At 49.3% G+C, this 141,175-nt stretch overlaps 3 protein-coding genes across 4 annotated transcripts; 2 read left to right on the top strand and 1 right to left on the bottom strand.

Moving 5' to 3' along the window:
* Window positions 1–363: 363 nt before the first annotated feature.
* On the top strand, window positions 364–12,978 carry LOC131577628 (L-threonine 3-dehydrogenase, mitochondrial-like). 2 transcript variants are annotated; one of them, XM_058835649.1, is made up of 10 exons: window positions 364–380; window positions 2,829–2,940; window positions 5,136–5,337; window positions 5,672–5,714; window positions 6,843–6,913; window positions 7,458–7,607; window positions 7,934–8,106; window positions 9,063–9,153; window positions 9,600–9,869; window positions 10,079–12,978. In XM_058835649.1, the coding sequence occupies exons 3-10, from the start codon at window positions 5,154–5,156 to the stop codon at window positions 10,216–10,218; spliced, it is 1,122 nt and encodes a 373-aa protein (XP_058691632.1). In that variant the 5' UTR covers window positions 364–380; window positions 2,829–2,940; window positions 5,136–5,153; the 3' UTR covers window positions 10,219–12,978. The 2 variants fall into 2 exon arrangements, with proteins under 2 accessions (XP_058691632.1, XP_058691631.1); XM_058835648.1 differs by lacking the exon at window positions 364–380 and adding an exon at window positions 1,602–2,096.
* A 32,450-nt stretch (window positions 12,979–45,428) lies between these two features.
* On the bottom strand, window positions 45,429–65,095 carry FAM167A (family with sequence similarity 167 member A). The gene is made up of 3 exons (XM_058835135.1): window positions 64,906–65,095; window positions 56,941–57,484; window positions 45,429–48,126 (listed from the first exon to the last, which is right to left on the bottom strand). The coding sequence occupies exons 2-3, from the start codon at window positions 57,316–57,318 to the stop codon at window positions 47,863–47,865; spliced, it is 642 nt and encodes a 213-aa protein (XP_058691118.1). The 5' UTR covers window positions 57,319–57,484; window positions 64,906–65,095; the 3' UTR covers window positions 45,429–47,862.
* Window positions 65,096–71,770: 6,675 nt separating this feature from the next.
* On the top strand, window positions 71,771–118,148 carry BLK (BLK proto-oncogene, Src family tyrosine kinase). Its single transcript, XM_058835073.1, has 14 exons — window positions 71,771–71,877; window positions 71,982–72,187; window positions 90,055–90,157; window positions 92,226–92,274; window positions 98,963–99,056; window positions 100,048–100,146; window positions 101,195–101,298; window positions 108,389–108,538; window positions 109,172–109,324; window positions 110,167–110,346; window positions 110,870–110,946; window positions 114,022–114,172; window positions 115,977–116,108; window positions 117,431–118,148. Exons 3-14 carry the CDS (start codon window positions 90,056–90,058, stop codon window positions 117,637–117,639), a joined length of 1,500 nt encoding a protein of 499 aa, XP_058691056.1. The 5' UTR covers window positions 71,771–71,877; window positions 71,982–72,187; window position 90,055; the 3' UTR covers window positions 117,640–118,148.
* Window positions 118,149–141,175: the final 23,027 nt, after the last annotated feature.

Genomic DNA, 141,175 nt, shown 5'->3' on the forward strand with positions numbered 1-141,175 from the left:
CTGGCACAGGGTGCCCAGAGAAGCTGTGGCTGCCTCTGGATCCCTGGAAGCGTCCAAGGCCAGGTCGGACAGGGTTTGGAGCAGCCTGGGATAGCGGGAGGTGTCCCTGCCCATGGCAGGGGGTGGGATGCGATGAGTTTTAAGGTCCCTGGCCCCCAGACCGCTCCAAGTCGCGGTGTCCCCGTGGCCGGGCCCCGCCCGCCCTCAGCTCCTGCGGGGCCAGCGCGCCCCGCCCGGCGCCGCCGCCCCTCACGGCGCGTGACGTCACTCCCGCGTGACGTCACCGCCCAATCCTCTGGGCGGCCCCGGCTGACGTCAGGCCCGGCGCGAGCGGCCCCGGCTGAGGGACGGGGCGGCGGCGGGAGCGCGGCGGGAGCGGGGTGAGCGCGGGGTGAGCGCGGGGCCGGGGGGCTTTGGGGGACCGGTTTGGAGGACTGGCTATGGGGGACTGGCTATGGGGGACTGGCTTTGGGGGCATTTGGGATCGCGGGGCCGCCCCGCTCCTGGCGCGACCGAATGAATGAGGTGGGGGAGGGGCGGCTTCCTCCGGCACCGCGCGGTCCTCTCCTTTTGGGGACACTTTGGGGACGCTCTGGGACCGGGCCGGGGGCGGCGGTTCGGTGCTCGTGGCACTTTCGTGCCTCACCGCAGACTCGCTGCGGGCGGGCGGGTTTTGTTCGTGTCCATCACCCGCACCGGCCCCTTGGCTTCATCAGCGGAGGCTGTGCTGGGTGGAGTGCCAGGGAGTCGGGGAATGGTTTGGGTCCGAAGGGACCTTAAAGATCAACCAGTTCCAACCCCTGCCATGAGCAGGGACACCTTCCACTGGACAGGGTTGCTCCAAGTCCCCTCCAGCCTAGCCTTGAACACTTCCACGGATGGGGCATCCGTAGCTTCTCTGCAATCTATGCCAGGGCCTCTCCATGCTCACAGCCAAGAATTCCTTCCCAAGAGCCCATCTAAACCTACTTTATTTTTTATGTTTAAAGCTATTGCGCCTTGTCCCAAGTCCCTCTCCAGCTCTCCTGGAGCCCCTTTAGGCTCTGGAAGGGGCTCTGAGCTCTCCCTGGATCCTTCTCCAGGTGAGCAGCCCCAGCTCTCCCAGCCTGGCTCCAGAGCCAGGTCCAGCCCTTGGAACATCTCCATGGCCTCCTCTGGACTCTCCAGCAGCTCCAAATCCTTCTGCTGTTGGATCCCAGGGCTGGAGGCAGCTCTGCAGGTGGGGTCTCACCTGAGCTGGGCAGAATCTCCCCTCCCCTGCTGCCCACTCTGCCAAGGATACATTGGACATTCTGGACCAATCTTCCTTACCTGCTCCGGGAATTTCACGCTGTTCAGCAGCTGCGTAATCTCCCTTTTTTTTTTTAAATTTTTTTGTTTATTTTTGGTGGCTGAGGTCAGGTTTCCAGCGGGTCCCTCACGGCTCAGGCTGACGTCTCCTCTTGGCAGGCTCCCCGAGGGGCTCGGCCTCATCCCCGGCCGTGCGTCACCCCTGGGACAGGAGCCGTGCGTAAGTGTCAAGGTTATTTCAGCCGAGCTTGGCCAACAGCTCCCTGCCAGAGGGAACAGCTCCAGCCTGGACACCCTTGCACATCCCCGCTGCCAGGGGACACGGGCAGGGACGCAGCGTCCCAGCCTGGGGGGCTCTCGAAAGCGGAGGAATTGCCAGCAGGGAATGTGTGATGCATTTGGGCTGTCCAGCTATCCAGGCAGCAGTCACTGGGGTTGAGCTGAGAGTTGTCCCTTAGCTGCTGCAGCTTGAGTGCTCCCAAATGCAGGGATCTGGTGGAGTTTCCACCTGGCAGCACTTGGGCACCGGAGAGGCTTTCCCATGGGCAGAGTGGCTTGTGCTTCATCTTCTGGATGCCCAAGGAAGGTGCTGTCGTTCTCCTCAAGCTCTTGATACAGTCAGGAAAATTAGAGGAGCTTCCAAAAGCATAAGCATATCTGCAGGTCTGGAGCAGGAACTGTGGGGTTTGGAGCCAAATGGGAGTTGGGAAGTTGGAGCTCAGCGTGCTGGTGTGGACCATGTTCCCGAGGATGTGGTTGGGAATCTGCAAGACCCTGTGCCCTGCAGGGTCCCTTAATTTTCTCCGGTAAAAGAAAGTTCTGGATTTTTTGGTTTAGCTCCCTGGAGGGGTATCCCAGCAGCTGTGCAGCCCCAGAAATCCTATGGGAGCTCTGGGTTTGGTTTGACCTCTCTTTCCTCCCTCTCTCCCATTTTCTTTGAAGCTTGCTGTGAGACTTTAGAGAACAAGCCCATGACTTTCTTATCTTTCTTATCACCGTGACATTCTATTAATAACTAACATAGAAGAACTGCTGCTTTCCATAAACATTTTTGACTTTTATGTGAGCAACAGGTGTTGCTGCTTATGTAACACCTTGGAAACCTCACAGAGGATCAGCAGCTGGCAGTTCACTCACTAAATGTCATTTTATGAATGCGCCTTGCTTTTTTTTTTTTTTTTTTCTTTATTCCCTCTTTTCCCTCTCCCTGTGCTTTAATCTTCTTATAAACCCCAGAAATTTCCTGCTATCCCAGGCAGATTATTGTAAATTGGAATACGTGTTTCCTTTCTACTAATCCTTTGCACTGCCACTAATTAGTTTAAACTCTGTCCTTCAGCCATGACCAGGGGCTGGCTGGTTCTGGGACTTGGAGGAGCTGCTTATGCCCCTTCAGAGCCCTTTCCCTGCCTATCCCAAACTTCCAGGTATTTCAAAATCAAGCAGGAGAGAAGAGAGATATCCCTGGCTGCTGCTTCTCTCACATGCACATTTTTTGGTTTTTTTTTTTCCTTTTTTTTTTTTTTTTTTCCCCTAAGGTGTGGGACAACTCCTACTCTGTGCCAGGTTTTGATTGGCTTTCCGAAGAGGCAGTGTCCTATAAATTGCCTTCTCGACTCTGCTTCTGCCTTATCACCAGCTGAGGCCCAGGTGAGTACAGGAGAGGGGAAATTCCAGCTGCAATTCCATTGCCTAATCCTTGAAATTAGCGTTGGTTATTGGTTTGAATTAGTGGGGTGGGGGAAATAACTTTGATGTTTCAAGATAAAACTTCCTCATTTTGCTGACACTTTCTAATATCGGTTTGAGTGGCTAAATGAGATCAGGGGCTGAGAAACTATTCAGAAGGGGACATGGGAGGGGGGTTTGAAAATATATCGTGGAATCATGGAATGGTTTGGGTTGGAAGGGACCTTAAAGCTTATCCTGTTTCATGGGCAAGGACACCTTCCACTATAAATTATATCTATATATTATATAGATAATTTTTTTCTCTTCGGTGCCCAACAGAACAGAAGTATTCCCCTTTGGGATAGTAAAAAGGCAAGCCTAAAAAAAATTAAGTTATTTTACATCAGTTAAATTAATATTTTTGTGTGTGTTCAGAGCTGTTAATAACTCCTGGAAGTTACTTAAGATGGGAAACTTGAGTTAATCTCTGTGTGGGGCTGACTTCGGCTGTTTGGGGTAGTATTTTAAGGCATAATACTGATTTCTTTATATATCTATACATTTATGGCAACTCTAGTAGCCAGTCACACCTGTTTTTTTCCCCCCTTTGTATTTGAAATAGAAATAAATGTCATCAGTGGAGGTTTTTTGCAGCAGCTCTGCTGCCTGGCTGTTTAAGTGTCTGGTATGAAATGCATTCATTTACTGTTCAGAGTCAGACCTGGGAGTAAATTCTCAGCTTAAGCCTTTGTGGTTTCACACCAGGTGCGTTTGGAAAAACCAGTCCAGTCATTGGGAAACCAATTTTACTCACAGCCAACTTGTGTTTGTACTTTGCAGAGCTCAAAATGCCTTTTCAGGTACTTGGAGTGGAAATTTTTTGTCACACAGACCAGTGAGTCTCTCTCAGTGCTGGAAGATTTTATTTTTCCATGCTGAAATAGGTGGGGATGATCATGCGAGCTGGTGCCTGGGTGTGTGTCCAGATGGAATTTGGATATTTCCAAGGATGGACACTCCCATCACCTCTCTGGCCATCTCAGACTGAGCCTTTTTGATCAGTTTAAATGTAGTTTTTTTAATAATGCAGTTTTATGGAGCTGTCTTACTAGACAATAGACAGTTTAAGCAAATCTGTATTTAAATAGCACAACTCCCTCAAGTACCAGAAAATTCTCAGTCAGGCAACCTGAGATGTGAAAGGAACACCCACATTAATCACTTGTTTGCTTTTCTCTGCAACTGGAATTCAGCTGCAGCAATGAACTGCTGCAATTTCTTGTGGAGAGCTTCTGTCTACCTGACTCTCCTTTTTAGAATATATGCCCCAAGAAAGGACTTGGCAGGGTAACCTCATCAGGCAAGTTTGAAAAATGCTTTCATCTGGGAATCTACATGTTCTAGATCATTGGGAAAGAGTTAAAAATTCTTCAGAGGGGATAAGGAAAAAATAAATGATTGTGCCTTCAGGATTTTATTTGAGAGAATTAAATTTGCACCACTGAAATGACCATCTGTGGCTGCAGGTGTCATTTATTTGGGGTACTTTGCATTTCCTTCCCCAATATGAAAGATTTGGAGAGAAAGAACCCAAATTTGAAAGCAGCAGAGAATAAATTATAATTCTGTGAAATGATTAGGACATTTTCCTGAGGCCTGGCTAAGCCCTGCCACTCCTCTGTTTGCTTTCTCTGTACTGTCAGTCCTGAGTGTTAAATCAGAATAAATCTTCTTTTTTTCAAGAGCTTTCCTGCTGCCTCCTTGGCTCAGCTGCTCTTGCTGATGCAATCCTGAGGAGTTTTGCTTATTCACAGCAGCCTGCAAAACTTTCACTCCAAATGTGGCATCACAGCAGCTTTGTTTTATTCTGTATTTATACTTAAAATCACAGCTTTGAGTGCTGTTTTAAAAAAGGTTTAAACTTGAGCTTTACAGTGTTCTCCCTGTCCATTTTCCTGCACTGTGGATATTTTCCTGAGCTCACTCCAGGGAATACATTACCTCTGCTCATGTTACATCCCAGGCTGCTTTCAGCCCTTGCTTGGCACAATCCCCCAGCCCTCGGATGGCATCGAATTCCTCTGGATCCCTGCAGAGTTTTCTGGGGGAGCGTTTAAAAGCCGTTTAATGGGGTTGAATCACTCGTGACTCATCTTTTCTCTCTCTCCTCGCAGCACACCTGAAGGGGGAAGATGCCAATCGTCAGGAACCTGGGCAGAGCTGCCAGCCAGCTGCTGCAGAGCTCTGGCTGTGGCTGTGGGGTGTCCCTGGTGCCCGTCCGGGCCATTGGGGTGTCCCCACGCCAGGTGGCCTCCGACGCCAGCTTCCACTCGGTGACGTTCTCCGAGTCGGGTCATCCCCGGGTGCTAATCACAGGTCAGCATTCCTGGCACAGCTGGGTTCCTGCTTGTCCCCCAAGCTTTCCCACTGCTCTCCTCCCTCCCCAAAGAGCACGGTTCTGGAAGCAAAAATACCCCAAAATATCCTGGAATTGGGATGATCTTTCTCATCAGGAAAAGGCTCAGGATTGGAGTCCCGTGTGAGCTTTCCTATTTGAATTCTAGAGCTCTTCTAAAACCAGTTCCTTGAGAAAAAAAATTTAAAAGTTTCCTGACTTGCTGAGAAAGTCATGCTAATTCTTGATGTGATACAGATAATAATGGAATTCTACATTGTGACTGCCCCTTTTCCTCTGATTTTTGTCTCCTAGGTGGTCTTGGCCAGCTCGGAGTGGGACTTGCAAAGCTGCTCAGGTGGGTCACCACTCCCAGGCTTGCTGTGAGTGAGGAATTCCAGCTTTAGCCGTCACTTCTAGGAGCAATAGTTGTCTGGAAAGTTGTTTATGAAAGAAAATCTATTTTTCAAATTCTGGTTTTGCCTCTTGGCTTTATAAATAACGTTAATAGCTGGACTTGATGATCTTAAAGGTAATTTCCTTAATGATTCTTAATGATTCTATAATTAAATTTTCACCATCATTTTATTTGTCCCTCTGGTGCTTGCTGTGGGTTCCTGACGTACTTTCTGCGTGTCCATTGGTCACGATTCCCAAAATAGCAGGATTTTGTTTGAGGTACTGTCTGCTGAGCTGTTTTTTTCCCAGTTAAAAGGGAGTATTCAGAGGCTGAACCCTCAGAGTTTTCCTTCTTCTTCCGTCGCCTCTTCCCCCCCCTCAAACACAGTTACCTCTTTTTGTTATGATATCTTCTCAAGAAGTGTGAAATGCTCCCAGAGCTCTCCCTGATCCCTTGTCCATATCCAGCTTAGCTCCAGTTTATCATCTGCTCATAGTCTTTGCTGGAGAGGATTTGGACCAAGACCAAAAGTGAGCAGATTCACTGCACTCAACACTGGGATATTTTCCACCATTTCTGTGATATATTTGAAAATTATCCAGATAATGGGAGGCCAGAATGTGCCCCAATGCCCCCAGATTCGCTCTCTCCATCAGCCTTGTGTTGATTAGCACAAGGTCACAATTTCTCTCTTTTATTTGCTTAGTTGATATAAAAGTAGCTGCAGTTACAACAATCCCAGTGGATTTTTGTTGTCTACAGGGGAGTAGATTATCCCTGGGTAAAATTTTCAATAAGAAAAGGGTAGGAAAGTTTTCCCAACATATTTTCACTTTCTAAAAAATTTCTCTATCCTTATGCAGACCTTGACTGCTGCTAGAAGTATTTTATCATTTTTTAAGATGCTGTGTTGATATTTAAAGGATTGTTGGGTTTTTTTTGGTTTTTTTTTTGTTTAGTGCAGTAACTGATTTTATTGTGGAAAATATTGTTCCTCCACTATCACTCCTGCAAAACAGAATAGCAACTGATGGATTATCTCAAAAAGCTGTGGACTCACTGTTCCCTGTGGGTATTTTTACACAGGAAACGCTTTGGAAAGAACAATGTGATCTTGTCTGACATTAGAAAGCCTGCAGATAATGTTTTTTATAGTGGTAAGTGACTGGGGAAGCACATGATAAAAAAAAAAAAAATCTTGACTTTACCTCTGATGTTCATTAACTAATTATCAAAGTGATAAGTGGATTCCACTGACAAGCTGCTCTTCAAACCTTCTGCATAATGCCTCCCTGCTTTGAAATCTTTCCAAGATGTTGGTTTCTTCTCTTGTTCCCTTTTCCTAAATATTTCTCTTTGCTTTTTATCGCTGCTGCTTTGCCACTTTGCTGACTCAAATATCTATTTGAGGCACGTTGTGCTCCTGCTATAAAAGGAGGTGCTTTTATTCTTGTGGAGGGAGGAAATTGGAAATGAAACTTGTGCTTTGTTTTCACATGCTCAGGGAGTCTTTATTATGAGGAGGACATAGAGCAGGATTTAAGATTCTTTGATTTTCACTGGAAACTTGCTAAAATTTTTCCTCAACATCGCTGTTTAGTGATGTATTTAGGCGGTAGAAACAGCAGCCTGAGCTTCTTTCAGACCCATCCTTCCACCCATTCCTGACAAATAATTTCCCACTGCTCCCATCTGCTCCAGGTCCTTTTATCTTCGCGGATATCTTGGACTACAAGAACCTGCGGGAGATCGTGGTGAACAACCGCATCACGTGGCTGTTCCACTACAGCGCCCTGCTCAGCGCCGTGGGAGAGGCCAACGTGCCCCTGGCCAGAGCTGTCAATATCACTGGTGTGTGCTGCGTTTTGGGTGCTTAAAGCTGTGCCAGGGGAGGTTTGGGCTGGATAGCAGGGAAAGGTTCTTCTCCAGAGGGTGTCAGGCACTGGAAGAGCTCCCCAGAGAATCGGCACGGCCCCAAGGCTGCCAGAGCTCCAGGAGTGTTTGGATAACACTCTCAGGGATGCTCAGGGTGGGATTGTTGGGTATCTGCAGGGCCAGGAGTTGGACTGGGTGATCTTGATGGGTGCCTTCCAGCTGAGAATATTCTATAATTCCCACAAGGGCTTGAGAAAGTAGAAATACGCTGATAAATCCTGTTGTTTTGGTTTTTTTCTCAGGTTTACACAATGTTCTGGACATTGCAGCCGAGCATAACTTGAGGCTCTTTGTTCCAAGCACCATTGGAGCCTTTGGACCCACCTCTCCTCGAGATCCAACTCCTGATCTCTGCATTCAGAGACCAAGGACAATCTATGGAGTCTCCAAGGTCCATGCTGAACTTATGGGAGAAGTGAGAATTTTTCATTTTATTAATTTCTTAAAAGGTCTGAGAGAACTTCACTGAGAAAGGTTTCCCAAAGAAGCTGTGGCTGCCCCATCCATGAAGGGTCCAAGGCCAGGTTGGACAGGGCTTGGGGCAACCTGGGATAGTGGAAGGTGTCCCTGTCCTTGGCAGGGGTTGGAATGTTCTTTAAGGTCTCTTCCAACCCAAGCCATTCCATGATTCTGTGATTGGAACTTCATTGCTCTTGTAAGATTCCTCACTCATTCTTTTCCCCATTTTTCCTGCATTTAGACTTTAGTACTCAGCAGTAGTCTGAGGCAGCTCTGAAGGTTAAATACCTTTTGAGTTTTTTTGGGAAAAGCACAAAGCATGGGAAGCTGGCAAACAGCTGACTTTCAGTGTCATTTCTTTTCCTGTTTTTTATGGCTTTGGCCTCTGTTCCAATGTGAATGGCACTGCAGAAAGGACAGTGCACAAAGCTTTGTGACAGCAGGTGCACAATGATGACTTTTTGCTCTTCCTCTCCAAAAAAACACTTTAAAACCAAAGCCTTGGAACTGTGCACATGCACAACTTTTCTTTTGGCTTTTTAGTTATTTATAAACAATATTTTTAAAGCTGATATTTTTATATCAGTTTCCTCACATAGGTCTGAGGATTGTATTATCCTGGAAAGTTTCACAAAATTGGGAATGTTCAGTTTCTGAACATTGTAGACCCTACATGAGTAGCATGACAATCCACATCATTGATCCATATCCACTGATGTGGATGTGAAGTGGAAAAAGGCAGGCAGGGAGATCAGCTGCCAGGCAGGGAATGGGGATTGTTCAATAATTCCTTCCCTTTCATCCCTGTCCTGGGACAGCTGAAGGTTCACCCTGTGTCAGATTTTTCCTGTGAAATCAGTGGGTGTGTGACCAACTCCTGGTGTGTAACTCTGTGTTTCTCCCCCTCCCCAGTACTACCACTACCGCTATGGCCTGGACTTCCGCTGCCTCAGGTATCCAGGGATTATCTCTGCTGATTCCCAGCCTGGCGGGGGAACAACTGGTGAGTGACTGGTGTGTGACAAGAGGGCTGGGGAGGACTTTCCACAGGGACATGGAATGACAGGACACAGGGAATGGCTTCCCACTGACAGAGGACAGGGTTAGATGGGGTGTTGGAAAGAAACTCTTCCCTGGGAGGGTGGGGAGGCCCTGGCACAGGGTGCCCAGAGAAGCTGTGGCTGCCCCGTCCCTGGCAGTGCCCAAGGCCAGGCTGGGGGGCTTGGAGCAACATGGGATAGTGAGTGGCATCCCTTCCCATGGCAGGGAATTGGAACTGGATGGTCTTTAAGCTCCCTTCCAACCCAAACCACTCTGGGATTTCATGATGAGTATCACACGGTCCTGCTGCCAGATTTGAGACAGGACACTTTGGGGTTGGTCTGAGGTTTGCTGACTGTCATGAAGTGCACAGCACAGATCATACACATCCATTATTCTCTTCCCCAGATTATGCTGTCCAGATTTTCCATGATGCTATAAAGACTGGCAAATTCAAGTGTTACCTGAGGCCAGACACCCGGCTGCCCATGATGTACATCGATGACTGCCTGAAGGCCACGCTGGAGGTCATGGAGGCCCCTGCAGAAGCCCTGACCATGAGGACCTACAACATCAGTGCCATGAGCTTCACTCCTGAGGAGCTGGCCCAGGAGGTGCAGAAGTATGTCCCTGAGCTCCAGATGACCTACAATGTGGATCAAGTCAGGCAGGCCATAGGTTAGTATCTTCCCTGGCAGCAGGTAAGAAAAAACATCAGTGGGGCAAAATAAAGTCTCTTTTCTTTTTAGGAACTGACAAATTGCTCCTGTGCAGTTCAAGTCTTATGGTTCAAAATTCAGCTTTAGTAGTGCTGAAACATCTCTGAGTTCAGAGAGATTTTTCCTATACCTCACCTTTCTTGGTTCTTTTTTTTTTTTTTCCTGCAGCTGACAGCTGGCCCATGAACTTTGACGACAGCAACGCCCGCAGGGATTGGGGTTGGAAACACGATTATGACCTCCCCGAGCTGGTGACCACGATGTTTAGCTACCTTGGGTCTGACTCCAGGATTGCCCAAGCTAACTGAAATGCTTTCAGATGTTTCCAGATTTCCACAGAGGACCAGGAAGAAATGGCTGAATTTTAGTTTCTAATTTTCTGAGTCTTAGAGCATGTCAGTTACTAATTTTCGTAAGTAGCAACAGAGTTGGGCAGAAACGTCCTGTAGCTGGAATGTCCTTTAGATACACAACAGCACTGGGTGCTGTCCCCAAACACAGCACTGCTGACAAACACAGGGTTCTTGAACATTCACACTTAGGGAAAAACACCAAAAGTAACACTTACTCCTGGCTGATGGCTTTCCAATCATTCCTGCCTCTTCCTTGGCAAACAGCATTGGGATAGCATTGTCCAACCTGGCCTTTCAGGCATATCCCAAAAAGTTAATGATAGGTTTTGCATTTTCCTGGTGGAGGATGTTAGGTTTTAGCAAGATCCTTTTTACTCTTTGCTTACAAAAGAGATGTCAGAAGAGCTGTTTCATGTTTCCAAATTCCAGGGGGTTGTTGCAATTCTAGTTTGAAATCAAACTTTGCTCGATAGCTCCTATTTATATCTCTCTCTAGTGCTGTCTAAGCATAGACTTTTTTATACCTAGGGCAAACAGAGTAGCATTCTTATGATGCTGCTTATAAATGTGAAGTGGAATAGGACTTGAATTCTCATGATGCTTTAAAAAAAAAACCCAGGGTTTACAAGCAAAGCTTTGTCCTGTTCTCTGCAAGTGCCGCTGCCTTCAGTGCAACCTCGGAGGGAGAGCTGAAATCTGAAGAGCTGTTCCATGGATGTGAGTCTGGGTGGGATTTCAGGGAGGCCAAGCCCCTGGCTGGGGTTTTTAGCAGTACTTTTGGTTCTCCCAGTTGTTTGGTGTCCCTGCACAGTGTCAGATTGCCTGGAACAAGTTTTAAAGGTGGGCTGAGGATGGAGCCTTACTGTAGAGTCTGGTCAGCCTTGGAAATCTTTCCCGTTCACCCCATTTTTCTCGTGCACTGTGTTTGTAGATGCTGTTCATGTGTAACTCATTCCCTTTTATTCTTCAGAGAGGGATCCAGAAGCTGAAACCATCTTCTAGCTACAGCTAAGGGCTGGTCTGCTCGTTGAGTTTCATGCACAGGAGATTCTGGGATGAACAAGGGAGTTTTAGTAGATGTGTGAGAGGAAGAGGTGTCTGTTCAAAAGGAGACTTCAGGAAATGACAACCTGGAGAGACAGGAAAGTCATTGTAGGTAAAATATGGATGTGAGTCTGAGCTGTCAGCTACTCTAGCTGAGAAACAGCCTTTGGGAGCTTTGGACTTTATTTTTTTCAAAGAAAAAAGAAAAAATCTCATTTTCAAAGTGACTGGAAATTCCCTACAGGAAGCTTTTTTTTTTTTTTTTTGTCTTGTGTACTCCAGTAGTGTGTGTAGGTAAAAACATTCAAGTTTTTTTGGTTTTGTTTGCTTTTTTTTTTTTTTTGCCTACAACTTGTTTGCTCTGTTTTCTGTGACGGTGCTTTGGTGGTTGTGAGTCTGTTGTGTTCTCTGTATCCCTGCCACGATCAGACTTTTTGTCTCTTTGTGCAGGAGTTCTCCTGCAGGGAATATGTTTCCTCACAAAAGTAACCTTCCAGTGAAGATTCTGTGGTGAAACCCAGTTTTTTGAAACATTTGTTACACTTGTATCTCTTGGTTTTGTATGTATTTTATTGTTTCATCTGTGGGCAAAGTAGGAATTTCCCGGGTATTTAAGCTCAAGGGTCGTGGCTGATACTGAAACATTTTTATATTGTTTACGTTGTGAAAGGACAAGTTTTTAAACTTTAGCCACTGTTGTAACTCTCACCTAACTCAAGTGTAATTTTTGGCCCAATGGGCCAGTGGAGTCCGCCCGCCCTTCACACCCTTGGAGGAGAGACTGGCTGGGCTTGGTCCTCTGCCCTGCCCAAAAGGATGGGATCCAGACTGGATTATCTCCCAGGGGCCTGGAGCCAGCAGATGAAGGGCTGGAAAGGAGCTGAAGTGTCTTGTCCACTCCTCAGTGCCTCTGTTCCACCCTGGGGAAGTGTAAAATAAAGAGTTGTTGATGGGTCTCACTCCATTTCCTTGCATCACTCAAAGTCCTGGGCTCTGATTCCCCTCACCCTCATTCCAGCTCCAGTTTAATTGGAGTCAACAGGAGTGAGAGGCAGCAATGTTCTTTCTTCTCAAACTGTCCTTGGTGGTGGAATTACACAAAAGCCTTGGGACAGGTGTCACAGCAAAGGTGAAATTCCAACCTGGCATTTTGAACAGTTTTGGTTTTCCTGCTAAGATGTTACTGGCCTCATTTAGGAGCAGCCATTTAAGCAACTTAAATTTTTAAAAGTCTGAAATAAACCATGTTCCAGTAGAGAGTGGTCTGGAGGAAACTGGTGACAATCAGGGAATGTTATTAAATGTGGCTGCAAGGTCTATTTCCTGTTTGAAGTTCCCATTTTCAGTCTTATCAATGACCTGTATGTTTTTTTCCCCCCCATGTCTTCCACATTAACTTCTCTTGTAATGATGTCACAGTTTTGGTTTTTTTTTCTGTATTAAACCAACTTGATGTGTTACAAAATATCTACCTTTTGCTACCAGTTGGAAATTTGACTCCTGGACAGAGACTTCCTTCGTGACACTTGAGCACTGTGGCTGTTAAATTACATATTCAGGACAAAAAAAAAAAAAAAGTAAAAAAAAAAAAAAAAGGGTTGTTAAAAATATTTTTTCAACTATTGTTAGTTGTGGGTGATGCCTACTTTAATAAAATCCTATGCAGATGGAGCCTGGGTTTGTCATCCTTGGCTGGGGCAGGTGAGAGCAGGGCTGAGGGAGCCAGGAGAGCTGGAGAGGGACTCGGGACAAGGGGAATGGCTTCAAACTGCCAGAGGCTGGGGTTAGATGGGATATTGGAAAGGAATTCTTGGCTCTGAGGGTGCTGAGGCCCTGTTGGGTCCCTCTTTCTGTGTCTGAGCAGGTCCTGCCTCCAGGTGTTGCACAACCTGTGATGGGTCAGCAGCAGAAGCTTGGGTGAGGAGATCCCACTCGTAACTCCACGCAGCCCCACCCTGCCTCCTTAATCCATGGATAAACCCTCCCTGCAGGTGAGATGAGGCCTTTCCCTCCTCCCACACCTCGGCTTTCTAATGCTGGGAACCTCTGGTGGAGAGAACGTTCCTCTTGACCACAGTTTAATGACTGACACAATGTGGCCGTTGTGTTTCGGAGGGTGTTGCAGCACCGTGCCATTCCCAGCCGCTTCCCTTTGATCCTCGGTCTGGATCTTGTCGAGTCCTGTTTGACACAAGCCCAGCCTGGTTTTTAGAGGTGCCACAGGGCTGCTGCAGCTGGAGCCAGGCTGGGAGAGCTGGGAGGGCTCACCTGGAGAAGAGAAGGATCCAGGGAGAGCTCAGAGCCCCTTCCAGTGTCTGAAGGGGCTCCAGGAGAGCTGGAGAGGGATCTGGGACAAGGGATGGAGGGACAGGACAAGGAGGAATGACCTTAAACTGAAGGATGGTGGGTTTAGATGGGATTTTAGGAGGAAATGCTTTGCTGTGAGGGTGGTGAGGCCCTGGCACAGGGAAGCTGTGGCTGTCCCATCGCTGGGACCCAAGATCAAGTTGGATGGAGCTTGGAGCTGCTTTCTTCTCTTGGCTGTTTAAGACATCAGACAGGTGCAGGAAGAGGAGGAAGTTGAAAGTGGAAAGCTGTGAGGGATGTGGAGGATTAACCCCTGTGCTTTTGGAAAACCCTTCCTGCCGCTCCTCAGGTTGGAATCAAGCTCCTAACTCTTTGTCAGGAGTTCTGCATTCCTGCAGGGAAGAGAAGTTGAACCCAGGGAGATGAAGAGAGGAGAGCATCTGGGCTATCCAGAGGGAAATCCAGGGATCCCCACCTTGCAGTCCCCTCCCCACACTCCGTGTTTCAGCCAGATCTGGTGGTTTCCTGCCCCTCTGCAGGCAAGTTGTGTCTATTTTAGCCGAACATCAGCTGGCATTTGCCCTTCTCCCGGAGCCTCGGGCCAGACAAATGCTCTCCAGGCTATTTCTGGCTTCATACCATAACTGTATGTGATTCTAAATTCCCCGTGGAACTGAGTGCCTGTGGCATGCTGGGGCTGAGGGGCAGGGAGGGGGCAGCTCCTGGAACAAAGCCAGGGATTTCAGGATGACTGGGATGACACAGAGCAGCTCAGAGCTGGCACATGTGGCTGTGGAGATGCAATTCAAAAGCCAGTTCTGCCTCAGCCAGCACCATTATGGAAGCTAAATCTGGACTGGGCATTGCTCAGAAAAAAGAAAGTTGTTTCCTGCCCTTGTTTCTGCAACTGGGAGCAGTTCAGGATGTTTTCCTGCCCCTACAGTCCTTGTGCAGCTCCTGAGAAGCACACAGGTTAATGTTCACTTTAGAGGGGATTTAAACTTTTAAACAAAAGATGTAAACAGTCTTGTGCCCTCTCCCCCATCTCATATGGATCTGCAGAGTAGAAAATATCTTGGGTACAAAATACTATTTCTTCTGACCTTAAGCAGAGCTTTGATATCTCAGTTTGGAGAAGAGAAGGATCCAGGGAGAGCTCAGAGCCCCTGCCAGGGCCTAAAGGGGCTCCAGGAGAGCTGGAGAGGGACTGGGGACAAGGGATGGAGGGATAGCACAAGGGGAAATGGCTTCCCACTGCCAGAGGGCAGGGATGGATGGGATATTGGGAAGGAATTGTTCCCTGTGAGGGTGGGGACAGGGTGCCCAGAGAAGCTGTGGCTGCCCCTGGATCCCTGGAAGTGTTCAAGGCCAGGCTGGATGGGGCTTGGAGTGATCTGGGATAGTGGGAGGTGTCCCTGCCTGTGGCAGGGTGTGAGAATGGGATGCTCTCAAAGTTCCCTTCCAACCCAAACCATTCCATGATTCCACAATTCTGTGAACACTTCCACAGACGAATGTGAAGTGGAATGGAAAACTAGGCTGGGAATGCATCCTCAGGAATTTCCCAGCTGCAGTGAGGCCACCACGTTTTCCTGGATGTGTGGGATGAGCTTTGGACCAGTCCTAAAAAAGTGGAAGTTTTTGGCAGGGCACACCCAGCTCCAAGAACACCGTGAGCCACTGTTTGTGGCACGGCAGGGACATTGCTGCCAGTGCTGTCACCTCACCCGTGTGACGCAACGAGTCCTTCATCTCTCCAGCCTTTCCACAATTCCAAGTTAAGATCCATCACTGGCAGAGCTGTTGCAAAAGGGGTGAGTCAGAGGAGAGAAAGTAAAGTCCAATGTTCATCCCCTTTGACACAACACGGCCCAAAAGTCCCCAGATTCCGTGAGTTTTTACAGCTCTTCTTCCTTGTGATGCTGAGATACTCTCATAGGTGGTTTAGAAAAAATCCTTACCTTCCTAATCCTTGTAATTTTAAGGGAAAAAAATTGATTTTCTAGAAATGAATATGAACCCTGTGAGGTCCAAAATTGGTAATTAATTTTTAAGACACTTGAGTTTTAATATTCTTTCACTATTTTATTTAAAATATTTCTTTGTCTTATTATCTTGCTTACTTTAGTGGGATCAGTTTTTCACTATATCCACAGCAATGTTCCTTTGGTAAATACAGGAATTGCTCCATAATTGCTCAGATACGTCTTGCCAACCTGTCCTACACTGTGATAAACTGCTAAAATGATATTTTTTAGTAGGGAACTCCTCACAGAGTGTCTGAACGTGTTTGGCTGCATACAAACACCACCCCAAGGATGCTGTTTCATGGGATAAGTGGTTTATTGAGCTCCAGCTCCAGGGAAACTTGGTTTGGTGTGGATTTGTGATTGATGTGGGTGTCTAATATTGAAATACAATATGTTCCTTTTGGCTGAGTCCAGCCCCATCCTGGGGGGCACACATGTGCCTCCACACTTTTCCCAGCTGCACTTGCCTTTGGTGAAAGGAGGAAGGGTCAGTAAATGAGCAATTTCCTTTTCTTCATGTTTCTCTTTTTTTCCTCATCTCTCCTCTGTGTTTTTCCATGGTTAGGTGTGGTTTAGGCAGGTCTGAAGTCATGGCAGGGACCAAGAGATTCCACACTCAGCCTTGTTGGAGGCAAATGTACTTTGAAATCTGGGGATAACCCCAATTCCTCCTGCAATCTTTCCCCCACCTACAGGTGGTGTGAGAGCTGACAAAGAACAAACAAAAGTAATTCCCAGTCAGGTCAGAGCCAAATTTGCCAGAACTGAGAGTAACAGGAGGAGGAAGAGGGGTCAGTGAGGTGCAGATTCTGCTCATCCAAGCCCAGGACAGCTGATCACAGAAACAGAGAATGGAATATTAGCATTAAGGTGGAAACAAACCTCCAAGGTTATCAAGTCCAGCCTTAGGCTGGATCCCATCATTCTCACTAAACCACATTGTGAAGAATCCTCTGGTTCCCCCCCACAAGTCCCCTGACACCTTGACCCCACCACCTCTCCTCTCACTTCTCCATGAATTTTGCCACCTCCATGGAAGGCAGAGGCCTTGCGAATCCCTAATTGGTGCAGGGCCCACCCAGAAGTTTGTTGAGCTGTTTTTAATTCACAGCCTGGCTGAGGAGCTGCCAAGAAAACAGCAACACATCCATCCATCCATCCATCCATCATCCATCCATCATCCATCATCCATCCATCCACATCCATCCATCATCCATCCATCATCCATCATCCATCCATCCATCCATCCATCATCCATCCATCATCCATCCATCCATCCATCATCCATCATCCATCCATCATCCATCCATCCATCCATCCATCATCCATCCATCATCCATCCATCCATCCATCATCCATCCATCATCCATCCATCATCCATCCATCATCCATCCATCCATCATCCATCCATCATCCATCATCCATCCATCATCCATCCATCATCCATCATCCATCCATCATCCATCCATCCATCCATCCATCCATCCATCCATCCATCCATCATCCATCCATCATCCATCCATCCATCCATCCATCCATCCATCCATCCATCCATCCATCATCCATCCATCATCCATCCATCCATCATCCATCCATCATCCATCCATCCATCCATCATCCATCCATCATCCATCCATCATCCATCCATCCATCATCCATCCATCATCCATCCATCATCCATCCATCCATCCATCATCCATCCATCCATCCATCCATCCATCATCCATCCATCCATCCATCATCCATCCATCCATCCATCCATCCATCCATCCATCATCCATCCATCATCCATCCATCCATCCATCCATCATCCATCCATCATCCATCCATCATCCATCCATCCATCATCCATCCATCCATCCATCCATTCATCCATCCATCCATCCATCCATCCATCCATCCATCATCCATCCATCCATCCGTCCATCATCCATCCATCCATCCATCCATCCATCATCCATCATCCATCCATCCATCCATCATCCATCCATCATCCATCCATCATCCATCATCCATCCATCCACATCCATCCATCCATCCATCATCCATCCATCCATCATCCATCCATCCATCATCCGTCCATCATCCATCCATCATCCATCCATCCATCATCCATCCATCATCCATCCATCATCCATCCATCCATCCATCATCCATCCATCATCCATCATCCATCCATCATCCATCCATCCATCCCCATCCATCCATCATCCATCCATCATCCATCCATCATCCATCCATCCATCCGTCCATCCATCCATCCATCCATCCATCCATCCATCCATGCATCCATCCATCATCCATCCATCCATCCATCATCCATCCATCCATCATCCATCATCCATCCATCCATCCATCATCCATCCATCATCCATCATCCATCATCCATCCATCATCCATCCATCCATCCATCATCCATCCATCATCCATCCATCATCGATCCATCCATCATCCATCCATCATCCATCCATCATCCATCCATCCATCCATCATCCATCATCCATCATCCATCCATCATCCATCATCCATCCATCATCCATCCATCCATCCATCATCCATCCATCCATCATCCATCCATCATCCATCCATCCATCATCCATCCATCATCCATCCATCCATCCATCATCCATCCACCCATCCACCCATCATCCATCATCCATCCATCCATCCATCATCCATCCATCCATCCATCATCCATCCATCCATCATCCATCCATCCATCATCCATCCATCCATCATCCATCCATCATCCATCATCCATCCATCCAGGAGACCCTCAGCCCTTCAGGATGGAAGAGCTGCCCTGTCCCTTGACCAAGAGCCGCAGGGTCTCTGGGCACTCCGTGGGTGACAGGGCAGATGTTTGGGTGCTGATGACCCTGGGGCTGTTTGCTCTGTTGGCAGCGTGTCCCGGGATCAGTGCCAGGAGCAGATTTCCCAGCTCCAGCCTTCCTGCCTGGCAACAGCAGCCAGGCCCATTGGCCTGAGATAATCCTGAGCCTTGGGGGACATTTCCCGCTGATCCCTGGGCACGCAGGCCTGGCAGTGATCCCAGAGCCTCAGCTGGGAGGAGACTCCCAGGAGATGGGAGGAGGCCATCAGGGCCTGCATTCCATAGGAATGGTGGCACCTCTGTCCCTGGGGATGCACCCCAGTCCTCTCCAGACAATGTGTGCAAGTGCCTGGGGAATTTTCAGGGGTTTTGGTTCTCCAGAGGTTGCAGCCATGGTGTGAAGGGAGTTGTGATGGAGAAGGGCTGGGATCTATGGAGGGTCTGCAGTCCACAGCCCCCGAAGTGTTGACTCAAGGCAAATAAAATAAATTGTGATTTAATTATAAAAAATCGCATTAAAATAGTAGAACCATGGAATGGTTTGGGTTGGAAAAGATCTTAAAGATTATCTTATTCCAGCCTCTGCCATGGACAGGGACACCTTCCGCTATCCCAGGCTGCTCCAAACCCTGTCCAGCCTGGCCTTGAACACTTCCAGGTATCCAGATGCAGCCACAACTCTCTGGGTGTCCTTTGCCAGGGCCTGACCACCCTCACAGCTGAGAATTCCTTCCCAATACCCCATCTACCCCTGCTCTTTGTCAGTTTTAAAGGCCTTATTTCAGTTTTCAGGCCTGATTCAAGCTCTGAATGCAGTGATGATGATGATGATGATGACACAGTGACAGCAGAGCCGCTCACACTGAGCTCAAAGCTTGGATGCTCTTCCAACACTGTTCCATTACTGCCAAGAAGATTCCACTCATGGCTCTGGCTGATGTTTTTTAATGAGGACTTTTTTCGGTGGCTGGGGATCAGATATTTGCTGGGCTGGAGGCTTGTGCCACTCTCCTGCCAGTTCCCGGATCCCTTCCCACGGCAGCCACCTGCCACTCCACCAGAAGCTGCCTCGTCTTCTCTTCCAAGACACTTGGAGCCCGACACAGCTTTGCTTGTCTGGCCAGGGCAGCGGTCTCCGTCCTGCTGAGGCGCCTGTTGAAGTGGAAAGTTGAATTTAAGGCTTAACTTGTCCTCTCCCCAGAAGCCATTGAATAACTGGTGCTGGTTTGGGGAGGCTGGGGTGGAGGTGGTGGAGGCTGCTGTGCTCTGGGCAGAGAAGATGCAGCAGCTGCACAAATTTAGGATGTGCTTGGGGCAAGCAGCACCACTGGAGCAGGAGAAGTTTTTGGAAAGAAGATGCTCTGAGGGCTGGAGCCCCTCTGCTCTGGAGCCAGGCTGGGAGAGCTGGGGGTGCTCACCTGGAGCAGGGAAGGCTCCAGAGAGACCTCAGAGCCTCTTCCAGGAGAGCTGGAGAGGGACTGGGGACAAGGGGTGGAGGGACAGGACACAGGGAATGGTTTTAAGTTAAAAGAGGACAAAGCTAGATGGGAATTTGGGAAGGAATTGTTCCCTGTGAGGGTGATGAGGCCCTGGCACAGAGTACCCAGAGAAGCTGTGGCTGCCCCTGGATCCCTGGAAGTGTCCAAGGCCAGGCTGGACAGGGCTTGGAGCAACCTGGGATAGTGGGAGATGTCCCTGCCCATGGCAGGGGGTGGGACTGGGTAGTTTTTAAATTCCCTTCCAACCCAACCTGTTCTGGGATTCTATGAAAAGATTTTCCATGTCCAAGCTTGATGTCAGAGAAACACCTGACCCAGGATTCTTCTTTAAACTCAAAGAAGCTGCTCAAAGAATGATTTTGAAGACTTGGGAAGGTGGAGGATTCTCCATCCTCACACACTGGGCCCAGGCCAGGAAGCTGCTTTGCTTTATCAAATCCTCTCTCCCCTTCACCCTGGATTTTGAGGACTTTGTGTATGATGATGCCAGCACGGGCTGATGATTAAAAACTCCCTCAGTACTGGATTTTGTTTGGATATTTGACTGTTTTGTATTTTCAAGGGGAAATGAGGGTTGTGCACAATTGGGATACACTCGTTTATGTGAAAGCAGCTCTCCCCTCCCCAAAGGTGTCACTCTTTCCATGGAATCACAGAATCATGGAATCATGGAATCACAGAATCACAAAATCATGGAATCATAGAATAAGCAGGAGGCTGGGATGGAAGACAGAAAGAGAGAGACAGGAAAGGTCTCCTTGAAAGAAATCTCAATAAATTCCCAATAATGGGAATGGGAAGTGGTGGGATGGGAACCAAATCTCTCCCAAGAAGATCGAATTCAGGTAGGGACCACAACCAGGTGTTCTGCTGGGACAGGATACATGGGACAAGCATTGCTTTTTTACTTTTCTTCCTAAAGGTCTTGAAACCTGGCTATTCCCCTTTTTTCTCCCCCAGTGTCCCATTCCATAGGTATTTTACAGCCTTCTCCCCAAGGAAATGCAGCCTTACATGCCCGACTGTTATTCCATTTTCCCATCAGCCCTTCCCTAGCAATCTTTGCATCCCAGGATTGCCTTCACTGAGAGGCAGAGAAACAAAACAAATTGCCAGATCGATGGAAAATTTGAGTCAGGAGCAGCTGGAAGGAGCGAGAGAGATGCCCTGGGGTGAGCTGAACCCCATATCAGACACAAGGGAAGCCCCACCCTGGCACAGGTGGCTCCCAGGTCTCGCTCCCACTCGTGGTTACTTTCACCCCCAAATGTGGGCTCATCTTGCCATCTGCTGGTGCAGTCTGGAGCCCGTCAGAGGAGCAGACCTGGGGGACAGAGGACATCCAGGACAAGGACAAGGGGAAGACTGAGTCCTGTATTGTTGTTCTCACCTCCAGAGGGGACAAGCCTGGTCAAGAAGGCACCAAGCACTGCCTTCCAAGGTAATTTTTTGTTTTCCAGAAGGATTTCCTTGCTCTTGGAGCTGCTAATTCCTCTTCAGATGTGTTAATCCCCATGATGCATTGTCCCCTTCCTAAATATCCTTCAGGGTCCCTTCCCTGGACCCCAGGCTTGGCTCAGGCATGTTCTCTCCTCTGTCTCATCACTGCTGCTGCTGCTGCTCTCCTGGTTCCACCTTCCTCAGCACAGAGATTCCAAGGATGAGCTGCAGGTGGCCTGGCATGGATTTTGGTGGAGTTAGGAGGCCATGAAACCCATCCCAGGATATGGGATGGACACCAGGGCTTGGAGAAGCAAAAGGATCTGTCCCACGTGAGAGCACGGATGCGCTGGGAGGAGGTGGACATGGGACACGCGCTCTGTAGGCCTGGGGGATGTGTCCTAAATATGCAAGGCCATGCCTGGCACGGTGCTGCTGGTGTTTTGATTTGGTCCAACATGTTTAACAGGGTTTTCTGGAGGAGCTCTTGAAGCACTGAAGAACTGAACCCCGTTATTCCTTCTGAAACTTCAGTGGGTGAACCATCTCCACAATTGGACTTTGGGGACACCTGAGCCACTCAGGGGTTTTGTTCATGCCCCTGGCCTGGATCTGACGGGTGAAAAGCGATCCCAGTGCCTTCCCCACCAGGTTTTAGAGAATGGCTGGAGCAGTAAAAGGAGTCAGGAGAGGGAGCCAGAGCCTCAGCTGAGAGCTGTGAGAGCTGCAGGAACTGCTCTCACTGCTGCAGGGACACCCCAAATTACACAACCACCCCGTTGGAGCTGGTCCCAGCCACATTCAAGGATGTTCAAAGCACGTCAGGGCCCTAATTTTTGGAGCCTGTGCTTGTTTCATAGAATCACAGCTTGGGAAAAATCAAAAATTCTTGATTCCAGCTGTTTTGGCTGTGGTAGAGGTAATTTTCTTCCTTGTAGATGGCAGAGTGGTAAAATCAGGATGGAGACACATCCCAGGGTAGTCAGGACAGTAATTTTAAGCCCTGTGTGAGTTTTGCCTGGAATTTTAACTGCATGGAGTGCTCTGTGCTGTGCATGGGATCTCCCCTTGTCCCCTCTCCCGTGGCATGAGGAACATACATCCCATTTTTATCTCCCTCGACAAATGCAATCCCTCTGCTTTGCTGAGTCCACCCAGAAGCTCAGCTGATGGGAAGTGCATCCAAGGATGGGTTGAACTCACAATTTAGCAAAATACACCCCTGTTGTGTTAACTTCAGCTTCAGGCTTCTTCCTTCCAGTTTTCCTTCCCTCTGAGTTTAAGGGATGCTCAGGAAGACGTGACAGCCCCAACCCAATGTCTCAAGGATGAGAAGAGAGAAGCATTTCTGGCTGTATGGCTACTCCAACTTCAACCTCATGAATAAAACTCTGTTCTAAGAAGTTCAGAATCTTACCCAGGTCAGAGAAAAGGGCAGAGCTGAGTGTGGTAAGAGGTGGTGAATGGCACTTGTGTCTTTTTTTGGGTGGAAACCTGGAGCTTGGTGGCTTGAAACTGGGGGAGAGGCAGGATTCTGCCACCTTCACTTGCCAGTGAAGCAGGAGGAAGGGTGGGGAGCCTGAATTTGGTGTCTGGCCCTGGAAATGCAGAGGTGACAGAGCTGCTTCCCACTTATTCCCTGTGATTTGGCCACCCCAACCCCGGGTTCTTCAGGCAGTGAATGAACCCTGTCCTGCCACTCATCTCCAGCTCCATTTCAGAGTTCCCTGAATTATTGATGGCTCTGATGCAGGAGTTTATAATTAGCTCCCCAGACCTTTTCCCTGTGGGCTGGAGCCAGGAACAAGCTTTCTTTCTCAGTGGTTTTGCTCAGAGTTGAGCAGATTGAGGAGGGAGGAGGGGAGTAAGGGATGGATGGGGACAGTGGGGGACATCGAGGATGGCTTTGAATGCATGGGGTGATTTAAGGGTGGCCTTAAATCAAGGGAAGGGGTCTAGGGAGAGCCTGGGCTGTCTGAGGGGTCTTAAACACAACTTGAACAGTGTGGGAGCTGTGCCAGGAGCTGGGAGAAGGCAAAGGGTCTTCGTGTCACCTTTAGGGACTTCCTCAGCCACAGTGCTCATGGATTTACAGGTCAGAGGGAGAAAAGCACTGGGAACGGGCTGCTCAGGGAAAGTCAGATTTCATCTTGAGGGGACAAAAAGCTGTGATTGTGTGTGTCTGGATATAGGAAATGATGGGTTAGAGGCACAGCTGGGCAGCCAAAGGGCAGTTCAGTATCTTAAAGCTCTTTTTTAAGGGCCATTCATAGCCTAAAAATGGCTCCAGTGATTTCTATGAGCTCTGGGTGCAGTAACACTCATTCCTTGAAACTCCGAGTCCCAATCAAAACAGGAGCACAAATTCCCTGGGGTTCTGAGGTCGAAGGCACCAGCCCTCAAATTTAAATCTATGAATTGCTTTGTGAAGACCAGGCTGTTTGAGCTGAGTTTAACCAAGTCTGAGCCGCAGCAAAGAGTGGCACCTGCAGTGCTTTGGCTCCCAGAACTCTGATTCAGGGGCTCCCGAACTGGTTATGCTGGGGGTATTTTGTTTATACATTTATAACCCTTCCCTGGAAGTGTTCAGGGCCAGATTGGAGCAACCTGGGCTAGTGGAAGGTGTCCCTGTCCATGGCAGGGGGTGGAACTGGGTGGTTTTTAAGGTCCCTTCCAACCCAAACCATTCTATGAGAGGCTTGGCCGAGGACTGCTGGAGACCAAAGGCCCTCTCCAGCCTGAGGCCTCCCTTTTTTCCCTGGTGGAAATCTCACTGCACAGTGCCAGTGGGAAGAACCGGCAGGTAAAGGAGGGCAGGATGATTTTGGTTGCCAGATGAACTGTGGGGTTGAGTCTGAGGGCAATCATCTCCCCCTCACCCGAGCTGAGCACGGCACAGGGCTCCCTGCAAGCCCTGCCTGGAGAGCCCTCAGGCACGGAGCAGAGATGAGAGCCAGCAGCAGGAAGGACTCACAGAAAGGTTTGTGCCACTGCTGCCAATGCTCTTTTGGGTCTGGGGGTGATCAAAGACCTGCCAGGAGAGCTCCCATTCCCACATCCTTGCTCCAAGGTGGAATCACAGAATCACAGAGCAGTTTGGGTTGGAAGAGACGTCAAAAACCATCTCATTCCAACCATGTGTCATGGGCAGGGACACCTTCCACTGTCCCAGGCTGCTCAGAGCCAACTAAACCTGGCAAATATTTCTCTGGGCTACTTTAAAAAATGGATGGAGATTAAGGAATTTCCTTTCTTGGATGAGACAGGCACTTGACCTTTCAGCAGGACACTTCTTCCAGGGAGATGCAGCAAGTCAAAGGGAATAAAGGAATTATCACATCTCAACAAGAAGGAGATGAGTTGTCTTCAGTCCCGGAAAGTCTTGGCCTTCACCAGCATGGTGACAAGGGCTCTGCCTTGGAGGAAAGCCTGGACAGCACTGAGGGCCACTCTTGCCTGTTCCAGCACACCCTCCACTTTCCTTGGGGGCTCCAGCATCAAGATCTGTCTCAAAACAGCAGCAGCCAGGCTCCAGCAGGAAACTGCATCTATTTATAGGGTATCTGCATAGTTTAAGGCAGAGCTGACCCGTGACTGACCTTGTATCCCATTCACAGGACAGGTCACCCTTCCCCCAGCACCACAAGAACCCATCCTGCCCCAATCCCATCCCTTTGGACACCCCTCACTCTTCCCTCAGAAGTCTCACTATCCCCTGCTTGCTTCAAGACGTAAATTAAATACATATATTTAAGCACATCCCCTAGAAATTGCCCCTTTTTTTGAGAAACCTGGCATAATTAAGGGTTGATTTAGTTCCAGTGATGTGGGGAGGGCTGCAGGCAGGCTCGGGGCTGTGATCCTGCTCTGAACCTGTTCACCCCGAGCTTTGGGCAGAGCTTTGGCCAGGATGAATCCACTGACCCAAACACCCACTGTACCTGTGCACAAGGGGGTGGTGGACTGAAAATAATGGGATTTTGGGGGGAAAGGAGGATTTTCCTGATGATACCTGCAGGGTTTGGATGGAGATGAAGAATTCTGATAAAACCTGTGGCTACCCCATCCCTGGAAGTGTCCAAGGCCAGGTTGGATGGGGCTTGGAGCAAGCTGGGACAGTGGAAGGTGTCCCTGCCTGTGGCAGGGGGGTGGAATGAGATGATCTTTAAGTTCCCTTCCAACCCAGACCATTCTGTGATCCTCTCTCTACATCACAAGCACCATCCTGGGGTGAAAAGACAAGGATAAGGATGTGCAGCCATGGAACCAAGCAGGGATAAAGAGGATTTTTCAGCCTGTGGCAGAGGAAACCCATGGCAGCTGGGGCAGAAGGTGATGGACACGATGTGGGTGTGGCACTTGAGACCCTCACATGGATGTTGCAGGCTCAGATTTCTGTGAAATTTCTGCTCCCTCGGGGCAGGGAAATAATCGGGAAAACCTCTCAAGGCATTTTGCAGATCTCTTTATCTGCGTTTCTGAAGGGCCCAGTGAGCCTGCTAACCCACAGGCTGACCCTGCCTTCCACCCAGCCAGGCAAAATCCCAGAGACCAGGGGATAAGGGAGCACAGGGGGAGGCTGAAGTTCAGGGCACAGGTCATGGGAGCCCATAATAAATAAACAAGGATTGTTTAGGAGATGATTTATGCTGCACTAACATTGTCCCCAGCCTCCCACTCATCACTGGGAGCTAATTACCCTTCCTGGAGCCATCAGACTTCCCTTTGCATTTCCATGCACTGTGCAAAGGCCTGGACATGACCTGGCAGCTGGGGGCTGGGGCTGACCTTTCTGTTTGGGTTCCTTTCAGCTTTTCTGCTGTAATTGGTCCTGCAGTTCCACACTAATGAACTGTGTCCCGGCCTCTGAGCAGCTCTGGGTCCCTGCCACGCTTCCTTCAGAGAATGTGGGGCTGATAGGAGGTGAAGTCCCATATAAATCTTATATAAGGCTCTGTGCAAATTGACTTGGGCTGAAGTGGGATTCATTATTGTGTTTGTGTCAGCAGAGAGGGTTCCTGAAGGCTGGCTGATGGATGTGGCGGACCAAGGACATCCCCAGCTGGGTTGTGATGCTTCCTCACGTGGTTTTGGTCCCAGTGCTTGCAAAATAAAGGGGTTTTGCCTCAAATTTTGAAGGGAAGGATGGTGGAGAGTCTGGGAACCAGGACACCTTCCCCATGGTTGGTCTGTGTGGCCTCTCAGATGTAGAGCTCCTTCTGCCAAGCCAGGACCTCACAGACGCTTGGGTTGGAAGAGACCTTTAAAGGTCATTTATTCCAACCCCCTGCCAGGACAGGGACACCTTCAACGAGACCAGGACCTACCTGAGGACACGTTTTGTGATGGAGAGCAGCAGTCCTTGCTTGCTCTTTGCTCTCCTTGCCCTTTCACTTGCTCCAAGCCCAAGGCTCCTTGGGCCGCCTTTGCCATGTGGTGTGACGGTGGGGAAGGTGGGTCCCTGACCAGGGAAGGGTCTGCTTCATGCCAGACTTATGTCAGATGGGATCAGTGGGCCAAATTCCCTCCCAAAATCCGTCCCACTGGAAAAGGTCCCCTTTTATGACCTCAACAACACCTCATAGCTCCTAAAAGCTTAATTTCCACCAACCCGCCATGCTCCCAGGGCCAAAGACTCCTGAAAGCTTGCAGGAAACACAAAATCCAAGGATTTTTTTGTGTGTCTGCATCTGAAAAGGGTTGATTTTAGGTGCTGGAGGCTGAGGGGCAGCCCTGACCCACCCCAGTGATGTGAGTGCAGGGTGTGGCTGGAGGAGCCTACACCAACCTGCAGAACATCCCTGCTAATCCCAGGGATTTATTTAGCCATTAGTGGAGGACATCAGGGGACTGTAAATGTAATCCCAGCCTCAGTTTGTCTCCAGTGCAAAGATCTACTTAGAGCAGAACACGGGCAGATGGGAATCAGGGAATGGAGGTGTGGATGGGGCTGGTTTCCTTTGTGGTGGGAAACCAGGAGGAGGCACAGGAGTCTCTGGAGTTGCATGAACTGATCTCACCAGCCTCAGGAAAAGGTTGGAGCCAAGCACAGCTGAGAGCATTCAGATGTCTCTTTTGGGAGAAATTATCCCTCTAAAGACAAACCACAAAGCCTTGTTAATAACTCCAGACGGGGCAAGGCGTACAGAGCTGGGGAATGGATTGCAGGGAATCGTGGAATCATGGAATAGTTTGGATTTGAAGGGATGATCCTTTTAAAGGTTATCCAGCCCAAAACCCCTGCCATGGGCAGGGACACCTTCCAGGTTGTCCTGAGCATGTTCCAACCTGGTCTTGGACACTCTTCCAGGAATGGGGAACAGCCAGAGCTTCTCACCTTTGACAGTGTTTTACAACCCTCATTGTAAAAATAAAAATCTCCTTTTGTCTAATCTAAATCAACCCTTCTTCAGCTTAAACACACCACCCTTTTTTCTGTCACAACAGGATGAGGCAAAGCTAAAACATCCTTCACCAAGAAGAGTTTGGCTGTGCCTCAAAATATTCCCGAATTTATCCATTGTTTCCACCTGCGCATTTACCAACACTGAATTTCACTGCCACAAAACAATCCAGCATCCCAACAATTTCCTATCAGCTTTTAGCAGGGACAGCACCTTTCAGCAAGGGGTTGCCACATTTCTGGGAAGTGAGTCCATTCTTAAGCACTTTCCCAGCTGAGTTGAGCCTGGGTGGAAAACAGGGTTCCAGTCAGTCTCTTGGCACCTCCTCCAACTTCTGGACACAGCGTTGGCTTCTGTCCCTCCAAAATGCTGAAGCAAGGATGGGGACAACAGATCCTTTCATACTTCAGAGGAGAAGGAAGCAGGGCCACAATGCAAAACACCCAGATTTTCCACTTCTCTGGGCCAGACAGGTGGAAAACAGGACTGCCAGCAAAGCATGAAGGGAAACCCAAACACCTTGGGCTCAGCGTTTCATGGTGCTCCAGCCAAATTCGAAAATTCTTGCCCCTGAAGGTTTTAAAATTGCTCTTCCCAAGGCTGGAGATTGATGGGCTCATTCCTTCCTTTCCCAAGTGTAATTTCTCTTATTCTGACCCCATTGTAGCAGCTCCAAGTGTTTGACATCTGGGATATTTTCCAGGTAGATTAAACCCCAGCTTCAAGGGCTGACTTGATGGTTTCCTGCTTTAGTTCATGCTGCAGTGGGATGCAGGAGTGGATGCAGGTGATTTCTGTCTGGCTTTCTCCACAGACCAAGAGGTTTCCATGGAAAGATGTGAATTCGCCCCTCCTCAGAATTCACTTTACCCTTTCACCTGTAACTCCTGCTTTGCTTTTGGAAAATTGTTCCAATATGAGAATTGCTCCAGTATTGCTGAATCTGAGCAGTTCCCAGGAGATCCCATTCCCACCTTTGAAGAGCCTCCTGCAAGGCTTTGCCAGGACCTTTCTGGGTGAGTGGTTCCCATTTATTTCAGGTATTGGTGTCACTGATGTTCAAAAATGATCTGGAAAAGTTTATTTTAAGAAAAGAAACCAACCACCACATGTAACCCCCAGGGTGGGAATTTGCTCCGGGCCTGGTGGCTGGCAGTAGTTATTTTATTAATACAAACCACAGCAGCAATTTAAAATTGTGGATAATTTGGTCTGGAAGGAATTAATGGAGCTCATCTCATTCCATGCCTTGATCAGTGCAGATTTAATTAAATCAGGTCACTGAGGGCCATGTCCAGGTGTGTTTTAAGCACCTGCAAGGCCATGGAGGAGGATGAAGAAAGGCCTGGCCATGTTGTGTAAGGTTTTGGGGTAGGATGGATGCCTGTTCCCCATGCCTGGCATAGTTTCCCTGGTCCAACATTGAGCCAGGCAGGGGCAGTGATGAATATTTATTAATAATATTTATTCAGCTCTGCAGCCATGGTGCTCCTGGATTGGGTTGGGAAGCAACCATTTCCATCCTCATCACAGTCCTGGGCTTTGGAGACTTGTCCTGAGAGAGCTGGGGGTGTCCAGCCTGGAGAAGGAGAAGGCTCCAGAGAGAGCTCAGAGCCCCTTCCAGGGCCTAAATGGGCTCCAGGAGAGCTGGAGAGGGACTGGGGACAAGGGATGGAGGGACAGGACACAGGGAATGGCTTCCCACTGCCAGAGGGCAGGGATGGATGGGATATTGGGAAGGAATTGTTCCCTGTGAGGGTGGGGACAGGGTGCCCAGAGAAGCTGTGGCTGCCCCTGGATCCCTGGAAGTGCCCAAGACCAGGCTGGACAGGCCTTGGAGCAACCTGGGATGGTGGGAGGTGTCCCTGCCCATGGCAGGGGGTGGAATGGGATGGGCTTTAAGATCCCTTCCAACCCAAAACACGTTGGAGTCAGACCCCCAAGGGACTCATATTCCTGGTGGGAAATATCCCCTGGAGTTTGGCCATGCAGGCACCCTGGGGCTGGCAGAGCTCTCTCCCAGCAGGAATGATTCCCAAGGCCTGTGGCAGAGGGAGGGGTGTGAGTTTCATGCTCTGGATGGGAGCCACCAGCCTCCAGCCAAAGGACACGTTCTGCTCCACCAATCTGCTCCCTGTTTCTCCTCATTAACGCCACTTCCATGCTCGACAGTTGTGATTTCAATAATTTGGACTGATTGGTGTTTACACAGCAACATTGGGAGGAAATGAAACCACACCAGAGCCAGCAGCCAAGTCAAGGCTCTGAGACACCATTTTTGGGGGGTTTCTAAAGAAAAGGGCCCTCATAACCTGCAGACCTTTGCCACTTGCTTGCCTGCGAGATTGGTCACCTGAAATAGGTGACAAATCACTGCCATGTCTGATCTGGGGGTGCAGCTCCCAAGGATAGGTGGTTTTGGAAGGTTTTAAGTAAAACTGGTTGCTGCCTGAAGGACAGGAGATGTTTGGCACTGAAAGAAGTGCCTGAGATTGTTTATATCCCTTAAAGCACGGGTCCAGCAGCCATTATGTGCCTCTGCCCTCTTGCTCAGCACCTGGAACATCCCAAACAAGGCCAGGACAGGGGGTATCCACAGCCAGGAGAGTGAGGATGAGGAGCAGACAGGGTCAGAGGAGAGAAAGCAGTGAAAAATTGCACCTGAGAGATAAAAGGGACTTAAGCAGAAAAGATAAGGGTTATGGGAATATCTCAGAGTCTTGTGTGAATGGGGCAAAGCAGCCTTGGAGCTGTGGGACACAGATGTGAGCTCTGTAAAGATTCACCCATTTCATGGAGCTTCTTTGCCTTTTTCCCTGATCAGAGGTCATTTTCCCGTGGTTGCTGGGGATGCAGAAACATTTCCAGCGAATCCTCTGCCTTCCTTCACCTCTGCAGGCAGAGAGGCCTCATCAGACCTTTCCCTGGAAATGGATGTCCTGCCCCCATCTCCTCCCCATTTCCATCAGCTGGAAACTGATCCATGAAAATGTTGTGTGCAAAGCCAGGAAGGTTCCTCCTCCTCGCTCTGCTTTTGGCACTGGCCACTTCTGCTTTTTCCTGGTCTGCTTGGGGCTCAGCACTTTGTCTGTGCTGACTCAGGTGATGCCAGAAGTGTCCTTGTAGATACCAGTTGGGGGTGGTCACTTCGAGAAGGATCCAGGGAGAGCTCAGAGCCCCTTCCAGGGCCTAAAGGGGCTCCAGGAGAGCTGGAGAGGGACTGGGGACAAGGGATGGAGGGACAGGACACAGGGAATGGCTTCCCACTGCCAGAGGGCAGGGATGGATGGGATATTGGGAAGGAATTGTTCCCTGGGAGGGTGGGGAGGCCCTGGCACAGGGTGCCCAGAGAAGCTGTGGCTGCTCCTGGATCCCTGGAAGTGTCCAAGGCCAGGTTGGACAGGGTTTGGAGCAGCCTGGGATGGTGGGAGGTGTCCCTGCCCGTGGCACTGGGGGAGCTTTAAGGTCCTTTCCAACCCAAACCATTCTATGGCTCTGTGAAACTCCCTAAAGCAACAGTTGCAGGGGGGATATTTCAATGCAGGGGGAGAATCTGAATATCTTCAATGGAGCTTTTGAGCTCCACCAGTTCACTCAGTTTGAGCTCTGGGTGCAGCAGCACTGGTGAGATTCCCTGCACAGGATTCCCCGCCACAGAGGGATGGGAATGGAGTGAACACAGAGATTTGGGGATCCTTTTGTGCTTTGATTCCTGCTTTACTTTCCCCTCTCCTCTGAATCCACCCTGTAAACACTGACATTCACCTGATGACAGCATTTCCCACCACCCTCCCCCTCCTATAAGCTCCAAGCAACCAGGAAAAGAAGGAGAGGATTTAAAAGAAACAGAAGTAATCAAATCCCAAAGTCCTCCAAGGCTGATATTTTGTCTGGGGAAGGGAGCAGCTCCTGAGCCCCCCAGTGCCTGCTGGAAGTGTGATCCAAGCACTGATATTATCCAGGGGATGCTCTGATCTCTGTCAGTGAGCTGAGTGCAAAACCCTCCGAGAACTGCAGGAACCTCCCTGTATTTATTTATTTATCCGACACTGTGAGCGTGGGCAGGTTTGTTTGTGTGTGTAGGGATTTCTGAGGGAGCACAGGCTTGGATTTCCTTGCTGGCTGGGTTGTTGTTTTGGTTTATTTTCCTCTGAAAAGATCAGACTTCACCCCTCTAATTTAGGAAGATCTGAGTGTTGGCAGTGACCCCATCCCTTCAGCTGCTTCCTCAGTGTCCCCATGGATGGTTGAGCAGCCTCTGGCTATGGCTGCGTGTCCAGGCCCTCTCTAAATGAGGGAAGAGCTGACATTCCTGCCTTTTCCTCTCCTGCCAGCACACAGTGCTGCCGAGGAGATGCAAAATCATCCTTTCCTGGCTGCAAGGATTAATAACCAGCTCATTGAGACAAACGACACCAGGCTCTGCCTGTTCACGGCTCAGCGAATACCGAGCTCCGCTCTCCCAGCTCCGCTCCCACCTGATACAGGCAGAGCTGCAATGATGCTCCCGGGGGGAAATCCTGCTCCCCTTGAGATCTCAGCTCCCTCAGTTTTCCAAGGTCTCTCTCCCTGCAGGATTTCTGGGCTCTGTGAGATGTCTTTGCCTCCCTGCTCTCCGAGTGCTGCCCCTCAGGATGCGATTCCCCAGCAGTTTGGGCGGAGGAGCATCGGCCACAGGAGGGACTGTGAGGATCCAAGTGGTACAGGCAGGAGTGGATGTAGGAGATCTCTCCAGGGTCACAGTACAGCTCTGGGTGGGAGCTCTCCGTGGGCCCATCCTCCAGTGCCTCCTTAGCATCCTCATCCTTGGAGTTAGGGGTGCCAGGGAGGACACCCCAGCCCGGCCTTGAGCGCTCATTCATGGTCTTGCTGCTATTTCTCATTCTTTCCCCAACATCCTTATATTTCTGATGGTGCTGTGACAATCTGTGCTGCTGATTTTAAACGGATTCCCTGAGGGTTTCATCCCTTGCTCCCCAGGATTTGGGGAAAGATGGGTCTGTAGTCGTCATACCCAGCTCCTTCATGGCCACTTGACACAGCCAGAGATGTCTTGGGCCAGGGGACAAGTCCTGGAACTGGTCATTTCACTGGTGTGGATGTAGCCTGTGTCCAGCCTGTGTTAGATCCTGGAAATATGGAATATTTTGGGTAGGAAGGGAAAATAAATATTATCTCTATATAAGCCCCTGCCATGGGCAGGGACACCTTCCACTATCCCAGGCTGCTCCAAGCCCTGTCCAGCCTGGCCTTGGACGCTTCCAGGGATCCAGGGGCAGCCACAGCTTCTCTGGGCAGACTGTCCCAGGGCCTCACCACCCTCACAGGGAAGAATTTCTACCCCATATCCTACCCAAATTCCCCCTTTTCCAGTTTTAACCCATTCCCTGTGTCCTGTAACTCCAGGCCCTTGTCCAAAGTCCCTCCCCAGCTCTCCTTCAACCTCTTCACGCTCTGGAAGGGGTTCTGAGTTTTCCCTGAAGCCTTCTCCTTCTCCAGGCTCAACAACCCAACCCTCTCAGTCTCCTCTGGATAAGTGCACTGATGGAAAAGCACTTGAGGAACATTTGTGGGAATGTGACATCTCAGAGGTTCACTGGTCCTTGGAATCTGGCCGGGATGAGGAGATTCCAGAGTTGTTTGGGAGGAAGAGGGGCTGGGTGACAGCAGGATACACAATCAGCATCAATCTTAAGTGTCATAGGAAAAAAAAAACCAAACACACCAGCAGCAGCCTGTGCATCAGCAATCCAAAGTGATACCAGGAGAAGGGAAATCAGGACAAGCAGGAAAATTCTACAAGGCGCAATTAATCAGATCCAAAATATAAACCACAGCTCTGCCTGTGAGGCAGCCGGAGAAGCAGAGAAGCAGAAAACGAGGCTGAGCCTCTCCCTCTCCCCACACCCAGCATGCAAATCCATCCTGAGCAATTTCTGGAGCAGCAGAAGGTCAGTAATTGATTTGGAGACCCGAATTTCTGACTACATCACCACATAAATGTGCTTCCCAGCCTGGCTGGCAGCTATGCAGCTTCCACTGCAGCAAATCAGCTCAGAATACCAATGGAGAGGGGAAGGAGCACTCTCTTTGCCTGACAGAGGAGAAATGGGGAGACAAAAACCTTTCCATGCTGAATTAACCCAGTTCTGTCGGGGGTTGCAACCCCCCTTCCCTGCCTCCCTTCACTCTTCAGAGCAAAATGCCTGTTCAGGGCTCCTTTGTTGGGGTAAAAGGGAACTGGGAATGCTGGAGGAGAAGGAGGAGGAGCAGGGGATTCACCTGGGCTTGTTTTTAACTTGGTCTGGAAGCTGCTGGCCTTGGAAATGATGCTGCTGTTTCAAAAACCAGAGTGGCTCTGGTCCTTCCCACTTCTCAGCCCCACAGCTCAGGCATCCTTTGGGAAGCACTGGGAGCACTGAGAACCTCGTTCCAGGGATGAATCCATGGTGCTGTGGTGGGGAATGGCTGCTCCTGGCCCAAACAGCTCATCTCCCTGCCTGGATTTGAGCAAAAACCTTAAAAACCTCCTGACTCCTGGAGAGCTGCATCCTCCCCAGGGACTGTGGAGATTCAAGGCAGGGATGAGAGAAATCCATGCAGGGTTGGTCTATCCATAGGAATTGAATGAAATCTCACTCGGGAAAACCTTACACGGATGTCAGAAGCTTAAAAGTGGGGCCCAGGCTGAAGATGAGGTCCTCCAAAATGAGATCCTGAGGAGGCAGGATCCCTTCCCACTGAAATCCTGAGCATGCTTGGCCTTTGCCATGACAGGGATTATCCCAGCTGATGGGCCAGTAAAGGCTCTTGGGATGCTGCCACTCTTCCTGCAGGACCTGGGTGGAGAAGCCTGGATTTGTGCAGGGTGATCCAAATCTCTGTTTTTTGGGGTTTAGCACCTGAACTCCACAACCTCGGAGTGCAAAGCAGCTGCCCACAGAAGTGATGGTGTTGGGAGATGTTGCTGCAGTTTTAAAAAGTTCAGAGGGCCCCTAAGCCCAGTTTTGTGGGTTTTAAGCCCAGCCTGGCTCCTTACCAGCTCTGGATGTTGCAGCAGAGGAAATGGAGGAGTAACTCATGAGCCACTATGGGAAATCCAGGAATAAAAAGCAATGCAGTGCTCAGCAGAGCTTTGGGCAGCGGGGTTTCCAACCCTCATCATCCTTAACAAAATCAGCTCCTGCCTGCTTCAGGCTTGGTGTTTGCATGTCTGTGGAGCTCCAAACCCCACAGCAGCCAAGAGGGATTTCCTGGGACACAGCCAGTGCAGGATGAGCACTACATGGAGCAGAGAAATATCCAGGAACACGACTCAACAGCAGAACAAGTCCAGCACAGCTATTCTTTATTTCTTCTTTAATTATGTCCTTTCTTTTAAAGAGATCCACAGTGATGCAGGGGACAGATGGGCTGGGCAAGCTGCAACCATTCTCTGCTCCCCCTCACCCTCATCTGCACAAAGAGATGCTGCAGGGAAAGGCAAATATTTGACTGCTTGGGATTCTGAGGAAAGAGAAACTGGATCGTGAGCCAGCAAGCAGCTCCTTACTCAAGAAGAGGTTTCTGTGGCATGGATGCAGCCCTCCAGAGGGGTTGGAGCAGGGGGTCCTGGAGGCAGGTGGAAGGCAGGATGGAGGAAGAACATCTGCATCCTTTTCAAGCCTGTGCCCTTATCTCAGTCCCACAGCCGAGGGTGTTTCAGAGGAAAAACTGTGTTGGAGGAAACCTCCCTGGGAGACAGAGGCTTGGAATGCTGGTGTAAAGGAGGAAAAAGGGATTTGGGAATGAAATATGCCATGAGGATCCACCTTCTGACAGTGGCCCTTGAGGTGTTATTTCAGCTCCAGAGATGCCTTCACCTCCTGTCCCCAAGGACAGCCAGCACGGATCTCCTCCCTCCAGCCTGCCCGTGCTGGCACCGGCTCCTGGCAGCAGCAGGGCTGTCCCTGGGCATCCCCTGTGGCCACCGAGGCTCCGTGGAGGTGGGACAAGGTGGCTGAAGGTCACAGACACATCAGACAGCCCATGGGGTGTGCAGCCCCTCCCTCCCAGAGTGTGGACATAAAATTATAGAACTTTTGAACTATTTAGGGTGGAAAAGACCTTTGAAATTGTGGAGTCCAACAGTTCCCCCAGCACTACCAAAGCCACCACTAACCCACGTCCCCAAATGTCACATTCACATGGCTTTTGAACACATCCAGGGATGGTGACTCCGCTCCTTGCCTGGGAAGTCTGTTCCAATCCTTCTCACAGAATCTCCGTGCTCGTCAACAGATGTCCCAGAAAGTGCTACAGGGAGAGAGAGAGAGGGTTACAGGCTGCTGAGATATTTGTGTATTTTATATTTTTCAGACTGCTGAGTAGTTTGTCTGTTTTATGTTTTATATATTATCTGCATTTTAAGGATTTGTGGGTTTGTTTGTTGTTCGTGTTTGGGTTTTTTTTTAATATATAAATCCATGTCTAAGAGACTGCAAGCATGAAAAGACAGTCTGAATCGGAGGAATATTGGAAATACTTTATGTTCAAAAAGAGCTTTAAAATCCTTGAGTCCAACCATTCCCCCAGCACTGCCAAGCTCATCACTAACCCATGTCCCCAAGTGTCACATCCATCCTTCAGATCCCTCCAGGGCTGGGGACATCAGCCTGTTCCAATGTCTGGCCACCACTTCAGTGAAGAAATTGTTCCTAAAGTTCAATATAAACCTCCCCTGGTTCACGTTCAGCTCCAGAGCCTGGCTCTGCCCCTCTGGTCTGCTCAAGGAAACATCCTGAAAATGAAAATGGGGAAATGAAAATGAAAATGGGGAAATGAAAATGAAAATGGAATGTTGTGGGGAGCCAGCCCCCACAGAGGGGCACGATCCGGGCAGCCCTGCAGGAGGGCACGGCCAGGTCCGAGCCACAGGGACATCATTGCCCAAAATATCCCCTACCAGAGAATTCTGGCCCTTTGCTCTGGCGCATCCGCTGGGCAGATGGTGGCAGGACACGGCTCAGGTAGGGAGGCAGCTCCTGCACGCTCCAAATCCTTCCTTTTCCCTCTTCTTCCTGGCAAGAGAGGGGCTGATTAGCACAAAATCCATGGCAACCCGGCCAGCAGCCTCGGAGCCAGCTCCTCGCTCCCTCCCCTGCTCAGAAAGCCTTTGTCTGCTGCTGCCACATCCCTCAAGCCCTCGTTTTTTGCTCTCCTGGATTTTGGAGGGAGAAACTTTGCACTTCTCTTCCCCTCTGGGCAGAGCTGGCCAGGGAACAGAGGATTCAGGTTTCCCTCCTACCTGTAAGAGACACTTTCACTCCTTTTCCTATTCCCAGGTAATTTCTGAAGAAACCAGGCAAGGGAAATGCCCTGAGGATTCAGGCTTGTCCTAAAGATGAGTAAATACCCTGGACTGATGCCCCTAAGGAGATTATTTCCACCTGCAGACAGTACAGGGGGAAAAAAAATCAGGCTGTGGCTGCAAAAATCTTTTCAAAAACCACCTGGCAATTACAGATCAAGATGTTCCCCTGAGGGAAGACCCTATAAATAATAACAGTCAGGCATGCTCTCCTTTGGGGTTAAGGGTGTTCTTGGGGCAGTGAAGCAGCATTTTTTCCCTCTGGGTCTCACAGAACATCCTGGCTCAAATCAGCCTGGAATCCAGTCTGTGCCTTGCCTGAAATCTGAAAGTGCAGCCTGCTGAGGATAAATCAATAGGAAGAGGGGAATTTTCCTTTCCAAGCAAAGCCAGGCTAGAGGGAATCCCCCCAAATCCTCTCTGATCCCTCTCACCGGGCCCACTCCACACATGAAAACCATTTTAAAAGCAGCCCTTGAGCCCACCCATTTCCCTCCCTGCTGGAATCAGCACCCACCGTGTGTGGAACCCTCCAGGGTGAATTGAACCTTTCCATCCCAGCCTGGCAGAGATTCCTGCCATTCCCCCTGCTCCCCTTGGCGATCACTCCCGGAGACCGGTGCGAGCCCCCGAGGAATCCTGAGCTGGCAAGAACTTCCCAAATCCTGTCCAAGCAGCCCCAAAGCCTCTGGCTGGTGCCAGTAAGCGATGGCAGATGACCACAGCTGCAGGAGCATCGTCCCCTCAGCATCTTCGAGTGAAAACGTGGGGAAAAAAGGGCAATTCTTGGCAGTGGGGGCTGGGGCAGGGAATTTTTTGAGTGCTGCAGGAGGACCTCGGATGCCTGGCACGATCCACTCAGTGTTCGAGTGGTCCTGCTGGAGCCTGTAAAGCTGGCTCTGCCTAAAGATAATTCCGAGCCTGCAGCCCGGGCTGGCTGCAGCCCAGGCCGGCACAAAGAGGGCTTTGTGCGAGAGGATGCTCCAGGGGCTGGGGCAGAGCAGCTCTCGGGGGGTACTGAGGGCCCGCAGACAAAACGGGGAGAAGCTCAAAAGGGACCTTTCTGTCTTTGCTGTCCGGGAGATGGAAGGGAGCTGCACATCGGGATTAAAAAGCCGCAGGTGATCAAACCCCCGCGGCCGCGGGGCGGTGAAAGGGGAACAAAGAGGCTCAGGGGGGAGCAGAGCAAACACTCCACGGGGATGTGATGGGAAAGAAAGGAGCTGGGAGGCTGAGCTGCCTTGGCACCTCTCGGGTCTGCCCGGCCCGAGCTGATTAAAAGCCGTGTTTCAGCCGGGTTTGAGATGATGCGGGGAATAAAGTGTGTCCCTGTGTCCTTTACACAAACACGGGGTGCTCGGGTGTGTGCAGGGGGAGCCTGGAAATGCCCCCTGGCATGGCTGGAGGATTGGAGAGGAACTTCTGGCAAGGACGAGAGCTTGGCTCTGTTCAGAGTCACAGAGTGGTTTAGGTTGGAAGGGACACTGGAGGTCACCTGGTCCGAGGTTCCCCTAGAGCAGCTTACTCAGGGCTGTGTCCAGAGGGCTTTTAAAAATCTCCAGGGAAGGATAAATGCAGAACTACAGGTTTGGTTTGGAAGGGACCTTAAAGTTCATCCTTTTCCATCCCTGCCATGCACAGGGACGCCTTCCACTATCCCAGGCTGCTCCAAGCCCTGTCCAACCTGGCCTTGGACACTTCCAGGGATCCAGGGACAGCCACAGCTTCTCTGGGCACCTCTGCCAGGGCCTCTCACCCTCACACTGAGAAATTTCTTCCTAATATCTAATCTAAATATCCCCTCTTCTAGTTTAAAACTATTTCCCTTGTCCTGTTACTCTGTCCATGTAGAATGTTGATCATCCTCTTCTTCATAAGCCCCTTTAGGCCCTGGAAGGGGCTCTGGGCTCTCCCTGGATCCTTCTCTTCCCCAGGTGAGCACCCCCAGCTCTCCCAGCCTGGCTCCAGAGCAGAGGGGCTCCAGCCCTTGGAACATCTCACTGTCCTCCTCTGGACCTGCTCCAGTGATTCCATGGCCTCGTGCTGAGCCTCCAGGGGTGGATTCAGTACTCCAGGCTGGACATCACAAGGGCAGAGTAGATGGACAGAGTCCTTGGTCAGTTCCTGTCCATATCCTGACCTGCTGATCCTAAAGGAGAAGGAGCAGAGCACAGCTGGGGTCAGGGTGAGGCTTTCAGAGCTGTGAAATAACTGGACTTGTACCTGGAGAGAGGCTTGAGAAGCTCTAGGCTGAGGACTTTGGATTTCAGGAGAGTTGACTTCAGCTTTTTGGGGAACTCTGAGGTTGTTATGAGGGGAAGAAGGTGTCCAGGACAGCTGGCTGATTTATTTTTAAAGAAAACTCATTCAGAGCTTGGGAACAAACCCTGCCTTTGCTCATGAAAATCAGGAATTTCAGCACAAAGCCTCCTTGGCTAATTAAGACACTTCTTAGTGAGCTGAGCTGTTAAAAGGGAGCATACAAGAAATGGAAATAAGGAGGGGAAATGAAAGAGGAGTGCAAATGCAAGCCTGGGGTACTTAGGGATGAAAGCTGGAGGACTGAGGACCAGCTGGAGCAGAGAGTGGCCAGGGATGCTGAGAGTGACAAAAAAAGGGGGTTTGCAAATGCTTTAACAGCACACTTCAGGGAAAATGTGTGTGTGTTGTTGGATGGGGGGACAGCCTCACAAAGGCTGATTATGGGAAAGGTTGAATGCCCTTCTTTGCCTCAGTTTCTGTAGGTCAGGCTTGCTCCAAACTTCTGCACATAACAGCAGTGTTTGGGAAGGAGAATAACCAGCAGCTGGGGAAAAGAAATTTTAGGGGCTGTTTAGTGAAATTAAATGTATTTATATCCATGAGGCTGGTTGGGAGTGCTCTGATGGAGCTCTGTGGTGGAATTGTGGGGATGCTGCCTGTCACCTACCAAAAACCTCCTGGTGTCTGATCTCTGCCCACCCTCAGGCGTCTCCAGGATTTATACCCACATCAAAAAGGGGACAAAGGAGGATTTGGAGAGCTCTGGAGGTCAGCCCCATCTTTAGACCCTAGAAAAATCATGGAGCATTCTGGGAATTAATTTCTGGACACGAGAAGACCAGAACTCACAGGCTCCAAGTTCAGCTCTCTAGATAAGGTGCATAAGGTGCTCTGCAGAAACAGAATTCCAGGGAATTCCTGGGAATTCCAGGTGAGAGGAAGCACACAAAGCAGTCAGCCTTTCTTCTCCTGTGGCAGTAGCTCTGAACTGGGGCCAGGATGGCATTTTGAGGATGTGAGGAAACCCCTCAGGAATCAAGCCCTGGTGCTAAATCCTTTCCTTCCCTGCCAGAACTGGGATGGAATCATGAACAAGGAGGCAAATCTCACCTCACCTCATAGCACATGGCAAATCTCGAGGTTTCTAAAGATCAGTCCCTTCCCTTGCTCATCCCAAAGCTGGGATGGGAAAATGGTGAAAAACTCCAGAAAGGGCTTTTCCCAGGAAATATGGCTGGGTATATACAGTTGGGCTTGAAGTGTTCCTTTTAGCTCAGGGCAAGGGCTCAGCCTGGCTCTTGTGTGACACCCTGGCTTTTCCCACTCAGGAAGATTTTTTGGTGGCTGTTTTTTGCCCAAAGGAAGGGTTTCCAGGAGCACCACAACCTGCCATCCTCCACAGAGGTGCTGGAGACTGCAGCTGCTCCCTGCAGAGCTCCTGGGACATCCTTCCTCCGCCATCCTCTCCTGCTGCATGGCAAGGAACATTCTGATAAATAATTCCCTTTATTTTTTTTTGGCTGATTGCATGCTGTTACTAGGAAACCTCCTGGCATCCCTGGGACTGCAACTCAAAGCAGGCTGGCAGCTAATGGAGATAATTAAGATTTTACAGCCACCTTTCTGAACGAGCTGGCCATCCCCTCCCTCTGGGGGTCTCAGAGGGCTGGGGGCCTCTTTCTGTGCTGAGTGGGCTTGGAAGAGACCCAGGGAAGGAAAAATAACCTCTTCAGGACTTTGCTGGTGTCAATGATGGGGCTGTGTTGGGGCTGGGAGCAAGCCAAAAGCAGAGGGGCATTTCCAGGTGCTGGATTTCAGTGTCCAAGGGGACAACAACCCCGAGGCAAATCTGGGAGCTTTCATGGGTCAGGGACGTTCCTAAGGTGTAGTTTGGTGTGGCTGCTGCTTTGTGATTAATAATATGGACTTGATCAGATTGGGCACTCGGTCTTAGGCCAGAGGATGGCTCCTGGTTGCTGGTGAGGACACAGCTCCTGTTGTTCCCATCCAAATGAGTGATTCCACTTCTGGGGGAGAGGTTTGTGTGTCACAAGCCAAGAAAACTTCGCCTCTACAGCCTTGGCTTAAAAATGCACTGGGGAATTGTCCCTTTGCAAGATTTCTGAGTCCTCAGTGATTGCTCTCTGTAAGAAAGGACTATTGCACTCTGTCCTGGCTGAGTTTCCTCCGCTCTGTGGGGGAACTGAACAGCACCAGGGTCACTGCTGTGCCCAGGATTCCAGCTGGTACCAGCCCAGGTCTGTATGGTTAAACCCCCAGCACCCAGGCTGGCAGTCTGGGATGACCCCTGGCTCCCACATCTCCTGACCCCATCCTGCTGTTGGAGGCACTGCTGGACCCTCACCATGCCAGGAACCTCGTGGAGCAGGCAGAGCCCACCCTTGGCGAGCCACCTGCTGGGATTGGCAGCCTGGGAAGGGAGCAGCACGCTCTGAAAGGCTGCTGCCTTCACAGGATGCGACTGAGAGAATTAAGAACTTGATCCCTCTGATCTGGTTAGAGGCCTTGCAACAGACTTTGGGTTTTAATTCACCTGCAGGGCAAGATCTTCTGTAACACCCCAGCCCCAGCAGCTTCCAGGGTGGTGAAGGACGTGCTGAGCCTGCCCAGAGCTGGGAGCCCAGGAGCTGCTCAGCTGCATCTCCAGCTCAGCCCACCCCAAAGCTCAGCTCCCACCTTATCATCACAGCACAATCCCTCCAATCGTCTGTCTGGAGTGGCAGGAAGGAGCTGACCTTTTCAGATCTCCACAGGGCACTGTCAGCAGCATTCCTGCTTCCCACTGAGCTCTCTCCTCGGATACCCAGGCTGGGAGCAGTGGAGGGCAGCTCCCTCTGCCCCCCTGAGCAATCCCTGCCCAGGAGAGATCCCCCCATAGCACATGGCATTTCTGGAGCAGCTCCTTCCTACCCCCCCATTGTTCCTGGGAAAGGCAGACAATGATCTAAGAATGCAAAACTCCTGAAACCCCTCCAGAAAGCCGAAATTTATGAGCAGCTTGTTCCAACTGGCAGAGGGAAATTGTCAGTGGAACAAAAACATTGTGTAATAACCTCCCTCCTCCCCCTCATCCCCCTCCTGGGGGGGAGCTGAGGCAGCCACAAGGGAGAGGGGAGATCCAGGGAAGGAGCAGCGGTGAAGCACTGAGCATCCTCACGGAATCACAGAGTTGGGTTGGAAGGGAAAATAAAGATTATCTCGTTCCAACCTCCACCTTCCACCACCCCAGGCTGCTCCAAGCTCAGTCCAGCCTGGTCCTGGACACTTCCAGGGATGGCACAGCCACAGCTTTGGCACTGCAGACCCCTCTCGGTGGCTGCCCCAGAGCATTTTAAAGCACATTTAGGTGTTGAGGGTAACAGTGACCAGAATGGTTTGTCTGACCACAAGGACTCTGTAAAATCCACCTTTTGCAGCCAGTCCAGCTCTTGGCTGCTCTGAATGACAGGTGAATGAAGGTGGTTTCTTGATCCTTCTTCATAAAATAGTTTGAGAATATAAAAGAAGAAAGACTGAAATCAGGAGTTTTCCCCATATTCGGTCATTTACTTTAAATTCCACATTTACATTTCCTTTTCACTTCCCAGCCATTGGAACCTGGGGCTCCCAGGAGTGAGTGTGATCACCCAGGGCTCAGGAGTGTCCCATGCCTGGAGAGGGAAGTGCTGGTGGCAATCAGCTTCCCAGATTTCCCAGGTCCCAGGGAGATGAGGGAGGGTTTTAGGAGTGGTTTGCACACCTTTGGGTGCTGCCCCTCCTGCACAGCTCCTCTGGCCAGCATCTGGTTTATAAGTGATGCCAGAGGGGTGTTTTCTCCCGGGTTTTGGGGTGTCTCACTCCCACGTGTGCATCCCCTCAGACTCGGTTGTGAAACGTGCAGCGGGGGAAGCGAGTCTGGCTCCGGTTCTGGTGTGGAGCCTGACGCCTCCTCCTTGAATTCCCTTGTTTTTTCCTTCCCCCTCCTCCTGCCTGCCTTGATCTGAAGGAAAACCCACTCAGCAGACAGCGCCAGGCTGTGAAATAAACTGGGAATACTCCAGCTGGGATTTTTTTCCCCATATATATCCATATCTATGTTATCTATATCTATAAAAAAGGTTCAACTGTGATAGTTGAAATCCTGTGTAGCAGAGTCAGCCTGAAAATTCAGTCTTTAAGTCCTTAAATGTGTCACCCCTTGGCTTTCCTGGTGAGAGGAGACCCAGTGTGGCATTTCTGTGACAGTCTCCACTGAATTTAATTAAGGTTTTATGGGGGTGGTTGTGGGAAACCTCGAATCACTCACTGATTACAGGACAGCAATTCCCAGTGCCAAAAGTGTCAGGAATTAGACACTTTTCTGGGAACAATGGCCCTTTTCATCATTTCTGCTTTGGGGCTGTGACAGAGGAGCAAGGTCCTGTCCATTATTAGGTCGTGGCAGCCCATGCTAGGGCAAGCAGCCAGCTGATCATGAATTAAAATGTGCAAAATTGCTTTGTGCTTCCTCTTAATTGACCCAAAGGAAGTAAAAAGGAAAAAAGAAAGAAATCTGGGAAAATTAATTTTTAACTGATTTTTTTCATGGTGAGAAAATGTAGAGCTTTGGACTGACTAAAACTTCAGGGATCGGGTCTAGCTAAAAAAGAGAAAGTGGAAAAGTTTTATTAAGGCTCCTTCAAGGGAAATTTTTTAACAGTTAATAGTAAAACAATGTTTGAAAGAAAATGAAGTGTTAATGTCCTGGCTGTTATTAAAATTTTTTAGAACTATTTTTGTAGAATCCCAGAATGGTTTGAGTTGGAAGGGACCTTAAAAATTATTCAGTTTCAACCCCCTGCCATGGGCAGGGACACCTCCCACTATCCCAGGCTTATCCAAGCCCTGTCCAGCCTGGCCTTGGACAGTTCCAGAGATCCAGAGGCAGCCACAGCTTCTCTGGGCACCCTGTGCCAGGCCCTCCCCACCCTCACAGGGAACAATTTCTTCCTAAGCAAAGAATTCTAAGCAAAGTGTTTAAGTTGTGAGTAAAATTTAAATTTATCCAATTAAAACGCTAGACTGATTCCGCCCCTCCCTCCCCCCCCCCCACCCCCCCAGTTTAAAATTTTCATTGAGCTTTTGGGAACAAGGAAAAATAATCTGAAATTTTATCTTCCAGTTAGCCTGGAGAAATCCACGGTCCTCCAGCCTGGCCACCTAAATTAAAAATGCAGTTAATTATTCCCATGGATTAGTCTCAAACTGGCTCTTCCACTTCATGAGGAACGTGTCTCACTGCTGGGTGGCTGAGGACAACACTGGAATCAGCGCCCAGAAGATTCCTGCTCCCAAGAGATGGAGCAGCAGCCACTGCTGCTCCAGATGGAGATGCAGCTGGCCCATAAAAAAAGCATTTTCAGGATGGACTTCAGCAGAACCAACCTTGATTTCCACCAGCTTTTGTCTCCAGGCTTCTGGGAGAGGGAATGTGGCTGCAAGCCACAGGAGAGGGAGCAGCACTGGAGGGTTTGAATCATCTCATTGTGGACAGCTGAGACCTGAAGGCTCCTCTCCGGGAATTTTGTGGTGGGAGCAGTGACCTGTCCTCATGTTTCTCAAATCTGATCCAACATTTGGATGACTCTTTATTTTAAAGAAAATTCAGCAAAAAATCAGGCCTATTTCTATTTATTTTTCCTCCCTAACCTGATATATTTGAAGTGCCTGGACCCACTTTTCACCCGGTGACTAGCTAACATAAAACATTTTTTTTTTTTTTAATATTTATTTTTTTTTCTCTGTTTCCTGCATGTTTTTGTCCAAATACACCAGAAGTGCTCCAACCTTATTTTCCTCCCATCCCTCCTGGACTGCCAGGTGGAGCTGATGGGTGTGAGTGGATACAAAAACCTGCCAGGAAAAAAAACGTGGCACACCTGTAACCCTGGAGCACACCATCCTGGTGCTTCCCCAACACAGTGAGAGACCAGAGGCAGAAATCAATACAGACAGAGTTTTTATGATTAAAAAAATTGTGCATTTCGACAAACAGCTGGCAGTTACACCCATCCCTCATCCCCCTTGATGCAGAAAATGCATGTCTGGAACCCAGACGTCTGATTTTCTAATGCCACGTGTAATGACCCACTAGGACTGTGCTTGAGTTAATCTCCTGCTTTTGGCTACCGGACAAGAGCCCAAAGGCAGGCCCACCCTGTATTCCACTCCAGTCGACCCTAAAGAGAACCACTCCCCCTTTCCAAGGCATTATTTTCATGAAAAAACCCCATAATTTCTATCCACTGATTGAAAACACCTCTGAAAATCAACATGTGGGACACAAACTGATTTATTTTTATGAAAAAATGTAAACAAAGAAGAATTTTAATGAGGTGGGTTTGTTTTTTTTTTTTTTTTCCAAGATGTCCATGGGGAAATAAGGCTGTTCCTAGTAAACTGAATGGCACCGTGGCTGGTTGTCTTGTCCAGAGGCCAAGTGACAGTCTGGTCACAACCCAAAATAAACTTCCTGCACCTGGGGAGCACAAGGTTCAGCACCCAGGCATGGTGCTGATGGTACAGATAAAGCCCTGGTGCCTGAAATTCCTCCTTCCTTAGCAGAAAGAAAAGATACTCAGGGAGCTTTGGAGGGGATGGGGAGGCATCACCCAGGGGTTGTGGGGGATGGAGGGCTGAGCTCAGCTCAGACTCCCCACCCCACTCGTCTGTGAACCCCTTGGTTTGTCCCTACCAGGCAGACTTGTGGCTGCACACGAATTATTTGTCTACCCTGCACCAACATAAAACTCCCTGTGGAGCCCCAGGTCTGGAAGTCTCCTTTCATCCTCCCAGGCACGTCGGGGTCTCACCAGATCCCGGTTCCCATCACATTTCGGAACAAAGGCGTGAAGCCAGCCCGGAGCCTCCCGGGAGAGGCGTCCTGCGGGCTCAGATGCACACACACAGCCACTGACACACACACACACAGAGCTCACAGACAGCTACAGGCACATCGACACAGCCACAGCTTCCAGAGCAGTGGGATTGCTCCTCCTGCTCCTTCCCAGGCCTTGGGCTGTGGACACAGCCAGATCTGCTCCTGCTCGGGCACGGGGTGAGGAGCAGAGTTGGGCTGAGATCGTAGAATGGTTTGGGTTGGACAGGACCATAAAGATCATCTGATTCCAACCCTCCTGCCATGGGCAGGGACACCACGGGCAGGATTGCTCCACTCTGACAGGGTCAGGAGTGGTGTGGGCACAGGAGGGAGAGCCTGAAGGCATCCATGATTGATCTGTACTGTCTTGGGTGCCAGGTGCCCCAAAATTGCCATGGCAAGACCTCTGGAGTCCCTTGCTGGGCAGCACCAGAGGTCTCTGCCCCCCGTGCCAGGTGCAGGCAGCTGTGTGCACTGAAAGGCAAGAAAATACAGCATCCATCTCACATTCTGCTGGGCAGGGAGGGAACCCCCTGTGCTGCTCATCACAGCAATTTCTCCTTTAGATTTTAAGTCTTATTTTGTGTTCATTACCCAAAAGTCCCCTTTCTCCTCTTGAAGTTCCTCTCTCGGATGGATGTGTGTTGCTACAGAGGATCCGGGGTTTGCTGGTGCTGCTGCTGGGGGGTGCCAGCCTGGGGGTTTCTCTGTCAGGAGAAGTCTTGGGTACAACCCTTCCTTGTTTGCAGGGTGAACCACAGGGTGTCTCGTGGCTGACAGCAGGATCCAACAGGGTCAGAAACGCGTGTTGCTCCGGGTGTGACTTCCAGGGCACACAGGAGACTTCTGGGCAGCTGGAATCTCTGAATGTGCCCATGCTGAGTCCATGATCTATGCCACAGGCAAGAAGAAGCTGTAGTGCCCTGGACTCTACGGAGCAATCCAAAAACAAACCTTCTCATCTCTTCTTGGTGCTGGTGCCATTTGACCCACAGTCCTTTGCTTGCTGGGAGGGCTCCTGCCCACTGGAAATCAGCTTCCCACCTGAAGCAGCCCCATGGATCATGCTCTTGGAGCAGCAGAGGCTGAGGGTTGGTGCCCAAGGAGACATCCATGAAGGACAGCAATGTGGTTGCTCCAGCCTGGGAGGAGGGGAAGGGGAAGGGAAGAGGGATTTTGCTTTGTGGCTGATTTTTGACCCCTCCTTTGATTTTTGAGCACAACCACCCACACCAAGCTGCGTCCTGTGGGAGGAAGAGGAGGAGAAGGGACTTGGCAAAGGAGCTGAGTACATGTGTTGTGTCTGGATGCTCTCCAGGCTTCTTCCACGCAGGTCCTGCTTCCCCACGAGCCGTTCCAGTGGCCACCTCTACGCTGCCACCAAGCCCAGCTGCGGGTTCCCTGTTTGCTCCCATTCCCTCTGCTCCTCATTGGCCTCTCCTCACCCAGCCATGAGGCAGGGAGAGTCCTCTCCCTCTTTCTCCCCCGTCCTTCCCTCTCCTTCCCCCCCGTTCAGCACAGCGAGAACCGGCGGGAGTTGATGTTCATCTTGGTGACCCCGATGAGCTTGAGGGGCGTGGAGAGGCTGAAGGAGCTCACGAGGGGGAAATCACAGAAGAGGTCGGCGAGCTCGTCCCTCTCCTCCAGCTCGTAGGTGGCATCGTTGAGCATGCGCTGGTGCAGGTGACACGTCTGCTCGATCTTCAGCTTGTTGATGTCGCTGCGCAGCCGCATGAGCTGCCTGGCCAGCTGCTGGTCCTGCAGGCGCATGTCTGCCTGCAGCAGGGAGGGAAAAGGCCTTTTAGTGTCAAATCTGCTGTCTCCCTGCTGGGGAGGGCGAATTGTGGGGAATGGAAGGGTGTTGAGGTGCTTGAGCGCGTCCAGAGAAGGGTGACAGGGCTGGGGAAGGGCCTGGAGCACAAGCCCTGTGAGGAGCAGCTGAGGGAGCTGGGGGAGCCTCAGGAGAGACCTCATCATCACCATCATCCCCACAACTCCCTGACAGAGGGGTGCAGCCAGGTGGGGCCGGGTTCTGCTCCCAGGGAATCAGCAACAGGATGAGGGGACACAGCCTTAAGCTGCTCCAGGGATAGTTTGGGCTGGACATTAGGACAAAGCTCTTCACAGGAAGAGTGATTTGGCATGGAATGGGCGGCCCAAGGAGGTGATGGAGTCACTATCCCTGGAGGTGTTTAAAAAAAAGGCTGATTGTGTCGTGGTCTGGTTGGCGAGGTGGGGTTAGGTCATAGCTTGGACTCAGTCTCAAAGGTCTTTTCCAACCTTGCTGATTCTGTGAACTCATCCAGAGGTGCTGGATCTGTGAGGGAGACAGGGATCTTCCAAGCCAGCAATGCATCCCAAAAAATTACCAGCTCAAGATGGGGAATTTTCAACAATAAATTCTGTGCCTGCTCATGTTTTCAGGAGCACCAGGAAACGGGAATTAAAGCCGAGCCAAGGCTGTTGGCTTGGGTATCCGTCAGGCTTCAGAGCCTCCTTCTCAACCTTAAACAAAGCCCAAATTAATTTTGCTCATAAGGCAGCAGCCACAGGGAGACAGAGCAATTAGAAGTGGAAAGGACCAATTAAAAGAACACCAAGAAAAGAACTGATCACCAAATACTCAGCCTGGGTTTCCAGCCTGCATAAATCAGGGCTGGTCCGTGACAGACTCCACCTCCCCTGTGGCTTATTTTATCTGGGTGATTTGAAGTGGCTCTCAGGATGGGACCTCCATGGTTTCCCACAGGACAGAAAACTACAACCTCCCAAGCTAATGATCTAAATGTTTTGGAGATATTTTTTTCTCCCCTGGCACCTGGCTTGGGAAGGTGGAAGACTCAGAAGTAATGAAAAGAAAGAGGTCTTTTATTAAAAAAAGGATCTAACTCATAACTTAGAATATTCATTGTCACAGGATGCTGTGGGTAGTGAAGGAAGGAGGTGAACACTTGGTGTGGGAATCAGCCTGGCAAGAGGAGCAAGCAGGGCTGGAAAATCAGATCAAGACAATTCCCACTTCCCTCCTCACAGAAAAGCAGCAAAACCACAAAGGCTACAAAGAAAAAAAGGTGGGAAAGAAGCCGAGCAGGCTCACCAGAAGGGGCTGGAACAGGATGATCTCTAAGGTCCTTTCCAGCTCAGTCAGTTCTAGGAATCTGAAATGTTTTGGGATAAATTTTCCTTTCCTGGATTTTAGCAGCATGGATGTGATCAGACCATATCAGTTTCCCTCCAGGCCTGAAAACGAGCTGCTCAGTTTGTAGGTACAGATGTAGCTCTGGGGGACGGGAGTAAATTACTCCTGGCCTGGTTGCTCGTGCATGAAGATGCAGAAGGGAAAGGAGGAGGGAAAGCTCACCTTAGAGACCCCACAGAGACCCTGATATTCCTACATGAGACCTTTCCATGCCTGACACAAGGGCTGCTGCAAGGAGGATGTGAATCAAAGCGGCCTCGGGGTTGCTTTAGCTTGTGCCATGATCCCTCCTCCTCCAGGCAAACGGAGAATCCCAGAATGGTTTGGGTTGGAAGAGACTTCAAAAATCATCCAGTCCACCCCCTGCCATGGATAGGGACACCTTCCACTACCCCAGGGTGCTCCAAGCCCCATCCAGCCTGGCCTTGGACACTTCCAGGGATGGGAACCTGTGCCAGGGCCTCCCCACTCTCACAGGGAAAAATTATTTTCTAGAATCTAAATCCCTTCAAACCCAAACCATTCTCTGATTCTCTGACACTACAGAGGCATCCTGGGGCACCTTGCCTGATGCTCCCAGCCAGCAGCAAGACTCCAGCTTGGCTGTCTGGAGAGGATTAAGTCACCTTTGTACCAATCTCTGAGTGAATCTCTCTCTCAGGAAATCTCTCTCAAATTGTTGGCACGGCTGGGGTCATTTACCTTTATCAAAAAATCCCCACTATTTCCTCCCAGACATCATAACCTGTGCCCCCAGCAGAGCAATGCCACTTGGCAGGTTTTTATTCTCCCACCTGAGTTACAATAAAAAAAAAAAAAAAAAAAAAAAATCATTCTGTTGATATTTTTTTCCTGTCTCACAACAAATGCTGGTTTTTTATCAGCGAGGTGATCACAGGTGTTATTGAGTGACCCTGGGTCATTCTTTCTTCTCGGCGTATCAAGTTACCTAAGAAATGCCAACAAAGGCTTTCATTGAATATTTGGAAGAATGTGGGATTAAAAAAGCCTCTGCTGCCAGAAAAAAAAAAAAAAAAAAATTAAAAGAGAATTATGAGGCCATTGTGCAGAGGGCTGTGTGTTATAGGTGCCTTTTTTCTCTTGCTAACCAGCTTTACATTTTTTGACCTGTTTTTGTTTTCCCCCTCTTTTGAGGAATCTGATTTCATGTAAGCTGGAAGGCAAAGACCTCCAGAAAATAAAGATAAGGAACAAAGCCTGGCAATGGTTGACTAAAACCGTGTGGATGTGGCACTTGGGGACATGGTTTAGTGCTGGCCTTGGCAGTGCTGGGTTAACATTTGGGCTTGATGAACTTTGAGGGCTTTCCCAATTTAAGGAATTTAGAATTCCATGTTTTTATGAGGGGATGGTGCACACAAGGAAGAGATGGAAGATGGGATGAGGGCTGTCACTGCCTGTGCTCCTTGGAAGGCTGCCTTGTCTTCCCAAGGGCTTGGGAGTTCCTTTCCTGGTGACAGGTCCTGTGGAGGCAGCTCTGTGGGGGGACAGCTGAGGGTGGAGCACCAAAATTGAGCCACTCTGTGGGGCACGAACCCTCACCCCCCACACTCATCCCTGGGGCTTGGCTGGAGATGCAAACCCCCCGCCCTGCATCCTTGGAGCTGTCCCATTAAACTGCTCTGTTCAAACCCTCCCAGAATATTGAGTGGAATCACAGCCAGAGCCCAGGAATCCTCGTTCTCCTTCCCTTTCCCAGAGGCTCTGCACAAACACTAAACTCATTTCCCCCCATCCCATGCTGGGGCCCAAACAATCTCTGGAAAGGATGGGTGATGTCCCTTTAAAAGCAGCTGCTGTCAGGCCAGCAGAGCTCCACAAAGTTGCCTGGGAATGAATTCTGGGATTACAGGAGGGAAGCCGTGGGGTTTTTGTCTTGCAGAGTTCACCCACAGGGCTGGTCACCACGGGGTAACTCCACACTCCGGTTTATCCATGTGGGATGGCAGCAGGATCCCACACACGGATGCAGCATCCTGGAAAAACCCGTGGGGAGCATCCAGCCAAAGCCAGGGTTTTGATTTTCTTTGATCCTCTCATGGCCAGGGAAAGGAAGAGCCTTAGGTGTGTCTTGCTCATAAAAAACAACATTTTAACACATTCTGCCTCTCTCTGCACACCCAGCTCCAGCTGTTTCTCACCAGCAGGGCTGGGGAATGCTGTTGGAATAGACAGGATGCTGAGTTGAGCTTCCCAGGCTGGAAGGGGGAACAAAACTCAGGTCCTTCCTGGCAGTGAAGCTGAAATAGAAAGCTGGACCACAGGATCTTATGAACCTAGGGAGGATCTTCTGCTTGGATTGATCCTCAGAGTGTCCCAGGGATGTTTAATATGGGTGAGGGAGAGAAAGCTTTGGATGTTTGGAAAGTTTTCCCGTCTAGGTGGCTCATCCTAAATAGCTACATGCAGTTGCCTTCAATTTTGCCTTCAACAGACAGGAAGAGCAGTAATTTTCCCTTTTCCATCTTTTCTCTGCATTGCTTTTGGGGGATTTTCAGCAGGCAGCACCTCAAGGCATGGAGGTGAGGAGCTCTTTGAGATTTCCCTCTCTTCCCAAAAGAGAAGATCCCTGTGGATGGAGCCCCAGCATGGTCCATGGAGCTCAGGGGGATGGTCTGTGGAGAGGCAGCTGCTCCCACAGGGCCAGCCCTTTTCATCTCCAAAAGATCAAAAGAACATGAAATGTGAATTGGCACTTTCCTGAGTGCACCCACTTGGATTCAAGCACGAAGAAGCACAGGCCACTTGTCAGATCCTTGCCAAACCTTTCAGACAACTCCACTTTGTGTTTTATTTTGGGGCTTCTTCAGAAGTGCTCAGACACCACCATTTCATGGTTAATTTTAGGTGCTCACGCCCTTGTGGTGCAACCCACAGCCCCAGATGAGTTTTCCCAGATCCTTCTGGAGCCCCTGGGAGTTACCCACCACCAAATCCCAGGGGACCTCTGCCAGCTGGACCATGCAAAGCCTGTCATGGGCCCCACATCTCACTCTTCCTCAGTGTTGTTCAGGCTGTGCTGGCTCCCTCTCTCCCCAGAACAGGGTGGCTGCACCCAAAGGGACCCTTGGGGGTTGTCCTGTTCCATGATAAATCCTAAACTCTTCCCTGGTTTCAGCAATTTAACAGCAGAGGTCACAGAGTCACAGAATGGTTTGGGTTGGAAGGGACCTTAAAGCTCATCCCATTCCACCCCTGCCATGGGCAGGGACACCTTCCACTATCCCAGGCTGCTCCAAGCCCCATCCAGCCTGGTCTTGGACACTTCCAGGGATCCAGGGGCAGCCACAGCTTCTCTGGGCACCCTGTGCCAGGGCCTCACCACCCTCATAATGAGGAAATTTGTTGCTGCTTTGTTCTTTAAATTCACTCAAGCACTTGTTCAGCCAATGTGAGTATCCCAAATGAAAATAAAAGGGCTTAATATTTAATTTTTAAAAATCTGACCAATAGGGCACTGGTGTTTTATGATTTCCCAGGAGGGATCATCAGACATTTGTGTTCCTTTTCAAGTCTTTCCTGCATTCTGGCTCATACCCCCCAGATTTCAGTGCCAAACTGGTGAATCTGAGATAGAAAACTCATTTTTCCTAAAAGGACAAAGTTAAAACTGCTCTAAGATGTCCCTGTTCATAGGGTTGTACTTTAGCCATACTTAGGAGGGAGAGGGCTTAATTTTATAACTTGTAAAACCTGGCAGATTTCAAAGAGCAAAGTGTGAGTCCTCGAGTCTGTCACCCTCCCTGGGCTGGTGATGGTTTTGCTCTGGGCACAGATGAGGAGCTGCCACTCTTGACAGCGCAAAGGCAAACACAAGGGCAAAGAAGAGGCAGCAGGAGCTGGGGAGGGAAATGCTCCAGCCCCAGGGCAGCTCAGCACACGCTGAGAGCTGCAATTTGCTCCTACACCTCCACAGAGCCTCTCAGCACAAAAACAAGAGCAGTTTGCACGTCTGAATAAATCAGCTTCTCGGGGCCAGGTTCTCAGCAGGGCCCAGCTGACGTGGCTGAGGCTCTGTGGGTTTCTGTCAGTCCTACAAACCCAGCCTGGGGTGCAAAACCAGGGTCTGGGACGGGTCACGTGAGGTGACAGGCCAGGAAAAACAGATGGACAATAAAACCTTGGGTTTGTCTTTTCTCCAGGTGAGCAGCCTGAACCTGGCTGAAGCCAAATCAGAGCAGGCTCTGCAGACACAGAGGAAAATTCCTTGCAGTGTCAGATGATGACTTTTGTGCAGATTGGGAGTAACAAGAGATAGGGCAAGAGGAAACGGCCCCAAGTTGCACCAAGAGAGGTTTAAATTGGATATTAGGAAAAATTTCTTCAGCAAAAGGACTGTCCAGCCCTGGCACAGCTGCCCTGGGCAGTGGAGGAATCCCCATCCCTGCAGGGATTTGAAAGCTGTGTGGATGTGGCTTGGGAACAGGATTTAGTGCTGGCCTTGGCAGTGCTGGGGAGTGGTTGGACTCGATGGTTTTAGAGGGCTTTCCCCGCCTAAACCCTTCCATGACTGTACCAAATTTACTCTCCTGCCTCTGCTGCTTTTGACTGGGAGAGAGTTAAATCCAAACCTGGGTGGTCCTGTACCAATTGCCTGTTGGGAACGGCCCCCAGCATGTGCAAACTCCTGAAGCTCCACGTGCTTGGCAGGAGGCTCCCTGGGACAAGCCAGAACCATTCCAGGGGGATGCTGGTGAAACAACCCAGCCTGAACACGCTGGGAGCTGTGCTGAGGGTTGGGGGTGATGGAGCTGCACACTCTGCCTTTCATTCCGCAAGGACACGGCTGCTGCACTTCTTTCCTGCATGGAAACAATCTCCACTCTCACCAGCTTTTGCCCCTTCATAGGCTAGGTGGATCCTACAGACCCTAAATAACCTTATGTTGGGATCACAGAATCGTGGGATGGTTTGGCTTGGAAGGCACCTTAAAGTTCATCTTGTTCCTGGGCAGAGACACCTTCCACTATCCCAGGTCGCTCCAAGCCCTGTCCAACCTGGCCTTGGACACTTCCAGGGATCCAGGGGCAGCCACAGCTTCTCTGGGTGCCCTCACCACTCTCACAGCCAAGAATTCCTTCTGAATTTCCCATATAACTCTGCCTTCTGGCAGTGGGAAGCCATCAACCCTTGTCCTGTCCCTCCAGGCACTTGTCCAAAGTCCCTCCCCATCTTTCTTGTAGGCTCCTTCAGGAACTGGAAGGCCACAATTAGGTCATCCCAAAACCTTCTCCAGGCTGAACATTCCCAATTCCCTCAGCCTTTCCCACAGCAGAGCTGCTCCATCCCTCTGCTCATCCTGGTGCCTGCTCTGGGCTCTCTCCAGCAGCTCCAGGTGCTCCCTGTGCTGGGCCCCAGGGCTGGAGCAGCTCTGCAGGTGGGGTCTCACCTGAGAGGGGCAGAGGGACACAATCCCACCCTCCCCTGCTGCCCAAACTGGGGAATCAGCCCAGGACCTGCTTGGTTTCTGGGCTGCATCGTGCTGTGGAGCCTTCCTGATGGCTTTGCTACCACAACATGAGGAAAAGCGAGGAAAAATTTTGTCTGTGTTGGGATGTTTGGAAACTTGTTCCTCTATTTGACAAGAAACTGGATTTCACCCTTGAAATGTAATGTGAAATGCACCTTTTGGTTCCAGCACCGTGTGATGGGATGGCCTGGCCCTGCTCCCTCTGCCTGCTGGCAGCTCTTACCCACACTCGTGCCTCCAGCACAGCTATTTCACCCTGTGGTCAGTCAAAAAATTGCTCTCTCTTTTGGGGAAATTGTTCTAAATTACCAGTCACGTCCAGATCCAGCAAGGACCAGTATAATTAAGTGGCTGGGAAATGGAAAGTGAGGAACAATTAGGGTTTGCTTGGCCTTTTCTCATCTTTAATTTAAACTTTCAGTTTCTGACAGATGGTGGTTTAGACACCACACCCCAGTCTAAGGGTAGAATCAGACTCTGAGACAATTTGTACTTCCATCACAGGCAGAGATTGAAAGAAAACCCCAAATCTTTTAAAATCGAGGCTTCTGAGAAGGAAAATCTGCTTCTTTCTCTCTGTGATCATCTTGAGATTCAGGGTTTACATCAAGTGTGAATTTAAGATTGCACCCAGATTCAGGTCACAGATCTGGAGCTGAGGTTCTCCAGAGCACTGAGGGGCTGTAGGGGATCATCTCAAAGCTGTTCCTAATATTCCTGAGTTCCTGAAAACCACAATTCTGAGAAAGAAAGTCACCAAAATGCAATATCCAGAACCACCTCTGTAAATAAATCCTCAGGGGACCAGTGGAGTTGGGTGAATGTAGCAACAGAAAATTGACAAATCAACATTATCCGAGGCAAAAGTCACAAAGAAATCTTTAAAACTGTTTTTCATTTTTGTCAGAAGCTTTCCTCAAAGATTTCAGCGCTTCTCAGAAACAAAATGTCTGCACAGGAACATTTTCACAAGTGTTGGCCACAAGTGATGTCCCAGACCCTGCTGCACATATTCCTGCTGGGACTCACAGGCAAAATTCCAACTGGGCAACAGAAACAAAGCCACGTGTCATGAGTCACTTCCAGTGATTTGGGCCAAATAAATAAAGACTTTTCGTGCCAGTGAGGAGAAGGGAAGGATCATTGGGAAGTGTGCTTTTGGTGTCTGATTGCTTCTGCTCTTGTGAAGAGCACCTGAACTGAGTCTCCAGCTCTGACTTCAGCTGCTGTGACAAGGAGATATCCATCCTATCGACCCCCAGAAAATCACAGAATACCCTGAGCTGGAAGGGACCCACAAGGATCATCGAGTCCAACCCCTGGCCCTGCACAGGACAACCCCAAAATCACTCTACGTGCTTGAGAGCATTTTCCAAACATTTCTGGAACTCTGTCAGGCTTGGTGCATCCTTCTGGGAATTATCCCCAGGCTGTGCTGACTCCTGGGCTTGGCTGGGAGCTGGGTTGGGCCAAGGATGAATTTGTGTCAAAGACCACGAGAGCAAAGTGACAAAGAAAAGGTGAATTCCAGCCCTGTGCCCTGGCTCTCTGGATTTTCCTAGCACAGGTTCCTAGAAAAGACAAAGCTTTTTTTTCCCCTCCTTCTCTGTGAAATGCCCAGCACGTAACCACCAGAAACAAACAGATGGGTGAGGCAGGGCCCAAGGCTGGGATGGGAGGGTGACTGAAATGCAGACTGGATCTGAATCAAGGAAAAGGCAACAGAGGATGGACCTGGAAGAGCCAGGTGTGGAAAACGCAATGAGTGATGGAAAACACAATGACTGATTGTTGCCTTTCCACCTGGGGCTGCAGGCAGGTAGGAACAAGGAGTTTCCCCACTCTTTCATTTTTATCCCCCCTGGGAAATCTCTGCTAACAGGGACAGGCAATCACTTACCAGCTCCTTCCTGAGCCATGTCAAAGCTTCGTCGATGCTCTCAAAGCCACCTATTCTCCCTGAGGTGACAGTCCCCTTGTCCTGGGCAGGGCTCCCGTTGAGGTGCAGCTGCACCTTCCTCATGGGGACAGTCTCCCCCGGGGTATTTTTGGCCTTGGTGGCCTCGTCCTCCCCGTCCCCCTCGGGCTGGGGGCTCTTCCAAGCCTGCTCCTCCAGCTTTGCCTTCCATTCCAAGTAGGAAGGGCGCCTGGTCTCCAGTCTCAGCTTCTCTGTCAACGCCTTGAGGGTCCTCAGGTGATCATCTGGAGGAGGAACCCCCCCAGAGCCAGCATCCATGCTGTCCAGAGCCTCTTCTATTTGGATTTGGGGCACAGACATCTTCTCTGGGGGTCCAAAGGCATAGAGGTGGGCTGGGAAGGACCAAGGATGGAGATGAGAACCCTCAAGGTTTGCCCAGGGGTCACGAGGTGCTCAGCACAGCTCCCTGGAGGACAGCTGAGGTGTGGGCCCCTGCTCAAGCACCAAACTAGCCTTGGATGAACACCTGGAAGAAAGGAAAAGAAAAAAAAAAAAGATTGGTTTTGAGAAGGAGAAGGGAGTGAGGAGAGACAGCTCTTGCTGGAGCAGGGGAGTGAGGGTTTTGGGAGAGGCTCAGTGCCAAGGTGCTGCTGGGGAGGGTGACCTCACCTCGGTTATCTGAGTGCTCTGGGGCAGGAACAGACAGGCTCTGGCTTTTAGCAAAGCTCTGGTTACCTGCACCTCCAATCTTAACTCAAGGGGCCACGGAAGGGCTGCCAAGGAAGCTGGGACACATTCCCAGACCCCAAAGTCCTCTGGAGACAGCAGTGGCTGCTGCTGGATGTTGGGCTGTCTGGTTTTGCTGATTTTCTGCCTGGCAAACCCACATCTCCCCATGTAGGCAAATCAGGTCCAAATGAAACAGCACAATCTGAAAGAGGGGAAGTTTAGATAATCTATTAGGGAGAAATCCTTCCTGTGAGGGTGGTCAGGCCCTGGCACAGGGTGCCCAGAGAAGCTGTGGCTGCCCCTGGATCCCTGGAAGTGTCCCAGGCCAGGATGGATGGGGTTTGGATCAATCTGGGACAGTGGAAGGTGTTTCTGCCAAGGGCAGGGGGTGGGACTGGATGATCTTTAAGGTCCCTTCCAACCCAAACCGTTCTGGGATTCTGCAAACCCAAACTTCCCCCAAGAGTTTGAGTCAAAATGAGAACTGGAAAAAGGGATTTATTCTCCCTCACACCACACCCCCCTCCAGTTTTACAGATCTGGGTTTAGTTCTGGGTTTGTTAAAGCTGCAGCCTGAGGATTCAGCTCCTTCCTGACCCTCTGGCTCCAGTCAGGAACACGTCCCTGCCATGTAAGGAACTAATTGGGGTGTTAGTAACCACTGGCATGGTTTGGGTTCAGACACCCAGGGAGACTTGGACTTGTGGTTTCCATCACTGGCCACGTCCAGTTTGTCCAGTGGGAATGGTCCCTTGCACACACCCCTTAGGAACAGCAGCACAGGAGCTTCCTCCCCACTTCTCCTCCTGCCAGCCCTTATGGAAGCTGTGCCCAAAGCTGATCTGACAAACCCCGGCACCTGGAGGGGCAGAGGACTCAACAACTCCTCAAGAGTTAAGCTCAGGCAGCTTCTGTATTCATTTGCCAGCAGGATCAGATAAGAGACATTTTCAAGGTCGTGTGCTCATCTATAGCTGAGCTAGGAATAGATCCAGAGCTCTCCTCTGAACATCAGGCACAAACCAAAATACTTTTCTGCCTGCCTAGTGAGATGCTTGGGGAACCAGGCAGGATGTGTGCAGCTTCCTAGAGCTACTCAGCCATTCTTCTGCCTGCCATTTCCACAAAGGCATGTGCAGCTCTGAAATCCAGACCATAATTACGCCTCTCCAACCTTTTCAGTAAGAAGATTCAATTTAAAATAAACACCGAGTGAGAGCAAGACTTATCCCAACAATTGTGTGGGGGCACATGAGCTGAAGGAGGAGTTGACAGTGTACACACAGACAGTGTGGGGGTGGAGAATTAGTCATGTTGTGGTCTCCTTCCTGCTCCTATTTATGTTAATGAGAGTTTTTCGTGGAGAGGGAGCACTCACAGACACTCTGTCAGGTTGAAGCCAACAGCTCTCGTGCCTGGAACAGAAACAATTTTCCTTCTTCTCTTGAAAAAGAGGGGAAAGCAGTGGGCTGCCCTGGTGGAGGCAGGTAGGGCTCAGGGCATGTCGATAAATTTACATTTCCTCCCACTCCAACTTCCCCAAATCAATAAAAGAAAACAAGTAATGACTTTAAAACCTCGTTTCTAAGCTGGTTTTGTTTTTTTTTTTTCTGTCCTATGAGACCTCTGTGGAGATTGCTGAGGGTGGCCCAAGCCCAGCAGGCAGTCCAAGGGTCTGCTGCAGTTCCACACTGGGCTGCTGGATTTGCTAACCCCCAGCAAGGATCATATTTTTATCGTTTTCTGAATGCCACAGCTACAAAACAGAGCCCCACACAAGCTCTCCTGTCCTGTTCTTCAGAGTGTGTGGAATCCTCAGGGTGAGAACGGCCCCTGGAATTTGAGCCCTGGGCACAGCTGAGTTAACATTTAGAGCATTGGACCATGAAAGCAGGACAGCAGCTTGGAGCATCCCCTTTGTCACAACCCTGCTGAAATCTCCCCCTCCCTGCCACCACAACTCCCAGCAACTTCAGAGGAGATTTGTTTTTCCCACCCCAAAAGCAGCACTGATTTCATTTTCTCATTTTCTGTCTGGTGTAACATGAAACATCTCGTTCCCTCTGCAGGGACTCCCCCTAAACTGGCAGCTCTCTTCCCCAAACCCCAAAGTGACAGAAGGGAGCCACCTCTCATTTCCTATCAATATCTTGGACTTGGATCAAAGACCTGCTGTGGAGAAAGAGATCTGAGAGTTGTGAGGGTGTGAAAAACGCCCTTGTGCTGTAACACAAACCCTTTGGTGCCTGAGAGTTACCAAATTGCCAGGAACAAACTCGCCTCTCTGGCTCAAATCCACATCATCCCAGCCACCCTGCCCTAGGCTTGGCCCCCCTGAGCTGGCCTGTGATGAGGGGATTTGAGTGATTAATCCTTGATTTGTCTCATTATCACACCTGCCACAGGGAGTTCCTGCCACTCCTCATTAGGGGTAACGAGTTCAGCCCCAAAACAGGGTGAGGGTTTGCTCACACCTCAGTAAGAACCTCTGCTCAGGGCTCTCCCCTTCCTTCAGATCAACCCTGAAAGCACAGAACACAACAGGTCATTGAGACAACAACAAAAAAACCCCTTCAATTGATTTCTTGGGTTAGGTTTCTATTGGAGAAGCCAACTGACCTATCCCAAGGGATCAGCACAGGCCTGGGATGGAGAAATAATAGGAATGTTACACTGGGAGTTCAACAATTAGCCAAGGTGGAGGTGTGGGGAGCAAATTATTCTTCTTCCTTCACTATTCCAGGTGGAGTGTGGATTCCTGTAACACAATTTCTTACTGCAGAGGAGGAGCAGTGACTGCAGGAGTCTGGGTTAGAGGAATCCTGCTCCTCTGGAGGCTGGGAAAACAAAAAAGCCTCGATATGAGACCAAACCTCAGCTGACAGAAGCCCTTTTGCCCACACGAACCACGAGTGACACTTCTGGCATGGAGCAAACAGGGCAGAGGCAATGGTTCAGCCTGTGAACGACCTTCAAAAAGCACCTCAGCTCCTTTGTGCCTCAGTTTCCCTCTCACTGAGAAGTCAGTCCCTGCAACTGCCCTTCAGGGGAAAAGCTCTTGAGGATTTTCAGAGATGTACAGAATTCACCTCTGGTGTCCCCAGGTCTCACCTGGGTGCCCATGCTCGCACTCCAGCGGCTGCAGGAACACCCCCCATGATCCATGGAGTTCAGGATGTGCTTCCCCTGGATCTGAAGGTTTGCACAGGGGTCACCCTGGGCCGTGCAGACACCCCCTGACCCTCCAGAGGAAACCCCTGGAGTAAATCCAACCTGCCAACATCACCACCCAGCTCCCAGCAGCAGAGGTGGGATGAAGGAGCAGTGAGGTGGAGCGGGAGGAGGGGGACAGCGCTTGGTGTGTAGGGAGAGCTGTGTCTGCCTCCCTCCTTGCACAGCAGTGACATAGGGGTGGGGTGGGGGTGACTGACCCCCCTGGAGGCCTCTGACCCCCCCTGGGTGGCTGCTGCAGAGAGGAGGAGATGCCTGTGAGAAGGGGTTGCCATAGCAATGGAGTATGGGAGGACTCTGGCTGCTCACTGAGGTGGATGGATGCTCTGGAGCGTCCCCAGGGCAGCAGAGACTCAGAGGCCTCAGGAATGGGGTGAGGGAAGGGGAGACCCATGAGGATCAACGCTGCAGCTCCCTGGAGCTGGTGGTTCCCTTTCAGGGTGGTTGCACATCGCTCACTCCTTCCCCCATGCCAGGATGAGCTCTATCAGGACAGGAGCTGCTGTGCTCTGTGGATTTGGTGAGCTGGGGGCTTCCTCACCCTGCCAGAGCCCCCTCCCAACCCTGCTGCTCTGCACTAGGATCCTGCAGAGAGAACAAACCCCACTGACCCCAAGGAGAGCTGGTTTCCCTGGGTTTTATTATTCAGTGTTTACCCACCCAATCCTTTTCTGTAGCAGCTGAAATCCTCTCCTGCAGAAAACCAGGCTGGTCCCAAAGTGACCTTCAGCTTCCCTCCCTTCAAAAGGACAAAACAGCACCATGAAGAGCTGTCTGATCCTGAAGCCAGGACGTGCTCCAGGGCTGGAATTGGTGCTGTCAGGATCAGATGCTCTCTGGCTGCTCAGGATGGTCAGGACAGGATGGAAAGGGCTCTGCCCATGCTGGAGAAGTCATGGCAGAGCCCTCAGTGACACTGAACACGGTGCCCATGGAGACCTTCTGGCCACACTCCTGTCTGTGAGCTTGTTCCTTTCTCCATGGAAAAATGACAGCACTGATGAGACTGAAATGGGTGTTACAAACACAGACGTGGACATGGCATCCACAGAAAAATGGGAAAAGGGAAAAAGAGAGGCTTTCCATTCACATATGACCTGAAGCAAGATGAGGGTTTGCTCCAGCACATCCTTCTGCCCAAATGGCCTCCAGGAAAAGCCCTGAACACTGCAAGGGAGGAGGGGGGAGCAGTGAGGGCTGCAGAAAATCCATCAGAGGGGTGGAGGGATGCAGAGGTGGCTGCCCCTGGATCCCTGGAAGTGTCCAAGGCCAGGCTGGACAGGGCTTGGAGCAGCCTGGGATAGAGGAAGGTGTCCCCATGGCAGGGGGTGGATGAGCTTTATGGAAGGAACCTCCCTTCCAGCCCAAACCATTTTGTGATTCTGTGAGATTAGAGGGGACCAGTTTGCACTCCCTGCCCCGAGGCGCTTCTCCCTGGCTGATTTCCAGCATCACTGGTAGAGTCTGAACCTGTTTCAATAAACACATCTGCACCTTCCTGCCCGACTACACCTCATCCCTCCTGCGTCCCCCTCGCAGCTCCGAGCAGCCTCCTGGTGGGGGAGCAGGGCTGAACCTGCTGCCTGCTTCAGATGGACCCCTGAGCTCCATTTTCAGACGGTCAGGTTCCCCTCGATCAGCAGATTTCCAGGCTTTGTGTGGAAATCCTGCATGAAGAGGTATTTGGCATTCCAGCAAACCAGTCTTCCAGTCAGCTGGAAGCAGCTGCAAACTGGGGAGCTGAACGGGGTCAATGCCTTCCACCCATCAGCCCAAACCAGGTAGGATTCCTCGCAGGAGGAAAAGGCTTAAGGAGCAGAAGCAAAGGCAAGTTTTCAGGCTCTTGGTGAAGTCTCCATTCCCACCCTCAGAGTGTTCTTCTGAGGTCTGTGGAGCCATGGAATACGGGCAGGGGTTTCTTCTCCACACCCTGCCCCAGGCTCCTGGCAGGTTTTGGAGGTGGCACAGCTAACCTGTTCCCAGAGATGCCCCAAAAGGACCTGTGGCTTGGCACAGCCACGTGTTCCCCCTTTTTCACTGCTGCCACCCCAAGCAGGGCCACATTTCAGCAAGGAGAGGTGGGAACCTCTGTGTCCGTGTGCCCAGGGTAATGAAAAGGGCTGGGATTCCTTGGGAATGAGCCTGGGCAGGCTGAGAAATCCTCTCTTCCCAGGAGACTAGTACGGGGAGTTATTTTTTTCCCCAAATGCAGGAGGCAAGGGTGTGTTTTCAGAAAAAAAAACAAACAACAAAACAAACCCTAACCTTTTTCTGTGTTTTGTTTTGTTGAGGTCCAATCTGCCCAGCACCGAGCTCAGCCCCTGCAGGGACAACACCAGGGCCAGCTCCCTCTGGAGAGCCCCAGGCTCCGAGTTAACATGATCAGGGGAGTGGGGTCAGCCCCTCGGTGACCCTCTAATCCCCTTTACATGCCCCCTGTCCCATCCAATTATCCAAACCATGATCGTCCAACCTCTGTCCTCAGACCTGTCTTCTCCCAGCACTGTGGAATTTAATAGCATTTAAGATCAGCTGGTTGCAAACAGACCCTCCACTGCCTCCCCGCAGAAGGGCTATGCTGCTCTGAGGTTGATTATTTTTATTTATTTTTTTTTCTATTTTTATTTTTTTTTTTCTCTCTTTTTCCCCGCAGTGTCTCTGCTACATTTTGCAAACACCTAATGGCTGCGGGGCTGTTGCAAGCCCCAGAGCCCGGCAGAAGCCGGATTCCTCCCGTTCTGCTGGATTTTTGTGGTGTCCAGACCCCCTCCTCCCCCGCCATGAAGGATGGGGGGGACTTTAATGGGCATTTGAAAGCAGAGAAGAGCTGGGATGCAGAAGCCAGCAGCAGCTCCCGTGTGCTGAAATGATGGCTGGCACAGAGCGAACCCACAGCTGCCAAAACAGGCTCGTTCCCGCTGGAAAGTGGGGAGTTCCTCGGATACAGGGGATGAGCAGACAAAGCCAGAGGAGCCAGCTGGGCACAGCTCCTCGCTGGAAGCCAGGAACTTGCTTTTCATCCATTTCCCCCCAGCCCTCCGCTGAGGTCCCCGATGTAGGAAAGCTCCGGAGGGCGCAGGATTGTGGGATGAGAGGGGGAGCACGGCAGGAAAACAGGGAGGGGTGTCCTTAGAGAGGTGCCTGTGATGGGAGAGGTGCCAGCCCGCCCGGAGCGGAGCGGGTCCGGCTGCAGGATGGGGATGATGCCCTGCTGCAACACCCCGGGGCTCTCGGGCTGGGCTTGCACAAACACTCGTGCTGGGAGGGGTGTGGGCTGGCGCTATTATTTTAACAATTAGCCCCAAGCTGTTATGAAGGGCTCTGAAGAAGTTCTGGCTGGCTTTTTTTGTTTTGTTTTTTTTTTTTTTTATCCCCTTCCTCGGTGTAAACGTGAGCTGCGAGGGCCAGAGCTGAGCAGGTGGAAACCTGCTCTGCTCAGCACACGGTGCCTGATTCAAAAACCCTCTGTAGCTACGCCCTGCGAGCCCACCACGCTCATCCCACCATGTCTGCACTGCACAACCCCACAAACCTTCCCAGGGCTCCTGCACATCTCAGGCTGGGGGCAGAGGGAGCAACAGGTGATTGTCCCGAAAGCCGGCCAGCCTCTTCCCTGTCACACCTCACCCAGTGCGGAAAAATCCTCCTGGAAGGGGTGAGAAGCACCACGCTGCTCCCAGCTGAGAGCAAAATCCACAAACATCATCGGCAAGGAGGATTCAGACATTCCCAGTCAATGGGAGCCACCCGGCCATCTCCAGGGGATGCCGGCGAGGCAGGAGATTGCGGAGAGGGGACACTTTGCAAACCCCAGCAGGGCAGAACCAGAGCCCAGGGCTGAGCTGGTGGGGTCCCCATCTCCCCTCTCTGCTGCTCCCCAGGGACCTGCTCCTTGCCGGGGGTCCCCTCCAGCCCCGGGCAGCTCCCCGTGCTGGGTGTCCCCGGGGTGCCTCTGTCCCCCCAGGCCACCACCAGCGACAAACTTACCGGGGCTGGGGTCAGAGAGGGGATTGCACGGACATCTTGGCTCCCTCCTTCCAGCTCGGGTCCCCAACTTGGTGTTTGCAGAGCGGTGTCACCAGTGCCTCCCGGAGCCTGGCTCATCCTCCTCCTCTGTGTCTCGCTTCAGAAATCTGTGTGTGTGGTGGTTGGTTTGTTGGGGTTTTTTTCGGTTTTTTTTTTTTGGTTTTTTTTTTTCATTTAAGGGACTTTTTTTTTTTTTTCCTTCCCCCAGCGGTTGCGTCAGGGCTGTTGCCTGGAGACAGGCGAGCTATTCCAGTTTGAGCTTTTCAGCGCCGATTCCTCTCTCTCTTTCATTCATACCACCAAGCCCTGGACCTACCTCCCACCAAGCAATAACCCTGGAGAGACCTGAAAGGGAGGAGCTGCACAGCCTGGGTCCTAAACATCCTCCGGCACCCCGGAGAGGAAGATCAGCGATGCTTTCGATGTGGAGAGCAGGGATGGAGCGGTCCAGGGGAGGGAAGGTACCCTCAAGGTTTGCCGGAGATGCCCGGAGAGCTGCTGCGCTCCCGAAGGAATCTGTGGTTCTTCCCGGCACCAACCTGCTGGTGTCCCCATGCTGATCGTGTTTCTTACCACGGATGTCAGCACCCCCAAGGAGTCTGGGGTCCTCGGCAGAGCTTTGGGATAGCGTTTTCCAGGTGCCACAGCTTGCCCATGGTCCCTGCGTGTGCCCAGGGGAATTTTGCAAGGATGCATCAGCATCTCTGGGAAGCCCCAGGGTGGTGCCTCGGGGCATCCTGGCTGGTACCATCCATCCCCGGGCAGAAACCAGCTTAGGAACCAGCCTGTGCCTGAATTTTGTACTGGGGAAGCTCCTGTTGCTTCCACAGCTGCCCCACTGGGGCTGGAAACCATTTTAGCTGCTTCCGAGGAAGGACTGAAGAGGCAGTGGCCCGGCTGCCGGCTGAGTGAGCTCCAGAGTCAAAGGCAGGGGACAGAGGGGGTTTCCTTTCTTCCTTCCCCAGAAGCTGGAGATTAACCCTTCAAAGCCTGGGGACCTCTCTCCAAAGCATCCCACACATCCCACACCTGGGGGCTCAGAGCCACCGCCCGCCTTTCCAAAGCTGGTGTTGCGAAGGGTTAAACCTTGGCCAGCGACCCCCAACCATCCAGGCCCCTTTCCCACATTCCCACATCCAGCTTTTGTGAGAGAAACCCCTTCACAACCTGTTTTTTTTTGTTTTTTTTCTTTTTTTTTTCCCCCTTCTCCTGCTTGAACCATCCCTCCTTCCCCACCGCAGGCAGCAGGGAGAGATTTACAGCCCCTTCCTGAGCTCCAGCAGGGAAGGGCTGACATTTCCCACCTCCCTTCGAATGCCAGGGGTACCCCAGACCCCCACAGGAACTCAGAGGCTGTGCCTGCACAGGGTTTGGAAGTTTGCAGTGCAGAGAAGGGGGGGTGCCCTGAATGCAGCAATGCAGATTCAGAATGAACAGCAGCATTTTCACGTTTCTGATGAAAATGCAAATTTTTTAATTTTTTTTTTTCCCCCCTTTGCCAGCATCCGTTTTGTTTTTTTTTTTTTGTCAGATTTCAGATCTGTGTATGCACACTCAGCCTGGTGATCAGCTCTCACTGTGCTGCAGGGAGGCACCTGAAGGCTGATGATGATGGAGAGGCACCAAGGGAGATGAAAGAGCTGCTGGCTGCATGTTAAAACTGTCTAAAAAAGACCTACAGGAGCTTTTAGCAGCAAAAGGAATCCCAGAATCCCAAGATGGGTCAGGCTGGAAGGGATCACAGTGGGTCAACTGCTCCAGCCTCCCTGCTCCAGCAGGGCCATCCCAGAGCACAGGGATTGTGTCCAGACAGCTCTGGAATATCCCCAGTGAGGAGACTCCACTCCCTCTCTGGACAATCTGCTCAGGGCTCGGTCACTGCACTGGGAAGTTCTTCCTCCTGTTCAGGTGGAACTTGCTGGGATCAATCCCTGCCCATTCCTGTTATCCTGTTGCTGGGTCCCACAGAGCAGAGCCTGCTCCACCCAGCACGTGGAGGTTCAGCGTTTTCAGCAACATCTCATCCAAACGAAAATCGAGTCTGTGCCCATGAATCAAACAGCACCAGGGAACAGACAGGCACAGGGTGAAAGAGCCCCTGGCCTGGTTTTGGTGTGGGATGAGCAGCCCCAGGACATGGCTAGGGAATGACAAAGACTGGGATCCCTTCCTGACAAACAAGTTGGATTCAGCCAGCCAGATTTGATAGCCAGGAGCGCTGAATCGCAGGGACATGGCCAGACAGGGTCAGTTTGTGTCAGGGCCAGAGCCCAGGTCTAGCAGGGTGAGTTTGCAGCAGAGGTGCTGCTCCCAAGGCTGGATGTCTGTCTGTCTGTCTCCTCACAGGAACAGACCACACACTGTCACCGCTCCCCCTTCTGTAAATGTTTATTTTTAATTTGGTTGCGTAATGGATTTCAAATGAGCTGCCATAAGATAGCAGTGAAAGGCTGCAGCCGAGTCCCTCTGATGCCACTCCATGGGGTTTGAGTGTTTTTTGGCCTGGAATTATCTTGGATAAGTTGTCTTCATCCAAAAAAAACCTGCTGGGGAGCTGCTGAGGGACAGTGGTGCTCCCACTGGTGATGCTCTAACACCAACCACCTGCAGTGGACACCTGAAATTAGGTGTGATCAGTCAAAATAAACCTGTGCAACACCAGCACTGTTAACACCTACAGCTCAGTGTTTTTCTCTTTTCCTCAGACACAAGGAATCCTTTCTGTTGCTCACAGAGCTTCAGAGACTGCCTGTTCCCACAGCACCCCTGAGCACAGGACCTTTTCCAGAGGACTGTTGAATTCCTGGGAACACATGGATCCAAGCCTGAGTTTTGCTGGGATGAGGTTTTGCAAAGCTGGAAATGGCTTGTAGTGGTGGTTTGTGGAACCATGGAAGGGCTTGGGTTGGAAGGGACCTTGAAGCTCATCTTGTTCCAACCTTCCTACCATGGTCAGGGACACTTCCCACTATCACAGGCTGATCCAAGCCCTGTCCAACCTGGCCTTGAACTTTTCCAGGGATGGGGCAGCCAGGCTTCCTTGGGATCCCCTGTGCTGATCTGAACATGCTTTAAGGTACCTTAGAGCCCCCTGAATCTTACCTGGACCTTCTGAGCTGCCTCTTACCACCCAAAATGGGCAGAAATGACCATTCTTTTATGAGAAGAGCAGCAGCTCAACTCAGTTTGGATTTGAGCCTTTTGCTTCTTGCCCTTTCTGCTGGATTTGGGTGATTTCTCCCTGCAGGTATCCTGCTAACAAAGGGTGGAGGAGCTGGATCTCCTGGCAGGGTCGTGTGGCCGTTCTGTGGGACCAGTGCTGGAATCCTACAGGAGCATCAATGGTTTCTTCTCAGCTGGTCCCCAATAAATGCTTTTCCCCTAAAGCAAAGTCCCTGTAAAGAAGAGTTGCTAAAGTACCTGAAGGGAACTTACAGGAAAGCTAGGACAAGAACATGGAGTGACAGGACAAAGGGGAAAGGGTTCAAATTTCAATTTGACACTCTCGCTCAAGAGAGTGTCTTTAGATGAGATATCAGGGGAAAATTCCTCCCTGTGAGAGTGGGCAGGCCCTGGCACAGGGTGCCCAGAGAAGCTGTGGCTGTCCCTGGATCCCTGGAAGTGTCCAAGGCCAGGCTGGAAATGGGGCTTGGATCAGCCTGGGATGGTGGGAGGTGTCCCTGCCCACAGCAGGGTGTGGGACAGGATGATCTTTAAAGTCCTTTCCACCCAAACCATTCTGTGATCTACGATTCCCTGGGGCTCAGCCTCCCAAGGATGGGAAGAGGAGGCTGTGGTGCTCCCAACCATCATTATCCCATCCTAGCCAGGAGCAGCCTCCACACCCTCCAGGGGGATTTGTACCAGGAAAGTCCTCTGGAGGATCGCCTGGGAGCAAATCAACCCGGAGACGTGGCAGAGGCACCTCCAGAGGGCAGCAGGACTCCAGGTGATGCTGTCCCCTGGTGTCCCCTGGTGTCCCCAGAGACCAGCTGTGGTCACCTGGCTGCTCATCTCCATGGGTGATGATCCCATGGATCACTGAGGGACCTGGCACTGGCCTGTTTCAGTCTCCACAGAATCACTGACAGTTCGAAGGGACCTTAAAGATCGTCTAATTCCATCTAGTGGACACCTTCCACTAGATCAGGTTCCTTCCTTGGGCTATCTACTTTATTTTCTCTATGGGTTTCTACCAGGTGAGTCAAACATCAAAGACCAAAGGACAATTGTGCCTGAAATCCTACCAAAGTCATGGTGGGAATTATCAGCCAATTTGGTTTTTTTTTTTTTTCAAAGGTAAAAGTTCCATTTGGTGATTCCATGACGAACTTTGTAAGTGTGTATATTGAGTTAGTGGATTATTCTTCCCTCAACTCAAAAAAATTCCCAAGAACTGAAGAACTAGAAATAATTTTCAAATAAAATCAAGACGCTTTCCAAAGATTTTGACTGTTTTGTAATGGCTTTCCTTTGATAAACCTACGTACACAATTCATTTCAGCAATCCATAAAAGTAAAAAACATTAAAAATCTTGAAAAATTATATTTTAAAAAATTTTATATATATCTATAATATTTATAAGTATATAAATAAATAAATATCAATATATCAATATATCGTTATATTTATATATAAATATATAAATATATAAATATGTATTTAATTCCATTTTTTGATTTTTTTTTTTTAATTTTTTTTTTTGCTGGGAAAAAAAAGGGTTTCAGTTCTACTTTCACTCAAAATATTTGTTGCAAATTAATTCCAAAAGTGAATAGTGAATGAAAATTCTTTCTCCAGTCTTACCTGTCCACCCAGTAAGGCTTCACCACCAAAACCCACAGGACTGGAGGGGTCTTTAAAAATGCTGTGGTTGCCCTGAATTTATTTCCTAGGCTTTGCAAGGAAGGGAAAGGTAAGAAAAGCCCATCTCAGACTCTTGCTTTAAGTTGGGGTGAATGCAGGGTGGAGTCTGAGCTGCAGCTTCCCTCTCTTGTCACCCCAGAATCACTTCCTGCTCTCTCCTGCAGCAGGAGTTGGGTGGAATTCCCTGGATTTGTAACTGATTGTCAGGGAACACAGCTCTACTTCAGCACTTGGTGGCTTGACAAATTGAATCTGGACAATCTCCTCAACCCAGGATGATAAAATTAAAGATCAATAATTTGATTTTTTTTTCTTTCTTTCACCCCAGCTGTTGGAATTTTTTTCTATTTCTAAACCAAACTGAGTCTTTTGGGGGCATTGAAATGCAAACAGCACTTGAAATGTGTTTGCTTGTTAGTTTCCTCTTCTTGGCTGTTTGTTCAGACTGAGGAATGAGCCAAATAATCAAACGTTTGCAACACTCCCCATGTGAACCATTCCAGAGAGATCCACACTTTGGAATTTGCCTCCAGACAACTTCCTCTGCAGAAATCCATCAGAAGAAGAGTGTTATCTCAGCCAGTGGGATCCTTGGAACTGTAGGACCAAGACTGAAGATCCAACCTTCTCTTAAAAATTATTTTCATCCCTCATCTCAAAAAAAAAGCTGATAAGCATCCATCCCATTGCTCAGCCAGTCTCAGGCAGGATTCCTGTTGTCCTGTTTGATGAGGCTCTGGCTGGTTTTCCTTTCTCCTTGTCTCAACGTGCAGCAGCTTTATCCAGAATCCAGCAGGATCAGGAGAAGGTGACACTCATCAGTTTCCCGGCCTTCAGATGAGTTGGTGGGTCTGGAACCCTGGGGGTGAGAGTAAAAATGAGAATGATGGAGCTTCAGAGCACTGCATGGTAAAAATAGGAAGGTCCTGGAGCTTCTGGAGAGAGTCCAGAGGAGGCCACGGAGATGCTCTGAGGGCTGGAGCCCCTCTGCTCTGGAGCCAGGCTGGGAGAGCTGGGGGTGCTCACCTGGAGAAGAGAAGGATCCAGGGAGAGCTCAGAGCCCCTTCCAGGGCCTAAAGGGGCTCCAGGAGAGCTGGAGAGGGACTGGGGACAAGGGATGGAGGGACAGGACACAGGGAATGGCTTCCCAGTGCCAGAGGGCAGGGCTGGATGGGATATTGGGAAGGAACTCCTGGCTGTGAGGGTGGTGAAGTGCTGGCACAGGGTGCCCAGAGAAGCTGTGGCTGTCCCTGGATCCCTGGAAGTGTCCAAGGCCAGGCTGGACAGGGCTTGGATCAGCCTGGGACAGTGGGAGGTGTCCCTGCCCATGGTAGGGTGTGGCACAAGATGATCTTTATGGTCCCATCCAACCCAACCCATTCTGGGATTCTCTGGTGCTCAAAGACCCTTTGGAGTGGAAGGCACTGAAATCCCCCAGTGCAGTGAGATTTGAGCTGGGCCTCACCCATGGCAGCTCCTGATGGGCGCTGGGTGCTCAGCACAGGCAGAGCTGGGTGCAGTACCACAAGCAGTTAATTGCACAAAACAGAGAGGGAAGGCAGATCTCACGAAATCTCACACACAAGTGATTAAGAGATAGCAGGATGTGCTGTCTGCTGTCTCCTGTGCTCTTCCCCCTCTGCCCTACATGGCATCAGCTGTCTTGTTCTTGTTGAAGAAAGGAGGAAGAACATGACCAGTCTCTTTAGGTGAGGTCTGAAGAGGAAACAGAACCTCAAATGGAAAGTGAGTGAGGTTACAGCCCCATAACCCAGCTGATTACAAAAAAAGAAACTTCTCAAACTCAAACTTGACTAGTGATAAGCTCTCTGAAAGCCAAGTGCAGGCAATAAATAACCCCACCCCTTCTTATTGGCTCAGACTGCTCTGGGCTGTGAATGGGCCAATTTAGACAACTCCAGACCCATATTTCTCCTCCCATTTTCAGACCAGCCTTATACCCTGAGGCTCCAGGGGATGACTTTCACCTCACCCCAGCCTGAATGAGGGCAACTCGGGGCCCAGTTTGCAGCAGGACCGGACTTCTTACAGCCTGAGGAGCCTTTGTGGGTTCTTGCAAGGTAGACCCCATTCTGACGTTATTGGTGTGTGAGAAGTGTGGTCATAGTGCTGCTATAAGTGTAACAAACCAGCTTCATTTGTCATTCAGCTGCTGGCAACAGGAAACCACCAACAGCAACTCAACACACGGCGACAAGAAGAATTAGGGCTTTCTCCTTCTGCGTGCTCCAAGGATTGAAACTCATCCAAAGGAGCTGATGGTCCCAAGCTGATGATCTGGAAGGGGTTTTTCAACTCTGCTGGACAGCTGAGATTGAGTGGGGTATGATTTAGTCTGAACACAGGACTCTCAAGGTGAGTGCAAATGGTTTTCCAGCAGTTTTCCTTCCTTCCTGATGCCTGTTGGTTGTCTGGTGATCCTCTGGGCGTGTTCCCTGAGGGTGTTTAAGGATTTGGCCCATCTAAGGGTTTAATAATCCAGTGATTATTAAGGCCTTTAAGATTTAGGTGGGAAGTCCAGTGAGACAAACTGCTGCTGTGGCCCAGGACAGGGGGTGTGTCTGTGTTTCCTCCTGGCAGCTTCCCAGTGCTGGAATTGGGAATGCTCTGAGGTGGGACTGATGCTCCAAGACGCTCACCCAGTGGGCTCTCTCTCAGGCACAACCTTTTTTATCTTAAAAATGGTGAAAGCAGATGATAGACGAGAATGCACGAGTTTCATCCAGCTGAGTTTCTTGGAAATGAGAGTGACAGGAGAAGGTGAGATCAGGGACCCAGCTCTGAAGCTGAGGGGAGGTGGAAGTTTGGGTGCTCAGCTTCCAGCACAGCAACCTTTGGGTGCTGCAGACAGTGCGGGGAAGGGTCAAATCTTTAATCCCCCACTTGTAGAGAGGCACATCTGAGATTTTTGAGAGTTTTTGCTTTCTTCCACCACACAGATGGTTTCAATGGTCTCACTGGATGGAATATTTTGTTCTCACCAGCTCCTCCACTGAAGCTGGTGAAACCACTGCAAAGATAACGCTTGTTTTAGACAGAGCCTCTGGCAAAGTTGGAAATCTCCAAGGGATCTGCAGGAAGAGTGGACTTGCTGCTTCTAACCTGGTCACTTCCCAGGATCTGCACTAAGCCTATAACTTTCATTCCTGATTAAAATTTAGGTCAGGCTCAAAATTCCAGAGCTCTAAGTTGGAGCATGGATATTTCAAGCTATCCCTGCTTGCTGTGGCACTTTTGGGAGGGAATAGCTCTTGCTCTGTTGTGGGGTATTTGCATCTCAGACCTCCTCAGGTGTTTCCTCGGGGCTTTGTGGCTGATTATGCCCCACTGAATGCTCTTCAAAGTGCTTTAGTTACTCCACTCGTGATTTACTTCTTGCCTCTCATGATGGGCTGCTCTGGTATTTAATTGATTAGGGATCTTTAAAAGTGCAAAACCAGGACACTGCCAGCAGTGAGGGCTCCTGCTGCATGCAGAGCACACGCACATGGTCCAGGCTCGGGTACGTGCTGGAGATGGAGAAGGCAGATGGAAATGAGGAATACAAAAAGGACAGCTGCAGGGCAGCCCAGGCACCCTCGTTAATATGCTCAGTCAGTCATTCTGTCAAGGTTTAAGTCATTTTTATCAGAAGATTTGAGGGCTGAGGAGCTTGTGATTTCTTGTTCATATTCTGCTTTCTTCTCCCAGACCTCCTGCAGCATTTTCATTTTATTGGTACCCAAAAATCAGCGAAAAAGCCCTTCTGGCCCATTCTTCTTTTGTTCTGCCAACAGAGGGCTATTGCTGCCCCGTGAGGATTGCAAAGTCAAAACCTGAATTTTCTGGTGGAGGAGGAAAGACCCAAGGCATATTAAAGCGAAAATTTTGCAAAGGTGCTGCTGATTATTCTTCCTTTTTTTTTGCAATGAATTTCCATGTTCGGTTTAATCAGCGTGGGGTGTTCTGGGATGCTTTTATACCCCGGGCTTTCAGCGGAGGTGGTGTGCTCCCACCCCCTCTTTACTAAACCCACAAAATCCTAGGATGGGCATCCCATTCCCTCATAATTTGGGCTGTGTGTCCCTTTCAAACACGGCTATCAGCTCCTTTATTTCTGCTTTGTGACTTCCTTCCTGACCGACCTCTCAACCTTTAATCCTCTTCGGGCACCTTGATGGGCACATCAGCATCCGAAAAGGCCTTCAGGACATTTTCAGAAACAGCCCAGGTTTTTTGTCATCTCAAGCAGGTGTGGGAAGGGGGGATTCTCATGGATGGATTTCACAGGGAGCACAGGGATGTGCTGAGCAGAGTAGGAGCTCCTGGGCACAGTTACTTCATTATTCGCCGTCCTTCCTTCCCCTCATTCTTTCCATTCCATCTGTGTTAAAAAAGGAGTTTCCTCACTGCTCCTCCACGGTTCACCAGCCTCTGGAGGCAACCAAGCATTGCCTCCATGTGGGTGAGTTCCCTTCTAGCCAATCATTTCCTGCAGGGGTTCTATCATGGGCAAAAAATCTTTCAGGACACCTGGGGCTAAATCCTGCAGGAATCCTCGTCAGCCCCAAAGTTTCCATCCATGCCTTAATTCCACGTGGCGCAAGTCGGCTTTTTTCATTAGGCTGACACCACATTGCAAGATTAAAAGTAGCTGTGGGGGCTAAAAAAGGAAGGAATTCCCCCTTGCAGAGGTCTTGGCAACAAATTACAGCCCCAGGGTCCTGACGGTGCTTGTGGAAGGAGCAGTTGCACCACTGGACATCACTGGACAAGACAGGGTCACGGTCACTTGCTTAAAAATAAATAGGAGTGTAAATCAGAATTCCAAAATTTCGTGCTGGACAAGATATTTGCTTCTCACAGGTCAGCCTGTTTTCTACACCAGGTTTAAATCCATCAGAATGTCCAGCCAAAAATATCTCCCCCGCCACCAAAAACCAAGCTCAAACCACAGCAGCAACTTGTGTTGAAGTGAAAAAATGGCTTTCAATTATAATTTTTTTTCCAAGGAAACATTGCAACTGAGCAGGAGAACAATGCTCCTGTGGTTTTACGGAGCAATTTTGTCTTTGTTAATGCTGGCCAGTTTTAATTTCAAAAAGGTTGTGGCCTTGCCTATTCAAAATTCCAAACCCAGTGATAAATGCCTGAAGGAGAGGGACAGCATTGAGCCAAGGTGTGGGAAGTGTGAATTGTGTGGAATTAGCACAAGAAATGATGTTGCTTCATTTACTGGAGACACAGCAAAGAGGGAGGGAATGCTGTCCACCATGGGGTCATGGAGTGGTTTGTGTTGGAAGGGACCTTAAGGATCAGCTCATTCCAACTCAAATGATTACCTCATTTCAACCTTCACCCTCTACTCTCCCAGGTTTTTCCAAGCCCTGTCCAACCTGGCCTTGGACATTTCCAGGGATGGGAAATCCACCATGGGCAGGAGAGGGTGTCATGAGCCTTTCAGTGAAGGAAATTTGTGGTGGTTGTTAGGAAATCAGTTTAAGGCTATGGGAATTGGAGGGTTGGGATAGACTGTCAGGAAGCAGTGGGAATTTCCATCACTGGAAGATTTGAAGTACAAGTTAGGGGGTCTCTGAGATTAATGACCTTCCTGGTGCCAGTCCTACGATTCTGCCACCCTGTGAAATACACGTGGCTTCTGAACTGAAATGTGCTTTTCAAAATCATCCCCCTGAATTTCCCCCTCTTTATTTATTTACTTACATACTTATAAAATAGTTTTCCAAATCTGACCCAATCTCACTGAGGATTTCTGCTCCTCTGGGAGCCAAGGAATGTGTTACTGATCAAAAAGCAGCGAGCAGCACCCCTGGGGTCCCGTGTGTCAGGCACGTAGGAGACACAGCAGAAATAATAAACACATGGCTCACAAGTGAATTCTTTGCTACTTAACGAGTGGAGAAGAATGAAAAATTACTCAGTGTCCAGGATGTCTGGTCTGCCTTGGTGATGGCAAAATCAGGGATGATTTTGGTGGATGAATCACAGAATCACTAGGTTGGAAGAGACCTTCAGGAAGAAAATGAAGGTTGGGTGAAAAACTCTTTGTCCCTTGCTAAAGGGACCTTACAGCCAAGAGGCAAAAGAGGTGTTTGGGGCCATGCCCAGGTCCTCCCCATGGTCCCAATTTACTACAGGATGGTGTTTCCTCGTTCATGGAAGGTCCCTCTTCTCCACAAAACCTGGGGTGAGAAAGAAAAGTTGTGACAAAAAGTCAGTGCAGAGGAACTGCCAGACTTCTTTCAGCCCAGACAGTTCCTCGCCCAACACCTGAACATGGTGGCATCCAGGGTTATGTGAACAACTTGGAAACATTTGGAATTTGGGGTAGAACATTTCAAAGTGTGTCTGTGGGAGGATGATGCTTGAGAAGTGGGTTTTGAATAGAGGCTGTGGAAAAATCAAGGTGTCACCTGAAATGCGTGATTGAAAGAGGGAGAAGTGATGCCGTGCTAAGCAGGCTGAGAAATTGATATAAAAGCTTTAAATTGACTTTTATCTCCACATTTTTTTCCTGGCTGTCTCTTGCATATTTGGCCTTGGCCATTTTAGAAGCAGAGGAAGAGGAGCACAGCTGCTTGAGACATTAATGCAGCAAACTTGCACGATTATTATTCTTTTTTTTTCCAGTGAAAGGTGCCAATATTTGTGGTGTTTCTGTGACAGAACCTTTTGAAAGGTGGTGATTTCCCATGGAATGCTTTTTTTTCCCTGAAAATTGTGGTGAAAAAGTTGGAAAAAGCATTCTGAAAGTTACTGAGTGGTCTGCCAAGGAATAATAACTGTGACTGGAAAGGAATTGTGAATGTGGGACTCTGTATAAGACTGGTCCTACCCAGGTGAGAAGAAATCCTGGTAGTTTTAGTGCAGTACTGCTGATGCCAGGCACAGGATGGACAATGACAAAGCAAGAAACTTTAGGAAATAAGATTTCTTCTGTCTCTGAAGCAACAAATTCTGGCCAGATCAAATGTGAGGTAACCTGAGAGTGGATCAGCCCCATTCTTCAGTGCCATAAATAATGACTTTCTGTAACAAATCTGGTTGTGAGGTTTGGCTTTGCTCTGCCACATTTCTGTCTCATTTGAGCACCAAAAGAATGTTTCAATATTATTTTAATTCTGAAAATGGGGTTAGTCTTCTAAGTTTGGATAAGGGATTAAAAAGTAATGGGTTCCTTCTTTCTTTACAAGCATCAGAAAGGAAATAATATTGAGACAAGGTCTTGGCTGCTTCAAGGAGCCAAGAATAGTCATGGTGTGAGTGTAGGACAAGCCTGGCAGAGAGGACTGGTCTGGGTAGGAGTCACTTTCTCTGTCCAAGAAGACTTTTCCTCACGGGATCCAGACAAAATCTCTTTGTGGTAATTACTGGCAGAATATCTCCCATCTGTCATCAAGCAAAACCTGTATTTTCATCCTGGTCCCTGGAGATATCCCTGCAAAACCATGAGGATTTAATAATAAATAATGGTAGTGAAACAAGAGGGAGCCCATCCTCATCCGGCACTTGGGGTGATCTGGTACCTGCTGTCTGTGTCTGGGTGTCATCCCCAACACAGGGGTGGGATCAGGGAAAATCCTCTGCTTTCCTTCAGATCAGGGATAAAGGGATAGCCTGTCTCTTGGAGAGATCCAACAGGAGGGCTGGTGAAATCAGGATCGACTTTAAATAAACATAATTAACACAAATGGATAAATAAAATCCAGGAGCCACCACAGCTTCTGGGCAGCACCAGGCGTTTCGATGCAGCCACCAAATATTTCAGAGTGGGAAAGGAACACCACTTTGCCTGTTTCAGTAGTTGAGATGCTGCCCCAGTGTTCAAAAAGTCCTTGGAGAGCTCCAGAAGTCTCAAAATGGAGTCTGGTGGGTTGGTTATAACACATCAGCCTCTTCCAGGAGCAACAGGACACTGTCAGTAAGCTTTTAATCTGCTAGAGGAGTGGGAACAGGGAGATCCTGATGGTAAAGGAGAATACTCATTCCTAAAAGGGAAGAGAAAAGCTTGGCCAGCCCATGAAAACAATGTCTAGAGGAAATGAGCTGCCCAGCTTTTGCAGCAGCAGGATGGGGAAGAAGTCCTGGGGTCCAGCTGGGAAAGCAGAGGAACCTTCATCCCTCTTGGAGGGTTCAGAGCAAAGCTGGAGTCACTCCTGCAGCAGAAATCCCAACAGGAATGCCTTTGGCTCAGTGTGAAATGGATAAAATGCCATGGGATGGGTGCTGCTGCAGAAGGAGGCTGTGCTGGGGCCACCACTGCAGGAGTCCGGCTGTGGGGTCATCCTGGTGGGCTGTGGGGTCATCTGGAGAGAGGCTTTCCCAGGAACAGCTTCAAACTGAGAGAGAGGTTTAGATTGGATATTAGGATAGGATAGATGGGATATTTGGAAGAATTTTTTTCCCTGTGAGGGTGGTGAGGCCCTGGTACAGGGTGCCCAGAGAAGCTGTGGCTGCCCCTGGATCCCTGGAAGAGTCAAAGATCAGGTTGGATGAGGCTTGGAGCAACCTGGGATCGTGGAACGTGTCCCTGCCCATGGCAGGGGGTGGGACTGGATGGTCTTTAAGGTCCCTTCCAACCCAAACTGTTTTGTGATTCTGTAATTCCATCATTTCACATTCATGTAGGGGCCTGCAAAGACACTGGGGAGCATCTGGGGGCTGACATATGAAAACAGGATGGAAGCCACCACCATAAAGACCCTGCTTGGCTGGGTGAGATCACAGCCTGTGCTTTCAGGTTGGGGGAACAGGAACAGATGGAGCCCATCTGGAGTGGCTGGGAGCTGCAAAGGAGAGGCTTTTTCCCTTTTTCATGCAATTTTTCACAAGGTTTCTCAGGGTTCCCCCTCCAGCTGCTTTCAGAGGTCATCCCTGGGCTGAGGAACCAAATTGTCTGGACTTCTGGACTCCAGAAGCTCCATCTCGTGGCCACGAGATCCCCAGGCTGGAGGAAACAGAGGAGGCCCAGGAATGAAGGGATGTGCCCCAGGTGACACACAGGGTACCTTAGATACCAGAAAGACCTCCCTGGGATGCAGCAGGCAAACCACACCAGGTGCAATCCTATTAATTTTTAATTCTTGCTTTTGAGCAGCTTGAACTGCAGCCATGACTGGGAGAGCCTTTGCAGCAGGCAGCTGCATCTGCTGGGTTTCCCCGCTGTCAGCAGGGAGAACGTGTCTCAAATCAGAAGCAGGTTTCTGTCTGGAGCTGCCATGCTGTCACCCTGTTCCCAGGATGACTTGGCAGGCACTCCCTCAGCGCTCAGCCTTTGCTGCACCTCCTGGTGGCTCCTCCTTCCCACCCCAAGGGTGGATGACAGCAGCTTTCTGAAAGAACAACTTCCCTTTTCATAGGGATAGGAGGTGAAGCTCATTTAGCAGAGAGAGGTCACCCACCAAATGGTGAGGCCCTGTCCTAAAGCTCAAAGTACTCCACCTAACCTGCCACCGTTCTTTTCTTCCCCAGCCCCAAACCTGAGCAGCTCCACCTCCGTGCCCTGTCCTTAGCTGGAGGAGAATTGGGAAGGGAAAATGCAAACTGCCAGGGGGAAGTCTGGCAAATCTGCAAGGGCTTCCTCATTTCTGTGTCTCTGAGAGCAGGCACACCTGGCTGGGGCCTGCTGGGCTGGGTGTCTGTCCTGATTGTCTTCGGTGTCACCCAGGCTTGGAGGGTGTCAGAGGATGGTGACAGGCACTTTTCAGTGGTGCCCAGCCACAGGATGAGCAGAAATGGACATAAAATAAACCACAAGAGATTCTACCTCAACCATGATGAAGGAATTCTTTATGTTGAGTGCGTCAGAGCACTGAAACAGCTGCCCAGGGAGGGTGTGGAGTTTCTTCTCTGGAGACATCCCAGATCCACCTGGATGTGTTCCTGTGCTACCTGCTACAGGTGATCCTACCTTAGCAACAGGATTGGACTGGGTGATCTCCAGAGGCCCCTTCCAATCTCGAACAATTCTGGGATTCTGGGAATCTGGGATTTAGAGATTCTGGGATTCTGTGCTGACCCTCCACATGATGGACTCAGTGTGACCCCCAAGGACTTGCAGGCCCCTGTGTATGGCCCAGACAGCCTTGCAGCCCTCCATGGGGTTGTCTTCCTTTGTCAGGAGCACAGCTGCAGAGCCAAGGCTGATTCCCATCCCAAGTTTCCAGACAGGGCCACCAGCCAGGTGCACCCTGGAGCAGCTGTCCCCACCTCACACGTCACCGTGTCCTCAGCCACCCTCTTGTTGTCCTGGTGTCCTGTGGCTGGTAAAGGTCTTCTGCCCTGACCTCAGCTCAGATCTGCCCCGTGAAGCTTTTCCTCCTGTAAACAGCATCACCAGCATGGGGTGACCTTTATCTCGTGCATCACACCCTGCAGATGCTGGCTGGTGTTTGTCCTGCTCAGTGGGGACAGCTGAAGTGTAAACCATGTGAGGTCACCCCAGCCAGGGGCTGGCTGAGACCCAGCATCCTTTTCCCTCCTGCTGCCACCTACAACACAGAGATGACGCCGTGCAATTACCCACAGAGGTGTACACGGTGGTTTTTGGGGGCCTTGTGTTTGCAACAGCTTAAGAAAATACACTGAAAACAACCCAGAGGAGCCAGCTCGTTGAACACCCACCATGGGAAGCCTCTGTAGAAACAAATCCTGCTTCTTATACAACATTTATCTCCCAGGACACACTTCCAGTCCCTCAATTGAGCATGATGAGGCAAAGTGAGAAAGTCACTTCCTCAGAGCCACCCACAAGTCCCTGACCAGGTCTTAATTTGTTAGACCATGCTGCTATGGTTGAGTAGGTTCATAGAGGGATGGGGCTGGCTGGAACAAGATGTGTTTCATCAGAAAAATGTCTTTTTTTAGTCACAGAAAGGAAAGATCATTGCAAAGCCAGTTTGTTGGGTTGTTTCCTGAAATTGGGTGGTTTGCATAGTGGAAGCACAATCATTTTCACTGCTTTTAACAGCAGCTGTTAATAGCCTGTGGCATTTGCTGGGGTTTGTGTCTGGATTCTCTTTGTGTTTCTCGCCTTCCTCATTGTTATTTTCATTGGCCAGGTTGTCTGGGAAGTGCAACTCCCTCCCCCTCCCAGGTGATCATTTTTATAATCAAAATAGAGCAAGGAATCCTTAGGGGGGGGAGAAAAGAGCCAGTTCTGACACAAAGACCTGATTAAAAAAAGAAATCCCATTAAAAGCATTTGCAAAACCAGGCTGCTCCTGCGATCCAGGGGGTGTAAAGCTGTTGGTCTCATGGATGGTGTGGATGTGGTGGAAGACAGAGGCCTCTGAAAGAAAAATTTGGGAAGGGCCTTCAGCCCCATGGAGCATCTGTCATGGGTCCGGCCAGTGGCTCGTGCGTCCTCGGATCGTGTCCCCAGGAGCAGCAGCGTGGGAAGCAGGCAAGTCGGGAACATCCCACCCCCATCCACGTTCCCCTGAGGGTGGGGAGAAGCCCAGAAGGTTTTTATCTGTCTTCATCCACTCTCCCATCCCTCCTTGTCCTGTTTCCTCTCCCCACAATCTGCGGGTTAAAGAGATGATGGAGGCATTTCCCAGCTCCTGCTGGATCCAGCACCATGGGATGGTTTGCAGGGATGCTGTTCCCTCAGTCTGCTGCAAAAGGAGGGGAGCACAGAGAAGTGCCAGGTGTGCACATCCTGGCACTGCCATCCTCCCCATTCTGGAGGAGAAGAGAGGATTTACATGTGGGGAAGGCTGACAGGAGCTGGACTCAGCTGTGATGAGTAGGAAAGTGCTCTGGCAAACCACTGCTATTCCTGACACGCAGTTGGAGGTGTTCAGGTGGGGAATTGGAGATGTGCATCCTTCCCTATAGACCTCTGCCTCAGCTGAGTGTGGTGGGAGGGAGCATCATTCCCTCCAAGACCCGATCCAAGGAATGGAATTCCTGAGCACCAGCCTGCCACCAGGTCCATTTCTCCTCTTGGTCCTCTAAAATGCTGTCCTCTCCCTGGGAAAAGTCATCCCCTGGAATGCAGGGCCTCCAGGAAGAGCCTTTCCCAGGGCAGAAGTTAGGGTGGCCACGCACAAAGGCATGGATCCCATCCATCTCCTCACCTTCTCAGAGCTGGGAGATCCCTACATCCCTACAGATTCCTGAGATGTGTCCTCCAGGTGCTGTGGGATGGAACATCAGGGATTCTGGCCAAGGGACCATGGCCTGTGCCCACTTCCATAGGGTTTGGATGCCAGGCAGGGGTGGCCTGCAGAGGGGATTTCTCCCTGCTGTGCCCCAGCTCACCCAGCACCCATCCCCAATTTGGCCCAGACCAACCCTGGGCAGAGAGAGGTTTGAGTTTAAATTTGGGTTGAAATTCCAGGTTCTGCAGGAAGTGCTGTTGGGCAGTGGAGTTTTATCACAAAACCTGAAGAAGCCCAGAGTGGCTGCAGGTCCCTCATCCAGAGGGATGTGCCTCGTTCTCCTGGACCCATCCTGCTCCTTACCCACCCCAGTGCATCCCGCTGCCCCCCAGTCCTGCAGAGACATTCCCAGCAAGCATCCCACCTTGCTGCCTGGGCTGAGCTCATCAGGGAAGCATAAAGGGAGATGGGATAAGCAGTCTGCCCTCCTGCTTTTCCCCTCTCCAAGACCCTGATCCCTGGCTCTGTTTCCTGGCCTGCAGCCTCCTGCAGCCCAGCCGAGCATCTGCTTCCAGCAGGATGCAAAGCTCAATGTAAGCAGCCATTTTTCCTCCAGACAGATGTTTTGATTAGGGAATGACCAGTCTGGCAACAGGAGGCTGTTTTATTTCTTCTGGAATGAGCAAGAAGCTTTTATTATCTTCTCTTCATTTTTTTTTTTAATTTTTTTTTTTTAAATTCCCTGTCAAAAAATTTTCTGCGTCTGCTTAAACTCAAGGTCCTGGAAATCCGTGTGCTCCCACATCCCTCCAGCCTCACACAGCCTTCTGCCACAGATTGTCCCAGCTCTTCAGAAAGGCCTGCAACAGATGGATTTTCCGCTTGGTTGGCTTACTTGGGCCAGGTTCACCTGCAAAGCATGGCCGAAGAAAAATGGTAGATTTAAGGCAGATATAAATTGTAATAGAAATGGAAAGGTGGCTTGGATTGTAGCAGGAGATCCTCAAATAAGCCAGTGGGCTTTATTCTCTTTCCTGAAATGTGTAATCCTCACTTAGGGAAAAATCACAGGACCACAAAGCTCCTGGATTTGTTGTCCATCTGCCCTGGGCTGCCAGGGAACAGATATTTCTAAGACAATTTGGCCACACTGGCTGTGCTCAAGACTGGGACCTGGAGAGAGTCCAAGCCAGGGAGGTGCATTGGAAAGGGGATGGAGGAGGATGGGGCCAAGAGAAGGAGGCAGCTACAGCTGCTTTGGGATTCTTTGGGTGTAAGAGGCTTTATGATGGATCAGCCCCAACATCAGCACCTCACCTCAGCAGGAGAGCCCAGCTGCTCCTGGGGGTTCTCTGTCCTCCTTCAAGGACCTTTGACATGGACCAGAGTGTTTGACAGAGTCCTCACTGCACAAACACAACCTGGTATCCATCAAAGATCAGGACTGGAATGGGGTCTGCACACTGCCAGTAGGATATTCCCAGTTCTCCAGCGGGGATGCAACATGGAAACCCAACTTCTGCTTCTCTCCCCAGCAAGAACCATGATGATTCTTGCTCTGGGCTCTCCAGCTCTTCACAGGGACTTCCTGCAGTGCTGGAATCATGGAATCACAGAATGGTTTGGTTTGGATTGGAAGGGACCTTAAAGCCATGGGCAGGGACACCTTCCACTAGACCAAGTTGCTCCAAGACTCATCCACCCTGGCCTTGAACACCTCCAGGGATGGGGCAGCCAGGCTTTGGCCACCATGTCACGGGGAATGGCTGTAGCTTCCACCTTCTGCCTCTGAGAAAGACCTTGCTCATGGTTTCAGTGCTCTTTATAGCACAGCACGTTGGTTCGGAGCTGTCTCCTTACCTCCTCTTAGCATTGAGGTCGCAAATTGTTTCAAAATATGAGCTAAGAAGGACTTGACCAAAACCCAGCAGAAGCAGAAAACAGTCACAGCAAAAACTGCTTCAGTAGCAAATCTTCCTTTTTATTTAAGGAGCTAATCCACCAAGATCTTCAGTAATTCTTCAATTTTGTGTCTTGCAAAGCAATCCAAGGGTGCTAGGTCAGGAAATGTTCTGAAGAGCTATTTGATAGAGGGGAAAGAGATTTGAATGCATCTGTGATGTGCTGAGAACTGGAGGAAATTTATTTTACTGAATTTTTTGCTCTTCACTGATGCAAAAATGCAAATTTGGAATCCATAAATTATTGCATCTGAAGTGAATTGATTTCAGCAATTCTTTCAGGACAGGGGAGGACTTGAAAAGATAAATTCAGCATTTAAACTCTTCATAATAGGCTAGATCTGCAGTTTCAAAGTAATTATTTTAGAGTTTTTGAATCATTTCCTTTTAAAAATGTGTTCTTATAAAAAGCGACATTCTTAAGTTTTAAAATTAATTAAAATATCTGATCTTGCTGAACCGTTAATGCACTTTGTTGCACCCACTGCAGAATCTGGGTGGAAAGGGGGCTCATTTTGTGATTTCAGTAGGCTTAGGGGTTTTTTTTTTGGAGCTGCCTTCAGAGTGAAACTCTATAGGCTTACTTGGGTATTAACCTCTTTTTCCATGGCAGTTTCATGGGGTTGAGGCAAATGGTGAGCCAAGACTTCTGCTTTTCTGCTCGATTTGGTCTTGTTTCCTTTCCTGTACCCGCCCATGCAATCCCAAGGCTGCCTGACAGTGTCCTCCACATCCCTCTTGCAGAAAGCGCTGAATTCTCTTCAAAAATGACTTTCAATCTCTTTTGCCCTGGTAGAGGAAAGCAGCCAATGTCAGTAGGTGATTTGGGGCTGCTCACTGTAAAAATGAGACGGACAAAGCTTTGAAATGACAGAACCCAAGGCAATGGTGTGAAACAAACCAGGGAGGTTTGGGTTGGATATCAGGGAAAGGTTCTTTCCCCAGAGCATGTCAGGCACTGGAAGAGCTCCCCAGGGAATGGCCACAGCTTCAGGGCTGCCAGAGCGCCAGGAGTGTTTGGACAATGCTCTCAGGGATGCCCAGGGTGGGATTGTTGGGATGTCTTGGGTAGGGCCAGGAGCTGGATCGATGATCCTTGTGGGTTCCTTCCAACTTAGGATATTCTGTGATTCTGTGATCTTTGGAAGAACTCCCTTTGACCCATTCCTGCAGAAACACCTGAACCTGTGTCCACCCCTCTGTAGCCAAAATGCCACTTCACTTGCCCCTGTGAAGGCTGCTAAAATTGCATTCTATCATCCCCCAGTGTGGGCACCCAGCCTGTTTTAGAGGTTCTGCCCATAACACCTGGTGTTCCTGTGACCTGCACATCTGTCCCACAAATTCAGGGCTGGCTGCACCACAGAGCTCGTTGTCCTGGTGTCTGTTGGCTTCCTCAGCTTGGCTCTCCCAGGAACATCTCTGCACCAAATATTTTTTACTCATGACCTAGCAGCAGCTGAGCTGGACTCATGAAACTGTAGAATATCCTGAGTTGTAAGGGGCCCACAAGGATCATCAAGTCCAGCTCCTGGACCTGCACAGGACCACCCCAAGAATTCCATAATTTTGTTTCTAAAGATGTTTTTTGATATTTTTTTAATGCATATAGGATCATAAAATCGTAAAATGGTTTGGATTGGAAGGGACCTTAAAGATCACCTCATTCCACCCCCTGCCATGGGCAGGGACAACTCCCACTATCCCAGGTTGATCCAAGCCCTATCCAACCTGGCCTTGGACACTTCCAGGGATCCAGGGTCATCCACAGCTTCTCTGGGCACCCTGTGCCAGGGCCTCCCCACCCTCACAGGGGAGAATTTCTTCTGTATATCAGACCTAAATTTCCACTCTCAGTTTAAACCCATTTCTCCTTGTCTTATCACTTCATTCCCTGATGAAGAGGGATATGGAAAAAAACTTTGTGTTGCCTAAAAACTTTTTTGTTCTGCTTGTTCTGCTTTGATTTTTGGCCACTTTAAAAAGGACTTGTTTTATTAATTTGGAGGCTTGAGGAAAAAAGTTTCTCCCCTCTTAGTCATTAAATAGAACCAATATTTTTAGATGTGAAAAACTATAAATTCACTAAAGGAAATTTCCATGATTTTCTGAGTTATTGTGTTCTCCACAGTGCTCCTTTCCAGTGGGGGGAAAAAAAAATAAAAACGGGGTGGGAGAACTACTCTAAATGGCTTTTCTCATTTGTTTTTTCTTGTGAAGATAATTTTTAAAAGCGTTAATCAGAAGTGAAACACGTTGGCGTGACGTACACTCAATTCAGCTGCCTTTATTTTTGAAAATAAAATTATTTTTTGACAATTGAATTTCAGCTGTGAAATGGGAACCTGCAGCTCTCTCTATCCAAAATTTGTCTGCAGGACTCTTTTGGGTTTTGTTCAGCATCTGCTGGCCCAAAGGATGGTGGCGTTAGCTGCCGAAGGTGTCGGAGGCAAGTGGGAGAGTGGGACTGGTGGAATTTGTAGGGATTCTGTGAATCCCCAGAGCTGCTCTAACCCCTTCTGTGAGTGGGTGGGAGCGAGTGACCTTTGTGGGAGGCTTGACCTGCAGTGGGCTGTGCTGTTCCCCTCTCTGAGCGGCTTTTACACGGCTGCGTCTCCGACACTCGCGTGGGGCCAAGGCTGAGCCTGCCCAAGGCTGCAGAGAGGTGTTTCCAGTCTCAGCAGGGTGCAGAAAGGGCTGCAATGTCCCCCCAGGGGTGCACAGGTCAGGCTGTGGTCCCCACTCCTCTCAAACACTGCCAGAGGAGCTGGGATGGCCCCAAGCCCTGGTGGGACTCGCTGAGGTTGATGTTCCTCCAGGCCTTTCCCTTTCTGCCCCACCTGTGCTGTCACTACAAGAAGATTCTTGGCCCAGTGGGAGAAGCAGGACACAGTGATGGTGTGGGTGATTATGATTAGATTTATAGCTAATACAATAAATATTGCTAATGAATAAATAACAGCTCCATCATCTATGTTATAATGTCACCAGGTCGCAGTTTCTCCTGGTGAGTCATGAGATCTCCTCCCTTTCTAAATGGCTCAAAGACGGCTAAGTGTGGCTCACACCACTTAGGCTCAGATTTGATCAACAGGCTATGACTAAATCATTACAGTGTAAGCAAGTTCAGCTAGAAATGTACAGATTTTCAGTCTTTGGCCCTGCAGAATTCATAATTGCAAAGCACCTGTGGAGCTACTTTAGGATTTATCTCTGTATCTGAACAGAAAAAATTGAAAATGGAAATTAAATTAAAATTAAATTAAAATTGAAATTAAAATTAAAATTAAAATTAAAACTCACCCACCCAAAAGTGAGTGTTCCCCATCTTTGGGCTGCATGTCCTGCAGGTGTCCCTGCCAGGGTCAAGACCCATCCAGAAGTTGCTTTCCATCTTGGAAGATCAGCTGGTCCAGTGGGTCAAATCTCCAACAGAGTTTTATACCCTTTTGCAGGCCCCCAGATAATCTCAAACATTAAATAAATAAATAAATAAATAAATAAATAAATAAATAAATAATAAACAAACAAATTAATAATAATAATAATAATAATGTATTATATTATATATGTTATATTATATTTTAATACAATATATTAATATAATATTAAATAAATATATTAAATAATTAATATATTAATAAATAGATAAAAATATTATTATTTGTTTGTTTGTTTGTTTGTTTGTTTATTTTTTATTTAGTATTCCATTAATTATGTGAGTACCTGGTGTTCTTATTTTTGGATGAATTACCCCGCTTGACACAGGGAGGAAGGGGAGAGGGAGGATGTGCGTGGGAGGATATATTTGAGGGGGTAAATATTTTTCGTTGCCATCACGCATTGAGAGCAACTGGAAACCCCAAAAGAAGCATCCATGATCCTGTGGATGTCTGTCAGTCCTCCCATAAGATCATCCTTGTGACACAGCTGGCAGTCAAAGCAAATTGCTGACTTGTGCTGTGTCTCACTTTCCCTAAATCTGCCGGAAACACGGCAGTGCATGAATTATCTCTCATTTGGGAGCAGAGTACAGCAAAGATCCCAGGATTTTCCAGTGAGACTGTAACAAGGACAACAAATCCATGTCAAACATGTAGGTGGATTTTCTGTCTTTCATAGCTGATAATGAGTGACAGCTAAAACTTATCCATCATCCCACCTTGAATTGAAATGATACCTTGCTGTTCCCTGTGTAAAAAGAAAACTCCAGCCACCCTCATGGCAAAAAACCCACGATCCAGAATCTGAAATCCTGGCACAAAGTTGTGAGTGGAAAACCAGGAAAAGTTCCTCTAATGAATCATGTGCCATTGCCCCACCAGATCTGCTCAGCAGAGCAAGCTCTGGGTGCAGCCTGGAGGCTGCCAGATGAAAATGAAATTGCTGCAGGAACTGCTCTGGTTGATTTAATAGGTGAAACTCCCCCTCTGACCACGCTGTCAATGCCTGGAGTGGAGCTGAGGCCTGGGGACAGATGGATGGGCCATCTGTAAAGTCAGGTCAAAGGAAATCTCAGAGATGAAAAAGTTTTGGATGGGGGGGAAGTGTGTTTCAGGCTATCCTGAAGTATTTCACCAGTTCCTTCTGTTTTGCACACCTAATCAGTGATGATAAAAATAAAGCAGAAGGGAGAAAGCATTTAAAAAAAAAAAAAAACAAAAAAAAAAACCTTCAAATATTGTGATGGCTCCATTAGAAACCTCATTTCACAGTCCCAGATTTTGAAATATTAGATCCATGCTAGAAAGCAAAAAAAAAAAAAAAAAAAAAAAAGTTGTTTTTACTGGAATATGTTTCCCTGTGAGTCTGGCTTGCTTGGAGCTTTTCTGAACACACTGGTTGGAGTCTGACTACCAAGACATAATGTCAGACTGACATTCGGGGGATGTCCCTGGACCTGAGGTCCCTGATCCTCCATGATCACTGCAGACATTGAGGTATTTTGGCAAGAATAGGAGTGAATTTTGTCTCTGCACAGCTTTGAGTATTCAGGGTTTGAATTTTGGGGGTTTTGGGGCATATAGCCCATACCTTCCAAAGCCTTTGGTTCAAAGCAGGGGTGGGGCAGACTTTGGCACTGGATGTTGCACTTCAGCAATGCTGGCTTCATCTGCTCCTTCATTTTTGAGGCTCCAAGCAGAGTTTGGCCATTTTGGCTATCCAGACCCATTATTATCCTTGAATTCCTGACCGGAGCTGAAATTACATTTCTAGGATGAAAGTCAAACACTCCTCAAGCCCAAGTTTGGAAACCTTAATGCAGAACAGATGATGATCCATGGAAAGGGTTTGATTCCTTTGTGTCAAGTGATCCTTGGGGTGTCCAGGAGGTCTGAGGTATCCATAGGGTATGGGGGAACCTAATCCATGATTTCTGGGAGAACCACACCTTGTGAGGACCCAGAGCACACCAAAAAGTACCTGACTGTTGCAGATGGATGAGACAATCCCTCAGCCCACACTTTACAAGCAGGATGGATGCAAGCTGCACCACGTTCCTAAAACTTCTTACAGTATTCCAAAGGGCCAAAGAGGTTCCTGTGGCTTCCTGGACAAACCAGGTGTGAGTTTGTTCTGCTGAAACGTGAGGAGCAGCGTGACTGGTTCTGTGCACGGCCACATCTGCGCACTGCCCTCGCTGCGTGGGAGGGACACGAGCTGCAGAAAGCTCTGAGCAGCCTGAGGTGTCTCATTCCTGGGCCAGGCACTGTGTGACACTCCTGAAGCCCTGGTGCAGCTGAACAGCTCAGCACAGGGCTATTGATAAATCCACCTTCATCCCTCTGCCATCACCCAGCTCTGGAGCAAGTTCAGTATCAGGTGGGGATCTCTGAGTTGGAGAGTGGACATATCCAAAGCATTTCAGCCTTTTCTTTGTTTGTTTTTTTGGTGACTTACAGCATCTGTCTGAACCTCATTTGCCAAGTGTGAAACACCAGGGTCATATGGGAACACAAACCATGGGGCTCACAAGGTCCAAGGTAGCGGGAGGACTGTAGACAGGATGGTTTTCAACTCCTCTCTTCCCTGTCCCATTGTCCTGCATTCTGATCTTCCCCACCTGGTTCTTCATGAATGCAAAGACTGTTTTGTGCCTGCACCTTTCCCCAAGAGCAATCTCATTAAAAACAATTTCTGCTCTTCCTTCCAGGATGGGGTTGTTTGGCAGCAAAAATCAGCTGATGCCCAATGAGAAACACACTTCTGGAGGCAACCCAAAAACCAAGGGCAAACCTCCTCCTGCCCCACCCAAGGTAAGCCTGCAGTTTTGTGTCCTTTGGGGATCCCCTCACAGCTCAGCTGGTGTCTGCAGTGATGCAGGCAATTTTTAGAATCACAGAATCACAGAATTATTTGGGTTGATGGCTGAAAGCCCATCCAGTTCCACCCCCTGCCATGGGCAGGGACATCTTCCACTATTCCAGGCTGCTCCAAGCCTTGTCCAAACTGGCCTTGGACACTTCCAGGGATCCAGGGTCATCCACAGCTTCTCTGGAAAACCTGGTCCTCCCAGCTGATCCCTTTTGGACAGGGATGGGAAGGGCTCTGAGAAACCTCTGTATATATAAAACCCCTAAAATACTGTGTATTGGTACTTTGAAATATCTTCTCATCAGCACTTTGAAGCCCAGGCTGATGTTGCTGACTTGCAAGATGGGTCAGATTCAGGCTAAGATTCAAAGCTGCAAACCACAATGGAAACTTCCCCACTGTGAGTCCTCCACGGGCGCAGTGAAGGGGGTCTGCAGCCAATCTGTGTCAGGGTGAGCTGAGACTCAGAAATCCTGGGCATCTGCTGCTCCCTTTGCATTGCCCCAGCCTCTGCTGGCGTGGACACAGACCAGGAAGGAGCTGGGGAAGGGTTTGGGAGACCTCAAATGACAAACTTCTTGTTTAAACTTTGTAAGTCACTTCACCTCTGCTGCTGTCCAAAGGACATGAAATTGTTTTGTCTTTCCTTGCCCCAGCACTGCAGCCAGCAGCCAGCACAAGAGAAACTCGAGGTGCAACTCTCATGTGAAAACCACCTCGAGCCCTGGGAGAGGGGAGGAATTGCTAATCATTGCTTTGTATGACAGCTGGAGATGTTTTTCACACCTTTACTTGCTTTTCTGAGTTCTCCCATGGCTATTCAGTCCAGTTTTCATGACAGCAGATGTCAGATTGACAAAAAGATGTTATTTTCCTAAATTTCGTTCTCTCCAGCCCGCTGGAGAGGAGCCACTATCAGTATAAATACTGTATCACTGACCACCATTTGCATTTGTTACTTTTTGCCACAGGCACTCAGCTCCAACATGTCAGGGGTAATCCAAATTTCTTCCACTTCAATGAGAAATGGCAGGGGATGAGCAGCTCTCCCACCCCACACTGCTGCTAAGTTGGGGTCAAAGGGTGGTGCAGGCAGAAAACATGAGGTGTTTTTAGTTCTGTGTCCGTATTTCACCACTTTTGCACGTGTATAAAAGTACCTGCTGTGGTTGAACACCCACCACAGGCTCTGTAAGGTGGGTGAAGGCCAGTTTCAAACTGCTATGCCCCAAAACACAGTGATTCCACCCCAGCTCATTTGGAGTGATCTATGGACAATTTGCCAGCTCCAGCAGCAGGGCCAAACCAAACCAGGGACGAAGCAAACATTTTAAAACTGTGCCCAGATGAGTTGCAGTAACTTGTTGATATTTGTCTGTTAAAGCAGGTGCTGTTGGGGTCTCTGTGCAGGGCCCAGAGCTGGATCAATGATCTTTCTGGGCCCCTTCCATCTCAGGAATCACAGAATCATTGAATCACAGACTATCCTGAGTGGATATCCACAAGGACCATTGAATATTCTATGATTTCTGCAGTTCTCTGATGAATTTGCTGTCGCAGTTACTGCCTCCATTTTTTGAATGTAATCTTGAGCAAAGGATATCATATACCCATGATCCTCAGGATAATTATGGCAGACAATATCTCTGTTTTTCTGCTTCAAACAATCCTGCAATTGCTGTTTCTCATTTGGACCATTCCATCCCTCAGTGACCCAAAATCTGGCATCAGTGGACAGGGGTTGGACAGAGCAGGCTCCAAATGAGTGGGCAGCAGATTTCTGCTTTAGCTCAGAGGGAAGCCAAGGGTTATTCCAGCTTTCTGTGGAGACAGCTATGAACACCTCATGGCAAAATGTGCTAAAGCCATCACAACGTGTGGAGCCAGGCACAGGGGCTGCTGACTTACTCCGGACCAGACTCCCACTCGTCTGTGAAGCTGAAATCAGTTCTTCCTGAAACACAGCAAAGTAATAAATATCTCCTTTTTTCCTTTCTATTTCTATCACAGGGGAGACAAGCTATCAACAACCCTCATCTAAACCAAGCCTCTGCACAAGGTAAGGTTCTGCTTTCTTTGCCCCCCCGTGGGGTTTTGCAGGGTGGTGGTCCCCAAATGTCAGGGTTTGAGGACAAGCCATCACGTCACTGGCCTGTGGTTTCTGCATTTGCAGCCGTGCCAGACGGGGAGTTTATCAGATTGGTTCAGAAAACTCAGTTTACATCACCAAGCCTTTGCAGCTGCCAATTTCCCCCTGCTCATCAAGGAAACCGAGAGGGAAAAGCAGTCCCTCTCCTTTGGAACCAGGTGATCTCTAAGGTCGCTTCCAATCCTGTAATTCCACGGCTGGAGGAGCAAAGGGAGATCTGAGACTGGAGCTGTGTGAGATTTCTCTGCCCTGTCTGCAGACTGACAAGTCAGGGATGCTTTATCCAGCCAGCTGAAAGTTTCAGAGGAAATAGCAGGCATCAGAGAGCCCAGAGAGGCTACAAAGAGAAGGAGAAGAAAGGAAAGAGCATAAAATAAGGATACACAGAGCCCCTGCCTGGAGACGGGCTGCTGGCTTCATCCACCTCTGCAATTATCTGCAGGTCACAGATGGTGTTTGGAGATTATTGTCTTTTAGCAGGGAGCCCCCAGCTCCCTCTGCCCAGCCTCCAACAGCAGCTCATGTGTATTTCTGTCAAAGAAGTTCTGCAGATTAAGGACAGAGAGAGAGATAAGTAGAAGAGGGGGGAAAAAAAATAGAGGAAGCTTGGAAGAGGGCAGTTAGCAACTCATGGAAGTTCTTCATGTGGATGAAAGGGTAGGATTAGGGGAGATGGTGTGAGGGAAGAGGAAAGGGGGTGGTGAATAAATGGGAGTGACAGTGTTAGGTCCTCTTAGGTCTTATGGATGGTGATGGAGGGTCCCTACCATGGGCCAAGTGCAGGAACTCCTGCAGCATCAAAATATTCTTCAAATTTGGCTTTTGTTATGGAGATCAAATTTGTGGGAGGTGAAGATCCTCAACCGTGTGAGCTGGGGTGTGTTTTCATGGAAATGCCATTTTTCCAGAAATTCTTTTGCTGAATTGTTTTCATGGCACATTTCTAAGTGGCCGTGCTCTCCCACCTCCCCAACTGAGCAGGAATTGACAGTCCTTCACAGGATTTTTATCACAGGGTTTTTATCACAGGATTTTTATCACAGGGTTTTTATCACATGTTTTTTTCCCCTGCTCTGGGTCAGAGTCACAGCAGAAATTGTGATCAGGGAGGCAGATTTTACTTCTCCTTCATGCCTGAAGGCAGAAGTGGAAAGGTGCTAAAAAAATGGATTAAGTACAATATTAGCCATTTTCAGCTCTCAAAATGAATTTTGTTCATTAGATTCAGTTCCAGTTCTGGAGGAATATTCACACTGACAATGTGGAAAGCTTCCTATTTTTCTCTGCCAGTGTCTGAGTTTTCTGAAATGATGGTACATCTGACTGTGCCCTGTGTGGCAAAACGGGCTGATAAGAATCATGCAAGATATTTGAGATACCAGAGATCTTCTCCTAAGTGACAGCAATTCAAATGAATCAAAAGAGAAAGCACAAAATCCAGGCAACCACATCATATAAAAAAATAAATTCAGAGAGATGAATTAAATCCAGTGGGAGCACTTTAAATTCAATCAGGAAAAATTATTGGCTATGGAAGTGTGGCATGTAATGTAAAATCAACCCTTCCTTTTCCTTTTTTTCTTTTTTAATTTTTGTTTTTTGGTTGTTTTTTTTTTATCTCCGTGCATTTTGAATGATTTTTCTTTGTTTTTTTTTCCTGATCTTCAGTTGTTGAAATTGTCTCACACTTTCCAGCTTTCACACCCCTGTCTCAGAAATAATTTATTTTTTTTTTTTAACAAAAAACCCAATTCCTCCTGACATTATTTATCCTCATGGAAGTAACACAAAGGCAGCCAAGGGGTGCAACTCTGGATTCAATGTGGTGCATGTGGTATCACCAATCCTTTTTTCATCTGGGGAGGTTCTTCCATGGTGTGAGTCTCCCATTCATTTTAACACCGTTCCCTGAGCAATCACAAAGTTTTTAGGGATGATTTTAAGTCTCTTTGGTGTCAAAATTTTAATTCTGAACCCCCAAAGCCCCCGACTCTGGGAAGTCCTGGCCCATGGTGAGCCCCAAACCCAAGAATCCCGTGGTAGAGCTGCTGTTTGCTTGCTTTGGATGGATAAGACATAGAAAATAGTCAGAATAACCCCTGCTCTTGCCCTGCCAGCTGCTCACAGCTGGATTTAAATCCCACTGATGGAAAGAGCTGGTGGTTTTGGGTGCTTGTCCTCAGGGATTTTAATAACCTGAAGCAGCACAAGGAGTCAAACTCACTGCGAGGCCACTTCTTCTCATGAGGAACCACAACTTCTTCCACCTCTTCACTTGCTTCTTTCTGACCAAAATATGATCAGGACTGAGTTTCAGATCCAGATGCTCTGGAACTTGAGGTCTTTTGCAGCATCTCAAAGTTCATGCTGAAATTCTTTGTCGTTTTTGTTGTTGTTACATGAATGTGGTTTTGCACTTGAAAGGGATGCTGTCAGAAATGTGAATTTGAGATGAAGTGGGAAAAGGAAGGGTTGTTTCTACTGAAAAGAATAATTTTTTAGTGAGAAATTAAACCCTCTCATCAAAAATGTTTGCCTTCATCTGGAGCACATCTGAGGAAAAGAGGCTGAGGGAGCTGGGAAAGGGGCTCAGCCTGGAGAAAAGGAGGCTCAGGGGACCCTTCTGGCTCTGCACAACTCCCTGAAAACAGATTGTAGCCAGGTAGGGGTTGGGCTCTTCTCCCTGGTAAAAAGTGAAAGGACAAGAGGAGATTTAACCCACCAGGGGAGGGTTAAATTGGATATTAGGGAAAAAATATCACAAAAAGTATTATCAGTCTCCAGATCAGGCTGCCCAGGCAATGGAATCACCATCCCTGGAGGGATTTAAAAGCCACAGGAATGTGGCACTTGGGGACATGGTTTAGGGATTGCCTTGGCAGTGCTGGGTTGGGCTTGATGACCTTAGAGGTCTTTCCCAAGTTTAGGATTCAGTGATTCCAGCCCATGGCAGGCTGAGACAGAGAGCTGCCCCCATTTCCAGCAGCAGTAACCCACAGCTCAGTGCAGCCAGCTGCCCAGCGTGTCCTGCAGGCTGTCACTGACACCAGCACCATCCTAAAAGGGCTCCAAACCAGCAGCTGATCCTCTGGGACACCCTGGCACAGTCTGAGCCCAGCTTTGTGGCCATGAGGTGGTTGCAAAGTCCTTCCATTCAGGACAAGCCAGCAGTGGGAGGATTGGTTGAATCACCCCCATGGAGCCACCAAGCTGGCGCTCAGCCTCCTCAAACCCTGCTGGTATCAGACTTTCCTGACAGCAGCTCCCAGCCAGGATGTGTTTGGCTCCCAATCAAAGCCTGGGGCTGGCAGCTTTATCTGCAGAGCCTCTCCTGGCTCGAGTGGATCAAACTGGCCAAGGCAGTGCTATCCATGTGTTTCTCCTGGCGTGATGGGCTCAGGGACAGGAAGAGCCCCTTTCATCATGAGATGGCAACTCCTGCTGGCTTGGGCAGAGAGAGCTTTTCTTCTGGCTCCTTTCAGTGTGCAGTGTTCTCAGCGCCTGTTCTGGGATAAGAGGTGATAAAGCATTTTTTCAGCATACAAACCCTTTTTGTCCTCGCTGTATTCCCTCTTTTTAACTTCATTTATTTTCACTTACGTCAGTCACTTCGAGATCAAAACTCCGTTTTCATTTTCTGGAGTACACAGCCACTCTGGGCTGGAAGATATTTACACTTTTGCTCCTATTTTTCCAAGCAGGAGCGTGATCACTGCATTATTTCCCTTGCAGAGGAGCGGGAGGGTGTGTGTGTGGATCACAGGCTGGCTGTGGACACCTCACAGGAGGCACACGCCCCAAAGCCTTTCATGTCTGAGCAGATGTGCGATAACAACTTTCTCAAGGAGGCAGACAGAGTTTGGGTGCATTGCTAATTCGAGCTGCCTCAAGGGGAAGCCCCCAACCGTGCCAGCTATTTTCAGACTTCAAAGCATTCTCCCTCGTGACTGATCATCCTTTTCCCATCCTGGGAGAGAGGCTCTGCTGGAACCTCTCATGGATCTCCGATTTCCTTCTCAAAAGCCTGCAGGGAGCTGCTCAGGGCTCTGCTTTCCAGAGCTGCCTTTCCTCCCACGCTGACCCTTTCTCCTCCCTAACAAATTGCCATCGGAGCAGCAGCCAGCCCTGCACAGACACGAACCCCAAGTTGCCCCAGAGACACGGTTATCTTGCTGTGACAAAGGGCCAGTCTGGCTCCCTTGCTGGTGGCATTATTTGAAAAGGTCACCCAAAGACAGTGGCTTGACAGGCTGTTTTGAAAAATGCTAATAATAGGCTGTCCATCGGTCTCCATGCATTAATTAGGCTGAGCCTTTCTGCAGTAGTTCCCATTCTTTCTTTTTCTTTTTCTTTTTCTTTTTCTTTTTCTTTTTCTTTTTCTTTTTCTTTTTCTTTTTCTTTTTCTTTTTCTTTTTCTTTTTCTTTTTCTTTTTCTTTTTCTTTTTCTTTTTCTTTTCTTTTTCTTTTTCTTTTTCTTTTTCTTTTTCTTTTTCTTTTTCTTTTTCTTTTTCTTTTCCTTTTCCTTTTCTTTTTCTTTTTCTTTTTCTTTTTCTTTTTCTTTTTCTTTTTCTTTTTCTTTTTCTTTTTCTTTTTCTTTTTCTTTTTCTTTTTCTTTTTCTTTTTCTTTTTCTTTTTCTTTTTCTTTTTCTTTTTCTTTTTCTTTTTCTTTTTCTTTTCTTTTTCTTTTTTTTTTCTTTTTCTTTTTCTTTTCTTTTTCTTTTTCTTTTTCTTTTTCTTTTTCTTTTTCTTTTTCTTTTTCTTTTTCTTTTTCTTTTTCTTTTTCTTTTTCTTTTTCTTTTTCTTTTTCTTTTTCTTTTTCTTTTTCCCTTTTCCTTTTCCTTTTCCTTTTCCTTTTCCTTTTCCTTTTCCTTTTCCTTTTCCTTTTCCTTTTCCTTTTCCTTTTCCTTTTCCTTTTCCTTTTCCTTTTCCTTTTCCTTTTCCTTTCCCTTTCCCTTTCCCTTTCCCTTTCCCTTTCCCTTTCCCTTTCCCTTTCCCTTTTTTTTTCTCCTTTTCCTTTTTCCTTTAAATTTTAATTTTTATCCCATTTTTATTTTTCTCTTTCTCTTTCTTCTCAATGTTTTTCTCCTTCTCCTTCTCCTTCTCCTTCTCCTTCTCCTTCTCCTTCTCCTTCTCCTTCTCCTTCTCCTTCTCCCTCTCCTTCTCCTTCTCCTTCTCCTTCTCCTTCTCCTTCTCCTTCTCCTTCTCCTTCTCCTTCTCCTTCTCCTTCTCCTTCTCCTTCTCCTTCTCCTTCTCCTTCTCCTTCTCCTTCTCCTTCTCCTTCTCCTTCTCCTTCTCCTTCTCCTTCTCCTTCTCCTTCTCCTTCTCCCTCTCCCTCTCCCTCTCCCTCTCCCTCTCCCTCTCCCTCTCCCTCTCCCTCTCCCTCTCCCTCTCCCTCTCCCTCTCCCTCTCCCTCTCCTTCTCCTTCTCCTTCTCCTTCTCCTTCTCCTTCTCCTTCTCCTTCTCCTCCTTCTCCTTTTTTCCCTCCTTCTCCTTCTCCTTTCCTTTCCTTTTTCACCACAGTGTTTTGGTTTGATTTTCGTGATCCTGTGCATGTGCTGATTCTTTGTATCAATTTTGATTCTCCCCAAAATAGCTGTTCTTTTCTGCTTCAGCGGCTCGGAGCGTGCAAATCACAGGGGAAGGGTTGCACAGCTTCCCCGAGAGCAGCCCCGGCACCTCTGGGCTTTGCAAACTGAGAGCTTCAGCTGCAGCTCCGGGCTGTGTCAGAGCATCGTGGCACATGGACAAGGCTCACAGCAAGGACAGAGAGGGAATTTTCATATGGGCAGATAGCGACAGGACGAGGGGCAGTGGTTTTACACTGGCACAGAGCAGGTTTGGGTGAGAGGTGAGGAAGGAATTGTTCCCTGGCACAGGTAACCCAGAGAAGCTGTGGCTGATCCATCCCTGGAAGTGTTCAGGACCAGGCTGGACAGGGCTTGGAGCAGCCTGGGATAATGGGAACTCTCCCTGCCCAGGGCAGGGGGTGGAACAAGATGATCTTTAAGGTCCCTTCCAACCCAAACTATTCCATGATCTGCAAGGAAAAGTGCTCAAGAGGGAGGGATAACAAGATCCTCGATGAGCCCAGAGCACAGGCCACAGACCATGAGCCCAGGGAGAGCTAAATCCCAGAAACAGCCTCAAATAACAGAGACTGCAATGACTTTAAGCTTTTTCAATCAAAAAATCCACATCATTTAGAGTCAAATTCCACAGCCACCCTGGGAAGTGTTGCAGTTTTCATTTACCACTGTGTAAAACTCAGACTGAACTCTGACAGGTTATTTATGACCCTTCTAATTCCATGAAAGTCCCTTTTTCTTGTTGCCATTCTGGGTTTTGCGGACAGGGAGGGGGGCTGTTTCTGCAGTGTTTTAAAAATATGTACACAGGAATTGCTTTGTTGAATCAGTGTTAATCCCTGAGCAGAGGTTATGGTGAGCAGGAAAGCTGGGTTGGTGGAAAGGCTGGGTTGGGGGGTGGGAGGGTGACAGAACCCCCTGTTTAGGGGCTGAAATGCCCCACCAGACATCCAGGTGTGCATCAAGCCACTCGAGCAGCAGTCTGGATTCAAAGGTGTTAATTCTTCTTTCAGATCACTTGTTCGTGGTTGCACTGTACGATTTTCCTGCCTCAAGTGACCGTGACCTGGAGCTGGTCAAGGGGGAGAAACTCCAGGTCCTCTCCAAGTGAGTGACCTGCTGCCAGGAGGAAGCTCAAAGATGAGCACGAGGAGGCTGGGAAAGGGGGGGACCTTGGGGTCAGACACCACTTTGCAGCTGACCAGAGCTGAGCCTGTGCCTTGGCTTTGCTCCAGAGTGTGGCTGCGGGCTCTTCTCTGCACAGCGACACTTCTGTGGGTCACAGATGCTCTGGGGCTGGGTATTGTCCCTGCCTGGGTGCTACCAGGACCCTCTTTGCCATCAGTGGGTGCAGAAGCAGCACAAATAACAACAACAGAAAAAAACAGCTCCTGCCCTGTGTTTGTGCTGATTCTGCTTCTGCAAAGGATGTGGGTTGGGTGTAGTCAGAGGAAAGGACAGGACCGAGCCAGACACTTGTGAGGTTTCATTTCAGCTTCTCAAACTCACCACAGAAGAGGCCCAGTCCATAACAGGGCAGAGGTGGGCTTGGGGCCCCCAGACCCTGCAGGGCTGCTCCACCCCTGGCTGCTCTGTGAAGTGACCCCTGGCTGCTCTGAAGTGGCCTCCAGAGGTGACGTTTCTCACCCAAACACTCTGGATTGGGACCTGTGGGACAAGGAGGTGGAGAAGTGCTCACATGGGGATGGCTTTGGGGCACGGCTGGTGGCTCAGGCAGCAGTGGGACAGCAAGGTGAGGTATCTGGAGCACAAAGGAAGGAGCAGAAAGGACCCCATTGCCCTGTTCAAGAGACAAAATAAACCCCATGACACAGATGCCCCTCCTCTCACTCGAGGAGTTTACGTCTGTGGTTGCTCCTCGTTCATGGAAAGAGATTTTTACCTCCACAAGTCCCTGAAACACCAACAGCCTCCAACCTGGTTTTGGTCCTAGGGAATCCAGAGGGAGCTGCAGAGCGGATTATGGAGTCTTAGTCCATCTGCAGTGCTCCAACCCCACGATCCCCGTCCTCACAGCCTCAGCTTGTCCCAACACCTCCCCTGGGCACTCACACCTTTTCCTCTGCTCCCTTTGCAGCGAGGGGGACTGGTGGCTGGCACAGTCCCTCAGCACTGGGAGGAAAGGATACATCCCCAGCAACTTCGTGGCACAAGTGGACAGTTTGGAAGAGGAAAAGTAAGTGGGAAAGCTTTTGAGAGATCAACACAGATGCAGTGCCCTGGATCTCAGCAAGCTCCAGGCGGAGATTTATTGACGGCAGGAAGATGTCACTGCTGGGCTGGGTGGCAGGAGGTCTTTCCTCATCCTAAACAATGCTGCCCAAAATCTCAGGACAAGTTTTTAATCATCATATTGGTGTGGAAAGAGAGGATGAGGTTGTTGTGGGGAAAGTGGGCAAAGGTTCTTGTCCCATTGATTACACCCACTGTGGAAAAGAAGGATTTGGGGGAGGATGACAGAAAGGTTATGGGGGCAGTGCCAGGGACCATCTTCTGGTCCCACTGGGCCAGTCCACCCACACAAATGGTGTTAAACCTCTTCACCTTCCATATGTAAACTGGGAATCTCTGGATGGGGTGCCAGAGAATCTTGGATCTGCCAGGGACCACACCAACAATTTAACAAGGCAGAAAACTGAGTGCCAGTGCCAGACCCATTTTAAATGGGCTCATTTTAAAAGTGCTGCTTTTAAAATGAGCCCAGGTGCAGCCTCCCTGCAAGGAAGATCGAATGAAAGGCTGGAGCCAAAAGAGTTTATTTTGCCTATAATACAAACAGAAGGGGAATCTTTTTCCATGAGTTATCTTCCTCTTTGGAATTCAGCTCTAAATGATCAGTCCTGCCTGCAATCTCTTCTTGGAGGGACCCAACCACCACTGAGTTCAGCAAATATTTAGCAGCTCACAGAAAGGTGGCTGAGACATAAAAGCTCTTTGTATCCAAAGTCTGAACTTCTGTGTAGGGGATGCAGCACATCCCATCTACTCCCCACACTGTCTGAATTTCCAGGCTGTGAAACAAGCCCAAAGTGACCCAAATCTGGTGTTAATCTACCCAAAACAATCTATTACTTTCCAGATGATACAAAACTACCTGATGATAAAAACAACCCTCAGACTCACAGTGTAATAATAAAAAAGAGAAAGAACTAAGTGGAAGAATTTCCTTTTTCTTTAGGGCTTTTCCTTTTCAAGCCATGATTTTGCTTTTTTCTGTCTCCCAGGTGGTATTTTAGAACTCTGAGCAGAAAAGATGCTGAACGGCTGCTGTTGTCTTCTGGGAACAAAGTTGGCTCTTTCCTCGTCCGGGAGAGTGAAACCACCAAAGGTGAGATCTGTGGAGCAAAGGTAACTCCTCATCATTGTCCAGACTTGGAAAACCTTCAGCAGGGCTCTAGGAGTGAGCTGAGGGTTTGGAGGGCAAAGATTTGCTCATGATGCCACTGAGACTTGCACTTCTGGCTGTGGTGAGAGTGGTTCTTCCATCAGGGTTCGTGGCAGAGACACAGGAACACAAATAAGCAGGTTTTCCAAAATAATTTAGAGGTTTTCTTTTCCTTTTCTTCCCTCTCTCTTTTATTTATTTATTTATTTATTTATTTTTAAAGATATTTCTATACACTCCTGAAGGAGCATTTCTCCTGTTTGCAACAGAAACTTGCAGAATTTTTTGTAAAAGTAGTCATTTTCCCAGGGGAAACATGTTTTTCCTGGTAGCCTATAGCAAGGGGAATTCATACAAACCAGAACTCTTGGAAGGAGACTGACTGGAGCAGGGTAGATGGATCTCATCCATTTTCTTTCCATATGAACACGTCTGACTTTTGAAAAAGTGATCCAGTGAGGATGAAAAGGCCAGAGCATTGCACCCACTCTTCTTGGGCAATGGATATCATTATTAAACATAATATATAAATCATTGTTAAACATAATATATAACCATGTAATTCAATTTCTTTGTTCCGTGCTATTAATTCATAGAGTCTGGAAATCAGTTTAGGTTGTCCCATGGGAATTTCATATTGTTTCTTTCCTATTTTTCTTCTCTTTGCTTCCTCTGGGCCCTCATGTGTGTTGACAGCACGGAGGAACTGATGATCGTGGTGGTCCCGTGGTTCTGCTCTGAACCAGATCCATGGAGTACTTCAGGGAAGTGTTTCAGTCTTGCTGTCATTAGGTTCCTTTCCCTTCAAATGGAAACAGGACATTTTCCCTAAGAAAAGGTGCTTTTTGTCTTCCCAACAGAATCAAGGAGTTGTTTAGGTTGGAAAACCGCTAAGATCACGCTGTCCAGCTGTGACTTGTTCAGTAGAGAGTGGAGCATCTGTCTGAAATCCTATGGAACCTTCTTTTCCTTGACTTCTTTCCCAAATACTTCCAAAGGCCCAAACAGTCAGAGAGGGAACATACTGGTTCCTCCATCCTAGAAAAGCCTCTTGCTTATGGTAGAGTCTCCTTCTGCCTTTCTTGTCTCTTTTTTCCTCCTGTTCACAAGGGAGGTCTCCAAGGCAGCATCTGTTCCTTCCATCATGGAGGTGTTCCTTCCACCACTTCCCTCCAGAAAATTAAATAGTGCCAGGGTCTGGATGCAGCAGCTGGAATCTCATCCAGTCTCTGTCTCCCTCAGCTGCCAGGGATGTGATGCTGTGTCACACTCTAGCATCCTGCTTTGAATTTCCCCCTCTGCCCTGTGCCTGGGCTCACCTCCACACATCCCTGCTGAGCTGATGCCAAGCAGGAGAGCTGCTGTCCATAAGGATTTGCAGCTTTCAGAATTTTTAGGGAACGTTCAGTTCAGGAAACAATTAAGAGATTTGTTTTGAAGCATTTCACTTTATAAATCACTTTTTCTGCTGTATCTCGATTTCCCTGCTACCTTTGTGGTGCTTTTGCAATGATCAGGCTTGGATCTATCACCACGTGCTGCTCTTCTGTTTATCCCACTCCCACTCTCCCTTTGTTTGCTGGGATATCTGGGGGGCAACACAAAGCAAACACTCGTGTGCTGTGTCTGAAGCTCTGCCCACACATGATCCTGCTCTTTGTGGCATGTCTAGGTGCCACTCATGCATGGGATCAGACCTTTCCCTACAATTGTCCCCAACTTTGTAATTTCTCTTTCTTTGCTTCTTTTGGGCTCAATTCTCTATGGATATAACTTTTCTCTAGTCTCTCAGCCTCCTTTGGGCTGAATTCTTCTGGGATCCTCCCTCGTGGGGAGTCCCACTTATCTCAGTCCTTATGATTCGAAGAAAACTCCCGAGCTCATTAGAATTTTGTTTCTCGTGTTTATTGAAGGATCTTTACAAAACTTACCAGGTCTCTCCAGGCTGGTTACAAGGTTAATCTTTGCAATTTGCAACATTTCTTTCTTCTGATGGTACAAACAAGGCCTTGTGGCTCACTTCGTGTCTGATGCACAGAATGGCCCCGAACTGCGCAGTTCTTTTATCTTTATACCTATTTTTACCCAATTAACAATACACATGTATATTATTTTTCTTAATGACCCAATGTCCCATCACCTCTGTGCTGCACTGCGGCATTTTCTATCCAATCACTGACTATTACCCAAAAACCTCTAGGAGAAGAACATGAAGAAGAAAGAAGGGACAGGAGACAACACCCTAAATCCTCCATCTTGTCTCCTGTTCTCTAAACTACTTTTTCACTCAGTGATTTAAGAAACTTTCTAATCTACACATATTATATAAAATTCAGTGTTTCTTTGAATCTTAGAACTAAATATTAAAAACAAGGGCACACAGTCTGTATCTCAGACTCCAACAAACTTCTGCAATTATCTGGAGTGTGGGTGGGTCTTGGTCACACAGGGCTCGAGCAGAGGTGGTGGAGTCCTGAAATCCAAGGAGAAATCACTGCATCCTTGATGCCCTGTCTCTGCTGTCAGGAAGAATGAGGTGTGTGATATTCTGCATTAGCAGATGTGGGTTCCTCTTCATGGAATCCCCATGTGATTTCCAGATGCTCAGATGTGTTGCTCTATTAAGAACGGCGAGAAGAACGACACAGACTCTCTAAGGAGTCGGTCAGGAGAATTTCTCTCAGTTTATTGCTTCAGGTCTTTTTTATAAACCAATATGTGGAAAGTACAGAAAGGAAACTCATTGGTTAGCAAACTACTACATCACCATCATTGATCAGTGGGGCACACCACCCCTCGACCTTCTCCTGCAAAGAAAACAAGGAACAGACAAACAGCACCTGCAAGGCTGTTTTCTGTCTCTGAGGATTGTTTTAATTCTTCCCCATGATTTTCCCAGGCCACTTTCTCAGGCAAGACTGAGAAAGCTATGTGGCCTGTAATTTACACAGGCACTGTGCTTCTCTGTTTCACAGTTAGCATCCATACAGATATGTCTCTGCCCTGTGCCTTTTCTGATATTTAGGATAAAACATGGGTGTTATTGCTTCAAACACCTCATCCTCTGAATCATCCTGTGTGTCCAGCCGCTACCTGAGCACCCTGTGCTTTGGGCTGCCTGAGTGATCACGTTTGATCCATCTTAGCAGCAGCTTCCTCCTCCCTAAAGAGGAAGGGAAAAGACAAAGCCAGGCATCTCCAAATGTGCCATGGAGCTGAATTCCCTGGCGTAAAGCACCCTGTGCTCCACCAAGAGATATCCAGAGCAATAGATTTAATTAACCATGGAATTCACCCCACCCTTGTAGCCCCACTGTTTTTCTGTTTTCCTTCCCCATGATGTGTGTTTTCATTCACTTGGCACACCACCAGCAAAACTGGACCATCAGGGACAAGCACTGGGCTGAGCTAAATCCCATTAGTGACCTAAACTGGGAGGTGGCTGTCTCATACTGGGAGGTGGCTGTCTCATACTGGGAGGTGGCTGTCTCATACTGGGATGTCTCAGGCACAGCAGGATGGGTTCTGCACCCTGACTGGGGCAGCACCAATGCCCTGCCCATCCTAAGCAGAGTCTCGTTTTTCTCGTGGTTTGAGATGCAGAAACTCAGCAAATCTTCAGAGTCAACACTTGCCAGAGTCCACGAAAGGCACATCCAGCGCCATGGGAAGCTGGGACAGTGTGGGGAGCGGGCCGGCAGTGACATCATCGGCAGAGCACTGTCCTTGCTGAGGCTGCTGCAAATAAACAAAGTCCCCCTGAAGTAACAATCATTCCCAAAGCTGCAGGATCACATTCCCCCAGCTGTGCTGAGCCAAGGGCTCCTGGCTCCCAGCAGGATTCCTGTGTCTCTGCTCCTGGCAGGAGGGACCTCAGTGAGCTCAGCCTCTGCACCCAGCTGAGCTCCTGCGCTTCCCCTTGGGAAGGATTTAAGGGGCTGCTGAGAGCTGGAGGAGCAGGAAATGGACTAAACCAGGTGCCCAGGTGCCACACCTATGTGGCTTTTAAACCCTTCCAGGGATGGGGACTCCATCACTGCCCTGGCAAGCTGTGCCAGGGCTGGTCAACCTTTTGATGCAGAAATTGTTCCATGAATTTTGTACTCTCGACTCTACCAGCCCAGTTCTGTGCCAGGATGTGGTGCAGGACTGCAGAACAGGTGAATATCCCTTGTGGCTGAGGAGCAAGGACTCCTTTTGTCTCTCCTGCATATCATCAGAGGGAATTAGGAGTCAATGATTTTCACTTTCTGCTGTCACTGGGAGCAGGGACCAGGTTAGATGGGGCATGGAGCAGCCTGGTGTGGTAGAAGGTGTCTCCATCCATGGCAGGAGGTGGAACAAGATGAATTTTAAGGATCCCTCCAACCCAAACCATTCTGTGATTCTGTGAAGGAAGAAGTGAATCTTTCCAGCTTTAGTGCATTGCCTCTGCACAGCAGCTCCCAAGGGAACCGGCCATGGACAGTGACAGGGAAGCTCCATCACACTCCCTGCAGCAAATTAAACTGTGACTGGGGCTGAGATCCACTCGTTAGCCTAATGACAGGGTAAGAATTAGCCCTGGCAGCTGGGATTGTCCCTGTCTCTGTTTGAAAGGTGCAGGAGAGTTTAAAGGGTTGGTGGGGCCTGGAAAAGAGATTCTGTGGGAGCAAAATATTTAGGGTACAACTACACTGGCAGCCAGGGCAGGTCTCCTCTTCCCTGCACACTCTCAGCCTCCAGACACCCCCTTGCAGACGTGTTTGTCATCAATTCCTGGATTTCCTTCTGCTGGATTGTTTGGCCTGAGTGCAGCTGCCTCCACACCACGTTTGGCTCCTTCCTTGAGCAGGCCTGGCCCTGTAAAAATCCCACACAAACCCTAACAGGGTCCCAGGCACACCAAGAACCCTCTCAGTCTTGTGCCACGTGAGCCCAAAGCTCCTGGGCTGCAGCCTGGCCTGGGCAGTATTTCAGTCTCTTTGAAATTAAAACAACATCATCACCCTCAACAGCAATAATGGAAGTTAATAATAATAATAATAGTAATAGTAACAGTAACATTAATAGCAATAGCACTAGTAATAGTAATAGTAATAGTAATAGTAATAGTAATTGTAATTGTAATAATAATAGCAATTAATAGTAATTGTTGTAGTAATAATAGTAATTAATAGCAAAAAATAATAATAAATAGTAAATAATAATAATTATAATTATAATAATAATGTTGTCATCATTGTCATATTCTTCCTCACAGACTCACAGAATCATTAAGGTTGAAAAAGATCTCTTAAGATTAACGAGTCCAGCCTTTGGGCTTGATGTTTATCATCATTATTTTGCAACTTAGGGCCACATGGGTGCCACAGAGGAGCCAGCAGAGCCTTTTTTTTGCCTTTCCCTCGAGGTTTTATTGCCCCATTGAAGATGTCCCAGGGCTGTTTCTCAGTTGTTCCACTCCAGGACTGATCAAATCAAAAGGGCTTCTCGATTTGTCTCCTGCCTGACATTCATGGTGAAGGAAAGAGAATCAGAAGAGCTTTCTCTGCTGAGGAGAACACCACATCAAATTTGAGGTTCCCTGGCTCTGCATTTAAGCCACCAGGTTTTTCCATGAATTTTACACTGCCAGATCTGGTCTCTGCAGGAAGGGAGTCCCCTCAAAATGATTGCTGGCACTTGGAAATAACTTTAGGCTCTTCCAAATTCTGCTTGTAAAGATTTATGATCACTCCAACAGAGCAATTATCCATGGAGGTGAGGGGTTTTTTTGCTGCTTTTTATAAGTGCAAATGGTTTTCAGGCACAGTGTAAGGAAAACTGCTGGTTCTGGGATGGAGAAACACCAGCCAGTGAGGATTTTTATGCTAATAAATTTTTCCCTCATGTGCAGGATTTGGGTTTCAGAGTTGTTGTGGATGGCCCTGCTTCTTTTTATGGTCCTGCATGAACAGACACACACTTTTAAACATGTATAGCCTTGCCTTTTCATTAAAAAACCTCAAAAATGGGCAGTTTGTCAGCCCAGGTGACATATTAGAACAGCCAAGCGGGCTTGTAACAACTCACTCCAGAAATATGACCCAGACAAAAGGGAAAAATCCCCACTGCTGAGCTGAATTGAATCACACTGACTCAGGCTGGAAGTTCTGCTCTGCAGCAACACCTAGTGATGCTTTTGTGCACTAAAACCCAACCTCTTAAGAGGTTTAGATTCTCACGGAGGGAACAGCAGGTTGGAGTGGTGGATAGTTACCTGGAAGCCCAAAAGGGACGAGATTCCAGGTGGGAATCTCTAGATCTGACTCGGCCACAGTCACAAGTTTGTGGCTGAACAAAACAATTCACCTGAACCCACCTTCTGTACCCCCCAGTTGAACCACTGACCTTGGCACAAGGTTTAATAATGTTTAATCCAGAGAAGAATGGCTTTAAATGGCTTTAAATTGAAAGAGGGCTGGTTTAGATTGGATGTTAGGAAGAAATTCTTGGCTGTGAGGGTGGGGAGGCCCTGGCACAGGGTGCCCAGAGAAGCTGTGGCTGCCCCTGGATCCCTGGAAGTGTCCAAGGGCTGGACAGGGCTTGGAGAAACCTGGGATAGTGGAAAGCATCTCTGCCCATGGCAGGGGGTGGGACTGGATGAAATTTAAGGTCCTTTCCAACCCAAACCATTCTGATTCACAATGCTGAGTTTGGCAGAGCTCAGATGGGAATATGGAGCTGTGAAAAAAATCATCCTGACCTAGGGAGCATCTGATTGCTCTGCCTGGAGAGGTGCTGCTGGTCCCCACAGTGCTTCCATGGGGCTGTTGGCCACAGCACAGGCAGCTGTTACTCCAGCAAGCCTGCACAGGACCAGTTGAGCTCTGATGAACTTTTATCCTGTCCCCTGGCCTCGGAGAGAGGGAAGTGTGGTGCAGCTGTAAATTCTGGGGGACTTGCCCTGGAAAGGCATCAGCCAGGGCTGGTTTGGAAAGCCAAGGAAACATTCAGCTGGGCCCTGACTGGGGGACAGTTTGTCCTCACAGCTCCTTCTGTCCTTCTCCAGATGCCTACTCCCTGTCTGTGAGAGACAATGACTCTGCTCACGGGGACATCATCAAACACTACAGGATCCGCTCCCTGGACGGGGGAGGGTACTACATCTCCCCCAGGATGACTTTCTCCAGCCTGCCAGAGCTCATCCATCATTACAGCCGTGAGTTGTTTGCCTTCCCTCATGGATCTGTGTCCTGGAAGAGAGAGGGGACAGAGGGAGGATGGGCTTGGGAGACACCACAGCTGCTCCCATGGGCCAGGTGTGATCCTACAACCACAACTCTGGTTTCCATCCCAGGGAATTGCAAGGGGGAGCTCTGTCCCCAGCCCTAAAGTCAGGGAGTTTCCAAACTCCTATCAGGAAAGGAAAGAGGTGAATGCTGTCGGGATATGCAGGAGGGATGCATGGGGAGCAGGGTTTGGAATAACTGGGCAGGATAATTTGCTCCTCTATGGTTCCCTTTGAGCTTTTCCCTTTGACTGGGACCATTCTGTGTGCCTCGATCCCCGTGGCTGAAACTTTTCATGAAATCATAGAAGTATAAAGGTTGGAAAAGCCCCCTAAAACCACTGAATCCAGCTGTTCCCCCTGGACTGCCAAGGCCACCCCTAACCCATGTCCCCACCTGCCACATCCACACAGCTTTTAAATCCCTGGAGGTCTGGGAACTCCACCACTTCCCTGTGAGCTTGTGGAGGTTTCCACAGGTTGATTTTTCCTGGCATTCAAGGATGGAGGAGGAGGTTTCCTCTGCCATCCCACTGAACTCTCCTGTGCTTTGTCATCATCCAGAGAAAGGGGATGGGCTGTGCCAGCGCCTCACAGCTCCCTGTACATCCCTGGTTCCCCAGAGACCCTGGGCCCAGGACGAGTGGGAAATCCCTCGGGAGGCCCTGAAGCTTGTGAAGAAGCTGGGCAGCGGGCAGTTTGGGGAAGTGTGGATGGGTAAGTGGAATCCCCTCCATTCCAGGAAAAAAAGACTTAAGGAGAGAAAATGGAAAGCTCTTTTATTTCCCTAAGGCAAGATTATTCTGGGGGTGGGGATTCTTGAGGACAAGCACATATTTATGGGTACACTCACAGGAGTAGCTGCAGGATTGCTGGGAAGGACTGGGCAGCTCATGTTTGCACAGATCAGTGGTTGAGCAAGGGCTTCACAGGGGATGTGTGTTGGAGTCACTATTTACTCTTCTCCTGGGATATGCACTCATTCTTCCTGGGAATCCTGAGCACAACTGTAGTGATGCCAGTGATCCCAAGTCACACACAGTAGGGTACCTGGGTGACATTTTACCACTTTTTCTGCCTCCCTGTTCCACTTTTTACCCCAGATCTCCATCCCTGATGCCTTCCTGCCTTCTGCTAATCAGCAGGAGAGGAAGTTGGGGGAGCTCAGCTTCCTTTGCCACTCTCTTTGCGGTTGCTGGCTGCCCTGGAAATTGAGATTGTGGACAGGACTGGGCTGAGTTTGTGTGCTGACTGCACAGTCCTGCCTTTTAGGATGGCATTTGGATGATTTGAGAGCCCAGCTGGCGGGAGGCCCCAGGGGTTTCACCCAGAATGGGTCTGGGAGGGTGGTGTGAGGCTCATGGACTGAGAGCTGTGGCACGAGTGTCCCTTCTCCTCTCACACCTGCTGGCACTGAGAGTTACCATGTGTTGGTTTATGAGGGATTCAAGCTGTTCCTGTGGTTTTCTGCTCCAGGAGCTCTTCCTCTCCCTATTACACGACCCCACAGAGCCTGCAGAGAGCCCAAAATTCCCCAAAACATCACAATCTCTCTGCAGGCTACTACAAGAACAACATCAAGGTGGCTGTGAAGACCATGAAGGAGGGCAGCATGGATCCTGACGCCTTCCTGGCAGAGGCAAACCTGATGAAGAAGCTGCAGCACAACAAGCTGGTCCGGCTGTACGCCGTGGTCACCAAGCAGCCCATCTACATCGTGACAGAGTACATGGCCAATGGTAAAAACCTTCCTGGAGCTCCTGGCTGGGCTTTTGCAGAACCTGTTGGGTGATCTGGCCAATGCTCCCTTGCAGAATGAGGGTTGGTGGGCAGGAGGGGTGGTACCAAGCGTGCAAGAAAGTGACCCAAAAGTTTGATTCTACTACAGAGAGAGACTTTCTGGGTGATGAAAAAACTATGGTGATGCTCCATTTGAAGAGTATTTAAAGTTCTCCTCTCCGCTGTTCTCACTGGAAGTTTGTTCTCCCCTCGTGGTGAAATTGTCCTTTCTTTTGCCCCTCTTGTTGATAAGTTTAAACAATGAATGCCCAGCGGTTTGCAACAGATCCATGCAAAATCAGAGGGGAATTGGGGCTGCTTGGGAGCTTTCCTAATGGAAGATGCTCCAGTGGACACCCATTCTGGTTTCTCAGATTTTCCTTAGGACCGAGGTAGATTTGTTGCATGTATTCAGAGAAGCACCAGGGAAAACAAATTTATAGATTATTCAGAAGAGTTCCAGCAGTCCCTTCTCTCCTGCAGGGTGTTTGCTGGATTTCCTGAAGACAGAAGAAGGAAGCCAGCTGAGTCTCCCCAAACTCATTGATATCTCTGCTCAGGTCAGTGAACAGTAGCTGGGAAAAGGATCCAAGATTTGTTATTGCCTCAGTGTGGAACTCCTGCAAGCCTGAAGTCAGTCAGAGCAAAGATTTCCTGGAGAAAAACAGCTCCTCCTGGTGTGTTCTCCTAGGGATTCTCCTTATCTCTCTCGTGTCCATGCACATATCAGTTCTGTCCTTAGGGCAGCCCTCTGATAGCTTAGTGCAGGGCTAGAGATCTGGAGTTCGGGGCTTTTGGGAGGGTGGTTGAGTTTATTTTGTTCTCATTTTATTTATTTTGCTTTTCGTCCTTGCTCAGCAGGAAATAAAGTTGGTTTTTTTTTCTTTTTACCAAAAAAGAAGAAGAAAAAAAAAAAGTTCAACAAAGAGACTCCCAATGAAGTAGTTCTGCCCTTCTGATGATGAGGCATAAAGGATGTCCTGACTCTCAAATCTGGGAATATTGTTCTTTAGGAAAACAAACTTTTAACTTTTAAGCATCTCCAGCCTGCAAATCTTAATAGTTGCAGCTGCACTATGACATTTTTGTCCAGAAGTGCCTCTAAACACAAATAGGGCAAAATTAGGGAAACCACATGAAGAGTGAGAATGGCAAAATCACTGCATTTTGGTCCCAGCCAGCTGTTGACAGAATTTGGCTCATCCAGAGCAGAGTTGGGCTAATTAGGAAATATTGGGACAAAAACCCTGAAGCATCAGGCTGAATAAAGTTCTGGGATTTATCCACAAAATCACTCAGCTTCTCTTGTCAAAGTGGATTTGAGGAAACAACATGTAAAGGTTGCTGGTTCCAGCCCTTATATAGAGTTACTTTTTAATGAAATAACAAGTGGAGAATCTTAATATTTGAGGAGATGTTTTATGATAGTGAAAGACTTTCCTTCTTGCTTTAATCAGGATGAAAAGATTTAAATTCTTTGAAGAAGTGCCACCTTCTGTAATTTTTACTTTGAACTGTCCATAGGGGTGCAGAGGAACCTCTTCCTTCCCTCTTCACTACTGATAAGTTTTCTGTATCTGCAACTTCATCATTATTGTCTGTGAGACGTTATGGGGACAAATTCACCCTTCCTGTTCAGGGTATTCAACTTAATTACTTCCTTCCTTCCCTCCTCTCTTGAAATCCTCACTTCCCTCCCTCCATCCTTCATTGTTTCATTCCCTTCTTGAAAATTATAGCCTGTGGTTTGTGTTAAACTCCTGAGGATAAGGAAAATGATCCCAGTTAATCCATATCACACAGCCCTTGGGTTTAGTGGGAGCATTCCCCAGAAATTGGCAAGATGCATTTCTGTGCAGGAGGAAATTGCTGAAGCCAGAGCAATCTCTGAGTGACTCAGAGCAAAGATTTTGGTCAATGTTACAGAATTATGGAATCACAGAATGGGTTGGGTTGGAAGGACCTGAAAAATCATCTCATTCCACCCCCTGCCATGGGCAGGGACACCTCCCATTATCCCAGGTTGCTCCAAGCCCCATCCAACCTGGCCTTGGACACTCCCAGGGATCCAGGGGCAGCCACAGCTTCTCTGGACAAACTGCACCCCACACCAGGACCAGGATAATTGAACACAGATCAAACCCCCACACCCCAGTCATGCAACACCCACAGGAGTCACCCTCAGCATGGGGTAGGAAGGATTTTACCCATCCCTGAGGCACTGGAAGAACAACTTCCATCCTTCCCTCTCCCGCCCCAGCACCACCTCCCCAGGGCAGAGACTCAGACATTGCCTGGGTATCTCTGGGAGGAGCAGCAAGGGGAAAGGGCAGTCTACTGACCTATTTTGCCACCTGTTTATCTGTGGTGTTGGGGTGACATCGCAGCCCAACAGGCGCCCAACCCTCTTGAGCGCGTTTTTTGATCCGATGACATCCGTGGGACTTAAAATTAGAACAGTCTGGGCCGAGGCACTCGATCCTGTGGTCAGTCTTGAGGGTAAATGCTTGAAAACACTCTGGGCTGGAACAGGCCGAGCACCAGGTCCTATCTCATTAGCATCAGGACAGGAAATTACATCAATTCTTCCATTTTCCACTGCAGAAACCAGCCCTTGCACTAGAGGGGTGTTGACACAGGTTAGAAATGCAGCATTGGAAAGTACGTGTGAGTATCCTGTTTGAAACCACATGTGAGTTCTGAGGCTCATGTGAATCTGCATGGAGTGGAAAACTGCTCTGCCCTCACCCACAGGCACTTAAAAGCTTTAATAGGTGCTGCCCCTATAGGGTATAGGTGGCAGGGGCTGCACACATCCACTCACCTTCCCAATAAATGCCCAGTCCAAATCTGAGACTCCACCTGGCAGCCTCTGTCTTCCACCAATCTCCGTTTTCAACCCCCAGCACTCATCAGTGAAATATTGCTGCTGTCATTGATGGAGGCTCATCACACACCAGGTACCTCAGCTAGATTTTAAGAATAAAATCTTCCCTGTGAGGGTGGGCAGGCCCTGGCACAGGGTGCCCAGAGAAACTGTGGCTGCCCCTGGATCCCTGGAAGTGTCCAAGGCCAGGTTGGACAGGGCTTGGAGCAGCCTGGGATAGTGGAAGGTGACCCTGCCCATGGCAGGAGGTTGGAATGAGAGGATCTTTAAGGTCCTCAGGTCCCTTCCAACCATTCTATAATTCTATGATTTCCTAGTTTGATGTTTTTGTGTTTTGTTTTGTTTTCTCCTTATCTTAATTCACATTTTTAACCTGGAATATTCATGACCAAAATCCCCACTGGAGAGGTGAGACTTGTGGCAGAAACTGGGAATCCAGTGATGTGGTTTTTGCTGCAGACACGACCCAGGGCTGTGCCTTCTGTAGAGAACAGAGAGTGGTGCTTCTGTTCTGCTTCACTTGGCTGCTCAGGCTGGTAAAGATGAATATCTGCACCTGTACAAGGGCAATAGTTATTTATTTACCTCTCTGTCCGTCCATCCATCCATGGGGAACGGAGGCACATCCACAATCACGGAGAGACAGCAGCAACCCTGTAAAAATGCTGTGCATTGTGAAGGAGGGTGAGCAGCAGCAAAGATACCGTGGGGAGGTGATGATGAGGATGGGCTCTTCCTCCCCTCCCAGGTGGCAGAGGGCATGGCCTACATCGAGCGCATGAACTTCATCCACCGGGACCTGAGGGCTGCCAACATCCTGGTCTCGGAGACGCTCTGCTGCAAAATCGCTGATTTTGGCCTGGCCAGGCTCATCGAGAACGAGTACCTGGCTCAGGAAGGTGGGTGTCCTTCCCATCCTCCTGCTCTCCTGCCCCCAGGAATGCCAGGACACCGGGCTGGCATCAGGCACAGGGCACTGGAGCTCGCGTGGCTGCTGCTGTCAGCACCAGGCAAGAGACAAACACCCAAAAATCCAGTCCTGGGGGAGGTAGCAGTGCTTGGGGACTATAAAATCAATAGAAATCTGCAGAGGGAGATGAGAAAAAAGCTCTTTTGGTTCTGTTTGAGGGAGTCCTGCTGGCCCTCCAGTTGTTTGCTGGGGAAATTTGTCCTCAGCTAATGAAAGCTGCTGCCTGTGGCCGGGTTTTCACAGGGGTTCCATCCACAGGGAAGGAATTAGCAGAGCTGGAAATCCACAAATCTGGATCCAGCAGCAGCTTCCAGGTGTGCCAGACAAACCAAACCACATCAGGTCCCTTCCACAGCAGAGGGACCACTCAGAAAACAATAAATCATGGAATCATTTAGTTTGGAAAAGACTTCTGAGATCATCCCTGTACTGAGCTCTCACACGGAGATAAATCATTCAGATTACAAAGGGGCTCTACAGAGCATCAGGGAAAGCAACAGAAGTGACTGAAATAAAATAATTACATCAGGCATAAGTGGCCCCTACCAGAAGATTTTCAAACTTTGGAAATCTGTCTTCTTCTAGAGTTGGGATGAGATAAAATTCCCCTTAAAATATTCTTTGAGGAAAGGAAATTTAATCAGTTTTGTGAGCTTTTTAAAATAAGAAACAGTTTTTTTCAATTTCCTGTCCCCCAAATACTTTTTGCTACAAATTATGCCCATTTCAACATGCAAAACTATTTCAGGGTATTAAAAGATCCCAAATGTAATTTGGAAGCTGCCACAAGGGGAACTTTGACTTTGCTGTAAATTTTTAAGGCAGTTTTATCCTTAAGAGGAGCTTTGATGAAATCAGTATAATTCTGTTAATAACCAAAGGATCTTCTATTCCAACGGAAAGCAGTTTCCATCAGCATTTTTCCAGCAAGCTTTGCTCTGGAATAACAGCTCCCCTCTGTCTGCTCTGAGCAATTCTCACTTCATGGATTGCATTTCCCAATTTTGTCACTCAGAGTGTGATGTGAGTGAGGCATTTATTTCACACCCTGCATTGGATTTCCAGTCCTGCAAGGATGTGTATAAATAAAAATGTGGTTTCCTCTGCAGTGTAACATGATCAGTTCCCACTTATCAGGGTGGATTTGCTGTTGGTTGTTTTTGGTTTTGTTTTGTTATTTTTTTTTTTTTATCTTAGCTAAATTGAAACTGCAACCTTATGGTCATTGCTGCCCTCAGTGTGTTAAGCAAGAACATGATGGACAAAATAAAATGGGGCTTATTTTGGTTTTAATAAAACTATGCAGCTTCAAGGACTGGGGAATTTATATTTGCTGTAATAGTTATGCATTTCTGCTAAAAACAACCCCCTTCCTGAAGTGATTACACAGAATCACACAGTACCAGGTTGGAAGGAGACCTCAAGGATCATCTGATCCAATTTTTCTTGGCGAAAGCCAAAGAAGTTTTATACAGAATAAAAATCCTACTGTTGTTGTCCCAGAATAAATCTGCCAAATTGGTTTTGAGTATTCCATCCAGCTCTGGGATGGAGCAGGTCCAGAGGAGGACATGCAGATAATCAAAGGGCTGGAGCCCCTTTCCTAGGGAGAACCACAGAATCATAATCAACAGCCCAAGGGAGCCAGGGATCAGTTTGGGGGAATTGCTGGCGGGAGGTGAGGGAGATGCTCTAGCTCCAGGAGTTATTTCCCTTTGTTTCCTTTGGGACAGGTGCCAAATTTCCCATCAAATGGACAGCTCCAGAGGCCATTAACTATGGGGTTTTCACCATCAAATCTGACGTGTGGTCATTTGGGATCCTCCTGACAGAGATCATCACCTACGGCAGGATCCCTTATCCAGGTACGGGATCCCTTATCCAGGTGCACAATCCCCTATCCATGTACAGGATCCCCCAAACAGGTACAGGATCCCCTAAACAGGTACAGGATCCCCTATCCAGGTACAGGATCCCCCAAACAGGTACAGGATCCCTTATCCATGTACAGGATCCCCTATCCAGGTACAGGATCCCCTAAACAGGTACAGGATCCCTTATCCAGGTACAGGATCCCCTAAACAGGTACAAGATCCCTTATCCAGGTACAGGATCCCCTAAACAGGTACAGGATCCCCTATCCAGGTACAGGATCCCTTATCCATGTACAGGATCCCCTATCCAGGTACAGGATCCCTTATCCAGGTACAGGATCCCCTATCCAGGTACAGGAATCCTTATCCAGGTACAGGATCCCTTTTCCATGTACAGGATCCTCTATCCAGGTACAGGATCCCCTATCCAAGTGCAGGATCCCCTATCCAGGTACAGGATCCCCTATCCAGGTACAGGATCCCCTATCCAGGTACAGGATCCCCTATCCAGGTACCGTGTGCTGGGAATACGGGATGAGAGTCCAGGCACTTCCAAGGATCCCGTGTTGCTCATGGCTCCTCCCGAGGTGCTCACTGAAGTGTGCCCAGACACACACAGCTGTCTCCCGGAATCACAGAACTGTTAAAGTTGTAAAAGGCCCCTAAATTGGATTAACCCAGTGCTGCCAAGGCCACCACTGCCCCATGTCCCCAACTGCCACATTTACACGTCTGGTAAATCCCTCCAGGGATGGGGACTCCAGCTCTGCCCTGGGCAGCTGTGCCAGGGCTGGACAGCCCTTCCCATCAAGGAATTGTTTTTAATATCTGATCAAAATGTCACTTGGTACAACTTGAGACCATTTCCTCTTATCTGAGAGAAGAGCCCGATCCCCCCGGCTGTCCCCTCCTGTCAGGGAGTTGTGCAGAGCCAGAGGGGCCCCCCTGAGCCTCCTTTTCTCCAGGCTGAGCCCCTTTCCCAGCTCCCTCAGCCCCTCCTGGTGCTCCAGCCCCTCCCCTGCTCCGTTCCCTGCCCTGGACACGCTCCAGCCCCTCAATGTCCCTCTTGTCACAAAAGGTCCTTCAAGCTGGCTTTCCTTCCCTCGGTTCTACCGTGCAAAGCCAAACCTAGAGAGGGGAACCATGGAGAGGACAGAGGGACGGAGGGGAAGCAGGACCCTGAGGAAGGGACAATTCCCAGATGCAGGAACCACCGCAGCCCCTCCAGCTCTGCCCGGGTGGGAGCTGCTGGCAGCGCTGACCTTTCCCCTCTGGCTGCCGGATAACTCCTGCTGGGCTGTGTTCCTCTCCAGGGATGACCAACCCCGAGGTGATTCGCAACCTGGAGCGGGGGTACCGCATGCCCTGCCCGGAGTCGTGTCCCGGCGAGCTCTACAGCATCATCCTCAAGTGCTGGCGCAGCAACCCCGAGGAGCGCCCCACCTTCGAGTACCTGCAGTCGGTGCTCGAGGACTTCTACACCTCCACGGAGAAGCAGTACGAGCCCGAGCCGCAGCAGTGAGCCACGGCCCCGCCAGCTCCTGGGGACAGCGCTGCGGGACCGCCACCAGCGCGCTTCCCTTTCTCCCGGCCGTGCGTGGGGATAGGGAGTGAGGAGGGACGCGAGGGAGGAGGATGCTGCCGGCTCGGTGGATGTCGCAGAGACTGAAGAGGCGGCTGAGAGATGTCACAGCTGTCTCCGAGCGCCCCGGAGGGCTGTACCCACCTGCCAGGCATCACCTCCGGCACGAAGGACAGAAGACTCCTTCGCCACCCACCTGCATAGAGAAAAACCTCTCAGCCCCTCAACTGCAGCTCCGGGGAGAGGGGGCCGTGGCCAGGGTGCTGCTGTTGGGGGTGAGGAACCTCTGCCCCGCTCTGGTGGCCCTGCTGGCCATCCTCCACCCGCTCCGTGCCACGGGCGGCGCTGGGAGCGTGTCCCGTCCGCACCTCCTTGGGCCACACCAGCTCTGGAGCGCTGCTGCCAGGTGGTGCCCCCGCTCTGCCTCAAATCAGTAATAAAAAACTGGATACGAGGATTTCCCGTCCCTTTCTTGAGGCGACAGGGTGTGAGCGAGCCCCTGTCCTCGCTGTGGCCACCGGCAGGAGGAGGAGGAGGAGGGAGAGGCCGGGGATGAAGCTGGGCTGGTACCAGGGGAGGAAATGAGGCGATGCCCGAGGAGCAGGAGAGGTGTTCGTGGTGTGGCCACGAGATGTCCCTCCTTCCCAGCCAATCTGGACGGCTCTTGGGGAGTAAAAACTCATGTAAAAAAAAATAGTTCGGAAATAAAACCCTTCCTCGCTTGGCTGAGCAAGCTCGCGGTGCAAGAGCCCGGCAGGTCCCGCTCCGCACCCAGCACCAGGAGGGCTCAAATGACATTTCCCTGGTTTCTGGTGAAGCTCCAGCCCGGGGAAATGCCCACAAGAGGCTTCAGGCTCCAGTCAGGAGTTTCGCTGGGCTGAGGAGTGGAGGGCAAAGGAAAAGGGCACAGATGGCACACGGGAGGTGTGTGAGGACACAGGAGTGAGCTCCAGGCTGGGGTACGGGGGAACATTCCAGAATCATCTTCTCTCCGGGGTGTTTCAGCTGCTGTTTTCTCCTCTGTGAAGTAGATTTTGAGTCCAGCTGTAGAGGGTGCATTTCACAGTGGAAAAGAGATTGCCATGGGAAAGAAACAGCCCAGATGGAAAGAGAAATCTCCAGTAGACATTAAAATATTCAGATTGGGTTTGTAAGAAAGATGGGGACAGACTTTTGACCAGGACCTGTTGTGATGGGATAAGAGGTGTTTTTAAACTAAATTAGCGTAGATTTAGAGCAGATATAAGGAAGATGTTTTTTTAGAATGAGGGTGTAAAACACAGGCACAGGGTGCCCAGAGAAGCTGTGGCTGCCCCTGGATCCCTGGAAGTGTCCAAGGCCAGGTTGGATGGGGCTTGGAGCAACCTGGGATAGTGGGAGGTGTCTCTGTCCATGGCAGGGGGTGGGAATGAGATGATCCTTAGGATCCCTTCCAACCTAAACCATCCCATGATCCTGTGTCATGTGAATCAGCCAAGCCCAAGACACAGTGCAGAATTACCTGTTCATGCCACTGCTGCACAAGAGCCTGGGAGAAAAAGGAGTTGTCCCCCTGAGGAGGAAAGGAGGATTTAACAACAATAAATGATCACCCAGACTGAGGAAGAGGGAACTGGCTGAGATGACCCAGTCTCAGAAATACTAGATCTAGTACAGAAAACCTGAAGTGTCCAGAATTTTTCCATAGGGATGGTGGATGGAGGTCTATGGGAGACCTGCACCCCTCTAGGATTGCATTGGAGCTGGATGGGAAATCTTGGGCTGTGGAAAAGATCTCCATCTTCACCATCTGAACCCTGTGAACTCAAGGCTAGTAAGTTCTAGAGATAATTTAAGATTAATCAGGCTCGGTCCAGCTCCTTCGTGGTTCCCAAGAGACAAGTGACATGTGCTATAATTACACAAAAATTTAAACTGCCCATTTTAAACCACAGGGGGAAAAAGCCATTTATTCAATATCTTCACTGGAGTTGAAGGAAATCTCTTTCCCCTTGCTTAAATTCCAGTTTGGTCTCTCGCAGATCCCAGGAACTCCATGCAGAACCAGCAGATTCCTGTTAATGAGATGATAGTCAGGAAATAAATACAGATGAAAGCTATTTGACTCCTTGGCTGTTAATATTTTATTGAAGTGAAAACTGTGGACTATTTGTGCTGGAGCAAAGCAGGAAGAAGGGCTGCAGGGTGTCTGCTGAGCACTTGTACATTGCATTATCGCCCAAGGCCAAAGTGTCAAGTGTTGTAGCTCAAATTAGAAAGGAAATGGATATTTTTATGGCCAGTTGCAGCACGTGGCCAAGCCCAGGGTGAACATAACAAGAGGCTGTGAGCTGAGCTTCCTCTGCACTGGACACCATGGTTCTTTTTGTTCCTGCTGAACAAACACATTAAATTTGCTCCCTGGGGCAGACCTGGCTCCATAATCTCCTCCATGAAGCCTCTGGAAACTCTTCCCTTCCCTTGGGGGAGCAGGCTGGGGCTGTGCCACCAAGCTGAGCCTCTCCAGGGCATGGAGGGAGAACATGAGCTCCCTGAGGATGGTTTTACAAAACACACACAATTTCACAAAACACCCACCAAAACTGCTGGGAAATGGGCCCTGCAGCTCCTCCACCACAGCTGGACAGAAAAGGACCTGCTCTCCTGAGCGTGGACATGCAGTCCAATCCCAGGTGAGCAGTGGGGTGCTGTCCCCTGTGACCTCCAGCCCAGATATCTCCAGTGCCATCAGAAAGAACCCTCTCGTCCCCATACCAGCCTGGCAGCCCAAGAGGTGTCCATCCACATGGGTGAGCTCCAGCCAGAGGCTCACAGGGGAGACTTGGAGCAGCAGAAAGGTGATAAAAGTGATCCAGGCTCTCAAATTCAACCTACCCAAGAAGAACTTGCTGGGCTGTGCAAAGGTATTTTACAAGATTTGAGTCAATTCCTGCCACAGAGCATGAACCCCTGGATGGCCCAGACAAGGGTTTAAATGATTATCAAGTGATGTGTGTCCTGCATAAGATGCAAGATAATCCTTTCATGTCTTCCCTGGGTACCACTGGAATGGTCTTTCCAATTCTCATACTGAAAGATTCAGTCCTCCATTATTGATCTTTGCTTTCCTCCACAGCCCTGGTCCTGCTCCTGCATCCCCATCATTCTGTCTGAAATTTCATCTCTGTGGGTAATGTCTGGTCTTGTGCCGAGTTTGTTGTCATTAACACCCTGTTTACAAGTGGTTTGAGGCTTTGGAGAGAAGGTTTTTGTGGTATTTCTCAGTTCTTCACCTTGCAGATGCAGAAATAGCCCGTGGCTGCAGTGTAACACCTCTCTGAGCAATAGCTGTGCACTGGGACATCTTGGCAAAGTGGGAAGTGCATCTGGAAACCTGGAGCCAGAGCCAGCAGGGGAGACAGGCATGGAAAAATCAGCAGGTGCTGAGGGGAGAGAGGTGGGAGAGGGAGGGAGAGCAAAGGAAAACCAGTGAGAGGGCAGGGCTGTGGGGAGCTGCAGCACTGGGTGGTTTCCCTGCTGTCTGTCTGGTAAGGTGTGAGCTCCAGCTCTCCTCAGAACCCAGGCACTCCCAGCAGTGTGGATTTCCTCATGTCTAATAAAAGATTCAGCATGGCACACACTCCCTCTGCAGCTGGACCCTGAGCTGTGAGGTGGGCTTGGGCAGCTGGGGTAAAACAAGAGCAAAGCAGCATCAAAGTCATCTCACAGAGCCACGGAATCACAGAATGCTTCAGGATAGAAGGAACCTTAATCTTGATCCAACCCCCTGCCATGGGCAGGGACACCTTCCACTATCCCAGGTTGATCCTGGCCCCATCCAGCCTGGCTTTGGACACTTCTTGGGATCCAGAGGCAGCCACAGCTTCTTCACAGGCAAGAATTTCTTCCTAATACCTAATCTAAATCCACCTTCCTTCAATTTAAAGTGGTTGTCCCACAACAGCTTGTTGGGATTTTATTTCAAAGCCATCCCATGCTGGGCTCTTGTCTGGAGCAGAGCAGCACTGGCAGGAACAGCCCATCCCTATGCACACTGCCACATTCCAGGAGCTCAGGATCTCTCCCAAGGGAATAAAAGGAGGGTCCAAGTGTCTCCACCTGCTCTGTGCAGGACAGGCTGCCTGGAGCTTGCCTTGCTGGCGCTGCAAACCGAAGCTGCCGGAGAAGGGAGGTGCTGAGGAGCCCTCACCTTGCTCTGTTTTACCTCCACCCACACACAGCGGGGTAAATATTCCCTGGCAAACACTGCAGAACAAACAAGGGCATCGATGTCCTGCCAGGCTGAGCTCTGGTCTCTGAGCTGCTCCACCAAAGGGAACAATGACCAGGGCCCCCTCCCTGGCCAGGCCTCTCTGTAGCCCAGAGCCCAGGGAGAATTCACCAAGCTTGCTTTTCCGAGGAGTCTTGGTTCAGAGCATCCCCAGGGTTGGTGATGCTCCAGGCTGGCTCTGAAAAGCATTTGTGGCCATCCCTGGGCACCCCTCACCAAGGAGAAGCTGGGTCTGTGTGTCACAGCCAGGCTGTGAGGGTAGCAGGGAGCACAGATGTGTCCCTGGTGGGAAGCAGAGACAGAGCCTACAAGAAATCAGCCCAAGGAAAGTCCTGTCCATCACCACTGGCTACTCAGGGCAGCATTCCATCTCTGCCAGCAGCCAGGAAAACCCCACAGGGATAAGAGGGATCAAGGGAAGTATTTTCCTGAGTCACTCAGGGCTCATGGCTGCCCCGAAGAAGTTGTGTTGGGTTGCAGGCAGAGGGCTGGGGCTGTTTCTGGAGGATTGCTCATCCCTCAGGGGGCTGAGCCAGGTGTTACAACACCATCTTTGGCTTGGAAAGTCTCTAAATGGCTGAATTTCCTTGTTCTGCTCTCCCAGGGCTGGTGCTGCACCCTTCTCCATGACATTGCCCACCACTGCAGACAGGCTGTGATCTGCCATGGATTCTCCTTTCCTAGGCTGCTTCCAGACCTCCTTTCTCCAGGGCTTCCTCCTCCCTCAATCTGTCCAAGGTCACTCCCAGCTAAAATCAGCAGTTTATCCAGAGTTGGGCAGAAGGGATGGCCAGCTGCTCTGGCCTGCTCACAGTCCTGGGAGCAACAGGAGATGCAGCTCTGACTCCCCTTGGAGATGAGGCTGGCATTGCCATTCTCGTGGTCACAAGGAAAGGATTGTCCTCTGACCTTAAACCTGAGCTACAGGTCTCTGCCAGCAGAGCAGGAGGAAGGAACATCTCCCTGGAGCCACCAATCCCTGCCACCATCCTCTAAATGCCAGATGTCACCCTGGTTCTACCAGAGCCAGATGTTTTACTGGCCATCTCTGTGATAGCAGGAGATTCCCCTCAGCCTTTCAAATGTATATTTAACTCATCCTCACCTGAATTCCTTTTGGTCTTATCTTTCCTCTTTTCTTTTCAGGGTAGGCTGAAGCCACAGGGTGGAGACAGTGGAAAGGCAGCTGTGGCAGGGTGGTGGGAGTTTTCTGTGGTCAGCCCACTGCCCTGGGCTGGAGGTGCTCAGGATCACGATCAGAAATGGGATTAAAACCGTATTGATGTCTGGGAATGAGGTAACAGCCTGCCCAGGGCAGTGGCTGAATCACCATCCCCTGGAGGGATGAAAAGCTGTGTGGATGTGGCACTTGGGGACACGGGTGAGTGGTGGCCTTGGCAGTGCTGAGGGATGGTGGGGCTTGATCCCAGAGGGCTTTTCCAACCTGAATGATTCCATAACCACAGGGAGCCTCTGAGCCACAGGGATAAGCCTTGACAGGGGACTGTGCTCCGGCAAGCAGGGGGATCCACAGCTGCTCTGAACAGGTGAGAGGCTTTATCCCCTTCTTATCCGGATCAAACCTCCAGAACAACTGATCTGTCTTATCCAGGAGATGAGAAATGAATATCACACCTTGCCTCTTCCATCTGCATCTGAACAGCTTCCATAAAATCACAGAATGGTTTGGCTTGGAAGACATCTCAAGGATCATTCAGTTCCAACCTCCCTGGATAGGGACGCCTTCACTAGACTTTGTCATCTTCAGACAAGGACCTCAGGGGCTTTCCTTTGACAGGACAAACACTGCCAGGGCTGCTCTGTCTGGTGTTGATCTCCAGTACCTTAAACTTTGGCACCTACTCAGTAAAGCTGTGCTCATAAACAAAAAAAAATGTAATTTCTTTCCCCTGGTCCTGAGGCCAGCTGGTCTGCTCTGGCCATGTCCATGCTATTAAACTCTCTCAGCCTCCAAAACAGTTCAGACAGATCCAAAATGTATTTTGGGAGCTGTTCTTGATGTATGCTGTCTCCAGTCTGATGCCCAGGGATTGTTTGGATTTTTAATTGTTTCTGGGAGGAACGGGTTAAGAGTTTAGCAGTGCAGATGATCATATTCCTGGCTGTGTTGCATTTAATACTGCAGATATATCCAATAAACACAAATTTGCCTGAAATCACCAGTGCTGGTTTTCATCTGGTGGACAGAGCCACCTTCCTCCATGGGCTAACACCACAGAGGACGCAAATCAACCCAGCTGGTCAGACTGGCAAAAATCACCTCCACCATCCATGGACTGGCAAATGCTTGTTCAAGGTGTCTAGAAGCTCCTATAGGTTCCCAGCCCTGGCTCTGTAGGGGCCAGGAGCCCTCTGTATCTCCAGATCTCCTCCCCTTGGGCTGGGCAGCATCTCCCCACAGCTCCCCTCGCACCGTAGGTGGTCCTGCGGCCCCACCGCATGGTCGCTTCCCCCTGATAACTCCAGGGTCTCAAAGGTCACCCCAAGGGCAGCGGGGGGACATGTATCAACCAGCCCCGACACGCTGCACTCCAGGAGTAGCTGTGTTTAGAGCCAGCCACTCTCTGATCTTCAATAACCTGGCAGCAGCTTGTAAACAGTGCGTTTGACGTGATAGCATCCTCCGTGAGCAATTTACACCCTGCCCCCCCAGCCCCCTGCCCTCTTCTCGCTCCCACTTTGGCTGCTCGGATTCAAAATCGCTGGGAGAGGCTCAGCCGGTGGCTGAGTGTTGGATGCAGTGGGCTGGGGAGTCGGGGAAGGCTGCAGGGTGGGAGGACTGGTTTGTGTGTGTGCTCTGCGTGCACAGTTTGAGTGTGTGGTGCTACAGAAGCACCAATGGTGTTTCTAAAATATTGCTTTGTCTCTTATGGGTTTGATCTAGAGAGAGAGGGACAGTGGAACACTGCAAAGCCTTTGGCATGGACCAACAACGTGCCTGCCCCCAGGTGTGACATGAAAATGCAAAGCCATTCGTTGGGAGCAAAGCAACACCCACCAGGATGGTGATCTAAATTCACCTCCAGTTTCATAGAACACTTGAATGGGTTGAAAGGGATCATAAAGATCAACTTGTCCCACTCTCCCAGGTTGCTCCAAGCAACCAACCTGGCTCTGGACACTTCCAGGGATCCAGAGGCAGCCACAGCTTCTCTGGGCACCCTGTGCCAGGGCGTCACCACCCTCACAGGGAAGAATTCCTTCCCAATATCTAAATTATCCCTGCCTTCTGGCAGTGGGAAGCCATTCCCTGTGTCCTGTCCCTCCATCCCTTGTTCCAAGCCCTTCTCCAGCTTCCCACCCCCACCTTCTTGTACACAGGTAAGGAAGGCCTGAGCCCTGGGGATGGTCTCATCCCTGGGGATGTGTTTTACTCAGAGGAGTTCTCTTGGCCTTGTCCCACCTGGATGCAAAAGGAAGGAACATTGGGATAGTTCATTGCAGGGAAAATGCCAACCAATGTTTTAAAGCAGGAGGAGCTCAAAAAATGGGTGGAGGGAAGGGGATGACCGCATTTCTCTGTCTCTCTTAGAAACACAGAAAGACCCCTTTGAAGCTCCATCTCCAAACTCTCCATCCTGCTTAGGCTGGCACAGGTCTGGCTTGGCCTGGGTGGCACTGACCCAGGTGAGTCCCAGGCATAGTTTGGGGGTTTTTATGAGCCAGACACCATTCCCAAATTCCTGATAATCATTGTGAGCCTGGCCATCCTTTTCTGAAGGTGAAGAGAGCTTAATAGGATGGACCCAACCCATGCTGCAGGACCAGAGGGTTCTTCCACCTGGGGACAAAACAAAATATGAAAGCAGGAGAAATCAAAGAGCTCTGCAACCACATCTCCCCTTTCCTTTTTCCCCTGGCAAAGCAGCAGGTGAAGGCCACGGGCCAGAGCCCAGCTGTGCCGGCTACTTCCAACGCAAACCTCCCACGAAATCCCTGCTGTCAGCCCCACTCCTCCTCCTCTTGCTTGGAGCAGAACGGCAAAACAACCCTGCCGTATCCCCGCTCGCTCCAGAGCCGCTCAAGGTGACTGTCCGTGCACATCTGTGCCCTGTCCCCCCAGCCACCCCTCGCCTCCCCTCGGGAATGTTCTGTCCCCGGCAGCGGGAGCGTCACGGGGGGAGCCGCCTGCGTCAGGCTCTCCTGCCACGGAGACCTTGACTCCAGCCTGGGAACGGGAAGGACGGGCCAGGGCTGCGCTGGCAGATGAGCGTGGAATAACAGGGCTGGGGCGCAGGATGCTCCTGTCCTGGGTCCCCTCCTCGAGCTGGTGGCTCCAGGGTGATGCTTCAGCAGAAAGAGCTGGATGTCCCCAGCAGCAAGCTGAGCAGTTCCCATGGGATGTTTGTTAGATCCCGTTCTCCTCCTCCCCTCTGACATAGGGTTTGTACACCTGGCAAAGCCCCGGAGTGTTATCTACAGTCTTGCTGGTGTAAAATTGGGTTTTCTTTCCATCCATATAAACATCTACACTGTTTTCACATGGATTATAGATCCACAGTGATTTTGAACCCATGGAACCAGGATTAGCTCTTGCTAGTGCTGATGGCCGGGACCCAAATGAGAACAAGGAAATATCAAAGCCCTGGAACTCCTGGAGATGAGATGCAAAACTGCACTGGAGCTTGTACCCACCATGCACAGGGAGAGTGTTTTAGTCTTTGCTGCAGTCCAGGCAGCCCACCAGTATGGGTAGTGAGAAAAATTGTCTTGTCCATCCTAAAAAGAAATCTGTTCTTAGCCAGAGAACATCTCTCCTTCCCTGGTAGTCCACTGAGCACAGCCAGCCCGCAGGAGGTCAGGTCTCCTCCTCATGTCTTTCCTCCTTTAACCTCTTCTCTGAGGTGCAACATCTGCAAGGTCCAGAGTGCCCAGCAAGATGGAATCAATTCCTCCCTCCTCCCTGCCTGAACAGGGGCATTGGAGCCACTGGAAGCTCAGCCATCCACGAGCAGGGCAGCCCCTTTGCCCTGTGCCACATGAGAAGAAAACTCAGCACCAGGAAGTGACACAAGATCTCAAAGATAAGGTGGTGCCATTTTGGTTTTTTCTTTTATTTTATGTATTCTCTGTATTCTTTGCACATATATTTTTTATGTGGCAGGACCTTTGGTCACCAAGACAAATCCAAGCCTCCCAAAACCCCTCACTGCCCTGCGAATCCAGACAAGGAAAGGTCCAAACCCACCCACAAACACACCACAACTGACAGGCTGCCCTCTAAGGCTCCTCACACAACACTCAGCCCACACTCAGCCAGAAAACAACAGAATTTGGGTGAAGTGCAAAGCCCAGTCTGCCCAGAAATGTTTCTTCCTGCTCCTTCACCACCTCCTGTTGTTTCAGGAGACATCTCCATATCTGTCTGGTTTTTAGCTGCCTTTTCTCAGCACAAGCCAAGAGCAAGAGAGGTTGGCTGCCACTGATCTGCTGCTGCTGAGGAGATTTGGGTAGGCAAGAAACTGTTTGGCACCAGGCTTGACATGAAGAGCTCAGGCTATTTAAAAAGGCTGATTTAATCAGCAGAGGTATTTCTGCCCAGCTCCCTGCACGGCACATTTGGCATTTTTCTGGAATCAGACCAAGGTGTTTTATCAGGAGCAGCGAGGAAGGAAAGGGCAAAGCAGATGTGGGTTCAGATGAAGAATAAAAAAGAGAGGCTTCCAAGGCTCTTCCATACAGAAAAGCAAGGAAGTGAAAACAGAGTTAAAAATAATGTCATGGCATGTTCTGGGCAGAGATACCAGCATCCAAGGAAAAATATATGCCTTTATTTTTTGCCAAGAGGGAAATAAAAAGGAGGATGAGGGAGGATGCTGAGGCTGTTCTTTGATTTAAAAACAAAACAAGGCCGAAGAGTAGAGACAGTCACTGGCATTTTTCAATGGAATCTGCATTTTACTGCTAAAGCTGAAGCAAACTGGGCTTGGAACATGCCAAGTGCAGGAATTTGCTCAGAGGAAGAAGGGTCAGATTCAATCCTCTGCCACCAAATGTTGCTCTCACAGTCCTGCAGGGAAATCCATGCAAATCCTTGGATGGGGTGAATGGAATTAGTGTGAACTCTGCTTTTTGCTTTCAGTGGCTGTTGGTTCAGTCCCTTCTGCTGTCAAGAACAGCCATCACCATCTAAGAATAAAGGGCCAAAGTCATCCAAGAATTAAGTAGTGACTCTCCATCATTTGAGAGGGAGTTAGGTACATGCATTCCTTTAAGGAGCTAACCATAAAGGCTTGTCTGGAAAGACTTTTGCACCATTTTAACTTTATCTCTACAAGACAGCTCTGGGTTTTGTCTCAGCTGGCTGAAATTTTTCATGACCATCATTAATTCACTCAAAAATGCAGGTTTTGGCAGATCAAGTCTCTTTGCAAGTTCAGGCCAAATTTGGCAAGTTCAGCCAAAAAAAAAAAAAAAAAACCCTCCAAAAAAAACCCCCAAACAACAACAAAAAAACCCCAAACAAACAAAAACCCAAAAAAACCCCCAAATAGACAAAAAACCAAACAGAGAAAACTTCAATGCATTTTCCCCTGAGTTTCAAAATGACTGAACAATGCCAGCTATCTCAGCCTTTCTTCTAATGATTTTCATGGCTTCCCATTTCCTCCCTGCTGAGGAATCATTGCAGCCAGGACAGCTAAAACTCCAGCTCTCTATCCCACTGCCATGTAGACATCAGGGAGCACCAGAGCATTTCTCTCTCTGGTTGGCACCTTTTCCACAAGCAGCTCTTTGGAAGAGGGGTCCCAGTTTCTGGTGCCTTTCCCAGACTGAACTTGCTCATTATGGCTTTGTAAACGAGGAGCAAGTGCAGGGATGGACTGAATAGCACAGCTTGGGGAAGCTGGAGGCCTCTGAAAATCTGGGAGGAATGAGCAGAGCAGGCACTCAAGGCCATTTCAGGTTTGGCCCAGAATTAGAAATAAAGGGTGTGGCTGCACCACAACCAAAGAGAATCTTTGAGCATCTCTTCAGGAGGAGCTGTAGCTAACATTTCCTTCTCTGGTGAGCTGGATCACTCAGTTCACTGATGCAACATTGGCTCCCACTGTAAAATCCCAAGGTGGGAAACGCCAAGCCACTGGGATCTGCACAAAATACTGTTTGTCTGTCAAGAAAACCTGCACACCTTGAGGTCCTAAATAGCCCTAGAGGTTAGCAAAAAGCCATTAAATGTGGTCCCATAGGGATTCCTCATTCATTTCAGCCAACAATAGCTGTACTAGACACCCCCACATCACCTCTTTGGTCCATAAATGTTGATTCTGGTCCATTTTCAATCATCCTTTGCTGCTGAGACATAAAAGCTGCCATGCCAGCTCATGGATCTACAGGGATTTCCAGAGTGCTCCTCCAGAGGATGCACAGAACACAGGCTGGATCACATGAATGGGCTTTGTTGGGCAGCACAAATATCACTGCTCATCTCCCCTTCCCAGATAAATGACACCACTCAGCATCAGAGCCGAAGGATCCCAAGAAATGATCAAAGATGTTTTTAGGCATCTGAGCTCATGGTAGCCCCCAGGCCCCACAGAAAGTGGAGCTTGGAGAGCAATTCAGCTGGATGGAGGTGTCTGCTTGAACATGAGCTGAATCCCTCCAGTCTCTGCTGAGTGTCTGGGTGACACCTGCAGTGACCATCACAGGACACATTCGACAGCCACCATGAGCAAAAGGAGCTAAAACCCACTCTGCTCAGATATTTTCCATGCAGAAGCAGTAAATGATCAAATCTTATCCTTCTCCTGGAGTCTGATCTGAAGGAGGTGTTGAAGCCTTGAGATTTGAGAGAATCTTTGCAGTGCCGGGTTTCACTTGGAGGAAATGGAAAATCCTGCTGGAAGTTTCTGTGCTCATTACTCAGTTCTGGCACAGAGCAACTTGTGACAACACAGGATCAAAAATCCCTGCTGAAATCTTCACCTCCAGTTCTGTCCACCCAGCAAACTGTGTTTGTAATTCTCCAGGTGCTTTTGGAGAATTCCTTGGTTTGGGTGGATTTCTGTGCTCCAGAAGGGTTAAAGGGACAATCAGCTCCTGGTTTGCTCTGGAGGAACAACGTCCATTGCAACCAACCCTCGGTCACAAGACACAGGAAGAGCAGTGAACGCTGGGGTAAACGAGGAAAATTTGGATGTTAAAAATGTGGAGGGACTGCCAGGAAACACTGGGAGGATATCTGAAATGCAGCAGGGGAAATGAGATGGAAGCAAGGTCTAATTTGCAGATAAATGCTCCAGTTTGCATTTATTATCCTCAACCCACACCCTGCCTTTGCTTTGGCCATTTTTAGATCCAGAACCCTTTTTTTAGGCTCCCAGATAGTCAGGATTGCTTTCATATTTAGTCCAGCCATCCAGAGGTAAATGATTTGCTGCCTGTCCAGACACCAGAGGTAAATGAAATCTGCACAACAGATACAGCAGCTCCATTGCTTCCAAATCCATGTCTAGGGACTTCCTCCAGCTTGCTGTAAGCTTTTCAGATCTTCTCCATGGACCAAATTCCAAAAGGCAGGGGAGCTGGAAAACTCAGTTGAGCACCAAATTTTTTTTTTTCAAGATGTTCCTGCAAGTTAGGGTTTACTAACCACAATCTGGCACAAGTGGTGACAAAATTTTAGCAGGGCCTGTTGTGACAAGGAGTGATGATTTTAAATTAAAAGAGGATATATTTTGACTAGATGTAAGGAAGAAATATTTTACAGTGAGGGTGGTGAGGGCCTGGCACAGGGTGCCCAAAGGAGCTGTGGCTGCCCCTGGATCCCTGGAAGTGTTCAAGGAGGGCTGGACATGGCTTGGAGCAACCTGGGATAGTGGAAGGTGTCCCTTTTTACTGCAGGGAGAGCAAACTATCTGACCATTAAATGTTCCTTCCAACCCAAATTATTCCATGATTCTTTGTGCAAATCCCAGAAGATCACAAGAGAGGGAGTCTGTGCCTATAAATCAGACTCCAGCTCCATCCCCACCATGTCACTGCATCAAGGCAAAAGCAAAGACAGCACAGCCACCTGCGCAGGGGAGCAGCCTGGAGATGAAAGGCACGACTTTCCTTCCCCTCCCTTACCTTCACGCTCTACAAGTCACTTAATTTTTGTTACAGACTCTGCCACCTTCAGCCAGAGGGCTGGAGAGAAGGTCATGGCTACTTTCTGGGAACCAGATGATTTCAGTTTCACTTTCCTGAGCCTGAGAGAGGCTGTGAACTGAAATCTCTTCTCCTGAACAGCTCAGCCACGAGGCTCCCCAGCACCTTCCCTGCTGTGTCACAGAGAGGGTGTCCACACTGGGACGTGCTAGGGATGGGGACACAAACCTGTCTCATTAGGAAATGCCTCAGTTGCCCTTCTAGAGGGAATGTGTCCATTTGAAACCAAGCCATGAAGGATTTATGGTTTTTTTTCAGCCATTCCTTCTGGTGACAGTAATTTCTACTGCAAAAGAAATCATAAGAAGACACATCACAAAAAAAGCATCAAGAAGAAAAGCAACGAGAGGAAAACTAAATTCTCAGTCCTCCCTCCTCTTTCCCCTTTCAAACACATTTCAAGTGAGTAATTTCTCACTGCTGCCACTGCAGTGCCATGGGCAGAGAGAATGGAAGCAGCTGAGTCCGGCCAACTCAGTGCATGCAGGATTCCAGCTGGGAAGAACCACTGGGCACTGGGTCACAGAGCCCTGATCACTCATCAGCCGGCCCTGAAAAGAGATGCAAGTCACTGCAAAAAGTCTCACTGATTTGGGGGCAGGGGATGGGGCCAAATCAGTGTTTTCTCATAAATCTGGACAACGTGTATATCACTCTAATTGATGTCAAACTTTCAGCCTGACATGCTTTATAAACCCTGGGCAGCTTTGATCTCCTTGTCTTTGCCTATAAATGCAAGGATTACAAAAACATTCCGAAAAACGTCACCAAAAAATGTCTTTCACCGAGGTACTTTGCTCCAGCAGATAAGGCTAATAAGCAAAGAAACCCCAGGTATTAGGAAACGAGGCTTTTCAGGAACATACTCTGGGGTGGAGAGAGAGGGGGGAGAAGCAGCTGAAGGATATTGATGCTTATGCTCCCCCTGTCATTATTTCAGGATATTGTTTATATCCCTGGGATGTGGATAAAGGTAGCTGTCACTTCTGGCACCGCTCTCCCCCCGGGAGATTACAGCGAACTGTGGCTGACACTGCCCAACGTTGCTCTGACTGACAGCCCCTGTGGCATGGTTACTGTCAGAGCCCTCCCAGGGCTGGGGGTGCCCGTCTCTGAGAGCCATGGAAAAGGCAAGGGGGGTTTCCATGGAAGAATGGGCTCTGCTCAGCCTCCAGCACATCCCCAGGCAGGAGGAGACAGCTCCTCCCCAGGCAAAGCTCAACCATACGAGGGGAGTCGAGGGAAGGTGTTTTATTGTCCCTTTCCTCTACACAAGGCTCAAATCCCAAGTGTGGGGGTCCCTCTCAGGTGTTTCAGTGCTCTGCTCCCAGGGGATGCTCAGGGATGGGGAAGGATGGGGTCCTGCAATGCCTGCACCAAGCAGGAAAAGGGAGCCTTTACACAGGGAGAAGTGATGGGAAAGGAGAAGGGGGATGTGGAACAGCAAGGGAGGCTGTGAGACTTGGCATGCCAAATCAGGACTCAGTTGTGGATTAAGACTAATAATTTCCTCAGGTTAGTGTCTTTGAGTGGTCTGGATGTCTAAATATCCTTTATATTCCCTTTATTCCCTTTATACCCTTAGATACAATTCAGTTGGCCAAACAGAGGCACTGGGAAAGTCTGAAAGCACCTGAGATGCCAATAAAAGGCCGAATGGCAGCAGGACCTCAGACTAAAATCACCTCAGACACCCTTGTGGCAACCAAATCCCACCCCAGTATTGATGGAGCCACCACAGCTCCTCTCTCCCCTCAGCAGCAGAGCCCAAGGTTTGGCCAGGTGGGTGTGGACACCAAAATGTGGGTGTTTGAAATCTGCCTTCCCCAGGCTCCCTTCATACTGGGAACTCCTCTTCCCAACCTCTGGGAAGTGACTGAGCCCTTGGGAAGCTCCATGGAGTTACGGCATTATCTTTGAAGTCAGCTCTGGAGTTATCTCCTTGGTGCTGGGAAGGTCTCAGCTGGAGAGCTGGGCCCCCCTCCAGGCTTCAAGGGAAAGAGGGGTTAGAATGGGGACAGCCCAAAAAAATGCCAAAAGAGCAGCTAAAGGAGCAGGAAAGCCAGATTAAGGAGGGAGCAGTGAAATTGGTTGGTCTGCAGAGACACTTGTGGAGTGACATTCCTTCATGAGAGGTAAAAGAAGGGAGGGAAGGGACTTCTGATGGCAAGGACGGGGAAGTGCAGGAAGGAGAAACTGCCTGGGAAACTCAGCATTGCTCAGAACAGCCCTGGCAAGGGTAAGCAGGGAGGTATTGACTGTTTTGGGGCAGGAGGAGAGGGAAGATGTCCTCAAGGAGCTCCTTCACTCCTGGGGCTCTTGGATCCTTGGCTGGGGCTGTGGCAGCTGCCATGGGATGGGATTTGGCCCAGGCATCTTGGGACTTCTGGGGCAAGACCCATTTCTGAGGGCACCCACAGAAGTGTTTGGCTGCAGGGCCACCCCCTCTATGCCTGCATCTGTCAAAGGAGCTGATTAAAACCTCAGGGAAAAGCAAAACCCAGGGCTGGGACTGGTTTGTGATGGCATTACTTGGGTCACACGGGGTGAACTCTAGGAGATTCCATCAAAGAAAAAAGGAGGAGGGATTTCCAGCCCTGACAATCACAGCCCTGGCTGTACCATTCCAGTCTTGGATATATTTTTCCAGGACATTTTTCCCTTTCACTTTGTAGGCTTTTATCTGCACAACAAGGCATATTTTCTTTCCATAAAGCTGAGGAATGCAACTAAACTGCCCACAGGATGAGTTTTGATGGCAATATGGGGTTCTGGAAAAAAAAAAAAAAAAAAAAGGGGAATCAGGCATTTCTATTAATTAAATGACATTGTTAATTAGTATGATTTAAGATGGCAGAACATGTAGAGCACACATTAACTCTCCTGCTTTGGGGTTGAAAGCAAGCTCCACTTTTTACAAGTCCAGATAAGTCTTCTTTGAGAAATAGGAATTTGGCTCCTAAATCAATTAGGCCTGGCAGCTCTACAAAGGGAAATTTATAACAGAGCACAGAATTAACCCTTGGACCTTGCAAACTGTCTGTCAGAGCTGCTGGGCTCTGCCTCTCACCTCTTCTCCTGCTGAAGTCACACGGCCTGAAGAGAGAAATTATTTGCAGTAATGTTGTCAGAGACCAAAGCAAATCTGATGCTCCCAGACTTGTGGAGGGCACAGGCCTTGACCTGGGACTGCAACCATCTGGAAAGAAAAGGATCCACCCCTCTGAGCACGGGAGGAAGCCAAAGTGTGCGGCATCACCCGTTTTTTGAGGAATGCCTCTTGGCTGGATCTCAGTTGGGTGTGTGAGGAGCCCTGGAAAAGCCCAGGGTTTTTCTAAGATCCACCAGCACTGTCCTGAACTCAGCTCCAGACACATAAAATCCTTGAATGGTTTGGGTGGGAAGGGACTTTAAAGCTCATCTTGTTCCAACCCCCTGCCATGGGCAGGGACACCTTCCACTGTCCCAGGTTTCTCCAAGCCCCGTGGACCAGCCTGGCCCACATCATCCATCTTCATGAAAGGTACAGTTGGGACCCTTCAAAGAAGTGAGTTTTACCACTTTGTCTGTCAGACATCATGACCACAAACACTGATGAAGGTGGAGTTCATGCCTAAGCTACCTTGTGAATACGCTTTTGAGTTTGTTTTAAAGGATTTGGTGATCTCTCTTTTACAACAAACAGGTCACACAACAGAAATCGTGGATGGCCAGTCAATCTGAACCCAAGCCTGACTTTGGGGCCACTGCTTAACCTGCTCTGGTGGAAGGTGTCCCTGTTTATGGCAGGGGGATTGGAATGGATGGTTTTTAAGGTTCCTTCCAACCCCGATCACTCTATGAGACCTTGATTCTTCACAACTCTGTGTACAAGACATGATCAGCTAACGCCAGACATCCAGAGCCCGAGTCATCCACGGTGACTTTGTCAGATTGATCCATTCCCCATTGACATCAAGTGCCATTTTAGAGGCCTTCATCCTCCAGCTGCTCTCCAAGACCTGCACAGGCCTCCCAAAAGATCTGTTGTCACATCTGTGTTACGCCAGATAAATGTGAACATCCTGAGAAAAAATGCCTTGGAGTTGGAACTAGATGGTTTTTGAGGTCACTTCCATCCCAACCCATTCTGTGATTCTATCATTCCAACCCAAACCATTCTATTCTCCCTTTCCAGCCACTCCAGGCCTGAATCATTTGACCTCTTTCAGATCCTGCCATAGTCTGACTCAATTGTCCCTCAGAAATTGCGTGTCTCTCTTCACTGACTACAAAGTGAGCTCGGGGTGATTAGCTCAGCTCTGGATGTTTACAGTGCATACAGCAAAATTTGACCAGCAGACTCTCACCCTCAGGCCTTTGCTGCTCTGCATGTCCCAGTGTCCCTTCCAAAGCTGAGTTTCCACCAGAAAAAGGGAAAAAAGAGATCCAAAGAGGCCCTCCCACTCTGACTCTGCTTACATCGTCCTTACACTAAATGGAGAGGATCCTAATAGGATATTTAGAAGAGGTTAACTCTTCAGAAGCCTCTGGCCCTGCCCTACATCCTGGACGCCTGCCAGAGCAAAGCCAAGGATAACAAACCAGCTTTCGTTCAAGTATTCTGAGCCAATTAAAAAAGACAAATTAGCTTGGCCTTATCTCTCCCTCCTCCTCCCCCTTCCCACCCGAGAGACAAGAGGGGATTCTCGGAGGAATGTTTCTCCTCTGTGATGGCTCTGCCTCGCTGAACTCTTCAAGGTCTGTGATGGATGAAAGCTCTCTCTTCCATTATGCTTCCGACAGCCCGCTGCGTCCTAATGGGTCGGGGGGCAGGGGCAGTGCTGGGGGGACCAGAGTGGCAAAGTGGGGGGAAAGTTTTACATGGAAAATCAAGGAGATGGAGCTAGTGGACATCTCCTCCCCATCCAAGCTCAGCCTGAGGATCTCTGCAACCTTGCAAGCCCCAGTGCAAGATAAACAACTGCCCTGTGCAATCTGCCCTTTCTTTCTGTAGTTCTTTATTCCTTGCATTTTCTTGAGGTGCAACTGCTGCGCTTTCCACGTGCTGCAAGCAGAAACTCTGGCATGACCTGAGTATGGCAGGAATGGAAAAAACAATTGGCAAAGAAGGCTTTTGAGAAGAGCTAGCTGGTTCAGCTCTGGGCTTTTTAAAGATATCCTGTGCTGGTTTGACCTCTGCCATGGTCTGAGCTCATCTGCATGAAAAGCAGGGCAAAAACATCTGAGCAGCCGCATGGAGTCAGAGCAGAGCCCTATCTGCTTGTGGGCTCTTTCCCAACCCTGGCCACTTGCAAATGTTTATGTAAAGGGTCTAAGAAGCAGCACAAGAGGAGTGATGCATCAACAGGCTCAGCTGTGCTTGGCCACACGCTCCTTGCACCCAGAGGGAGTTCGTACAGGGCACCCCAAAAGACTGGATGTTCCACCAGGATTTTGTCTGGGTGAAGCAGCATCCCTATGCTCTGCCCTGAGCAGATTTAGAGTGCCAGTAGCTGTCTGGGGCCAAAACTGTGCCAAGCACCATGTCAACGACAGAGACAATCAAGTTCCAGTGTCTGTGTTTGGCACTGATTTATTTATTAGTGGAGCTGTGTCCTGTGACGGAAAAGATCATCTCATCCCCAAGATTAGAAACCCACTTGTTATTCGTGATAACACAGAGCTCTCTTCATCCTGCTCTTGCACTGCCTCTGTCTCACAGCTGGGGAGAAGCATGATGAGACACTCAAGGAGTGGAGTTTAAATCCCACCTCACTTCCCAGACCAACACTCTACCCAGTGGATAACTAAATCTGTCTCATTTGGGAAACAACACGCACTCTGGACAACCCAAAGATACTCTGCCCCCACTTCATGGACCTTGGGATGAGGGAAGCCAAAACAACAACCAAGCAATTCAGAAGAACAAGACTCTTCAGTTTCCATCCAGTCTCAGTCTCCCAGAGTCTTCAGGGATTTTGCAACATCCTGCTTTTGCAATCCAAGAGAAACACTCCAGAAACACTTCACAGAAACGCTGTGTCCTTACAGAAGGAGCAGGAAGGACTTTATGGAAAGGCAAATCCCCCTTGTGAAATATATGTTGGGAAGGAGTTGCATTCAATTGACTTTATTTTCCAGTGGTTGGGAATGTGGAGAAAGAGCAGCAGGCTGGGATGCATGAGGACAATCAGAGGATAGGCTCCCAGAGACAGAATGGAAATCACAGGTCCACAGAGAGAAGATGATGCTCATTTGTGCTGTGATATTTCCATCTGATTTAGGCTGAAAGTTGGGCTCAAAAGGCTGGAAAAGCAGCATGGAGTGATATTCTCCCTTCTCCCTGTTTAATCCTCCTGACCAGACACTGCTGTGAACTACCAGGATCCCAAAAAGACCCAGATTTCCCACAGCACAAGCACCTCCCAGACACCAGAAGTGCAGGATTTCTCTTCTCACCACACCCTTTGCCTCTTCCCCACCAGTTCTACTGCTCTGGCATGATATCACAGGGAGGGTGGCTTCTGATCTGCATCCTAACATCTGCCCTGGCATGAGCAAAACCTCCTCTGAGGAAAAGGGCTCCTGGATTCTCTAGGATGTAGTAGGAATAGAGCTCCTGGAAACAGGAGATGTGCACAACTGGGCAGTTCACGCCACAGAGAATCACAGGACTATTCAGATTGGAAAAGCCCTCTACAATTGAGTCCAACCACAAACCCAGCATTGCCAAGCCCAGCACTAAACCGTGTCTCTAAGCCATAATGTGAATTTTTCAAGGACCTGGTCTCTGAATAGTGTCTGCAGCAGCAGGGCCTCTGCATAGACACAGGCCAGCACCAGCACAGCCCTCCCAGGGCAGAGATGTGACTGTACCCCGTGGGCAAAGTGCCAGGAGGGTTTTCTAGGAACCACTTGAAGGACCTGCAGGGCTTGAGGTCAACACTGCAGCACTTTCACGCTAGTCCCGGGGACAGAGAGTCTGAAAGAGGCACAAGAGCAGCCCCTCAGAGGGGCTCTGGCCAGGCTATAAAAGGAGCTGGTCTCTCGTGAATTCCAGAGGGAGGGAACATGCTGTAATTACACTGGTGCTGTCTCGACCGACAGTGGCACAAACCAGAACCTTCCAGTTCTGCGGTGAACAACAGCCGAAAAAATGCCAGCTGCCCTTGAGAGACGCAGCATGCAAATTAAAGTTTAGTCTGAAGCTTCACTCCTCTGCAAGCTCAGCCCTGGCCTTGGGAAGGGGGTGTGCATGTGGGCAGCTGGGAGAGAGAAACAGTGGGAGAAAAAGCAGGAAAGGGAGAGGTGGAGGGGGAGACGCGAAAAGGAGAAAAGAAAGATTTAGGATAAACATATCCCAGCTGATAAGCCATCAGGCTCAAGATGGGAGGGGCTGGAAAACCTGCTCAGAATGAATGGAAAGGGTTTTTTTTCTCCTCTCCTGCCATGCAATGAAAGGTGTTGGGGCCTCTCTCTATGCAAGAGGCTGCAGCCCCTCCCTGCCAGACCAAGGGTTGTGTACACAGGGCATGAAATCCTTGATGCCCCGGAGGGCTGGGAGCCCACCTCCACCTCGTATGGATGGTCTGACCTCCAAAAGGTTTGGATCACCACCGGTTCCGTGGGAGTGGGGGAAATTTGGCAAGAAGAGAGCACAGTACTCCCATATTGCTATAAAAACTCCTGGAAGCAGAATGTTTGTAAGAGTACAGAGCAATCTCCATGAGCAAAATTTAGTGGGGAAAAGGAGGATTTAGGAAAGAGATCCTGCATGCAATAGGGTGGGATTGATGGTGACCAACCACAGGGCAACAGAGCAGGAGCAGAAGGGGATCTGCACTGCACATCAGGGGCTGAGCACCAATCAGCTGGAGCAAAGGGCTTTTATTCCACACTGAGATGCATAAACTGGTCCAAAGCCTGGGATTGAGGATATCCAGCACAGGGTCCAGCTTGGGCACCACATGGAGTTACAGGAGGATGTGGGGAAATGCAGGAAACAGCAACAAGGATGAGAAGAGTGAAAAACACAGACAGTGAGGAGCAGCTGAAGGACATGGAGTGTTCAGTTCTAGATAAAGCATGGGGTAAATGAGATATGCCCGTCATTTCCCTGGCTAGGGAGAGGGGAGAGCGTCTCCATCACCCGTGGTTTACAAGAACAGGCTGCACAAGGAGGAGAGGTTGTGGAGGTTTGATCCAGTGTTTGGACTGACTGAGTTTTTCAAGGTCCCCTACCTGTCACAATATCCTTCAGTCCTGTTCACTTTTTATTCCTCCACTGCTGAAGATTTGCTCAAAATTCACTGAAGTTGCCCACTTGATGCTCACACCTTCAGCCTGTGGTCCAAATGGGGGTTTTAGACCATTTTTAGCTGCTGGTGTCTCTCCCCAACAGAAATTCTTGATCAGAATGGCAGACAGAGCTCAGGAAAAGCATTTTTCAAGCAATATATTTTGTTGAAAGTCCCTTCCATAAATCCTGCCCAGTGAGAAAACTGAACATTGATAAGGAAGCAGCTGGGAGTGAAATATGCCTTCAAAAAGAAAAAATAAATAAAAAAAACAAAAGAAGGAAGAACAGGGCAAGCATTAAAGAAAGGACAATTCCACTTTGAAGAGGTGAAGTACTAAATCCAACAGCCTCCCTGTTTCGTTATGACCTGCACAGGCTAAAGAGTGTAAAAACACCAGCAGAAAAGCACAGAAAAACATAGAATGAGAGAATTGTTTGGGTTGGAAAGGACCTTGCACATCACCTAGTTCCAACCCCTTGGCCATGGGCAGGGACACCTTCCACCATCCCAGTTTACTCCAAGCCCTGCCCAACCTGGCCTTGGACACTTCCAGGGATCCAGGGGCAGCCACAGCTTCTCTGGGCACCCTGTGCCAGGGTCTCACCACCCTCACAGGGAAGGATTCCAAATTCCTATCCATCCCTGCCCTCTGGCAGTGGGAAGCCATTCCCTGTGTCCTGTTTCCCAGGCCCTTGTCCCCAGTCCCTCTCCAGCTCTTCTGGAGTCCCTTTAGGCCCTGGAAGGGGCTCTGAGCTCTCCCTGGAGCCTTTTCTTCTCCAGGCAGAGCACCCTCAGCTCTCCCAGCCTGTCTTCATAAGCAGAAACATTTCCTGGACTGCTCCAAGATTTCCCAGTGGAAATTCTAATTGGACTAGATGGAAAGTCTCTTCCAACTCTGATGATTCTGTGATTCTCACCCTGGTTTCCCCATCACCTTGATTTTCTGAGTCATTGCCTTATCCCAGTCAGAAGCTCTGCGACAGGAATAAGGGAATAAGGGCTGTGTCCTCAAACCAGGAGGAAATCCTGTAACTCTCATAAACCAGGAAGCGAGGAGGTGCCAGATCTCCCTTTGCAGTCCTTCCAGAACTGCTAAAGCAAATCCAGCTGGAATCTCCACCCATCAGAGCTCACCCCATCTCATTTCAGCACTGCGAGTGTGATATTCAGGTGCAGCTCCTGCCTGTGACTCAGCAGCTTGCACCTGACTCAAACACTGCTTCCAGGAACGCATCTGCTCCCAATTTAAAGATATCCAAGGATAAAGGACCTGGGTTAACCTGGTGATAAATTTCCCATTGCAGAAACCACAAGCCTGGGTGGTTTGGCTCTGCTTTGAAGCCAAGGAAGGCAATTTTTTTCTAGATTAAAGACACTTATTTCATCAGACATTTTTCTCCCCAAGAAGTTCTTCTCCAGCCACTTTTCCATCTCCTTTTCCAATAAGCCAACTAGAACAAGTTTTCCGAGCCTGCCATGCCAAGGTTTCCTCTTCACTCTTCAGATAGTCTTTAGCTCTTTTTCCATGCCCTTTCTAATTTTTCAGGATCTTTTCTAAAGCAACAGTGTGTTTTTCTCAGTGTCTAACTATCTAACAAACTATCCCAGCATCTATTGAGAGATGATCCTTCTGCTTTCAGTCATGTGGCCTGGTTAGAATGACAGGAAAAGAGTTAGGGTGTTTTATAAAGGTAAAGAAATAAGGATGTTTTCCTTCTTTCTACATTTTGAGATTTGGCCTTTTCTC

Source organism: Poecile atricapillus, chromosome 3 (genome assembly GCF_030490865.1).
Source record: "Poecile atricapillus isolate bPoeAtr1 chromosome 3, bPoeAtr1.hap1, whole genome shotgun sequence".
NCBI lineage: Eukaryota > Metazoa > Chordata > Aves > Passeriformes > Paridae > Poecile > Poecile atricapillus.

Bases quoted from the DNA above. Each gene is read 5' to 3' on its own strand.
- LOC131577628 (XM_058835649.1), top strand. From the start codon at position 5,154: ATGCCAATCGTCAGGAACCTGGGCAGAGCTGCCAGCCAGCTGCTGCAG. The intron at 6,914-7,457 runs GTAAGTGACTGG...CATCTGCTCCAG, and splicing joins AGATAATGTTTTTTATAGTG to GTCCTTTTATCTTCGCGGAT. The intron at 8,107-9,062 runs GTGAGAATTTTT...CCCCCTCCCCAG, and splicing joins ATGCTGAACTTATGGGAGAA to TACTACCACTACCGCTATGG.
- BLK (XM_058835073.1), top strand. From the start codon at position 90,056: ATGGGGTTGTTTGGCAGCAAAAATCAGCTGATGCCCAATGAGAAACAC. The intron at 101,299-108,388 runs GTGAGATCTGTG...GTCCTTCTCCAG, and splicing joins GGAGAGTGAAACCACCAAAG to ATGCCTACTCCCTGTCTGTG. The intron at 110,347-110,869 runs GTAAAAACCTTC...TCTCTCCTGCAG, and splicing joins GACAGAGTACATGGCCAATG to GGTGTTTGCTGGATTTCCTG.
- FAM167A (XM_058835135.1), bottom strand. From the start codon at position 57,318: ATGTCTGTGCCCCAAATCCAAATAGAAGAGGCTCTGGACAGCATGGAT. The intron at 48,127-56,940 runs GTAAGTGATTGC...TCCCTGCTGCAG, and splicing joins CATGGCTCAGGAAGGAGCTG to GCAGACATGCGCCTGCAGGA.